General features: G+C 37.9%; 1 protein-coding gene across 1 annotated transcript; it reads left to right on the top strand.

Moving 5' to 3' along the window:
- Positions 1-33,052: 33,052 nt before the first annotated feature.
- CDYL (chromodomain Y like) lies at positions 33,053-139,332 on the top strand. Its single transcript, XM_035560369.2, has 7 exons — positions 33,053-33,378; positions 81,756-82,422; positions 128,455-128,711; positions 129,383-129,555; positions 131,825-132,035; positions 136,278-136,421; positions 137,534-139,332. The coding sequence occupies exons 1-7, from the start codon at positions 33,355-33,357 to the stop codon at positions 137,690-137,692; spliced, it is 1,635 nt and encodes a 544-aa protein (XP_035416262.1). The 5' UTR covers positions 33,053-33,354; the 3' UTR covers positions 137,693-139,332.
- Positions 139,333-144,179: the final 4,847 nt, after the last annotated feature.

Below are 144,179 nucleotides of genomic sequence, written 5' to 3'. Positions count from 1 at the left end.
ACACCAAAGGCAGAGATCAAAAGCAAATGTCTGTGGAAGAGTGCAAAAATAAAACAAACATATAACGATACTTTTTCAAATACTCTCCCAGTAGTCGGCAATTTGAGGAAGCATCTGAGAGACAACATGACTGTGGAGGATCTCACATTCCCCTTGTGAAATCAGCATAGCTATGGGCACATCTCAAGTGCCTGTACACAAATGCATACATCCTGAAAGTAAACAAGAAGAGTTAGAAGTCCATGTAGTTGTAAACCTGTGACCTCATTGGAATTAGAGACATGATGGTACAGCTCACATGACAGGAGTGCTGCAGTGAATGGATACAGGCTTTTGAAGAAAAACAGCCTGAGAAGGCAAGGATGAGGGTTTGCACTCTATGCAAAGGAGTGGCTAGAGAGCATGGAGCTTTGCCTTGGAACAGGTGAAGTGGCACCACCTGAGACCTTATGGCTAAGAAACAGAGAACAGGCTGACAGAGTTGGTATTCTGGTAAGCATGTGCTACAGACTGCCTGATCAAGAAAACATAGACGAAGCTTTCACTGGAGAGTCAGAAGTCTTACAGTCGTACAGCCAGATACTCATTGGTGCTCAACCACCTAAATATCTGCTGCATGGACAACAGGGCTGGAGACAAGCAACCTAGATGGTTTCTGGAACATGTCAATGAAGATTTCTTGATAGTTTATAAGGAAGCTCTTTAGAGAAGATGGTCAACTAGACCTCATTCTTACTAGGAAGTCACCAATGTAAAGGTCGAGGGCAGTCTTAGATGCAGTGACCATGAGATCATGGAGTTAAAAATCCTGAGACAAAATAGACAAACAGTAGGATCACAATTCTGGACTTCAGAAGAGCAAGTTTTGGGTTATTCAGGGATTTGCTCAGTAGAATCACACTTGAGATTGCCCTAGAGGCCAAAATAAAATAGAATAAAAATGTACAAAGAAGGAAAGCTACCCAGGAGGACTATAGAAGCATTTCTTGAGTACAGAGTAAAGAACGTGGAAAACTAAAACTCATCTGGAATCAAAACTAGTGAGGGATGTGAAGGGCAAGAACAACTTTAGCAGCAAAAGGAAAGCTGGAGAAATTGTGGGCCTGGTGCTCAGTGTGGGTGGGGACCTAGTGATAAAGGATATGGAAGAGGCTGAGATACTGCTGGGTTTTTTTGCCATTGTTTTCACTGGCTAGGTCTCCTCTCTGGCTGCCTGGTTCCCACTACCTACTAGCTGAGCCAGTGAAAATGCAGAGGAAGTTACAATTAAGGAGCTCTTAAATCAGCTGAGCATATACAAGTCCACTGTACCAGATTAGGTGCATCTAAGAGTACTGAGAAAAGGCAAACATCTTACCCATCTTTAATAAGGGCAAACAGTACAGGGAAGTACAGATTGGTCAGCCTCACTCCAGTCCCTCAGAAGGTCAAGGAGCAAATCCAGCTATTCCCAGCCACAGAAAGGAGAAGATGGTAATTGGGAACAACCAGAATGTGTTTACCAAGGGCAGATTGTGTCTAATCAACTGATTTTCTGTGATGAGACGTCTAGCTGTATTTACAATGTAAGAACAGTAAATATTGCACACTTTGACTTTAGCATGCCTTTGACATGGTCTCCCATAGTATTTGTACAGGCAAACGAGTAAGATATGGACTGGTTAAGTGCATGATAGGGTGGATAGAAAATTGGGTGGGCTGTGTGGCTTGAGGAGCAGTGATCAGAGGTAAGAAGTCCAACAGGCAGCCATTTACTAGTGATTGTCCCTGGAGGTCAACACCAGTAGCAATACCACTCAACATGTTTATTAGCAACCTGGGTGAGAGAGTGCACTCAGTGAGTTTGAAGATGAAACCAAAATATTGGGTGGTGAATAAGATACCTGCCTCCTGTATATTTTTATTGCTAGATAAGCTAGAAAAATGGGTTGTTAGGAACCTCATGAAGTTCAATGAAGGCAAACACAAGAATTGAATAACACCTTGCAGCTGTACAGGCTGGAGGCCAACTAGTGAGAGAGATGTTGAAATGGCAAACAAGGACCAGCTGTTTCCTAAAGGATGGGGAGATGAGGGAGAGAACACAGCCAGGAGGGTAGGGGCATCCCCATCCAGGACCCTGTTCTGCAGTCCCTGTACAAGGCAGGAGGGCAGGCACACAGATGGCATCTGGATTTTGCCAAAAATCCAGATAATCAGGCCACTTTCTGGTGATAAACCAGGTCTGAGGTCTAGCAGGGAAATCAGACTGCAGGTCAGGCCCAAGACAACAGGGTCCTTTGGCCAGGAACAGACATAGCTGTGATACAGATGGAGACCAGTTTACCTACAAAATAGCTCAGGCAGGGACTCTCATCTTGGAAGTTCAAAAGAGGAAACAGACATGGCATGAAACTTGGGAAATTCTCACTCAATATAGGAAAAAGAATTCTTGCTATGAAGGTGGACAGACACTGGAGATGCCCAGAGAGGTTGTGGAATCTCCACCTTGGAGGCATGTGGGACCTGGCCAAACAAAGCCCTGGAAAAGCTGCTTCACCTGGGCCTGCTTTGAGCACAGGGTTGGACTAGGTGTCCCCTTCCAACCTACGTGACTCTGTTTCTAATTTGCAATTTAGGGACACACTGAGCCCAAGGTACTTTCTTATGTAAACAGTAATCCTCACTGTTTCACAGCTCTGTGGCTTAACTGCATGCTTTGTGAAGAACCACTTCCTCTTCCTTGGTTTGAGTCTGCCACCTTCATTTACTGCCCTCGAATTTTTGTATCAGAAGAGACTGTGAACAATTAATAGTTTCTTACCTTCTCCATGACACTCAGAATTTTATAAGACTGACTTTTCCTCCTTAAACATCTTTTCCAGGATGAAGAGTGCTAACCTACCTATATGCTGCTTGCATAGAAGCTGTCCTTTTAGCTCTTACCTAAACCTTTTCCAGCTTTATGTTTCCCTTTTTGGTATGTGCTATTGTTGGAAGGGGTTAGCATGTCCTCACACAATATCTAAGGTTCAAGTTCGACATGGATGCGTACAATCTTCTCTGTTGTATTCTCTAGTACTTCCCTAATAATTCCTAGTATTTGATTTACTTTTTTCACTTACTAAACATTAAGCTAAAATATCCATGCAAGCAAAAAGAAAAAAAAAAAGACTCAAAATCATAAATTTTAAAATGTTATCATCTTTACTGACAAGCTTAAACAAGATTTGGATATCAAGCACCTAGAGCTTAAGGAACTATCTATCAGTTTCCAGCTGAAAACTTATTCCACCATATATTCCATGCATGTGTGAAAGCTGGAAAGCCAAAATGGAAAAAAAACAAAAAACAAACAAACAAACAAACAAAAAAAAAAAAAAAAAAAACACCACCAATGTCTAAGCCCCTTCATATCCAAATACCTGAATAATTTGCTACCTATATGCCAACTTTCATTAGAAGGTCTAGCAGAACCATCTTTCAAAAGTTATCCAGAAAATAAAATAGAAATTTTAAAGGCACATGTTAAGAATGAGGCCAAACCATGTGCTGCAGCATAGCTGTCACTGGACAGCTGGAGGCAGCTGGAGGAGCACACACACACACACAAAAAAATAGAAAACATCCTGGAAATATTACTCATTTATAGCATCAATCAATGCCTAGTACATATGAAGATCAATCCAGAATACTTAATGGTGGTTTTATGAACATTTAGTGATTCCTACTTTTACAGGAAGTATTCAAAATCCAGCTGGTGACACAGCAAGCATTACTGTGATAGTAAGGTAACTTACAGAGCAGCCAATGAGACTACTCTTTAAGTTTTGTTATGATCAGGTCCTATGCTAATCTCATGGTTTTATAATCTAAGACTCCATTGCTGCAGGTGGTCATTCCTGCAGGTAGTCTGCTGTGTGTGCATATATTAAATTCCAACTGCATCAGGGAAGTAGAACAAATAGAACAGAGAAGATGTGTTTTAAGGTATATAGCAATGTCACCTGGTTACTCTGCTCACATATTTAGAGAACTTGATAACTCAGCAACAGCTGATTTTTGTTGCTGTTGTGTTTTGTTGTGTTTTGTTGTTGTTGTTGTTGTTTTGCTTTGTTTTGTTTTAAATGACTTAACACTTCTGATTTTAAAATAGAATAGAATGGCTTGGGTTGGAAGGGACCTTAAAGATCATCTAGCTCCAACCCCCCTGCCATGGGCAGGGATGCCACCTACCAGACCAGGTTGCCCAGGGCCTCGTTCAACCTGGCCTTGGACACCTCCAGGGATGGGGCATCCGTAGCTTCTCTGGGCAACCTGTTAATGGAAACTGTTTATGTTATACCTGTTTATGGAAGCACATATCAAAATAGGGATTTGAGTGAACAGAATCAGCCACTTTGGCTTCTCCAGCTATAAAAAAAATTGTTCATGGATGACAATTAATGGGTTAGATGCCCTCTCTTGATTTGCTATTGGCTAACAATCAGGGCTTATAGTTAGTGAAGTGTTATAAACATGATCGACTGCTTATTTTTTTAAAAACAAACAAGAGCTAACAAGAAAAGATTATCTGCCTCCTTCATAAGTACATCTGTATTTAAGAAAGTTACCTGCTGTCCTTAAAAACAAAAAAATGGATCTGATTACTTATTTTAACATAACTACAAATCATTTGCATTGTTTTTGCCTTTGTAGTGGCTAGGCAGTCCCCAGTTTCCCAACATGATTGCAGGCACATTCCACATAATGTTCCCTCCTGCTGTGCTATTCTGTTCATTTAGGAGGAAGTAGTAGTAGAATTTGTAAAATGGAAGGAAAAAAAAACATATTAGAAAACTAACCTCTTCACATTCCAATGAAGCCAAAAGGAGAATTGACATGAAGGTGTCTGCAGTTTAACACCCACAATCCAACAGAGATCAAGTCTTCACAAGGTTCTTTAAATCTTGTGGTCCATAGACAAACCAATGAAAACAGGATTGTCAAAAGAGTCTGGTCTAACAATTTTTAGAACTTGTCATATTTAGTAATACAAAATGAAAACAACTTACAGAAAACATATCTTTTTCTTTTTTTTTAATAACTTTCTTAGGGGTCACAAACTTTCCTGACAAAGATAGTATCATGACACTTTGAGATTTCCACAGTGAATTTAACTTAGTCTTGTATGGCACTCTCATTAGAGTAATTTGAGCTCAAAGCAAAAAATCAAAGAAGTGTACATTAAGTAGATTAAACCATGATGAATGATAGGTAGTCATAAACGGTGAGCTGTCACCCTAATGTGGAAGTCACTTGTGTATTCATCAAGGAGTTACACTGAGCCCCGTGATGGTCAATATTTGTGATAATAATCTGAAGAAAATACAAAATCTTTCTCATAAGTGTTGCAGAAGATGTGAGCTGCTGCAGCATGCCAGCTCCTTGGCCAGACTCATTATCTGCTTCCTCTGTTCATGCTGCATGATATCTTCAGTGGAAAGCTCTGTGAACAGTCTGACTTCCTGTACTAAAAAATATATTTTCTCCCTTTCAATTTTGCTATCTTCAAATGAAACAACTCTACTTCTTCAGATTGACAGAATTCCATACTCTAGCTGCTTTCTTTTTACCTGCAGCTTACTTCTTATGCCTTCCTTCAGTACTTTTTTCACTTGTATCTTTGTGACAGAAGCCACTGATTCAATTCCAGAGAAAAATTACGATCTGTGATGTAATCTTTTCCATAATTTGGCTAACCTGTCCTTCCTCTACTTCAACTACATCTTCATGCTAAGATTTCTAGTCTAATAACTTTCTCTGACTCCATTAGTGACTCCCTTGCAGATCAGGAGGTGTTCTTATCCATTCATATTACTTGCCTGCTTTTTTCATCAATTCTCCATTTTCTTGACCTTTCCTTTCCTAATAAAATTGTTTTATTTTCTCCCAAGTTTAAAAATAAATAAATAAATAAATAATCCAGTATTTTCCCCTTCTTTCCCCTTCTTCCCGCTCTCTAAGATCATGCTGTCCACAATTGCTGCCGGGAGTCTCATGCTCTGATTCCAACTCCCTTTCAGTGCAGCTGACCTTTCAGAACCTTTCAGTTCACCTTGTCATTCCATCAGAGTTACAGTCAGTATTACCATATTGACCTACATCTGCTTAAGACTCAAAATCAGTGCCCTCTCCTTGCCATCCATGCTTGTCTCTTGCCCTTAACACAATAGCCATAATCTTCTGCTGAATTATTTTTCTTCTTTAGCTTCAGGGAGTTCAATGACTTTGTCCTTTTGGAGTTCTCTTACAGATCACTCCATTACTATGTATTTTCAAGGATCCTCTGCCTTCATAGATAACTGCATGAAGTTCTGACTTTTTTTTTTGCTTTCTGCCTTTGTCTCAGTAGTTTCACCCACAAACTAAAGTTTAACTACCATCTCCATGTGGAGATACAAAATTAATACCTCTACTTCATTGGCTTGTCTCTCAACTTCAGCATCTTCTCTTAGCTATCAGCTCAAATGCAGTGTAACTAAAGCATGTCACCCCCTTCTCTACTCACAAGTTAGTCCTTACAACTTCCCTCTTTTAGAACTGCTGTGAATAACGTGATTGCCAGGCTTGTCATGCATGCAGGTGATACGGAAAGCTTTTTAGGTCGAAAAATCAGATTAAGTTTCCATTTTACATATTTACATATTGTTTCTGGAGTTTGTAGATAGCCTCAAAATTATAACTTTTACAAGTGTTCATAACCTTTATGTTCAAACACTACAACTTTTTTTTTGTCCACTCTTAAGAAAAACAATATTCATACCACCACTGCAAAGACCATTTTTTTTTAGAATTCTTTTCTTTTTGACTGTCTCCACTGATTCCTTCTTTGCTATCATATCAAGAATACCTTCCTTTTTTTAAAGAAGACCTTGCAGGCATATTCCCACTTTTCAAGACATTTTCATTAATTCTCGGTATATCAGCTCCTGTCTAGAACTGAACAATTATTCCAACTTTTTCTTCCATATCTCTTAAATAAAATGACCTACATGAGGGTTGGTTTGTTTTGGTTTGTTTGTTTGTTTGTTTGTTTTTTGAGTTTTCTTGTACTGAATCATAGATTTGAAAGGAATTACCTGCAAATGATCACCACAGCGGTGCTGGTGGGTGTGGGATACTTGGTGCTACTGAGGGGTCCTTGGTGCTACCACAGAGGAAATGGTAATGGTTAATATGTAAAACATGAATTTTTAACCTGCAAAATCAAGATCAGATATATAGCATCACTGAATCACAGAACACAGGCTGGAATGGACCACTAGTTGTCTCTAGTGCAGCCCTGTGCTCAAAGCAGGCCCAGGTGAAGCAGCTTTTCCAGGGCTTTGTTTGGCCAGGTCCCACATGCCTCCAAGGTGGAGATTCCACAACCTCTCTGGGCATCTCTAATGTCTGTCCACCTTCATAGTTAGAAATCTTTTTCCTATATTGAGTGAGAATTTCCCAAGTTTCATGCCATGTCTGTTTCCTCTCATCCTTACACTGTGCAACTCCAAGAAGAGTGTAGAGTCACCTTCTGTACAACCTCCAGTCAGGTAATTGTAAACAGCAATAAACTGTTAGTCTTCTCTTCTTAGAAACAAATCTGGAGGCTGAATGGCTAAAATGGGAGACCATTTTCTGGAATGAATGACTAGGAAGAGGACATAGGAGTCATAACAACTAAATAAATATAAGCTTCCCATGTGATGTTTCAGGTATGCAGGCAGATACCGTTCTTCGATGCAGAAGCAAGTGAGCATCAAAGTCTGGTGAAAGGCTATAATGAAATCTAATGTTTGAAGTTGATACTAGATACATGCTGGTTGGAAAGTATGTTGTTTTTAAAATTATTTTTATTTTTAACTGACTGAAAATTGACAGCAAATTAGAAGGACGTGTTTCATTCTTTGGCACTTGTGGTCTGAGTTAGATATCTTTCTACATGATGTCTCAAAGAGATGTTAAGGTGTTGGTGATATTGCAGAATTATATGGTTTGGCTTGTGTTACACAGAGTCAAAGGTTAGGTCATTGGAATACTCATGTATTCCTTATAACATTTGCCATGTAACATTTTGAAGAAAGGAAGATAGGGCCTTGAAGTGTAAAATGCAGCAGATGATTCCCTACTATTCCTGTTCCAGGCTCTTACAGTAGAGAAATTATTCAGTCAATATTATACATAATATACAACTTCAGGTAACTTATTCATTAGTTCCTTTCTGGTCAATGTTTTTGTGTAAAAGTAATTCCAATAGTACAGGGACTGGTCCTCATGATTTCATACATACTGTCCAGATTTTAACATAACGTAGAAAAATTGCAATTGCTTGTCAAATATGCACTAAATACACTCCAAGTTACTCCTCTCGTATTATTAAGTACCCTTAGTTTTAGTGACATTTCAGGGAAGTTTCCTGATTGGGTTTGCTTTCGATGTGAATTTGAATATATTTTAAAATAAACCAATCTCTTTATTGCCTTTCTTTCTTGATATGCTATCTCATACCCACACTTCACAGATAGCTCAGTGTCACCAAAATGAATCTAATTAATCTTCTTTGCAACTTCTTTGGCATGCCAAATTTAAGAAAAAAAAATAAAAATATGCAGAGTAGAGTACTGTTGTCTGTCCTAACTGACCAATGCTTCCATGTCCGTCTGTGTAAACACAACAAAATCTGTTTTGTTTTCCATACTACTCTCTGTTTCATGAGTCTCTCTTATTGTCCAGCCTATGATGGACTGCTTCTTCATCATTAACTGACAGACCTTTTGAGGTATATGGAGAGGTACAGAGAGAATATGAAAGTTGTATGGAATACAGGCATGTACTCAGAAACTGGATAGAGCAAACAATTTGGTAGATGTTTTGCCAATCACAAATCTTGCCTTTCTACATGTCATCATCCCATCAAAATATTCTGACACAGGTTCTGTGCTCTAGCAAGTCCCCTTTAGCACTAAGTGATTGATTTAGTTTTTCAGAGGATAACAAGACTTAATGTTTCTCCTATTACCTTAACACGCTCCAGATTCTGTCAAAATCCCACCTTTAATAATGAGACCTTAATTCTTCAGCAGGGTTTATGATCAATCTCGCTTAATTCTACAATAAGTGCTTTTATATCTGAGCTAGTTAAACTGCTACCACTCTAGTAAAAAAGAAAGAAAGAAAGAAGGAAAGAAGGAAAGAAGGAAAAGAAAGAAAGAAAAAGAAAGAAAGAAAGAAAGAAAGAAAAAGAAAAAGAAAGGACTTTTAGAAAATAATTAATCTGACCTATTTTAGATACATTATGCTTAAGTAAATCATATCTAGGAGTGTTATTTTATCTCCCTTTCAATATAAAAGAAGTCTAGACAAAAAGCTCAAAAACAGACACTTGACATCTACTTCCAGTCAGACAAATCCTAATTCTGATTCCATTTGTATTTTTACAGAGACAATAGTGATAAAACTCTTAACTCTCTCACTCTAACATATTAGCCCCAAGCACAGTTTAGTGGTACAACGGACAATATGTTAGTATTCTACAATGTTTTTGACTTATGAATACATGGAATAATAATGCATCCCTGGCAGACCAAAGTTTAGACACCTCTGTGTCATCATTTTTTGAGACCAGTGGATCATCTGTGTTGGATAGGCTTCAGATGTACAGAATAGTTAAAAAACATAGATATTGAGGTTAACATTCACAGAGGTTAGTTCCATACATTGCACACATGCATATTCTTTAGTTGAAGCTCTTGAAGGCAACTGGAATCATCACCATCATTTGATATCCTTACAAAAACTCATTTTAAAGAATTCAAAATTGACTGGAGGGCATTGAAAACATGAAGGGCTAAAGCAAACAGAATAAGGACATTTATTATTTTTCTTGCAAAACACATCTGTGAAAGCAGCAAGGCTTCTAGTTATGGATACTTCTATGCTATTTTTTTTTTTAAATTACCAACATCAACACAGCTGGAATAATATGCCAATGTGACACTCACAAAAAGATTAGAAGACACCGTGTTAGGAAGCAATAGATTGCTGTCTTTCTGATTCCTGTAAGGGTGGGATTCATCTCACTAACATCAATCATGTAAAAGCCAGACTACCTAAGTTGTCAAGGCTCCCTCTATAGTCAACAGAGAGAGACTGGCACTTCCCAAGAATAATTAATTGAAATGCAGATTAAATGTCTGAAGGCATTGGCCGAGCCCTTACTGAAGTTCCTAGATCTATCCCTTGATTGTAAGGGAGACCTATGTGACTAGCTCAGAGTTAATAACTAACTTTTAGATAACTAAAATGAGATGAAGTGAAGCCAGATCATTTTTTTTTTTCTTGTTCATGTAGTAATTGTTACTTGTAATGGCTACCAGGAACTGGCCAAAGATAAATATGATGAAAACATTTTGGTAGTATTTCAGAGATAAGATTACAATGACCATCTGGATGTTAGGGAAATCTTCATAGACTTAGGGAAATCTTCATAGACAAACCATTCACTGAACTTATTGTAGGAAATGTAAGTAAAATTTAACTGAGCTGCCTGAAAAATATCCTGAGTTAATTTCTATGAGGCAGAAAATGAAGACTATAATATTTTTTTTTCATGAATCTCAAATCCTGTTTTCAGAAGAAAAAAATACTTCGGGAATTTTTGAAGCATTTTCTGTTATCTTTAGCTAAAGATTCTTCATCTAAAATATTAGGGAATTATAAAAGAATAGCTCGTGATCTTTTTAGTGCATTTTTAATAAGTAACTTTCCCATTGCTTGTTAGTTAGAGCTTTCTCAAAGGAGTCTTACTCCATAAGCATGCCAATTTAGTTGCAACATGGTATTAAAATCTATTAAATGTCTGATAAGAAAGGTTCCTCAGAACACACCTACCTTTGATCCAATGCACTGTTACAACACTGGTCTAATAGTCAGATCAGAATGGAAGAACTATTTGCAGCTCTGACGTTGGCTCTCTATGACTTTGTATAAGTCACAATTCTGCAAAATCAGAGAAAATGACTAAGCCAGGCTAGGAGGGAGGAGGCTCCTATCCACTTTCAAAAGGACAGTCTCCACTCCCTCTGGGAAGTGAAAAGACTGAGAATAAAATTCAAACTCCACAATGAGTCTAGTTCTCACTAAAATTGTATTCCCCCTAATTAAAGATTGAAATAGTACAAACACATTTTATCTACCAGCACTACTGAAATGGCACACCCATGACCCATTAGCTTTTTTTACAACTGTATTTCAGTTCATCTCTATAATTATTTGTGATGTCAGTGCTTGTGATTTTATAACTGGCATTAGGAATCAACATGTTCCAGTGAATAGATCAGAATTCTCCAAAGGATGTACAGAGAATTTTATTGTATGTAGGATAATTACATACTTTGTAACTGAAAAATAATTTATTTCAACAATGAGCTTTGCAGCTGACTACAAGGCTGATTCTGTAGGGAAGGTTCTTACACCTGCACAAAATCCCTGTGCTGTTAATGGGGCTTCATGTGTTATCAAGAATCGACCTACCAGATGAGCTTGCAAAATTAGAGCTTTAAAGCAGTCATTTTTAAAGCTCAATGACCTCAAGCAGACTGCCTACAAGTAGATCATAAGAAACAAGCTCTGTTTAATCAATGAAGTCTACTGACTGCCAAGTTCTCACCCTACTTTTCTCCTTTTCTCCTGTAGTCAATAGAGTACTGACCACTACAAAGAATATCCTCCTAATTAATTTCTAGACTCGGTCCTTACCAGACTTGTTAGCAACTCTTAACTGGTATATGTCCAAGAGCCATGTGGACTAACACATATTCCAAGGGGCAAAGACTCACAGTCTCTTAGCTATACATTTAAAAATAGAGGCATTACACTATTTCCTCAATGGAAGTCCATTGAGGGGACTTGTGATAGACAGCAAAGGTGCTGCTGCTAGTCAGGGATGTTCTCTAGACATGAGATAGCATCACTGGAATAGTCTGAGAAAGTGAAAGAAGGTCATTCACATGGCTGCTGTAGTCTACTAAGACTGAGCATCCATCTGAAGACAGGTAATTTTCTTCATAACTAAAAGATACTTAGTGTCAGAAGAATATTGGAATAAAATGAATACTGGAATACAACGGTGCTGTACTTACAGACCTGAGTTTGTATCTAATTGTTGTATGCCAAGCAACAAAGACTATTACATTACTCCCCAGGAAAAAAAGAATGTGAGGGATCATCTCAGTGGGGACCGTCCTATCAGACAAGAAGTAGAAAGCTTCTCCCTTCCCCTGTTTTCATGTCACATCATGTTATAGGGTATATCTGTGCAATATATTTGCAGTCAGGTAGATGACCTTTGCACTCTGTGGAACTATAGATACTCTTTGTCTCCTTGCTTCTGGAATAAGTGGTTATGGGATCAAGAAATGCTTTAATTTTGTGCTGAGGAAATGAGTTTTCAGCTCCAAAATGAGAGGGCTGAGGTCCCACTGTGGATAAGACTGAGCATCTAAATGAGTGGTTGAAATGGCATGAGATACAAATGATGCTCATTTTCAAAATACCTCAAATTATAACTGCACAAATTACGTACTTACCTATTATTATTGTCTCTAATAAGCATATATAACAAAGGTGGATTGTGGTGATTACCTGTATCTGTTACTTTCTCTGTTGCAGTATTACAGTTATAACTTACTAGGGATACAGACAAAGTTTATGTTAAAAAACTGAGACGGTTTGATCAAGACACTCTAAAAACACCGTTCCTTAAAAATACATATGTGACATCAGTGTCGTCTTTTTTTATTATTTTTTTTTTTACATCTTGATCCAAATTTTAATGCTGAGCCTCCTCATGGATGGTTTTAAATCAATCCACAGAACTCCAAATTGAATAGGAAAAGGAGAGGGGAGTCAAATCCAGGTGATGACCCAAACAAAATAATTTGTAAATATACAACAGGTGTGGAGTCCATTTACAAGCCAAAGTGTTTGCAGACAGGCTTATACTGGAATAAATATGTGGCTTACAGTAACATGCTGAAGCCATCAAACCCAAATAGCACTTGGATAGGGTGAATTTGAGTCTAGCCATTTTAAAGAAGTTTTTATGTGTGTTGTTTGCATTCTACAGGAGCTCCTCCAGGAACATTTGCCCTGAAAGCAATGATTCAGGTTTAAGAGCCAATATTTCAAAATGCTTTACAATCAGTGTGCATACCCAGATTATTCTAAAAATTGTTGTGCGTAGGGAAGGAAAGAATTAAAAGTGCAAGTTTAAGATAATTTGTTTCACTTGCCTTTCTGCTCAAATGAACTTATTTTTGTAATCAAGATGCTTGGTTTACATACCTAAATGCATTGTCTTGAAAATAATATGCAATGTTAGGGACTGAAGCAGACTTGGCTGTAAAAACTTTGAACATTTGACTATGGCACTTCCAATATGTAATGCCTACAGTACATCTTTCAAATTTGAATGTGTTCTGACACAAGGCATTCCTCAGGTGTAGCTCTCCTCAGGAAATAGCTGATTTTATTATTGAGAGTGCTTTAAATTCTATGTTGATAGTGAAACTGTTTGCAAAACTGATAGACTTAGAAGGAGGGTAGGTGAACACACACCAAGGTGGACAGGTTGTCTTGTGTCTCTCAAGAACTAATGTGAAAATCTTTATTCATTTCCATTGGCTTCCCTCAGTGCATTGCCTATTGGTATGTATGAGCTATTTTGTATTTACTACAAAGGGGCTGAGCTCCCTTTCTCAGCTACTGTCCATTTGAAATCAAGTAAAGGATCTAGGTCTCTCCCATACAGTCCTCTTACTGCAAATGATTCAGAGTTGTTTGTCTCATAGCCTATTATTCCTGTAGTCCCTCTTCAGCTTTACTATACAAACCTTTCTCATGGCGGCCAAACCAGCTTAAAGTGCTTTTATCCGCCCCTGCCCTGGGCGATTTGTTCCTGCTTTTGCATAGGAGTTAGATGCCCAGTTCACTCATGCTAATATGACTTTCTGTGAGGCTGTTATAACCAGGACCAGCAACATGGTCTGAAGTTTAAAAAGAATCTGTGGTATTTTACCTTAATTCAAGTTTCTGGCAACAAGAAGAGTTGAAATATGATTGGAGATCTGAGCAGCAGAACTTGAAGTGATGTTGTGCTGGCACGTAAGTCTTCCAAACCTGGAGAGTTACACATTTCACCTTTTCTCAATTAGATGTATGTATGTAGGCCTCTTCTTTTCTTCTTCATTCCTCAGCTCTGTAGTTACTACATTGCAATAAAATATTTTATTATTACGTATATATTTTAAAGTACATGAATCTTGACTGGCATCGTGTAAATAACATTAGTATAGCCTATGTACAAGTAAAACTAATGTTGTGGAATCCACTCTTTATTGGGGTAGCTCTCCTGAACCTATTGCTCAGGTAGAAAAGTTAACACACAAAAAATCCTATGCAGTCAGAAAGATAAAGCTGTCTGATTAGAATGCTGGTGTCTCAGATGGCCTTGGTTACAAACCTAACAATGCACTATCTAGCAGGAAGCTTCCTTGTGACATCCCTCAAGTAAATCCCAGTTACGCATCCTCATTGAGAACACTACTAAAAAGAAGGGAAAATGATTGCCACAAAACTTAGCTACTAAACTGCAGCCTAAACAGTGTTTCTTTATATCCTTACTGAATGTGAGATGTACCTATACTTAAAGTTGCTGAAAAATGATAGTACAAAACAAACAAACAAACAAAAAAACCACATCATAAATTTGGATTTGTACCAAAAGATACAGGATTGAAGTTGATGCTAGGGAATCACTGACAGCAAAGAAGGGATTGTTTTCCTACTATGAGCATTTCTATGTGCAGGGAAATACAATATATACCACAAAAAGAAGCAGTAGTTTTAGAGAAGCTTTGGAGGGTAAGTTACACAAAGCTATGAAACAGAAGAGTGTTAGTACAGATAGAGTCTTTATCGTATTTAGCTAGCAACTGTCTCTAGGCTTTTCCAAAGAATGACATTTGACCTAATAATTACTGAGTGAATTTTCCATGGAAGGGTAACAACCTTGCCGAATTTTAAGTCTTTGCTCAAAATTACTGGAGTATTAGACCTGGTTAGTTTTATTCTAACACAGAGGAAAAGAAACCACAAAGATTTTTTTTTTCAAAAGAAATTTCCCACAGAAGCACAAACTAAAACAGACCTTTTGGAAACAGGTAAGTCCAAATTTGAATCTAGATGGATTTTAAGTTTTTCAAAGTAAAAGACAAGTGGAAAAAAAAACAAACACATAATGGAGCATGTCATGCCACTACTGTGGCAGCCTACAGCAAAAATGACATTTTAAAATTTAGTTTCTATAACTTGAGATGTGCATTAAGCTATATAAAAATTATTTCATGAGCAAGGGGAGTACTAAGGAAGCTTGCTTTTCTCTTGGTTTCAATCCTTTATTCCTAAAAATCCACACCATAGTAACATGACTTTCTCTCAGCAGTAATATGAGATTACCTTCCTTGCTGCTGACTTCCACTACATTTTAGGGAGCTCTGAGAACTCTGTCCTTCTGTAAAATTTGTCTAAAATTAATTAACAGGTTTATAGGTCATTAGAGAGACTCTAATAGAAAATATCACGAGCTATAATTTATCAGGCTACCAAAAATAAACACTCTTTTGTTTCCCAAGTAAGAAATTTCCTTTTTAGAGTGAGTGTTATGTTACATGTCTATATAGCAAGTAAAAACATAACTAGTTGGTGTAAAAGGTAATTTTCTCCTGCGTAGATAAACATGATAATCAGGTAATCTCAAGTCAACAAGATCTGAAGAAGCCAGGATGCTTCTTAAGAAACCATCTCAGATGAAATGCAGTAAATGACAGTCTGTGTATTCTTAGCTATGCAAATATAAATAAGTTAGCATTTAACTCATCGTGACAAACAGCTATACAATATTTCCAAATAAAATAACCATTATTAGTGACTAAAGAAACGTCTCCCTCTCACCATTATAGTGACAAGTTAAGATGAACATGAACAAGCTTTTAAAAAAAAACTCATTGGAAAAATATATAATGTATAACGTATTATTTTCTCAGTTTTATTCAGAGGGACCTAACAAATAGATTACCAGTTGTTAAGTTATGCCTTTTTTTTTTTTTGAATGCATTTTTTTAAATTGTTGTGGTCCTACATAAAATACTAAAATTATTTTGTTGAGAAGCCCGTAATTGTTTAATGATGTGGATGAAGGTCTTAAAATTTGGCAACTAAATAGCATCTGTGTCAGGGATGAACCTTTTGTAATCTCCCTGATGAACTCTCACAATGATAAGTTTTCCTGAAACCCATTCTTTCCAGGTGCTCAGCAGTGCTTGGTCATAATTTGACAGCCACAGCCTCTTAGGAATTTTTCCACACTTGTGCTGAGCTGGAAAATCCCTGCCACTGCCTCTCCAGGTTGCTGTAGAGCACTGTAGGAGCAGGCAACAGAGTTAAACCCAGGAAGACCATTCTTTGTGTTCTCAGTGTTTTTATACTGCCATGTCAGTATTAGGGAAAGAATTCATATGAAACACAGAAAGAAAAAGAAATGTCTGAAATGCAATATGTAGCAAAAGCTTGGAAATAGATTGCTTGGGAACTTGGGTAGACATTAGGGACCAGGGAACAGGTTTTTCTTATTGGCAAATTGAGAAAAGGAAATCAGCTTCAGGAAAGGGAGATTTGAGACAAAAATAGCGAGGGAATGGGAAGACTGAAACAGAACAGAAAGTAGAAGGAGATCCTGAGACTAACTACATAAAGAAACTGGACCAAGAATTCTGGTTTGGAGGATGAAAGGCTGGGAGATGGCAAGGAAGCAGACAAAAAGCTGGTAGAAATTGATAGTGGGACTGGGAGAAGAGACTGATTTTGTGTATGTTCAAAGAGAGTTAAACAGAAAAGGGTGTGGGGAGCAAAAGCAGCCTGGGGATAGCTAAGCACACTCACCAGGGCAGGAAACTGGTTGTGAGCTACAGCCAAAAACTGATTAGAAGAGGAGCTGGGGAGTGGGGAGGCCGGAGTTGAGAGAAGAATCGTGGAACTGAAGACATGTATTAGCTGACAACAAGCCAATAATGGAGAGACCATCCTAAGATTATAAAGAAAACAAAGACCTGAAAGACAGATTTGAGTGGATGGGGACAGCAAACAGCCAGCCATGGTGAAGAGAGGAAAAACCTCTGCCTAGCAGAGCACACCCTGGCAGTGCTTAGACCTGACCCCATGTTTCTTGACTGTTAACATTCTTCTGCATCGACAAATACTTATGAAAATCACTAACATGCAGGCATCTCAGTATGTGGCTTTACATTTGGCTTAAGTGGATTTAAGACACACTGCCATTGAAAAGGATGAATATGCGTTCTCTCTTGCCTCTGGTTGCCTTTTCTTGCTTCAGCACTGAGGATTGTGGACCCACAATAAGAGTTGATGCAGTTTACAGATCTAACCAGGCACTAGATAGTATTTTGCAGAGGTAGTTTTCAGTAAGATCAGCAAGCTGATCCGATTTATAGTGTTGCTACCTGATTACTCATACTAACAGAAGTTAAAATGGCAGAAGTTGCAGCAGAGACAGATGGGAATGTAGGGAACACCGCCAGTCCCAATTTTTTTTGACTGTCTGGTCCTAGATCTACTTACACCAACCCTGAAATGATGCCCTCTTTCCCTGCTACTTGTCAACCATACGGAGATGGATAGCTTACTAGTACTAACTGCTACATACTAACTGAAATGGCAGTCATCTCCTTTCAGTAACTAAAAATTTCAACCCTGATAGTTGTCGATAATACTGCAATCCGTATGATGCCACACAAACAGATCTTGGAGTTTTGTTTGTTTTTTTAATTCTCTAGAAAACCAAAAATGGAAAGATCTGTGTTAAATAAGCATTCTGAGATGAAGAAATGCTACTGTTAATGTGGCCTTTTAGAAAAAAAAAAAAAATCATTGTATAACTAAAGACAGCATCATAATGCCTATAAAAGTGTCCAATTAAGGCAACTAAGAGTTCTTGACTTAGCAAACTTTCATAATGTTCTTTTAATGTTTTCTGTGCATGTGAAGTAGTATACAAGCTGTTTTGAGTCTCTGCTTAAATATATTAGAAAGTCTAAGAAAAGGGAGAAAGAGTCATGGGTGTTTTGTATGTATAAGCAGGACAACTAAAGGTACCATAGCTAAAAGAGAGTAAAATGAAAGGCACTTACTTCATACAGTTTTCCTGTAATAAAACTAAACACAGCAAGGATTCTTGAATATTCCCTTGGGGTTGCTTATTGGCACCTGCAAAGCTAAAAGAACTCTTTGTATTGTATTCGTTATAACGTCTCTGTACCACTAAGAATAATGCAATAGTACTTTCTTTTTCACTCTGAGGGAGAAGGGGAAAAGTCAGTACAACCAGCTTATTTAAATAACTCTAAATATTAATTACCTGAAATTCCATGCACAGAGTTCATGTAGCTGTGCTTAGAATTTGTGTGAATTCTATAAATGTTTTTTTTGTTTTGTTTTGTTTTTTAATAGTTGACTAGAGAAAATGCCTAATACTTGCAAAAGATGATTCCAAGTAACAATCACTCTGCCTTTATAGGAAGTGGGCTTTGCTTTGGTAATTTAAATCAAAATCAACAAACTCAGGGAGGAAAGATATCCTTTGTACAGGCATGTCTACTTGGAGAGTTTGTACTTGCATAAAGTGAATTTGATTGGAGCAGAATGGCAGCTGCATTTGCAGAGCTGACTTCTCTGAGAATTATCTTATCAGGCTGGTAGCATTGGTTGAACTGACTCGACTTCACAAAGAAGCCTGAGAGGTGATGGTACTACTATCTTGATGGTCACAGCCTGGGTCACATCAGAAAACTGGACCAGCTAGTTGCAAAAATAACTGGATCAGTTGCAAAAACTGGTTACAAAAACAAGTTGGTCCGGACATAAGTGATTTTCTTTAGGTTGACTGGAACAGTCTACAAGAGACACCTTCCCTTTGCTACCCTTGATATCACCAAAGCCAAGCAGGGTGATGAGTAGGATGATTTCTATTTGAACCTGCAAAGTTTTGATGGAATGACTTTGAGCTTTTTGTCTGATTTGTTTTTCCCACTTTACTCCCAATAAAAGATAGTTGTATTCATGTTCTCCAAGGATCTTGCAGATGGCAAGAAATAGTTTATAGGAATAACTATGGATTAGTTTCAATTTCTAGAGCCAAAAATCAGCTGGATGAACTGGAGATAGGAGACCTTAGGCCTTCGTGAAATTTCATTCATAAGACAGAACAATGAGATTGATTCCAGCAGAAAAAGCATACCTTTGCACTTTACCAGGATTGTGGTTTAGCATCCCTTTCTACCAGAGCATTGTGCTAGTGTGCTAATTGAGGAAGATATTCATTTTGTTGTGGTTTGGAACCAATATATATATGATTTATATAATTTATATCATAGGTATAGGCTTAATACGCTTGTTTTGTGTCAGTCTGCACATTAGAGGATCACTGCAACTGAATGTGTATTGATCAAAAGAACACCCTATATGTTGTTATTACAGAAACCTACAACAAAAACACAGCCTAAACAATTCTGTGGAAGTTGCAAAGTGCTTTGGACAGAATTGGACTTACCTGTAGATTGGGAAGAGAGTACTTAACACCAGTCTACACAGGTTGTCAGCATTACTTTATGCCCACTGCAATGATAGTGGAAATACCTGTAAATGTTAGTAGGTTTTAGAAGATGGTTTCTACCACTAGAGTAGTTGCTCCAAGAGAGTGTTTCCACTTAATTAGAAAGGAAAGCAAACAAACAAACAAACAAAACCACTTTGCTTTGACACATTTGAAAAGCTTGTTGAGTTCCACTCCAGGAGCACGTTCTGTGGGTACTGCTCTTTCCCAGAATCAGTTAGCAAAGACTCCGGTTGAAGGTATCAGAAAAAAAAATGTACAGGCTTTTTTGCCAAGTGTCATTATTTTCTGTGAATGAATTGCATTATCCGGTTTGAGTGTGTCACCAAACATGTCTTGCATACCTACACTTGTAGGTTGTGTCTAAAAAGAAAAGAAAGATCAACAGAAAATCTCTAAAGAGCAAATTTGACATTATTGACACTTTGAAAACCAGAAATGACAAGGCTCTTTGACATAAGTCTGTAGTAGCTTGGTAGTGTGGACACTGCTGGGAATCTCTACTACATGTTTCTCAAGCCACCCTATAGAGAGCAAAAGTATAAAAAATCCAGTGTGAAAGGAGCCTTACTAATGACCCATACCAGAATGGACTTGAAAAGGATTTTTCAGCTATGAATTCTTCAGTTAGGTTTGAAACAGATATGTTCTCTAACCTACATGCAGTTATAAAACTAAATTAAAATATGCTTTCTGAGCAAAAACATCTCCTGTGGTACCAGAAGGGGCTTACGTGGCATTGTTGGTGAATCCTGACATGTAACTGAGTAGCTCCAGAATTTAATGGACTGCGTTCCTGAGATCAAAATAATGATCACTTCCTGTTTAAGATAGGAGGTCTAAATTGAATAAGAAGAAAGTATCTGAACTTGTATCCCCCAAATTGCAGTTGCAAAAAAAAAAAAAAAGTTTTGTTCTGTGTAGAATCAAAAAATTGGAATTTCACTTAGGAGTGAAAAGATTAAGTGAATTTTGTGCTATTTAAAGGAGACTTAACAGCCAGTTGTGAAAGCCAGGAAATAAAAATAGTGCCTTAAGTAGTTGATGAGGTCCTCAAGATTTAGAAGTGCCTGAAAACTATTCATAATGAGATTTGACTGGGACTGTTTGTCAATGAATGGAAGCCAAAGTTCACCAATCTTAGTCTTTTTTAACTCTGTACTTACTACTGTCAACAGGTAAGAAAGCAATACCTGAAAAAATGTAGGGATCCACTCACTTGTTCCTGCAGCATGCAGGAGAAAAGAGATGACAACAAATTTAAACAAAGCCTAAATCTAGATTAGTCTTTATTTCACAAATGGCAGGAATTCAGGATTAATACCAAGGAAGACAAGGTTAGAAAGAAAATTAAAATAAACACCCCAAGAAATGACAAGAATTATCATTAAGCAGAGTTGCTGATCTTCCAGATTTTATATAAGTTAGTTGAGTGCTTAGGAATAAATCTTATTGTTACTTGATTATCATTCACAGTAAACCAAAGCTTTTAATCTCCTATCAACCTTTACCTTGGTGGACACTTAACAGCCAGAACCAGAAATTCCCTTGAAGAATAGAATTGTTATCTTGTCTCTTCAGGAATAGGGTTTGTTTTCAGAAATAACATCCATGTGAAGACTTTTTATTTTTGTTTTTATTTCCCAAGAACATTTATAATTGTCTAATGAGATTTAAATAGAAATTGGATTTCTTCAGGAAGCCTGAATCAGCAGAGCGTTAGTTTACATGTTGAAGACTATTTATAGTGGAGGGGAAAGTCTGTGTATGTGCATAGGTGTCTTGCTTTAAAGTTTATGTTCTGCTGAAAACAAAAATTCTTTTCTTTAAAATACTAAAATATGAAAACAAATTCTTACATTAGGCAGCACTTCAAAACCCAAGGATGTTAGCAGATATACGAAAACTCTTTTAAATATTTTTCATTTTGCCAGGAATAGCAGAGAGGCTGGATGTTAATCTTCACCTTTATAAATTCCCTTCATACCCTGAGATTCCAAATTAGCTGACATGTTTGAAAATTTTCCTCAAGCAGCTGGACAGAAAATAAACCTACTTAAAACCAACTTACTTTGTTCACTGCTACATTTTCATCATTAGGAATGGAATTGTCTTTCATGTTACTGAAAAAAATACCCATGATGAAAGCTAGCAAAAGCTTCTATGGAACAGAATAAATAAGAAGGTGGAAACAGAACTTTGAAACTACATTATCTTCAAAAACTATTGCATTATTTCATCCCTGTTAAGGACATAGTTACAGCTATTCTCCTCTTTAACTTTCTGTAAGTAAACTAGTATATTTCCTGATGTCACATTTTCATGCTAACACCAAGCACATATTTTAACAGACCTTAGAATACCAGATAAATCTAAAATTATTGGAACCAATTCTGTTTCATTCATGTGCCTCTGTTTATTTTATTTTTGCCAGATATTGTTTTCTTCTTACACAATGTAATAGGAATGTGACTGTGACAAATGTGGGTGGGCCTTTGAATAATTTTTCAAGCTGTATTTAGATCTGTCCTTAATATGATGTTTCTGTACTATATACAAGGCACTGAGCACATTTGACTTTCACGTTTTGAGGTACATCATCACTTCCCAGTTCTGTCAGGTGACAGACACATACGTCTAAACACCTGGGTTAACCTTCTGTGGATGAGAGTATTCCCCAATACTACAATGAAGTCTACTTTCATTGATATCCCCACTAGTTTTCAAACTCATTCGTGCAAGTCAGGTTATTTGACCTGAGATACTCTTTCAAAGTTGATTGTGTCAGTTGTTAGAAGTTGCCTGTCCTTTGGGGTGGGGGGGAGAGAATTGTGAGAAGCCATTTGATGACTATCAGCATGACTATGTTATTCCTGCATTCCTGCCTAACCCTGTGAAGTGGATTGGTTCCAGCTGGACCCTAACCAAAATTAAATAAAATATGCGCTTAGGCTCTTTGGTGTTTCTAAAATCCCCTTTTCTCTCATGCTTTATTCCAACTACTAATTAAAGGTGCCTTCTTTTAAGGGAGCAGTTTGTCAATATCAAAAGAAAAACAGGTGCCTGAAACCAGTCAGATCTGCAGGATGATAGGCATTAGTACATACAAGATAGTGCTTGCCTCCTGACTAAAAATAAAAGAAGAACAAGATTGCACACAAACACAAGCCCAGGATCAGACAAGTCAGGGGCCAGAGGTGAAGCCAGTCCTGTAACATTGAAAATGCCATGTCAGGTTTCTGGTAAAAGATAATAGCGATTCCACTGTCTGCTCTTAAACTTACAAATCTGAAACAAACAAACAAACAAACAAACAAAAACACTCAAAAAAACAAAACACAAACCACCTTTTGAGTTTATTACCCCTTGGATACAATGCATTCTTTACTCAAGAATGAATATTTTCCTTTAGTAAAATTATGTTTGCTGACATTTAGAAACTGCTTTATAAAACTTTGACCCTTTGAAGTCAATGAGAGTTTTATCACCTGACTTATGGAGTTTGTCCTTAAAACATTTAAAAAAAAATCTGTTTCCTTTTACTGTATGAAACTTAGCAATTATTTTCCTTCGTACCTTTCAAGCATACACAAGAACAACCAACACAAAGAATAGGATCTGGAGTAGGCCCTGAGCCCTCAACTTCTCCTGTTTCATGCAGAAGCAGAAAAGTATCTTCTGTGATACCATATCCAGTTTCCTTTATGTGTTCCACATGACAGGTTCTCTAAATGCAGACAGGAAGATGAACAGTCCCTGTTCTCTTCTCTGGACGTAGATACTTTTAATAGAAATACAACCAATTTGTGAAACTTGTCGTAATATATTTTTGATGGTTGACATGTTTTTTTACTTGCCGTTCTGCAGAGCTTTGTGTAAGAAGTGTATTCCCTTGGGAAGTGCCAGTGTTCCAGCCTTTGTAGTTGTAGAAAATCCTTTCTTGCACTTTAAAACTGCTTCCATATGCAGAAATAATTTTCAGTAGTTCTGTGGTCTTTTACAGGTATTAAGTCTTTGTCTTGCCTGAACCTTCAATTAGTTCATTCAAGTTAATTAGAGTGGCATCTGCAGGTACAAATGATAGAGACAACAATTACAGTACTCTTTTTCAGATTTTCAAAACTACACTTCAAATAGTTCCTGTCTGATATATGTATTATATTGATAGCACGTAACACTATGAAGTGATATATAAAGATGTTACCTTCTGCACTCACTTGGGATGACCAGTATAACTAACTCATAACTATGCTATTTGTGAGTAATGGAATCATTCCATATTTATTTTATAAAAATCTTTATACTATGTAGTATTTATGCATGCCTGTGCTGATCTGAGATTGTATCTTTGGGGAGTGCATTACATGCTATGCTATACTGTTTTTATTATAGGCAATACATATAGCAATGCCTACAGTTAACGCTGCTTGACACTTTCTGGAATAAGACACTTTTATATTGTTATCTTTGCTAAATTTAAGCCATTTGGATTACTGCTTTTCAAGTTGGATACATGCCTCTTGACAAATTCTTTAAAGGAATATTTCACCTAAAAAGATTCTGCTTGGAGCTTTTTGTTTTCCCCAGAACAATATTCATGATAAGTATGTTCTTCTTTGTATAGCTTCTATAGCTTCTCCTTATTGGGTAGTGCCAACAATACAGCTTGATAACTGCTTGACTCCTTGAGGAAGTACTCACTGGAGTGTGCTCATATCTCCTTTGTTCACTCGTTTTACTTACTGCTTCATAGAGATCCAAGGGTAAAAAAAAAAAAAAAGAAGGTAGATACAGGGAATGGTTAATGGCAAGAGTTCCTTCCAGACTACAGATGTGATCAGTTGTGGAATTTCAGTTAGTACAATGTGACATAAATACACAAACATGGTTGACATTTAATTAGTTTCTCGGTTTGATTAGACATGGCTTTGGACTTTTTTTAAAGAAAAATGAGTATTATGCTGCAACACAAAAGTTATTAATGACAAAATAAAAGATATGCCATGTGCCTGTGTTAATGCTTGACCTTCCAGAAGAAAAGTCATTCCCATTGCATTGTATAAAGACATAGATAGAAATGTATCCATGCTTTGCCAATGCACAGTTTTCTTGTGTGAAGACAATGAACACAGCTCAAGATGATATAGAGGCTTGATGCCAAAACCAAATGTTTACTAGTGACTACCCTTGTCTATTGACAGCAAAACTTGAAAAATGATACCGAAAGATCCCCAGCTACCAGCTGCTACTAATTAACAGAGCAAATCCAGTAGAACTCAACCTATCCTAACACAGGCAAACTTCTGGAACTAGGCCTTTTGTTCCAGTGCCACCAATCTAAACAACAAGGCTCCTGACTGCATGCACCAACCTTTGTTAGTGAGGGCTACCTGAAAAGAGGGAAATTTCATGAGTCTGCAAGTTCAGATTTATTAGTTCTCAGCTGCAAAACCTCCATCTGTAAATTGACCTAAGAAGAGAAGTCAAGTTGAATTAAGCTTCCATCTTAAAAGATCATATTGTCATAGTCTATCCCTAGGAAATATAATAAATTTTATTTCCAGTGGCAATGCTGAATAAGTCTCGAGAAACTACAGGAATAGTTTTGATCTCTAGTACCACCATGATTGTTGCAAAAGGTTAATAACTCATCTATGAACCACCAGTCAGATCAGTAAACCCTCTGGACAACTTCAACAAAAGATAAGGAACAAAATGAAGGGCATTCAGACAACTTCCTCTTCTACGTTGTCACAACTTTATGAAGCTATATACTGACAGGGCCATACTTCCCCCAAAAAAGAACTCTTCAGGAACCACCTCCAAGAAACTATATTAATTCTCCCACTAAAGATTCCTTACCTTTTTCAGCTCTTCCTTTATGGAAGACAACGTTGTTTTAGTTCAGACTATATTGAATTCACAGTCAAATTTCTAGTCTAATGCTGAATCAAGTCAGACACTTTACTTTCCCCTCCCTATGCTGAATGGCAGTTTGCCTATTTATTTTTTTATTTTTTTTGTAAGAATGGTGTTTCAAACTCCAATCCTAACTGATTAAAATAATATTCTTATATATTAATATAATTTTGGTGAGATATACTGGTAGAACTAGGCTACACTACAGTGGAACAGATAAGTCTACTTTGTGATGATTACACAAAGTCTAAATTTAATCTGCTGTCTTGAAAGCCTTGCCCTAGACAGTCAAGGGAAATGAAGCAGTAGGTCATTTCTAGACCTATATTCCCAGTACTGGGTGGAAGGCAAAGAACCAGACCTAAGAAGCCTATCCCATGGCTGTTTATTTCTTCATCACCTTCTTCAGAAAATATTTTGCATTTCTATGAGCTGGAGGAAAGAAAGGATCACAATCTGTGCCATTCTCTCACAAACTCTAGTTGAAACATCACAGCACTACTTGATATGCTGAGATTACTGTGTTAAATTACTCTTCTGGACACAGAAAAATACAGGGTTAAATCTTGAAACTGAAACAAACAAACAAACCAACAAATCCATAGATCTTTGACCCATTTCAGATCTGCAAAAACTGTTAGATCAGAAAGTTCATAATTTTTATTCCTAATGGTGCTTTAGGAGAGAGCTTTCCTCTGCATTTTCCAGTTTCCCTTTTTTCAGTTATTTAAGAAAAAGAAAAAAAAAAGTTTGGTTAAGTCAAGCTTTTGATTTTTCCTTTCTGTTAGGAAAAAACAATGTTTGTTAATCTTTCGAAAATTATCAAAAGGAATACCCTGTTCTTTCTCAATATCTAAAAATGCCCTTACCACAGAGAACAGCTAATATTTTGTCACTCGAACTAAGATTCTTTTCTCTTGTCAACACTGGTTATAGGATTTTGAAAATGCTTGATATGTCATGCTGAGAAAAAATCTTGAAGATTTTTAAGTTTTGGAAAAATCAACTTGTAAATGTCATACTCATAACGTGGGGAAAAAAAATAGTTCTTTATGAACACATATCAATGTATCCTGCATGAGCTATATTGGAATATCTACCTCTTAAAGATCTGTAGGGTTCTTTGTATTCACTATGAAAGCACGTAATTTCAGCTGCCTATACTCTCCACATATTAATGACTTTAAAAATGTATTTAGTCATGAGAAGGAAAATTAAAGGTTCTAGATGAAAGGAAATAAAGGCTAGCTTCCAGAAACAGAACCCACTTTTACATCAGTTCTCAACCTACTTCTTTCTTAGTTTATGGCATCTCCTTTCAAACATTTAAGAGGACCTAATTTAATTTTCAGGCAATGCGGTCTTCATAATGAGCATTACTTTGACTATGAGAATAAGCAAACTGATCAGCCATTTAAAGAGTTCTGTAAGAATAAAATCATCCTTCAGCTTCATTCCATGCTTCCATCCCAACACAACCATTAAGGTAGGATTTTGTTTTCTGAATAGTTTTGTAAACCGGTTCTCATCCTTGCCAAGGCAAGAGAAGCTACATTACAGTGGTAAGATTGCACCAGTTTGAATAGGACCAAGGCATTCAAGGAAGTAGCTAAAACTCTGATGTGGATGTCAACATCTAGGCTCTGCTGGTGACCAACGGGGTGAGCTGAAAGGGAGAACAATGTGATTGCACAGGATGTTTTTTCTTTTCTTTTATATTTCCAGTCTGGGGCTTTTAAAGATAAACTTTCTGGAAGTTAGGTAATACCTGTACATGTTCACTGTCTGTGTGCATGCTTGCTCTTCAGTCAGCTACTCACATCACCATTTCTATGGAGCTTTTGCCTCATTCATGGCACAGAGCACCTTCTAGGAATAAATCAGGGATGTGTGGCAGACAGATTTGCCAGGGATGTAAACAGAGTAAATGGATTTCCATTACTATTGACTGCATGGCTCCCATAGTCAGGGCTAGGTCTGTCCCTGTGTAATGATGGAAGCTGTTGTATTTCAGATTCCAGTGTCATGTGTTGCAAAACTAGAAAGGCTGGTAGTGAAAGAGGTAGGAGAACGCAGGAAGAGAAAAGCAGGTCCTATAGATAAAAGATGCATTTTGTCCCTTGAGATTATAATTTAGTCCTACTTCTGTCACGGAGATTTAATTTGATACTAAGCAAGTCATTTAAAGCATAATAGCCAAGGATGTCTTCTCTATATATCTTTGGAGATTCAATTCAAGATGTTGGGCACCCAGATGGAGTTGCACAAGTATTTACACCTGCAACTCATATCAATAAAAATGCACCTTTAAACGTATAAACTACTATATATAGACGAGGTGAAATGGCCTCAAGTTGCACCAGAGGAGGGTTAGGTTGGATATTAGGAGAAGTTTCTTTATTGAAGGGGTTGTGAGGCATTGGAACAGGTTGCCCAGGGAAGTGGTTGAGTCACCATCCCTGGAGGTCTTCAAGAAACGTGCAGATGAAGAACTTAGTAGCATGGTTTAGTGGTGGACTTGTCAGTACTAGGTTAAATGTTGGACTAGATGATCTCAGAGGTCTTTGCCTACCTGAATGATTCTATGATTCTATGGCTCTATGGTATTATCGTAGGTACTTAAATCTAGGCCTTTTTAATGGAGCAGCAGATATCTCTGACAATTTTGACTTTAATTTCTTGTCTCAGTTCTACATGGGTAGAGGATAGATTACAATACAAATTCAATTCATGGGTAGATTGTGAAGAAAAATTAATGTTTGTTAACAAAAATTATTGAAGTCCACAAGAAAACAGTGGAGCATCCGCTAACATTTTTGAAAGCAAGAATCTGGGGAAATAAACTAAGTCCTTTTGTATAAAGAGCTAGATATGATGATAATAAAATGTACAGAAATTACCGTTAATCTATTACTATAAGTAATGACTATCATTGTTTTCTTCAGTTATTTACATATGATTATGTTACTGTCTTAATCTAATCCTAAAGTCAATGTTTTTCAGATCAATGCAAATCATGTTTTAGTAGTTTAGAGAATAAGGAGACTCCATCTTCTAGACTTTCACTTTAAGAATCTTGTTTAACAGCCATTCTTTTAGGTGATTCAATTTTTCACAACGTGTCACAGAACAAAAAACCATCTTTCTGCCTGAAACCACCTCTGTTTAAGCCGCCCCTTACTACAAAATGGGAAACATAATTCCCAGCTCTGTGTTGAAATTACAGATTCAGATTTCAATAAATGCGTTTTGTTGTTGTTATTTTACCTAGCATTTGTAATTGTTTATTTTAACTTAAATATCCCAAGACACTTAGAAGACAAGAGAATAAGACAGAGATGAGAAAGAGGTGGGGAAAGGAAGAGGAATAGAAATTTCAAGAGACTATCAGAGTACAAGGATGAACCATATCGTAGGAGTTAAGATGGCAAATAAGAATAGGACCAAAATATAAAGTGAAAATATTAGTGGCAAATGGATATTATATACTACATATCTAATCTTTCAACGTTGTTTGGTTAACATGGAGTTTTAAATCATCCAGTTGTCTTAGATGAAAAAGACAAGATCATACAAATGTGAGTAGGATTCATCTTACCTTTCTTTAGGCAGTTGAACGATAGGTATCATACTTTCAATCAGCAAAAATTCAGCCAACATAGTCAATCAAATTTAGAGTGCAATTCACCTGGCCAGACATAGGCAGCTATCTAAGATGAGATGAAGCATGCCCTGAATTCCATTGACTATGCTGGCTAGCTTTTCAGTGACTGTGAAAAAGTAGCATAGGATGAGAGAGATGTGGACATACTGGAAAATGTCCAATGGAGGGCCACCAGGAAGATCAAGGGACTGGAGCACCTCTCCTATAAGGAGAGGCTGAGACAGTTGGGACTGTTCAGCCTGGAGAACAGGAGGCTCAAGGAGAATCTTATCAGTGTGTATAAATACCTGAAAGGAGGATGCAATGAGATGGAGCCAGGCTCTTTTCAGTGGTGCCCAGTGCCAGGACAAGAGGCACAAACTGGAACACAAGAAATTCCATCTGAACATCAGGAAGCACTTCTGTACTGTGTGGGTGACGGAACAGGTTTTCCAGAGTGGTCATGGAGTTTCCCTCTTTAGAGATCTTCAAAAGCCATCTCGATGTGGTCCTGGGCAACCTGCTCTAAGGTGGCTCTGTTTGAGCAGGAGGTTGGACCAGATGGCCTCTACACGTCCCTTCCAACCCTAAACATTCTGTAATACTGTGATTCCATGATATAATTTGATCAGAAGTTAATATCTGTAGCGTAGACCATCGCATTTGACCTTACCAGTCACACCTTTTGAAATCCTTCAGGTAATCACTGACTACATCTCAACTACTAAATGCTTTATTTCCAAGTTCTACTCCCAAGTATATATTAAAAAACAAAACAAAAAACAAAAAAACAAAAAAACAAAAACAAAAAAAAAAAAAAAAAAACAAAAAACTTAAAATGACCGATCAAAAGTTACTGATAGTCACCTTAATGTCAAGAGTTATGATCTTGTGGATAAACGTCTGCATATCAAATATGGCTGAGATGCCTTGGTCAGAGCAGATTCTGGAAGTGTAGACCCATTGCCATCTAATACAGACCTCTATGATATTTTCACTAATGCCAACTTTTAGGCAGCTATGGTCTAACACTGTAACTATTTCAAATACAGCCATTCCACCATCAATGAAGATCTTTATAGACATTTCAGTGGCACATGGTGATATTGAAATGGACTTGACCTTTTTAAATGAATGTGATTCCATGATCTGTACCTTGTCCATAAATTTAAACATTCTTCACTCTGCTAAATAGAAGAATGATTGTCCCGACATTTGCCAAGACTGCCACTACAGGCAGTTGTCTTCTTCAAACTGGAAGCACTGTATGCTCAAACTTGTGCGTTTTTCACAGTCTGATTCTTATCAAGACTGGGTTAACCAAGGCTATTTCACCCACCTCTAAGAACACGCCCTGCTACTCTCAGATTTCAAACAGGCCTGGCTTTTCACTTTTCCTAGACTGCTCAGTAACTGTATTCCATACAACCTCTTTACTAGTAACATCGATATGCCAGGTTAATAAAGCCTTTTACAAAGTCGCTGTGAAGTTTCATTTTAACAACAAAGATTGTTTAATAAAAAAGGCAGATAAAAAAGATACATCCTGCCTCAGTGAGGAAAGTGTGAAACACTTTAAAATATTAGAAGGAAATGCTGATGCAGACAATTTACCACATACAACTTTTAGATAACTTGATTTTTTCTAGAAAGAGCAAGAAGAGATCAAGCTATCATGAAACTTGATGACTTATTGTAACAAAATCCAAATGCAAAACCTTGACACCAATCACAAAACTTGGTACCTCTCAGATGCTTGAACCACAGCAGTATCACATGGTATTTTTGAACAGTATGGCCGATTCACCTGAGAAGTCTTATAAAGCAACAAGGACAAAAGGTTAGAATAGGCGGCAAAGAAGAATTAATGGCACTGCAAGCAATGAATACGTGTAAAAGAAGAACGTCCTTCACTGAAGATGAAATGTGGAGGGTGGTTGAAATACTTAAAATTAGTAATAACTCTGAGCTTTTGTTGTTTCCATGAAGTACTAAAAATAGAGCAGTACTGATGAACTGTATTTCTTTTTAGTCATCCAGAAGAACAAAACGCCTAGGATCTGTTTGACTACAACGTTAAAACAGAAAAGAGGGGGCAAAAAAAAAAAAAAAAGAGCTTTCTGCATTCTATGCTTATGCCTCGCAAGCAAAGTAACGTCTTCAGCAACCATTGCTGCCAACCCTTTGCCTAAACATGACTACAGAATACCTTAAAAGGCTGTCCTTCAAAAGATGGCTACAACAACAATGGTATGCTGTGTAGAGCTCAAAAAGGATTCAGACCACAGCCCAGAAACTGTGAGTGAATGCTCATCTCAGGGTCAAGAGGAAGGCAGTCACAGAGGTCCTAGACCTCAACCATGTCCGTTTCTTACACAGGCCCATACTTGGGTCAACGATCCTGTCACTGAACAGCCCCCTTTTACACCACCTAGGTTAAACCCAGCTCTTGAAGACCTCAAGAAATGGTTTATAGACCAATCTTTATAGACCAACTCTTCATAGGCTAGTTAGGAAATGACAAAAGTATCAAAGGTGGCAGACATTTTGGCTATGGAAATGGTGTCCATCTGGCAGTCCAGTACCAGATTTTCAGTCATCTAGAGGAAGAACGTTGGCCTGGAGGAAGTGATCTATTGGTCACGAAGAATGGATGGGTAAACCACATCTCCAAAAGGAATTTCCCGTTCTTTCTGTATAAATCATCCAAATCCCATAAGTAGATTGACATTTTCTGAATGGATACTTCCTGGACAGTGGTCCAAAACTCATTTATCAAAGTAGAATATTGAGGGGTGTCTTCGTTTTTGAGAAATGCTTTTGCAAGTCTTTGGTAAAAAAAAAAAAAAGAAGCAAGAGGTAACTTGATCAAAAATTTGTTGAGTCAGTGTGTGGGTTGACTACACGAATGTGATGAACTCTGCTTTAACTTGTGCTGTTCCGCAGCAGAGTACAGCTTCCTGGTGCGGTGTGGGATGAGAAACTCACCTGGACAAGTGCCTTGGCGTGATCAAGTGTGTCAACGATGGCTCTTGCCCTGACCTTGTTTCGTGTCCCCCCCCAGCCCTTACAAGACCAGGAGGGCCATCTTGCAGAACATGCCCCTGAATGAGTCACACTTCGCATCCACCTTGGCACAGCCGGCCGTCCAGCTCACCGAGTTAAACCGACCACGGGGCACCTTCTCTGCACAGCTTCCTGTGGAAGCGCCCCAAAGGGCACCCACAGGACACCCGAACATCGGCGGGGCCTTCCCCGCTCTGCAAACTCCGCGGGCACGGCGAGGAGGAGGAGGAGGAGGAGGAGGAGGAGGAAGAGGAGGAGGAAGCACGGCGGCGGGGTGCCGTGTATGCGTGTGTCCCCCACAAGCCCGCGCCCGTCCCGCGGGCGGCCCCAAGCCCAGCTGGGCAGACAATGGGAGATCAAAGCGGGGGGAGGAGGAGGAGGAGGAGGAGGAGGAGGAGGAGGAGGAGGAGGATGGTGCCGGGAGGGAGGCGAGGCGGAGCGGCGGCGGTGCGGCGCCCTCTCTGCACTCGATTAGTGTTCCTGGGGAGGGAGCGAGCGGGCCGGGCCGGGGACGGAGGGCTTGGGGGGGGCGGGTGCGCGCGCGCGGGGCGCCGCCGCGTGAGCGCGCGCGCGAGCGAGTGCGCGCCCGCGTGCGCGCGCGCCCGCGGGAGGTGGCGGGGGGGGGGGTGGGGGGGGAGTAGAGCGCGAGGGCGCGCTCGCGATCGGGGCGCGAGCCGCGTTGCGCAGCTGCGGTGCGCGCAGCCCCGCCGCCAGCAGCAGCGGCAGCTCAGCGGCATTCAGCGAGCGGGGCTGCTGGTTGCGCTGGAGAGAGACGCGCGGGGCGGAGGAGGAGGAGGAGGAGGGGGAGGAGGAGGAGGAGGAGGAGGAGGAGGAGGAGGAGGAAGAAGAGAGGAGCAGCAGGAGGAGGAGGAGGAGGAGGGAGACGGAGGAGACGGGGGAAGAGGAGGCCACACGGCCACCAACTGAAACAAAGTATTCGCGAACCCGCACCCAACTCCACCTTGTGAGGCTCCCCAGCATGGCTTCCGAGGAACTCTACGAGGTAACAGCCCCCCCGCCGCCGGCCCCGGCCCCGCCGGCCACCCCGCCGCACCCCGCCCCGCCCGCGGCTCGCCTCGCCCCGTGTCACCCCCACTTGCTGGGCCCCGGCCCGGCTTCCCCCGGGGGGAGGACGGAAGGAGGGCAGGCGCCCGAGTGCTGCCGCCCGTGGCCTGCGCGGCCCCCCCGGTCCCCTCCGGTCTCGCCCGGACCCCGCCGGTCCCCCCGCGGTGCCCCCGGTCCCCGGGAGCAGCGCTGACAGCCGCCGCCGCTCGTCCCCGGGGCGAGCGCGCCACGGCGGCGTGCAGAAACGCGTGCAAAGCCGAGTTAGCGCCCGGGTCCGGAACCGGGCTGCGTGTGTGTGTGTGTAAAGGGGGGGGGGGGGGGGGTGCGCTTCTCCCTCCCGGCGCCGTCCCCGCACCGAAGTCGTGTGCCACCATCCTGCGCGCCGCGATGGGAAACGCGAAAATCGCAACTCGCCCCGCTCCGGCGGTCCGGGCACGGCTGCCGGAGGAGCCGGGGGGCTCCAAGTTGAGGCTCCCACACGCCGGCCCTCGCCCGGCGGTCGGGAGGCGGCCGAAGGGCACGCTGGCACCAGAGGAAGGTTTTGGGGTGGTGGCGGGGGGTGCGGTGACAGCCCAACTTCGAATTTCCTGTCCTGTGTGTGGCAATTTCACATCCTTACCCTTAATTGAAAGGCATCATGGTCCTCTTGGATTTAACTTCCTTGTTTTTATTTTTACGAGAAGTCATCCCTGGGAGTGAAAAGTGGAGGCCGTTTCGGAGCCTTTCTTGTCTTTTGGGTAAATGGGTAGGCACCCCAAGACAAAAATGTGTTTATTGCATGGTTAGTAGGCATCCAGGCATCGATTTATAAAAAAAAAAAATAAATAATATTTATATCCAGAGTCTGGATTGCTAAGGTCGAAGGAGACGGGCGGCCTTCAGGACGCTTGACAGAAGGAGACGCCTTGCTGTGCATGCTGTTGGTGTGCAGGTATCTCCTTGTAGTGGCATTACACCCATGCCGCCGTGGGCGAACAGACCCGTATAAGCCAGTGAAGGGTACCACGTGTGCGCTTACGTTTTAAGCAAGTTGAAGGCTGAGCAGAGGTGCTGAACTGATGGATGAGTAGACTGAAGGCCTGTGTTCCCAAGGCAGATAAATCACGGTTAATTGCTTTGGCAAGTTTCCCCCATCCTCATCGCGTGGCTTAAGCCAGTCTTGAAGGAATGATCCCTGGAAGTAGTTGAGAAACGTAGGGACCGCTCTGCATAGGAAAGAATTGCCCAAAACTTGCTTTGACTTCGGGAAAAGTTCTGTTGGGTTTGAAGAGTTGGGCCTGTAGACCATGCTGTGGCCGGTGCTTGTGTGTTGTGTGTTTCTGGATTTGTTCAATGACCGACAACGGGACACCATTTTCGATAGGCATAAGAATGACGAGAAAAGTTCTGTTTGGATGTTGGGCTGAAGTTAAACAGTGAGCAGTCTTTATTAATCTGCTTGTTCGTCTTACACTGTGTTCCCGATGTTGACTTATATGAAAGGCTCAGTAGGCTGTTGACTATGGTCGTCCTCACTAGGCAGGCTACGCATCGTGTTCATTGGGCAAAAGTGCATCTCTCAAAATGCTTGAAGTGATAGACTGTTTTTTTTTTTACTTTTAAAACCAGTCACTTTCGTTCATTGTGTAAGTGCAAAGTTTATTTGAAGTGCCAAAATTGTTAATGCTTTTGGACTCAGATGTGGTCAAACTGTCGCTTGTGTTTGTTTTTTTCTAAGTTGCTGTTCTTTTTTGACAAGTTTTGTCTTTTAATGCAATTTTCAGAGCTGTGCCTGAAAAATCAGAAATCATAAATAATTTAAATGTAGTGAATACTAATTTGGGAGGTATATAACTTCAAGTTGACCTGAAACATTGAATATTGGATAATTTAAATCCTCCGTGAACTACCACATTATTGACCATTTTGTGGATATTTTATTTGTAATTAATGCAATACAGTATTCTTTGAATCTGGTGATTGAAGTCCAGTGCAATTTGCTGTATCTCCATTTTTCCTTCTGAATCTTGATCTTGTGTCTTGAATGAAAAAAGTGGAAAATCTATTTGAGATTGTTAGGCTGAGTATGAATGCTAACTGCTCCTGCTGATAGGTGCCATGGTTCTTCCAAAATACAAATGAGAAATCCTCTTATAAGCAATACAAATGAAGGTAAGTTCATTTTTTAACAAAAAATTCTTTGTGGATTTGGTTGTGTATAGGATGATTTTTACTCTGGATATAAACTTGGGAGAGAGGGAGCCCAACTGTAGGCCAATGATGGGGAATTCAAAGATAGAAACCTTGAAATATGCTAACAGGCTGAAAGGGTGACTTTGTTGGGCTGGCTGTATCCTTCATGTCATTTGTTCCTCTGCTTTCTCAGAGTTGTTTTAATGATGACCAGCTCTTTTTTTCTTTTTTCTTTTTTTTTTTCTTTGAAGGGGGGAGTTGATTTGAAGAAAATACGAAGCATTTATAGAAAAGCATTGAAGAGGCTGTCTTTTCTAGATGGAAAATGAAAGACAGTAATCTTGCCAACCTCTATAAGTGAGGCAAACAGCATAGTTTTTCTGTTTGTTAGTTTGAGTCTTCAAATGACAACATGTCAGTGAGGTGGACAGACTTGGAAAAATTGGTCAACAAGGCAGGTAAAGGAAAATATAAGCAAAAGTGCCATCTTTTTTTTTTTTTTTTCCCCAAATTTGTTTCAATAGGCGCATTTTACACTGTCTTTCTTCATCCATGTCTGCTGCCTTCTGCATTGGTGTAGCTTTTGAGAAGTTCTGTGTTCCAGCAAATACTAGGGCTACTTTCGTTTATGTTGTGACAAGTTTGCTTTACTTTATGGGCTCGTTCCCCGCCCACTGCAAGACTGTTGCTTGTTCTCATCATCTCCGGTGGAGTAGTTGGAAGTGTGGTGCCATACTGCCATGTAGATGGTTCGTTTGGAAAGCAACTGTGGTTGCTGCCTCTGCAGTCACATCACTTGACCTCCTTTGGCAGACCCTTGCTGTCATGTCTGGGATTAAAGTCAGCCTGAATCGAGGTTGCTGTGACAAATTTGTTTGATGAAATGTAGAAGTGATCCCATAAAGGTACTTCCCTGGACAACTGCATAATCTGACAGGTCAAAAGTACCAAAGGCAGTACGAAAGCTGTGCTCAGTTTGGCAGGGTCTCTATCTTCTAAATTTCAGTAACTTCTGTACTAACTGCGGTGGAAATGTACTGAAATTCTCTGCCTGTTGGAGATTTTATCTAATCAAACGACCAAGTGTTTCCATCTTTCCTCTAGGTATAACTGTTACAGTTGATCGTTTAGGTGACCCACTGGATCAATACATTTGAGTAACTGTAGTTAGACCTGGGCTGTGATTGCTACTCAGATTAAAACATTCCTACTGGGGTTTACCAGGAAGTAAGCAGAGCGATTTGTCTGAACCTCACAAGTGCAAGTGTGCATTGGTGTCTTTTCTTCGCTGTGTATTTCACCTTGGCATTGCTCATAAACCTAGTATTTTAAGGTGACTTAACCAATTTCCATTAAAATATTAAAGGTTGACATATTTAAAGACCTGTAGTCCAAAATTATATGTTTATTTATGTTTTATAGATTGGAAAATGTCTTTTTTTTAATTCTTCAGGTGTCTTGCAAAATATATACGCTTTTTTTTTTTTTCCTAAAGTCTATTGTTTTCAAGGTGATATTTCACTTCAGATGATGATTTGGTATTTTTGTTTTTATTTTTAGAACTAAAGCCTTTGACATTAAATTTTACAGATATAGTGAAACTACAAACTGAAACCAATTTCAGGAGCACCTGACTGAAGTTCTGTGGTCTTGTATTAGTCTATATGTCAAGTTTGATCACCTAATATATAAGCCCCAAAGACGTGTATTCTGTGGAAATTTAAACTTTGTGTATCCAACAGTGGTCACAAGTTTAAACAATAAAAATAAAAATGCTTCTGATGCCATGGGCTGTTCTTCAACTACTGTGCTAATTTCTGAAATAGTAGAATATAGAAAACTGAAGGAGAAATGCTGTCACTTAGTTGAAAACTGGATCCTGCATGGGAATCATCAACTTAAAAGTAAAGTTTGTATCACAGTCCTAGTTATACTGTAGCAATCACATCTTGATCATGTTTTGTGAGCTTTTACCAGGAAGTTTAAACATTTCTTTCACTCAAGTTAGCTGAAAAGTGAAATCCACTATCTACTGTATGCAACTTGGAATGTATTGTAATTTTTGGTAGCTGTTTGATGAAAAACTGATAGCAACATAAAACCGATATTGCCCATTTGGGCAGTAGCAATCGTTTCCCCATTGAAACGGGTTGTTTTTATTCAACCTGTCTCATAGAAAGTCCAAAGTATCTTGGGATATCTCTTTTGTTTCTTGTTGCTTCTGTGACAATTCCTAAGATGTTGGCCAAATATCAATGACATTTCTTCATGAAAGGAGGTCTTACAGTCATTGTGCTGTAATGGCTGGATCTTTCTGATTTTAGTTTGACAACAAATTGAACTAATATTACTGCTTGTTTCAGAAGAGGTGAAAGACTAAGAGAGATTTGCTTGACTAGGCCAAGTGCAAGGTCCTGCACCTGGGTCAGGGCGATCCCAAACATGAGTACAGACTGGGGGATGAACGGATTGAGAGCAGCCCTGAGGACTTGTGGATATTGGTGTACAAAAAATTGGACATGAGGTGGCAACATGCACTTGCAGCCCAGAAGGCCAACCATATTCTGGGCTGCACCAAAAGCTGCGAGGGAGGTGATTGTGGCCCTCTGCTCTGCTCTTATGAGACCCCACCTGGAGCCCTGCACTCAGCTCTGGGGCTCCCAGCACAAGGACATGGACCTGTTGGAACAGGTCCAGAGGAGGGCCATGAGGATGATCAAGGGGCTGGAGCACCTCTCCTATGAAGACACGCTGAGGGGCTTGGGGTTGTTCAGCCTGGAGAAGAGAAGGCTCTGGGGAGACCTTACAGCGGCCTTCCTGTACCTACATGGGGCCTACAGGAAAGCTGGGGAGGGACTCTGTGTCAGGGAGTGCAGCGATAGGAGAAGGGGAAATGGCTTTAAACTAAAAGAGGGGAGATTTATACTAGACATTAGGAAGAAATTCTTCACTGTGAGGGTGGTGAGGCACTGGCACAGGTTGCCCAGAGAAGCTGTGGATGCCCCATCCCTGGAGGTGTTCAAGGCCAGGTTGGATGGGGCTTTGGGCAGCCTGGTCTGTTGGGAAGTGTCCCTGCCCATGGCAGGGGGTTGGAATTGGATGGGCTTTAAGGTCCCTTCCAACCCAAACTTCTCTATGGTTCTTCAACAAGAGTGGAAGCTGTACATCTAACTTAAAATAGATTTTAGGATTAGCTGTTGGTCCTCCTTTGGTGACTTTCACTTTTTTAAAATGGAGAGCTAATGGAAGAGCACCTTAGGAATGGAACCACCACATTTAGTGCAAGAAACATGATGCTTTTCCACATCCCTTGCCACGTTGTCTTTCACCAGTTTGAGATATTTCTTATCTTCTGTCCCAGAGCTCTAGACTGAACCCAGGAGGCCTTGGTGCCCCCTCTTCTGCTGCTGCCTAGAAACTGCCTCAGCCCCCGGTCTTTCAGTGTGTCCTGCTCTCTGCTGTGATACTGGCCTAGCAAGACTCCAGTAACTGCTCCTGAAGTCCAAATAGGCAAAAGAGTTAAATTCTGCTTGTGTCCTCTGTAGGATTGCAAATGATTCACAGAAAAGGAGACGGTTACCAGTTTTTTAATTTACAAAACTGCTTTGTATGGGCATGTATATGTAACGTGCATGTGTATTATGAAAACAGATATATATATATTTTTTTTTTGCTTTGACTTACCCATGTCTGTCAGGGAGGGAGAGGGAGAGGAAGAGAGCAGGGGGAGAGATGCTTCCTCCACAAAGGGTACGAGGCTCTGATAATTCTTACCTTCACAGTCTCTCTCTTGCAACAGACTGCAATTTTATTTCTTGAGGTTTGGGGTCAATCAAAGATGTTGGCTAATGCATTGCTACTCACACTTAGAGTTACAGAGTAATTACTTCCACCTTACAAGTCTGTACTATCAGAGAAGCTTGCTTCCACTATTCCTACTTTCAGTACCTCTTGAATGAGGATAAATTGTTGGACACACCGAACTTAACAGTACACGCCACAGCCTCTTGTTCTTCAGGAAGCTTGACACAGCTGGAACAGCATCAGTGATGCAGTATCCCTCTTTGACTTCTCAGTAGGTGCAGCTTCATTTATTCCTGACCACTGCGGCGTGCCTGACCTGTGCCAAAGCCATGGAAAAAACAAGTTACTAACTGTTATGGTTTCATCTCTCTCTCGTAAATACTCTGTACTTGCAAAGACTGTACTTCATACAAAGCATTGACAACTAGAATGACTTCTTAAATATGTCATAACTGGATGTGCAGATGTGTTAGATAAAACTGATATGCAGGCCAGTAATGCCACTCATAATGTACTATAATGAACTCCAAATCCGGTGTCACTGGGTAATGTATTATTTTTGGATATCTGCTGAAAGTGTGAGCTCTACAGACTGTATTTGTAAGGTGAAAAGGAATACATAAGTCCTGTTAACTTCTTCTGTGCCTTTGAGGTTTTGGATGGATGTTGTGATGAGGCATGTGGTGACCTTAACTTGTCAGTAAATACAGAATTGTTGTGTTTTTGTTCATCTTTGAGTTAGACATTTGTAATTTTCATATTAAGTGTGCAGTGTGCTTTCTCTGACAATATATTGTTAGTCTAGAAAATATCTTAAGAATGAGAGCTCTGTATTTTTCATTATCAAATATATTATCCGAAGTCATAACATCTCCCCAAGCAGAGCTTTTATTTTTCCAATTTTTGATGGGCTTTCAATATTTACAAACAGTAATTTTGTGCTCTTTGAAATAATTTCTTTGAACTTCCCTCCATACTACTTAGAGGAAAAGAAAATTAGCATGTTACCGGTTCAGTACACTACAAAGGCAAGAATATTTACTATTTTAATAAACATCATCAGAAGATTTCCGTGTGTCCCTTAACAGTGACCTGCTGTAGATCTTTTGCAAGGAATCTACAAACATGTATGAATACATAGATGGATATTAGAAAAAAATTTAACCATAAATTTTCATTTTTGTAATGATTTTAAAGCCACTTTGCTAGCATTAAAATGTGAAGTAAAGTAACTATTAGAAAAATAGTGAAAGATATTTAGTAATTTTACTGAATAGTGAAACAAAGTAATTACTATAACTGGGTTTTGGGTTTTGTGATGGATTTTGTGATTCTTCAGTGAGGTTGCACAGTTTATAATCGCACTGCATAAAATAAATTAGTATAACTCTGATCAAATCTTGCTTCTAGGCCATGTTTTTTTTTTTTTTTTTTTTTTTTTGTGGAGAAAGATAAAGTAAATGTTTTAAGTGACCTAACCACATTTATAGTTGTGCTTCTCCAACTCTTCTGCCCCCACAGTTTCTGAAAGTTTCACAGCTTTTCTGTAAATTAAGACTTAAGTTCAGTCTTTGCTGATTGTCATAATAGCATCTGAAAAATCAAAGCCTGTTTTTTAGAGTATGCTGGTTGGATACAGAAGGAAGGAAAAATCTTTCTTCCTTTCTGACTGGGATTTTCATTTTGCAAGTGCTATTGCGTACCTCTGTAAGAATCTCTACTTGCTGTAAAGCACTAGTTTACAGAAAGTTGTTTGTTTCAAGGAATAATAAAAAAATTGGTTTTAGTCTAAAGCCATTGGATATACATTTTACAGATATGCAAGTGGGAAAACCATTGAGGTATATTTTTAAGACAGTTGAAATATATACAACTTCAAAATACTTCTCTGACACTGTGTTGTGTAGGATGTTGTATTTAGTAGATACTCAAAAGTCGATATTTTTTGAAGTTCTTTCCAGAAACAGTTATTTGATGAAACATCATCTGCATATTGACAACACTTGAATGTAGAAATACTAAGGGTTCAAAACAATTCAAAGTAACTTCAGGAAAATTAGCTGGATTGTAGTTTGGCTAGTTGCTATGTAAGAGTAGTTATGCTTGATTTTAGCACCTTATTTTCCCCAGTTATATGTATAAAATATAGCTTGTGCCAGCGCAGTGTGACTCTTCAGTCATATTTTACTGGCCAGGTCATGTACAAGGTTAAAACTAACAGACCTGGAATTGTGTCTTGAAGAAATAATGAGATTGTAAAACTATACGCATTGTCACAAAAGATCTGTCCAGTTCAGCATCCCAGTTCCTATCACTGGTCAGTAATATCCCTCTATCAGTAATGGTAGAGGGGAAAAATGGGAAATGTGGCACAGCAGTAATCACTGGGAGCTTTTGTGGTTCGTTTTGCTGGGGCCAAGAGAAATTTCAGCTGTGGCTTTAAAACTTGGGCAATGTAACCCAAGCCTTCCAGGTGTTGATGCCTGCTGGAGGGCGGCTGACACAGGCTCCAGCAAGGACAGGCACACCTGTAGGAAGAGCGATGCCTCACACATCTGTAATTTCTGTTGGTATTGGTAGGGCATGATGTGAGCGGGAATACAGCATGATTGCCAGATCTCTCGCTCTGTGTGTTGAGCTAAACTTTTGCTGCTTCCTTTCAAGACGTTTCTAAACACACTCTAGTATGTCATTCAAATGGTAGAGTTTAAGGCATTTGTACAAGTCTTTTCTCAGTCAAAACCACTAAAAGATCGCTGTTACTAAACATGGTTTTAACTTGAACCTAAGTTTTCAAGAAGAGGTTGTTATCATATATGATAAAACAAAACAGAAGCATCAGCTCCAGATAAAATCTAAAATTATCAACATTGTACGCTCTAGATAGCCGCAAAGTTTTTGGTGGAGACTTGATATACTAAAGGTCTATGTCTCAAAACAAGGACTAGCAAACTGCTTTGTGTGCGTAGACTCCTAGTTTAGAAAAGTTAGAGAGAGGAATGTGGCCATAGAATAAAACAAATTGCAATAACAAACTCCAGGAATTAATCTCACTATTTGAAATTAATAGTATTTTGTTAGTGTGACTATAGACTATAGTAGATTGTGCTGGAGTGTAATCTTTCTACAATTGGGAAGATGTGTGGATAACTTTTCCTTAAAGAGGAAAAATCAGTTTGTTTGTTTAGCTATGTAGACATTTTGCCATACAGTAACACTATGTTGTAGCTCTGAGATGGCTCTTCATGGTTTCAGGGCTGAGATATGCTTGTTTGGGTCACAGATAAGGACCTGAAGTGATCTTTGATTATTAACAGGGCTTTCTAAGAACAAAGAAACACAAAGAAAGAAGTGATGGTGTTTTCATCAGACAGAATCTTGAGCTTTTGTTTTCAGTGTACTTTTCTGCGGAATTACCTCATAAACATAGTTACTCTAAAAGAATGTGTTTAAAGCCAATGCTACAGTCAGTTGAGTGAGCATTTCTAGCTAAATGATTTCTAATGCTTTCTGAAGGTGACACTGCAGATTGTCTTCCTCTGGAAGACTGGGCTTCCATAGAAACAACTACCTACTGTCTTTTGCAGCTGAAGAAATAACTAGATGTGCAAACATTCCCAAGGGCAATGGAAGTTTTAAATTAGTGCAGTTTTAGAGGAGTCAATCAATTTTCACTTATGATACAGTAAGGTCAGAAGATTCAAAGTTAAAATTTAAACTCAGCATACACCAGGTCGTTTATAGTGTGTGTAAGTATCTAGAGAAGGTTAAAGCCAAACTTACAAAGTTCTTTTCAAATTTCTTCTTTTCTCTGTCTGGTTCATGTGCTTAGTGTTATGCACTTCTTGTTTTGGTTTGGTTATACAAAAGGCTATGTGTTGAGCAGGAGACGAAAGGACATTTGATATCTATTTTGCTTTAGTTCAAATGAAACGTACATGAGACAATGTAATAGACAAGTCTAGTGCTAGTTTAATATCGTATGATTTTTGAGAGGCATAGCTTCCAGAGAATCAAAGCTGGGAAAGCTGTATTTTTACCCAGGTCATTGCTGATCATCAAGGGCAAGGGACGGTGATCAATAACAACAAAGGATTTTTTCCCAGGTGCCAAGGGCAAATAAAGTAGCTTTCTGTTTCGAAAGGTCCATAAACGTTTCAGATTCTATTTCACTCATGTTAGAGGCATCTCTCTCAGATCAGGGTAGCTGCTTAATTGATTTGTTTTTCCTCTCTACCACATTATACTCATCAAATCTCCAGAGATTTGTGCTTATTTATTTAAATTGCCCAAGAATAAAATATTACCTTCTGAATTAAATAGAAATAATTTTCTTTAGGGATGCTTCTTTGCGATGTAACGTAAGACTGTCAAAACATGGAAGACAGTATACACCCATCTTAATTGTATGCAAACAGTGTCATGCTTCTCTACTTTCTTATCAGTGAAGGTTGAATAGCAGGGGTGTTTGTCTTTTATTGGTTTTATTATTAATATTATTAGAAATGCTTATTGAGGTACATCATTATTAAAACACCTAATTTTTACAACCAATTACTTACAGGTGGAACGCTGAATAAGCATGTTGAATGAGATGGTGTTTTGGAGATTGTCTTTGGTGCCATTGGTGACAAAACATGGATTTAATGAGAAGATAGGATGAGTCTGTCCCATGAATGCTAGGGCTTGATCCACATCTAGTGATAGATGAAACATATTACTGTTACTCACCTATTCTTAAGTTATTTTGCTATGATCAACCAGATAAAACTGTTTGTTATGTTCTAGTTTTCTTACTTTTAGATACTTGTGAAAAGCAATGAATGATGCACAGTTGTCAGTTAAGTTACAGTTAAAATAGTGTGAGATAAAATTTCTTTTCAGTGTAAATGAAGATAATTGTTAATCATTCTTTACTGTTATTGTTCTGTAAAATGTGGAGTTCCAGTCTTTATTGCTGAGTGTTATTTGAACACTTTCAATATTAATTGAATTATTCAACATTAAAGTTGTTACTCAAGTAATTACAACATAGTTTATTCTAAAGAAAGAATATAATCCTCTGCAGTTGGACATATATATTTCTAATCAAAGCTAATAGATTAACAAAAATGAGTCATTGCATGCATACAAAATAATTTATTATGTCATTATTATTGTCAAGTAAAAAAAAAAAAGTCCTTTGGCTTCTTTGCTTGTTCTTGATGGACATTTTTATAAATATTGGGAATTAATAACATTCATTATTCTAACTTTATATATATATATATATATGTCTGTGTGTTTTTATTCTTTCCATTAGCAAAATAATATTTTATTTGGCCCTTTTTTATTTTTCTTCTGTACTATTGTTTGTTTAAGAAACTTGAATTGAGATGTGATGAGCAGTGATTAATTTTGGGAAAGGGATTTTAGATGTTTATATGCTAAATAAAAAATTATACTGAGACATAGTAAGTTACGAGAAGGAGAGGAAGAAAGTCATGACTGGCCTACAGAACCATGTGATAATTCTGTGTTCTGCTTTTAACAAAGAAAATGTCCCATTTTCATTGCTTTGTCCGTTTTGTCAAATCTTAGAACTCCACCTTCCCAGCCTCTTCCCTGTACCTGTCTCTCTCATTTTCAGTCAAACCACCAGAAAAAGCTTTTACCATGTGACTTATTCAGAAAAGGACGATTTCAGAGTAGAATCAGTTCCCTATTGATTGTAAAGTAAAGATGATTTTTGTTTTTCGGAGCAAGAAGCTGGAACTTTGCTATGGAGTGGAAGAAAGGCATATCATATCCTACTAGAACTTCCTTATCATTTGTAGAAGTTGGCAAATGGGTAGGCAGGGGCTGTGGGGAGAAAATGTGGGATCTCATCATTAGGACACCTGACTGCTGTCTTGAAAAATGCTGTTCTTCCTTCCCTTCTGTCACAGTTAGCCTAGCACTGAGCAAATCACTCAGCCTGAGTATTTCAGAGATGGTTGCTAATCATTTGCTCATCTCTCTGACAAAGTTTGAATCCCTGAGCCAAAATATAGGCAGAATAGAGCCGTGTCTCCCCCCCCACCCCCCAAAGTAACTATTGTCACAACATCTTAGAATAAAGTAGAGCAATCTAATTGGGTCTTATAGAAGGAAGCTATGTTACAAGTACTATCCACAGATAAAACTGTCTCTCTTTTATGTCTTTTCTTTCCTTTTATTTTTTTCTTTTTTTTTTTGGGGGGGGGGGGGCGGGGGGCGGGGGTGCTAACTGCTGAGTGAGGTATTTAGCTAGCATGCAATGTCATCTTTGATATCCTCTGTAATCAGTGATAAGAGTCATCCAGAAGGCCATTCAGACCATTCAAATGAATTCCTCTAGAAGGTCACCAGAACAGAAACTTTATCCCCTTTCTCTACAGAGAGGTTTAGAAAGGTTAGTCTGGTTAATTTAGTCAGTTCTGTTAAATATGCTTAAATTGTGACCCCCTAAGCAGTGATCTTTTTTCCCTCCCTATGGTCTTCTGAACCCAATGCAGGATAATACCCAACTTTTCTTTCATTGCAGGCCTTCCCATGGGACTGTAAACTGTGTTAGTAGGTGAATGTTGTTAAGGGATTGTGCTGTTGAAGCATATAAAGGGTTTAGGCACAGCACTGAGCTACCATGGCATAAATTAAGTTCTTTTTTTATCTGAGTGACAGTTATCTGCGTGATGGATCAAGTTACATTTTTAAACCATAATTGTTGTATTTTACTTTGTTTTAGCTTAAATCTCAAAAGGGTTTGGGGTGGTAGTGTGTTATAATTGACTTCAGCAGCTCCTTCCTCAGACCATTCAGCTGTTTCTTCCATTGAGCCACAACAGCAGCTTGGCCACATACTAGGAGGATTAAAAAGCTGACCTTGCATAACAAATGACAAACAAGAACCCTAGCTCCAAAAATATTTGTTTGGTTGAATCCATTCCTCCGTGCGGTTCAGTGCGTAGCTGTACACGTATTTGCCAGTATGACAAAGCAGGTGTCGAAGGTTGAGCTCTACAGCCAGCAAGTAATGTACACAGAAATGCCCTGAGATTAGAGGAAGAAATTTGCCCGTTCTGATAGCACTTGTGTTGGTTTTCCTCTCTTTCCCTTAATGTTTCCTTGTTTGGCATAACGATTAAAAGTCAGTTTTAAAGTATACTAAATATTAAGGAAGGAGACTAATTATTCCTTGTCCGGTTCTGGCATGCAGTCTGAGTGCTCAGTTCTCTATGGCTTAAGCAAATTTCAGTGCTGCAGGCTTTGTTTTGCACTACTGCCTCTTTCTCTGGCAAGCCACCCATTCTTGCCCCCTTCCTTTGCACCGACACTGATTTGTGTCACTGGATCAGGAGAACACCACTGACGGAAGCCTACCTAGCTGAAAGCTGTCCGCTTCTTTCAGAGTTTTCTCTCTGCTCTCTGACTGACTCGGGTTGAAGTCAAAGAAGTGCCATTTCAAGTAAAGCAGCAGGAATACATGGCATGGTTGAAGGGAGATGTGTGGGGAGGGAGGGTTGCAGCAATGACTTGGATCAGTTGAAAAAAGAATCGGTCAAATGGCACGTGTAATTTTCAGCTGGGTCAAGTCACTGGACTAACTTGCAGTGTGGCTGTGCAGCTTCTTGCCCTTGAGTTGTGTTGGCTCTAGAGGAGGGTCAGTGTCCCTGGACGGCACCTTAAGGGGCGAACAGCGTGAGAAAGATGCTGCGCGGACTGACAAGGCGATCGTCTTCGGAGTAAAGGAGAAAGCTGTTCTGCGCTGTATAGTTTTAGTGGCCAGTTAAGCTCCCACTTTGATTGGCAAATGGAAAATTCGTACTTGCAACAATTTGCAATGCCAGTTAATTCTCACTCCTGCTTGACTATTACTTATTATTAACATTTTCCAGAATTTTACACTAGCATAGCAATTGCAACATTTGATGAAAGTCTTCATTATTTTTAGAGTGCAATAAGTAATAAAAGTTCTGCAGCCATGTAAGGTTGTTTTTTACCTCTCCACCCTGACTGTGCTATAATTTTGCTGAGGTGCTGTTACGCAAACCAAATCTGAAGCCATAGGTGGCATACAAGCATAATTAAGAGTATCATTTTCTTTTAAGTATTTTAGTTGTACACTGACTGGGCAGTGGGCAGGCACTGGGATGGGACAGGCTGTCTGTTAGTAGCTGAGCTCACTTTAGGCTTTATTTCATTTAAATTGCTGACATTAACAAAGATTGTTTTTTAGCCTCTCCAATGGAATTAAAGTTCCAAGTATAAGTACTGTCAATATCTTCTGAGTAGAAAAACTTTTGCTTTAATGACTTTTGGTTTCGGTTTCACACGCAGGAACAAATTATTTTCACTTTGGATGTGTTTATGTGAGGGTGGGAAAACTGATAAGGAAAGTAAGCCGTGTTGCTCTTTAACTCCTTCCAATATATAAATAAAAACTGGTAGGAAAGAATAGTACCAACTAATACTAAGGACTACAAGGCTAGTGCTGTATTATTGAAGCATTTGGTAACTGAGTGAGAGTTTATAGAGCAGCCAAGTAGTTTAAGTGCCCCAGATCCAGTCTTCTCAGTTCTGTGTGTGTGTATAGACCCTGTAGTTTGGTTATATTAAGTAAAAATATTCTGACAATTACTTTAGTGTAGCTAATAATTAATTAAGAAATGTACTATTTCTTAATTTTAAATATGATGATAAAAAGACTAGATTATGCATTCAGCATTTTAAAGACAATTTCATTAAAAGGAATTTATGTAATTATTTCAAATCTAGTCTGCATTTGTATGCAATTTGAAAACATCATAAAATAAATTGATTAAAATATTTGTTATTTCAGAGGTGTAGCACACAAAAAATAAGATTGTGTGAATGTATATTCAGATGACTCACTGTTTTAACAGGTGCATGTAGCAATAAGTTTAAAACCTATACTTTGGTTTTAAACCAGAACAAGTTAATGTCATTGCTAACCACTGGCACTGATCCTTCATTTAATAAAATAAATAAATAAATATATAAAAAATTGAAAGTACAGAACAAGATTACACTCAGTTTAAAAAAAAAAATGCCGTTGATCACCATCTGGAAACTTAATCCAATATATTCAAATTTATTTACTTGCCATCAAAGTACAGAAGAAACACCCAAACGTTTTAGACTAGTTGTGTGAAAATTACCAACTCCAACAGACCTTCACTGCGCCAGCTTTTATTGAGTGCCACACTTTTATATTAAGAGTAGGATCAAATTATAAAGTTAGGCTATTCTTATTGCCCCTTCCATTTTTTCCTCTGTGGTTCAATTCTGACATTGTATCTAACAGCCAATGGTCCTGGGAGCTGTTTTTTGTTTGTTTGTTTGTTTGTTATATATACCCAGAAAGCAAGGATTAAGCCATTGCATACTATCTCTAATTATTTGCAAGATAAAAACAACTAAACAAATTGGTTTCTTAAGAAAGTTGCTTCAGAAAGTTCTTTAAGTTCTGAACTTTCTTTTTACAGAGATAACGGCAAGTGTTCCTGGGATTCATAACAGCCAGTGTTTTTCTTATCTGTTGTTTTGGGCAAGGTTTGGAAGTCGTCACTGGTCATTTGGTGTTTTTGTTTGTTTTTTCAGTCTTTCCAAATTACAATTTGAATCAAAAGTATCCTAACTAAAAAGGACCAAGGACCATGGGCACAAGAAAAAATCGTGATTATTTTCTTAATGAGTAATAACCCATTTCTGTACTTTGTGGATATTTGTGAAATATGTTAGGGTAATTTGTGCTATTGCTAAAGTAACATCAGCACATATATATATATATATATATATATATGTATATGTAATCATTGAATCACAGAATGGTTTGGGTTGTAAGGGACCTTAAAGGCCATCCAGTTCCACCCCCTCTGCCATGGGCAGAGACCTCCCACCAGACCAGGTTGCCCAAAGCCCCATCCAGCCTGGCCTCGAACACCTCCAGGGATGGGGCATCCACAGCTTCTCTGGGCAGCCTGTGCCAGTGCCTCAGCACTCTCTGAGTACAGAATTTCTTCTTTATATCTAATCTAAATGTACCCTCTTTAAGTTTAAAGCCATTCCCTCTTCTCCTATCACTGCACTCCCTGACACAGAGTCCCTCCCCAGCTTTCCTGTAGGCCCCATGTAGGTACAGGAAGGCCGCTGTAAGGTCTCCCTAGAGCCTTCTCTTCTCCAGGCTGAACAACCCCAAGCCCCTCAGCGTGTCTTCATAGGAGAGGTGCTCCAGCCCCTTGATCATCCTCATGGCCCTCCTCTGGATTCGCTGTAATAGGTGCATGTCCTTCCTGTGACAGAGCAGAAAAGCAGTAGTGGAGGTATCGTTTACTTAGAAATAACTGATGATGCAGAAATGAAAGAAATATTCTTTATTGAATCAGTACTCTGTCAAGATGAGTAACCTGTTTTAAGATTTTGATTTGGAGCGCTTATGTGAAAGAGGAATATTTCTTTAAATGTCTAAATACACAGAAAATATGCATTGTTATTTCAGAGTCATTATGTTAGGTGATCATATAAAACCTTCCTGGAATTTGTAATGTCTGTAGGTCATTCATCATACTTTCCTGAGAATAAGAAATTGTTTTCTGTTCAATTTTACTTTTCTGACAAAAATTAAATAAGATACAAGATCACTTAGCTTTCACCAAGACAATCAGCACTGACAGTTTTCATTGCATATTTAAATATGTTCTATCCCATACAGGCCTTGCCAATAATATGTGCTTACTTTTTCCAAAAGGATGATTTCCGAAAAATAATTCAGCAGAGATTTTACTGAAAATATAACAAAATCAGTTTTATCTGAAAGTTACATTATTAAAAAATAATAAAAAGTTACCCAGCAGGTTTATAGTTCTAACAATGAAAATTCTTTACAGATAGGTACGAAATTGTCATGGCATAGTAAGGCTGAGGTGAAGATTCAAATATTCAGGTGAATGAAGACAGAGAAAATGCAGGGAACAACAGTGATTGTTAGCTGTCACAAAGAAAATAACATTTGTAAGAGATTATATGGACAATAGTAACAAACCTTCTGTAAATGGGGTTAAAGACAATATGAAAATTTTCTTTTTAATTGAGAGAACAAAAAGTGTTAGTAATGACATTGGCCTACTAGATAAGAATAATAATAGCAAAGCAGACAGAAATAATTCAAAAATATTCAGTGATTCTTTACAAATGCTGCTTTAAGTCTAATCACTGTTGTTCTTTGGCCAACATGTGGATGTTGTGTTCATAGTTTACAATGATTTACAAAAAAAAAGTCTTTATTCTGGTAGGAATATATTTTGTTGTTGTTGTTACTCCTAGCAGTCAAGATTTTCACATGCACAAAATTAACCACCTGAAGACATCTAATGTATTGGGTTTTGTATTTTATTTTTCTTTAATTTTAATTGTTGTAGAGGTGTAAATGAGATTGGAAAGGACAGGATGCAACATAAATACTGGACTGGATTAGCTGATAATGATCACAGGAAGAACTGCGGAAAGCCTGAGATGAGAGCTGGTTGCAGAAAATTGAAGAAAGACAGCAGAGTCAGTGCTCGCCCAACTGAATAGAACTCGTCTGCATTTATTTCTTCATGTTGAAGCTGAAAGTTTGGTTGACAAAGACATTCATGTAGATATAATAATACTGTGAGGTATTCAGATTTTCAAAACCTATCTCTTTGCTAAGTCAACATGGCCTATATTAAATATATTTCGAACTGGTTAACTGACAGATCATAAAGCAGTAATAGATGAAGGACACTCATGTTAGATTTTATAGAGATTTTTCACAGCCCATTGCTTTGAGGACTTGGATAATGATCTGGAGGAAAATAGAATATAATCTCTGGTAAAATACATACGTGCAAAAATTGATGGATTGATAACTGTGAAGGATGGTCTCTAGTTAGTTAATGGAGATCATTTCAACATATGTTAATATAGCCAAATTTATCTGTCTAGATGGTAAGATCATGCATGTAGTTGGAGAGTAATATTTTGGAAAATACTAATTCTTCACAGATAACAATACAGTAGCTAAAATGCGCTGTACAGTCCCTTGGTATCGATACAGGGATTTCAAGATGAATGAGGTGTGCTTTTATTTTGCTGTATAGTTCCAGTGAGGTAATGTTAGAAAGCTATATCTTCTTTGAGGCTGAGATGCAAAAACACCCTTGATAAACTTAAAAAGATTCAGAAAAATACATTAAGGACGATTAAAAACCTCAAAAGAAGTAAGTGAACAAATCCTGAAGTACTTAGTAAAAGCCTAGAGCTGAGCCTATTAAGTTCGCAAATGCAAGTTTAGGAGGTGACTGATGGCCTGTCCTGTAAGTACCTATATGGGGCAAAGATTTCAGGAGGAGCCATTCTTTCAGTGTAGTAGACAATGGTAATTAGAAAATACAGTAGCTGAAATCTGGATTCAGGTGTATTTCTTCTACAAATATAATAAACTTTAAACTGAAGGCAGTTATATATCAGAAGAGTTTATTTAAGGATGTTCTGGAAATGCCAGTGACAAAAAGCTGTGGATCTTTCCAAAAAGATGTCTCTAGTTCAAGCAGAATATGATGGTCTGCTGCAGGAATACACAGAGTGAAATTCTGTGTTGTACAGGAAGGCAAACTAAATGATCATAGCTCAGTAAAATCTGTGAGTTTGGATAATACACAGGTCACCTACAAAATCTGGCAAAGTTGTTTTCAGCATCAAATATGCCCTGTACTCAGTTGTAATGTCTGTCCATGTATTTTTGAAGGGATGGCTGAAAAAAGAAGGAAAAGCAGGGCTGAGGGAGGTGAGGAGAGGGTACTATAAACATCAATTTAAATTATATTTTGTATATACTGGTGAATTAAGTGTGAGATTTATTAAATCAAAATATGAAATAATCCCAGAAATATATACTTCTTCTACCTACCATTTTGAAGGATTTCTACATGATAATGGTGTGAATTAGCAACCGTCTGGGAACAATACCCTGCTATTTGTTAAAGGAGAGGACAATAAAGTTCTTCTAGACAGGAAAGAATCTACATTGTTAACAGATGAACTGAAAGTTCAGCTCATTGAAAAGGCAAATATTTTGACCAGGAGAATAATTCTTCCTGTGGAGCAGTATGAGTTGCAGTGCTTAAGCTGTACAGCTATTTTTAACCGTGTCACAGCTATTGAGCTTAGTCTTCAATTTACTTCATAAACAATGTAAAAAAAGACTAAATAGATCTTTCTCCTTGATGAACGTAGAGGTGAATATGTCAGAAACCTTTTAGGTTGCAGTTTTTGCTTCTTTTGTGTAATTTCTGTAATTTTTTAACAGTTCACATATGGATTTTTGTCTCTTGTTCACACTATCTGCCATGTTCTGTTTTGTTAAACTCCAGAAATATTGCATCAGAGTAACCGAGGGCAAAATCTGGACTTGTATGTGGAATGAAGGCTGTTACGATCAAGGAATAAAACATGAAGTGTCTATATAATCCTATTTTCCTTGGGTGGCACAACTATGGTTTTCCATAATTTTGTTCTTGAACACTTCTGTGGCTTAAAATGCAGTTTTAAAGTAAAATTGAGTTCAATGTGTAGCTTTTCAGCTTGTCTAAATTCTTTCAGATATTTCACTTGAGCATCTAACATCTTTAACAGAAAATCTTTAATCTGATTTACTGAATTCTGGATTTAATATTTTTAAGTATCTCTAACTTGGAATGATGAGTTTTGTTTTGTTTTGTTTTTCTCTGTTTTGGATAGTAGTTTTGCTTACTTTAGTGCTTTCTAAGACTAAAGTTATGCCTGAATTATATTTTGCACATTAAGATTCTTCCATTCACGAGATTTGTTGATAATATAGTTAAAATCTTACTGAAAAATATTTTAAGGGATGAAATGCTGTTTTCAGGATCTGCATGTATCATAGTTTTAATGTAGCTCAGTTTTCAAGGATGGTGTGATGGAAAATCTGTTTTAGCCTTAAAACTGTGCATTATTTAGTAAACAGGCATATATGAATGTCTATGTAGTTCTTTGTTGCAGTCTCTGAATGTTGCTTTGTGATTTGCCTCCTGAGAGTGTATATTGTTTATATAAGTTCTATATGATCTATTTGGACCCTGCCATAAAGCTTGTGCTTACTCTGTGTGTGTACGTAGGTGTGTAATGCATCCTTTGGGAAGAAAATAAGCCTCTTACCTCTTTAATTACCATGCTCTTCCTTGTAATGTGGTTTTAGCTTTTCACCCGTTTCAGGAAAGCATGACCTAAATAGGAGAGACTGCAAACTGCACATAGTGCATGTGAATTTGGTTTCCTTTCCACTGTTGAAATTAGTGAATATAGTCACTGTGTGTTTCTAAATGGTGAAACTTGGTCAGGCCCAATCTTTTCATTCTCTCCACCACTTCGCTGTGCCCATGCTAATGCATATGTGGAAAAATGGAAGGAAGGTATGATGTACTAAATTTCATGGTAACTTGCTTGGCTGTTCAGGAGCAGATTAAGAACAGACCAGAGTACCTTTGAATATTATTCATGGAAATGAACTAGAAAGCATAGCCAAACATACAGAATATTTTTAATATTCTTTATGTCAGGTTACATTTCGGTAGCTTACTATAATTTTAAAAATAATTTGTTTGACACTTTTAGAAAGCTTATATTAATGCAATTGAAAATATATTCAGACTGCTCTCTGATACAGATAACTTGCAATGTTTATGTTACTACACACACACACAAAAAGATATTTCAAATTCAGTTCCCACCAAATTATGTTATTTTGCTTGTGTGACAAATACATGTACATATAAACAAACCACATTTAGATTAGCCCCTTGTTCATATATACTTGAAAAATCTGATAAGACTCTTGCACCCTTGGAAGGAGGAGCTTTCTAGGGCAAAGGCTGTGCCTGAGCATCTTTTTTTTTTCTTTTTTTTTTTCTTTAGAGATTTTATACCACCTTGTAAAAAGGCTGTTATTTACATCACAAATTCAGACACTCTAGATTGAGGAAATGCCAGATTTACAGTTGCCTGTGAGTTCTTAATTCTCTTTCTTTGTGTCTAATTTTTGCACAGAGTAGATCACAGGTCCTGCGGTCAGGGAAGAAAACTGCTTGCAGTTGCAATTAAAAGAGAACTAGAAGGTGCACAGCAAATCTACCCTTTCTGATGAATAAAGTAGAAAGGAGTGCTTTCCCCCTTGGTGCTCCCAGGCAGAAAGCATAAGCTATCAGCAAAAACCATGTTAGTGGCGTGTTTAGCTTCTCCTGTTTGTCCTTATTCTCAGCCACTAGAGATTCCCAAATACTGCAAATGCAAACTGTGTTGATAACCTGCCTTCCCACTGCCTCCGCAGCTGGGTATTCCCTCTGCCAATGCTGGTGCTCATAGCATTTGACAGAGAGTCAATTTAGGTAGCTCAGGCATCTGAAAATTCTTCTCCTCCTCTCTCCACCCCACACCACTTTTTTTTTTTTTTTCCTTCTTTTGCCTAGTAGTTTGAAGCTGGATTTGTTCCAGGAGCAAGTTCAGTTTAAATTTGGGCAACCCCATAAGGACTGCTTTAAGCAGCTGGGGAAGAGCATCCTTGGACTGTACAATCTGCTGAGTTTCAGTGCCCGCTGGCAGTTTTGGAGGTGATATAACTTCTCAAAAAGATGGCCATTATTAGGTAGCTTTAAATAGAGTATTATTTCACTACCAGCTCCCCAATAATGGAATGTCTTTAAAGTAGCATACAAAATTATATTAAAGGTATAATAACTTTGTAGTTGAAATACCAGCATTGTTGTGTTTCTAGGTGTAAGCATCTTGAATGAATTAGTTCATTAAAAACTTGAGTTACATCTACTTAAACAAAAAGGTAAAGTCCAATTGCTAGATCTGGAAGTTAAAACACAAACTTTATGGAACTTTATATACTAAGACTGCCTGTTGCCTTCTTACAAAAGAGAGCAGGGTCAAAAATTGGTTTTCTTCTAGAATTTGCTCCTTATTCTTTGTTCAATAATTTTCTTAACTTGGAATGTAGATAAGGAGTTGATGATTTTTTGTCAATGTTTTTTGTCCTTTGGAAAATGAGAGAAATGCAGGAGTAGGGGGAGTACCTAATGAGCTTTTCTCTGTTCCCATTATCATCATTACAAACCTTGTATCCAGTTGTATAGATAATGAGTTGGTAGTTGTTTCCATACCAACAGACCTATCACTCATAATAATGATTTTATTTTTCTTTGACTGTCTGCACAGATTCGAGTTAGTCTGCTTGACTCCATGTGCAGGGCATCAATCTTCAGGGTAGTAAGGCCCAGTGGGATCTTGCCTGCTTCCTAGAAGCCATTGCCCCCCTGCCTTTCCCACCTTTCCCCACCTGAGCTTAAGAGTACCTGTTTTTAAAAGATCAACAAATTTCCTATCCGCATAGCATATCTTCCTGTCTCTTACCTGGCTTAATAAAGCAACCCACCTACTATATAGAGTTACAATCCTGTAGTTATGCCTTGGAAGAACAAGTCCACCCCACACCATTCATCAGTGCCCTCTACCTAGTGTTACTTCTCTCTGGTCTGCTAGCTGAGCTACTCATGGGAGCTCTCCCTAATCCAATTCAGTCAAATTGAACCATGTTAGGAAAGATATGTTATTTAAATTGCTTAAGCTGATCTAGCTTATTTTGACTGACATGTTTAGGTTGCTCTTATGTATGCAGCTCAGACAGAAGATTTAAGAAGTGGTAACTGTCAGCAGGATGTGATGATAAGCTAGGGGCATGGGTGGCAAAGAGCAGATCTTTCCCAGGTATGGCTGAACTGGTTGAGGTGTGCTTGTGTACAGCCTGGGAACCTGTATTTCTTCATGGAGTACTCTTAAGTCTGTTGGTTCATTTAAAAAGAGAAAACTGCCTCATACCAGTCCCTTTCTGAGTGCTCCTGTTAGCCACAGCTTCACCCAGCACCACCTAGGGTAGATTGGCCAAGAGGCTTTGATTGTCCACTTTTGAACGACTCCTGCCAGCATTATTTCATAGTTGAACTAAAGTGCAGGTCTCCCTCTGGTGCCTACTTTGTAAAAGCACAAGATTTTATAATTGGGCTGAGCAATTGAAAACCAACTGTATGAAGAGAGAAAGGTCTCTTTGTTGTCCTGGTAATAACAGTTCTGAGAGTGCTGACAGTAACATTAGACAGTAGACTACTTTTTTTCTCAAGTTACATAGCGCTAATCTGTGCATAAATTCAGGACTGTGTATTCACTGTCAGCTGCAGCAGCGCTTGTCCTCTGCACCTCTTCTAACAGAAAAATCTTCTGTTTGGGAGGTATTTTTCTTAGTAGATACATGGAAATAAACAGAGGGTTTTTGTCGATTTCTTACCTATTCCACTTCCTTACCAATTCCTTTTAGCTGTTCATTTTGGAAATTACTTGACTGCTGGGTGGTCTTATATAACTGGAAGAGTTTTCTGCTTTGGTGCATTTCAAGGTGTCATGATCAGTATCTAATATTAAGCCCTTTCCCCAATGATGGAAAGGCTTAAACATGAAGCATTGATAGGAGCACACCACCACACATCTTACCAACAAAATCCTATAAACTGATGCCATCCCCAAGGGAGGAATTTTTCATTTGAATAGTCTTCTACCCTAGGGCTTCTGACCCCTTTAGAGAACCCAGCTTTTTAAACAGTCCTATAGGTCACAGCTATCTATGTGTAATTTTTTTTCCATATTCCCAAGAGCACAAATTTCAAATGTTTCTCAAAAATATCCCGGTTATGCCAAACATCAAAAAACTGCATGCATTTGGGGCTTGTTACCTTTTGGTTGTACCTTGCTGACTTTGAGAATACCTTGACAGCTTCTGATAACAGCAGGCAGTTCTCATACAACCCCAAATGATGTGTGTGACTTAGTCCTGCATGCGGGTATTTCCACAAATAAGTCTGTTTTATAAATGCCCCGAACAGTTGTTTAGAAATACAGTTTTAGAGGAATACTGGTTAATGTTTCAGACACAAGCTTTTCTCATCCTTTGTTGTGAACCAACACGTTCAAAAATGTCCCTGGTACAAGTAACAAAGCAGCAAAAAGGCCTGATTTGGACTGCCCCAGCATGAGCAAGGTTGGGTTGATTCTTAGGAATGACAAGCTGAAGGCAGCCTCCCCTTAGTTTGCCTACTTGATGCAATCTTACGAAACAGCAGTCTGAACCTGCATTTGAAGGCAGCCTCAGGGCATCTCTGGACGATGTCCAGCACAAAAACATGCTCTGCTGAGTTACAGAAAGCCTGTCTATGGGGATACAAGCTGCTGGCCTTGAAGAGAAGCCACAAGGTCTTTTGACTGCCTTTGTGCTTTGCCAGTCTTTGGAAAACTGCAGAGGAAAATGATCATCCTCCTCTTTTGGGGATGGGGGTGGTGTTGGCCTTTATTCTTCCTCTATTTCTCCACCCCCTTGAGATAAAACTAGTGTTTCCCCATTGGAGTGTTAGGCTGTAGTTAGGCAGTACTGCAGCAGGAGTGATGTGTGGGGACGAGACATTTGGTTTTTGTTGTTGTTGTTTTCCAGTGTGCTCTCTGCATTTTGCTGGCTCATCTGTTTTTATAGCTGAATGTTAACCAGGTCCAGAAATTCAGCTAAAATGTAAATATTATCCTCATCTGCTTCTTAGCAGAATTAGTTCCCTGAATGGGTACAATATGCAGCTGCACAGCAACTATGCCAGCACAATAGTGGGGGAGTGGAAGAGAACATGAAGAACACTGTGGCTTTTAAACTTTCATAAAGATTCTTGAAAGGAAGGAAGCAAGGATGAGCAGGTAGCAAGTCACCCAATGGGTAATACTTTCCTGCAAGTTGTCATTAAATGGCTTCTGTTCATTTCAGTGAAATGAATTCTCAGCTTGAGCATCTGTCTGTAACCAGTCTTTGTGTTGTCCTTTTCCCATATTTTTCTAACGTTTTCATAGGAAACAAAGCAAAGTGTTGAAGAAGCTCTTTCATGCTCTTATTCAGCTTTCAAAAGAAATAAATTGGGCTCTAAATGCTTTGTAATTGTGGTGCTGTCCAAGGCAGGTCAGCGACCTCATCTAAGAGCAAATATTAGTAGCCAATTACTTTTTCACTGCTAGCATTTAGTACCTCCTTAAATTCTGCCCTTGAGTTTAGACATCCTCACAAAGAAAGGCAATCTAGGTCCCAGTGGTAACAGATGTATGTGGAGAGGTGGTGAAAGATTGCTTGCAAGAGTCTCCTATTTTTTCAGTGGTATAAAAAATTGTTTTGTCCTGGAGGCTCAATCAGATGCTTTACAAGGCTTCTGAATCTTACTCCTCCATTTGCTTCCCAAGGAAACTGTCTTTCTTTGTGTAATTGTTTTGTCTTTAACAATTTGTTTGCTTATAATCTTCTTAAGTGTCTTTGAATCAGAGAAACCTTCTTAAAAATACGGTGTTCTCAAAATGCACTCGGTGCTGTGAAAGAATATTGCTCAAGAGCACTTGCCATTTTTCCTCACTGTGATCTTCATTATAAAATAAAGAAGGCACTAAAGATTAATGGAAGCTACCCAAATCTCTATCAGCACCAGATTACGGGAAAGTTTGGTGAAATATATTTCAGAATCTACCTTCTTTCTGGAAGACAGTTCTTGAATAAGGTGGTACTTTCAATGCTATCTAGTTCCACTTTAGGAATAATTCTTGTTTAGACTGAGTTAAAAACTAGGTGATGGTGTAGTACTATTTCTCAAAATAGCCCTTTTCTTCATTTAATTTGTTGAGAATTAATTCCTTCTACACATATCTTGAACAATTGAGTTTTGGATTGACTTCAGTGGAGTCTGAGTGTTACTTGTAGTGTGAGCATATCTACTAGAGGACGATCTTCACTGGGGCTTAAGAGCATCCTAGCCCCTCTTTGAGACCTGACTGAGTTTAGCCAGGAGCTAGCATCTGGTTTTGCAAATCAGGGTACTTCTGAGCATCAGTCTTAGCTATGCTTGCAGTACTGTAGCCCTGCCATATAATAATAATTATTAATTCATAGTGTGCTTCCTCCTTTTCCATTTGGCCATTTTACTCCCACCTTCTACTCCAAGTCACTTTCAAATTTGTTTTTGCATACGGTACTGAGAACACCTTGTCTTTCTGCTGAAACTACCGTTGTACAGTATTTTCTACATGCAACTGTTGTATCCTTTGTTCTAACCTAATCCTCACTTTCTTTTTACTTGGCTTACTGCAGTGTTCCTTATTCCCTTCTGCTCAAATCATTGCCCTCAAACATTATTTCAATAAACTCTTATTAAAAAATTATCATCTACTCTGCCATGTTGAGAACTGAACACAGGGAGGTATGGTGAGTTGTCTTTCAAATGATGCTCTGTCTCAGAATGTACTGTTTCATTATTCCCTTCTGTTCTCTTGTCTTCCCTACCTTTCTCCTTCCTTCTCTTACTGTATTTTAAGATTTTGTAGATCAACTATGTAACTAAGCACTTAGCAGCAAGATTTCAAGTTGTTTGGCAGGTGCCAAGCTAAGCATTTTTATTTTTATTTTTTTTAAGAATTCCTCTGGTATCAGAGTAAGATCTGGTTTTGCTGATTTTGATTCATTAGTGGTTGTTGGCAGTCAAATATCTTGTTAACTGTGTTAGTGTGATTCAGCCACACCACTAAATGTAATATCTGGTGGTTAGAAGTGAATGTATTTACCTGTGACCTTTGCTCTCACACTAATCTCCATTGTACCTGTGTCTACCACTAAGGAGAGTGTTTTGGAAACTGTTCAGAATAAAGCAAATGCTGGTGCCTTGCTAAGTAGTAGCATATTCATTTGTTTTCTAAAAGAATACAAAGTCAATCCTGCAACTTTTAGTTGTGTGGGAAATGCGTGCTGAAACAAACAGACCTTAGACTGAAATATTTTTTTCAAAGAATTTTAAGATATATTCAAAAAATTGTTTGTTTATTTTTTCACGTCTGAAATACATACATATATAGATAGATTGTTAGGATAGAAGCAGTTACAGAGATCTACATATATTGGACACACTCCATCAGAACATGTGAAAGGCAGCATATTGATTCCCAAGTCTGAAAATGGCTATCGGAGTGAATCCATACATACTGTACTTGGGGCTCCTCATGTTCCTTAACATACTTCCTTAATTAGGCTGTTCATTTCCTAGATTTAAATAACTGTCCCCAGCTGTTGTGCGTTAGCAGATCCCCACTGCTGGTCTAAAAAAATTGGTGAAACTTTTTTTAAATTTAGAATTTGGTCTGAGTTTAATTTAGCCAGTGTTTACTACTATAACTTCTTGTTCTTCTTCTCTTTCTCTGGAGAGAAAGAATTAGGCGGTGAAGTAATAACGTATAACATATACAGTAACACTTAAGTAGCAGTAAGAAAGCTGAATCTGAGGAATTAAAAAAAAATCTCTTTTCACGGTACAGCAAGGAAGTGACAGTATTTACTAGATAAGCAATTAAGATGCAGATTAATGTAAAATTCTGAATATGTGATGACATGGCTAGGTGTATTTCTAAATAAGTAATTAAATTTATTAAAAATCATACTTCATATTATACATCATTTAAAGGCTGAACTTTCTATAACTTACTAAGGTACAGAAAATTATAGAAAAGTATAAAAGATTGTGTATTTTTGCTGCTGGAGAATTATATCAGTGAATCAGTCACTAGCTGAGCTTAAGTAAACTTGAGCTTTACGTACATAATCCATTCCTGCTAGCAAATGTTTTTATAAAAGCAGAGAGATAATTTCTTTGTTTTAGCTTATTCAGCTGTCTCAATTAATTAATTTATTACGAGCTAAGAAAACATTTTGGACTTCAGAATTCAATGTCATGTATTCCTGTCTAAATAATAGATATGAGTTAAGATATTTTACTTCTAAAATCTTGATTTATACATTGTACAGTATATTGTACTAAAATAATCAGAAGAGTAAGTTTTGTACACTGTAGCTGAATATTAATTTACATTCAAAAAAAAAACAACACAGGTTGTAAATAAAATCCTAGATTTTAGTATTTAACACAGTTTCCTTAATTCTTTTAGAATTAAGAATGATTTATCTCTCGGCTGAATACAAAATCAAGTAAATGTTTTCACACCTTTTTCATCACACTAATAAATCTGAGTGATGTGTTGTCCTGTTTGGCAAAACCTACCAAGTTTGGTTAAAAGAAAAGTTTTTATCATCCTGATTTCCAATCAATGAAAATGGGCCTTTCATTAAAATGGAAGATTCAGGCAAATAGAAAACCTTGTTTTAAATCAGGATTCAAGTCTGTGGTGATTTTGGTTGTTTGTTTTTTTTTTGTTTGTTTGTTTGTTCTCCCTGGTGAGTTCATTCTACTGCTCCCATGCCTTTTCATTTATTCGCTGTTGATACAGCACCTACCTGGTACAACAGGGAATGGTATAACCTGAAGGAAGAACAAAGCAAGTTGAATCATAAAGGATTTATTCCCAAAATGTAATGAAGAAGAGAAACAGAACAGGACACTGTTTCTTTGGAGCTGCAGAAATGGTTGAGGAGAATAAGTGAAAAGATGATTGAACAGAGACAGCAACTCTCACTGAATTGATCTGATTCATTTCCATTTTGGGGGTAGAGGCAGTTAAAAAGGGCAGGAAAGAAAGTGGGAAAAAATCTGAGTTAAAATAAATTTCACTAGTGGCCAAGAAAAGGATAGAGTGGGAAAAAGAAATTTAAAAAAGCAAATTGAGCAATACCTCTGTTTTAGCCCACTTGTAATACCTGAAACATTCTTGTATTTTCTTCTTAAATTTGGCTTTTTTAACCACCATGTTTGGTGGTTAGTCTTTTTTTCTGATAGCCAATGCTTTGGGGAAAAAACAAAACAAAACAAAAAACACAACACTCATTCAGATGATTTGAGAAAGCAAGGGTGGAGTTAACTACCCAGCAAAGAGCAGGATGATTCATGAGTCAGGAGACTCCAGGTTTGAAAAGGTCCTCAATTACTTGGGGCTGTACAAGTGTATCCAAACAGTAGGAGATGGGGATTCAGGGTGCATTTCCATTGCAGCTTTTAAGCTGACTGAGTGCAGACTGCTTGCGGTTTCCCTTTCTAGCCATCTCAAACTACAGTTTCCTGCCTTGCACAAGTGCTGCTGGATCTCTTGGTGAGGCAGTTCAGAGTTCAGAGACCTGGTGAGTTTTCGACCAAGTGGTGGGACAGGGGTAAAAGGTCACTGAATTCTCTCTGAGGTCAGATGAACTGGACTAAGGGAAGGGTTGGGGACAACTCGGGGCGAGAAGAGTGACGCTGTGGCATGAGTTATTGTTGTGAATCTTCCCTTAGAGGAAATCCAGAAAATGGCTAAGTGGTTTGATGAAATGGCCTTTCTAAGGTTTTGCTGAATGGGTAGGAATATTGTGGTATGTAAGAGTTTAGCTCATCTTCTGTAGGCTCAGCTAGTAGGGAACACTTAATTGTGGGGAAGAAGAAAGAAGGAAAGATAACAACAGGCTGTAAGAAAAAAGATATATATCGTTATAGTGGGACAAAATGTTTGATGATCCACTACAAGAAGTCTTTAGATATTTTGGCAACTGCACAAGCGTGGTTGTGATTGATTAGCACTGAGTGGTGGCATTTCTGCTTTTAGTCATTGGGTTTGTCAAATCATATCAAGAAAGAGTTTGCAATTCCAGGGAAGAGCCGTGTTTACTGGAAATTGTCTGATGCTAGCAAAGGCCATCAAACCCAGCACCAAAGTCAATGAGCTGGACCTAGCTATCCTTCCTGAGGATAGCTAGGTTTCTTATCTGTTTTGTTTTGTCATCTAATTGTTGTCAAAGTTCTAGTTCAAGGTAATTCAAAAAGCCTTCCTGCTTTCAGCTGATGCCTGCTGTCAGCTGATAGAAAAGAGAAAGAATAAAAGAAAAAATTACCCAGTTATTCCCCAGAATGACTAGGTTTCTATTGAATAAGGGATGGAGAAGAGTAATAGTGAAACTATGCCTGTTTCAGTCATCATAGAATATCCCTAGTTGGAAGGACACAAGGATTATTGAATCCAATTCCTGGCTCCACACAGGACTACCTAAAAACCAAACCATGTGTCCGAGAGCGTTGTCCAAACACATCTTGAACTCCAGCAAGCTCAGTGCCATGACTGCTTCCCTGGAGAGCCTGTCCCAGTGCCCGACCACCCTCTTGGTGAAGAACCTTTTCCTAACACCCAGCCTGACCCTCCCCTGACCCAGCTCTGTACTATTCCCTTGGATCCTATCACTGGTCACCAGACAGCAGATATCAGCACCTGACACTCTGCTCCCCTCATAAGGAAGTTTGTTATTTACCTGTGAGCATCTGTAGACCTTCATTCTATTCCACCATACACAGCTAAAATTAATTGCATTGGCATAAGTTAGCACAACTGCCACAAAAAGCAGAAAAGTCCTCTTCCTATACCTGGCTGCTCCTTCCTAGGTCTACTAGGGTCTACTTGTCCTAGGTGCTGGTGCCCATGCTGAAAGAAGAGTACCTTGTATTTTTTAGTCACAACCATATCAGTTATTCCTGAGTTGTTGAACATCTGTGTAGAAATATTTTCTGTTGTTGTTTTAATTTTGAAGTCAAGGCTCTTGCATTATCATTTGTCTCTGACACTGGCGTCCTAGCTATTTGACTGCCTGAATATCACCTTGCTGTAGGGCATGGAAATTCTCACAAACAGAATTTGTTTGGGCTTGGGGCGGAGAAGAGAACAACAGAAGATGGTGGGAAGTAAAATGGAGTGAACTTTTTGACAATAGAAGGGTGTTGGTTGGTTAGTTGTTTTGTTTTTTTTTCCTCCTTGTTGGGAATGTTGATCTGATTTTTAATACTTCAACGTCTATTTTGCTACTGTGGCACATCATCTTAGGGGTAATTTAGGAACCTCAGTATGTTATTTATCCAAATGAACCATGATCTTTGGTCATGTTATTTCTTCCAGAATACACTGAGAGTTGTGTTTCTCTTGTGCTTTCTGCAAGGATAGGGAGGAGAGATGCCTGTATGTATGAGCTATTTCTTATCTTCTGAGGAAGGGTTTGGTATGCTCTAAAAAAAAGTGGGGGCACTGGGGGTTGGAGAAGAGGCCATCATGTCAACTCTTATAGGAAAATGAAGTTAAGTAGGTTTTGAATTACATTAAAGCAAAGTGCATTGAGCTTTAAATAACATGTTGAGATATTCCAACTGAGATCAGACAAAAGAATGAAAAAAGTTCCTAATGTTTTTGTTGTTGTTCACTGGGGGAAAATAAAACTTTCAGAAGAACTGAAATTTCCAGTGGAAACATTGATTTAATGAAAACTGCCCTACTGGGAAGGAAATGTGTCATTTGAAATATTCCTGACAACATTTAAATGTCATAGGTAGTTACCTTTGTGTTGGTTATCCTTTCAAAACTACCTCTGTAATCGTGACTCAGAAGTGTCTGTGGTCTGAATTAAATAGAACATAAGGGCTACTACTCCAGTTCAAGCACTTGATTTGCTGGTTGCCTTGGCTTTTCCATAAAGCTTCATACCCTGTTGTCAATGAAATATTAGTCCTCACCTTTCTACTTCTTCAAAGTACTGAATGGCTTTTGATGTAAGAGGAGTTCTGTTGGACAAAGGTCCACCTAAGTAGTGTCGTGTCTTGAAATAACAGTAGTGAATGAATAAAGAATAATAAGACAGCACAGAGTGATTCTTCCTTTCAAATACCCTTTTCCTAACAGTAATTAGGAAACAGTAATTTAAGAGTTTCCTGAGCTAGAATTTGCATTCAGTAATTAGTAATCTATAATGGATTTATTGTTCATAAATTTGCCTAGTCCTTCCATGGTGCAATATGCTCTATAACTTGTTTTTTTTAAAAAATGAAACAACTTATTTTTGTTTTTAATTTTTTCACCAGGTGTGTCCCCTGCTTTTTTTTTCTTTTTTCTTTATAATGTTATGGGAAATACAGGAAATAGTTCCTGTTCGTTTTCTTATTCATCATTTCATATACCTCTTAATCTCATTCATTTCTTTCCCAGACTGAAATGTCAGTCTGTTTAGTTTTTCCTTCTTTGGAAACGGTTACTATTATGACCATTCTTGTCGTTTGTGATCATGTGATCTTAAAGTGGGGGGGGGGAAAGGGAGAGAGAGAGAACTGCACATGGTATGTAATCTTTAGGTTTATACCATGCAATGCTTGAGGAGCTCAAGTAAACTTCAAGTTGTCCATTAATTGTGTTTTGGAGATTTCCACTTTGAACTCTGGGGAGTCAACTTTTTTTTCCAAAGTTTTCGTGTTTGTGATGAGTTGATAAAGCAAGAAGGACCTGATGGCATTGGGAGGTATCAAAAAGATGGTGCTTTAGACGTTTTAAGGGGGGGTGGGAGGGAGGAGGTAGTCACGGAGAGGTGGTGCTGAGGAGGGCTAAAATAGTTGGAAAAAAAAGATGAGACAAAAGCAAACTCAGAAGGTCACCTGTACTTATAAAGATCTAGATAGAGATTTTGAGATGCAAAGCCTATTTCAGCACAGGATTCAGTTTTACACATACTGTGGCTCAACATAGCAATCCTGGCAAATATGAGTTCAAAAAAGAAGCCCCTCAGAGTACAGCCTTGTTCTAGGAAATCGGATTGCAAAGCTGTTTGTCTTTTCTGTCTACATCCACCCATAAAAAGTCATGCTCACCCATGAGCATTTCTGTCCCATATACGCAAAGTTTATGAAACTTTAAAGACATTCAGCAGAACCTTAATTTCTGCAGTTAGTTTAGGAAAGCCTTGAAGGATTTTCCATTAATTCCAGTTATTCCCATTTTTATTCTTTAGAACCGGTTTCAAGCTCCTTGGTTAAAATTAAATTGCTGTGTTTATCTTTCTATTTATATTACTGTTACGTAGTATAAAGTAAATCCTCTCCACCAATACTCACCAACAGTTAAAAGTGTTTTCAATTAACATATGATTGAAATGACAAATAATACCAGAAAACAGACTTCCATGATTTCCATCTTCTTATTTCTCCTGATTTTATCTAAACATGGTTGCAGCTTTTAATAGTTTTTATTGGCTTACCATTTTTTTCAAGTGAGAACTTTTTTCACTTTGTTAGAACAATTTCCCTAATTTCTGACAATATTTTGAATTCTCAGTTTCCTTCCCTTCTTACATAAACATGTATATTACTTTCCTTCAAATTGTAGTCTATTTGTGACCGTTAGACCCAAGTATTAATAAGTCTATTTGATAATGTGAGTAGACTATCCATCATATTATCAAAACACAACCCCCTATCCAAACTTATGGTCTCATCTTAAAAAAAACGGTAGTAAACACTCCATTGTAAACATGAGCTGCCTTGGAAAAAAGCCTCGAAAGAAAAAGGAAACACTGGTGAATCTTATTTCTTTTATTTTTTTTTTCAGGGGAGGAATGGTGATGTAGACTGCAAACTGGATACCTTGATCTAGACAGGATACTGGCACTTGGAAAGCTGTGAAGGTGTAAGAGTCAACCTGCACAACTTATGCAGCAATGTTTTAGGATGAAAGGAGGTAGATTAAAACAGTTATATTAAGGTTAATGGAGGAAGAAGGGTTACATTTCTTCTAATACACATTTTACATTTAACAAAAGAGCTGTCACTCACGTCCGGTTAAACTCAAAAAAAAAAATAAAAATAAAGTGGGTGGTGGTGGTGCAAAATATATGTGCACACTAGCAGTAGTTCATCTGTGGAAGTATATCTTTTTCATATCTTGTGACAGAATTGTAGGCAGGAAAAAATATTCTGTCAGAAGTTAAGGTACTGTTAGCCAAGTGGCTCTAAGATGCATCACACAGATGCGTATAAAATCCTTTAGAAGGAATAAACCATTTTTTCCCCAGATTTCCTTTTGAAAGTGATACTTGCTGTGTATGTATAATGGGAACTGAAATGAAATTTCACATTTATTAGTAAACTTATCCTTTAGGATTAAAGATGATTCTGTTTCTCTTTCTTTTTGCTCTAATGAGATGTCACAGAGTTCTGGAAGTGTCAGTAAGAATCAATTAATTCAGAAATTGGCATTTGAATATCACTTTTTTTAAAATGATTGACTTAAATGCTCTTCTAGTTTCAAAGCAGTCATGCATTGTTTGTATTTTAGCAGAGAACTCTGAATGAATATTCCAAACTGGCCCTTGAATAATTATTTGTAAATGTGAGATGATAAGTTAAAATAACAGTATAGTTACAGAAAAAACTAAAAACTTCTATGTAACCTTTTTGTGTTTATGCAGAGTACTGATATATGTTCCTTAGAAAAGTGTTGTTCTTTTTTTTTTTATTTTCTACATTGGGATAGTTTCATTTTTACTTACCCTCTGGTTTAGTTGTTAGAAAGCAAGACCTCTTCAAAGGTGCAGTGCAGTTAGGTAAGGAATACACGGAAGAAGAGACCAAGTCCTAATCATTTGTTTTGACACCGCGTTGTACTTGTTACTGTGTAAAGATTCACATCATAAAACAAAGGATTAAAGACTTCAGGCAGAAAAGCTTTTGAAGGAGGTAGACTTTTCAAAAACATGATAATGTCCTCATGCAGTTTAAGGCAATTCATAAACAAGGAGTAAAAGACAAATGTAAGCAAGAAAAGAAAAGGTTTGATTCATATGCTTTCCAATGTTTTATAAAATGTAGTTTAATTAGTCTAAAAATTATTGATTCCACATGTAATTATCTTAATATTTATATACAATTTGTAATTATTTTCATGTATATAAATTCAGCATACAGTCTCTAAAGTAATCTCCAAAAATAACACATTCTTTCAGGTAACTTCCTCAACCTAAAAAAATGGAGATATGGTACTATGGGTTAAATTTACTCATGACAAACCCATATAATCAATGCTGCTAGTGAACTGCAACTGTAACTGCTCTTTCTCTTTATTCCAAAAAAAACCTTACCACTGCTGTATCTCTGCTTACTTTTTTTCCTGCCTGATCCCCCTTCCATCATGAAGGCATATTATTCCACAGTAAACCAGATAAGCTGAAAACCAAAACATTTTTTTAGATACATCCATTTCCAGCAGATCCATTTGTAGTTTAATTTATAACATTGCTACTTTCTGGAAAAGGAGAGGACCAGGTTTGTTCTTTACCATTAACAGAGCCAAGTTGTTCCTGATTCAATAGAGTATGAAACAAAGGTGTTTGTTGTCGTGGATTATAATTATGAGAACATAAGAACTTTTTCTTAAGATCTGGTATGTTAAGGGGTATATGTGGGAAATTAACAGCATACATTTTTTTAAATGCATATTAAAAGAAAATAACTTTTTAAAGGAAAAAAATTGAAGGAATTACTAAAGAGTACTTTACTTGTTTGTATCTTTTCAGATCAAAAAAAATCTTTCTCACATGGACGGTATGATTAATTTCTCTTAGTAAAGTGGAAAACATAGCCTTAAAGTCAAAGCCCCAAATAATCAGGGAGTATATCTGTTCTCAAGTAGCATGATCTGGTATATGCAGGCTTATGAGCTACATGACAAAGTACAGCAGTGTGGACACAGTTTCCTGGAAATCCCTTTAAAAGTCATTAGTGCTTTGGATTGCATCTAAACTTACGCATTTGTTTGGGAGATTTAATTCTGTTCTGTGTAGCACTACTGTAATGGTAACAATATCAATTCATTTAGGCTAATTTTTGAGTAAATCTAGAGATAAGACTAAGTTCTGTTCTGAGTAGCACTAATTGTACTTTACTGTGCTAAGGTATTTAAAATGCTATCAAAAGCTATCACAATAGACCTTTAATATGCAAATGTCCTTTTTTAAAGGTATGTTTTAACATGTATTCAAGTTAGCCGCTAGCTATTTTGAATAGTAAAGTGATACTGGACATTACCAACAGATGACTAAACTCATTATCAACAACTGAAAGAGGAAAATATCTATTTATAAAGAAAATTTTGAGATCAAAAGATTTTCAAAAATGTTACTATTTATAGAAAGAGATGAGCTCGTTTTGCAAGGAGTTCACAGCATAAAATGTTTGGATGGAATATAGTTATACAGTAATAATGGTAGGAATTGAGACAAATGTGTAGGGAGAAAGCAAATCTCATCTGTCCTTCCAGTTAAAATTGAAAGAACCTGACATATGCTTTTGAATTTCAAAGTTACTGTAACTGTACCATGACAAAATTAAGTATAATGCCGTATTCGCGGAAGTGGTTGACTTGCTGTTAAATGAATTATTTCTATTTTATACAGGCAGGGATTACCAAGTTTAGAAGACCAACAAGCTAAATCTTGCCTAAGCATTCCCTGAATTTGAGTACTTGTTTATGCAATGAAACCGACAGGAATTACTTCTGCAGAAAAAGTGTTTTGTGAGTTAGTAACTATTATGGAAGGGTAACTCCCCACTGTTGATGGGTATGATGACTGTTTCTCAGCATAGGCAATCTGTAAATAACATTTATGTTGAAAAATAAAGATTTTTTATGTATTTTTTTTCCTTTTTTTGGCATTAGTTTGGATATATTTTTTTCCACTGCAGAAAGGCAAAAAGTGCTAAGGTGTTATGTATTTAAAAAGAGAAAAGAGTTCTTAAGTGAAAAAGCATTTATATTTAAAATGCATATTTAAGCTCACTTTAGATATGAAAAAGTGTAGTGAAGGGGAAAACAGATACCAGTTTGTATTACATACTTAATTTTTATTCTCCAAACACCCATTAGTGAATTCCTCTATTTCATAATCAGAGATGAGACAGCCATTTCTTCTCTTTAAACTATATGGTATAAAAATAATGATTTGAGATGTTTATGGTATACACGTAACTAAGGGAAAAAGAAAGGTTTGGGGTTAACCTTAAATATTTTCTATATAATAAAAAGCCTGTTTGCAAACAGTCACTGTAACACAAACAGTTGCGTGGATAAAAGTGAACACAGTGATTTTTATTTTTCATAGAATCATAGAATATCCTGAGTTGGAAGGGACCCATAAGGATCATCAAGTCCAACTCCTGGCACCGCACAGGTCTGCCCAAAAGTTTAGACCATGTGACTAAGTGCACAGTCCAATCGCTTCTTAAATTCAGACAGGCTTGGTGCAGTGACTGCTTCACTGTGGAGCCTGTTCCAGTGTGCGACCACCCTCTCGGTGAAGAACCTCTTCCTCATGTCCAGCCTAAACTTCCCCTGCCTCAGCTTAAAACCATTCCCGTGGGTCCTATCACTGGTGATAACAGAGAATAGGTCACCTGCCTCTCCACTGCCCCTCGCCAGGAGGTGTGGAGAGGCAGGTTTTATTTTTTTTAATATAGACAGCATTATTTTTCAGAGTACTTCATTTCAGTGTGGAAACTAGAGAAATGAATAAGGGTTTAATATGCTGTTACAGTGTAAAATGATGAAGAAAATAATCCTCAAGGCATTATTTGGAGAGCAAACTATGATGTGGGATTAGGTAAAGCACTGAAAAATAGCAGTATCAGATTCAGACAGGGACAAAAACAGGGAAAGGAATAAAAAGTAACTGAGACCTAAGGAGATGGCATGAGAGAAGAAACATTAACTTTTTTTTTTCCCTCCAAGAACTACTCTTTTAAACAGATCGAGTGTTATTTTAGAAGCGAGTAGAATGGGTGAGTGTGGAGGCATCAAAAGCCAATATAGTATCTGTAATTGGTGGAAAATATACCAAAATATCTTCTTCCTCTGCATCACAGCACATAGTAGTTAACTTGCAACTATTTTTGTAGTAATAGCAGAAAACTGACAGATCGTTTTTATGTGACATCTCAGGGAGGGAGTGGGGAGGAATTTGAATATAAGTAGAGAAGGAATTTTTTGCTAGACGCTAACTCTATTTCTTCATTTCTGAGACTGGACTTTGCAAGTTGTAGTGCCTTGTCATTTCTGGCTGAATGAAGATTTTAGCCATGGTTCAGGTTAGGAGAAGGCTCAGGCTTTCCACAGACTTTGAAGAGCATTGGCAAAATCTCCAGCACAAATAGTTCATGTTTCCTTAATATCTGTATAGTGACCTTTTAAAAGGCAGAGTTTTTAGATGTTTTATCAAGAGTACAATGATTACTTCATGCTAGGACCAATTCTGAGACAGTGTTCTCTGGACAAAATATATGGGCAAGAAGAAATGTTTGAGTGACAATAACTTTATTACCTGTTTCTGGAAGCTAAATATATTTTTGCTTCTCTTACTTCAGTTGAGAGGATAGTAAATAAAAGATTCTTCTGAAGGAGGTCTTTATATCTATATTACTTCAGAAATTCTTGTTAATCGTGTGATAGAGAAGTTGTGTCTACTCAGCTTTATTTTTCTTATTATTGAACACTTGAATTGTTGGAAAATGAGCAGAACACAAGCTGCTATTGCTTGAGCTGTCATTATCCAAGCCCAAAGCACTTTCCCTGCTATGTCTGTTGTTGCCAAAGCACGAGGAAATTTGAGATGGGACAGCATGTTTAATTAACAAATGTTGGTATAATCAGTTTAATTTCTACTATTATTTTTTTTGCTTGCATATATTAACCAACAGTGGATAGAATTGGTAAATAATGGAGCTTAAAACAGTGCATATTGTCAAAACCTTATAGGCATCAGTCCTTCTGATTCAAGACCTGCAATGTGTTACTTTGAATGAGTAGTGATATGATGTTAAAGAGTATGCATTGTGCCTAGAGCATTAGATACATATCAGGAAAATCATAATTATTAGAAATATAATTCCATATAAATAAAGCTAACAGGAGGTGTGTGTGTGTTAAAAACAGTGATGCAATGTATGTCAGTTTTATATCAGATTGGCATGTTTGAAGGATGAAAAGCTGAGGCTTAAGAATTCCTTGAAATTATAAATACAAGTGAAATAAGAGTCATTTGAACACATACCTTATTGAAAAGCTTGAACTACTAATGTGCTATGTGCAAGTTTAGTAAGAAGTTAATTATGTGCCTAAGATCATGAACTTAAAATTAATTGATATGCACATTGTAAGAACATTTAAAAACTTCCTTGTTGTTACAAATAAACATTAAGACCTTGTAGGCTGGAAGAATCTTTGCCAAGCGGAGTTACCAGCAATCCCACAGCTTTATTAGTATCCCATGGGTAGAGGGGATACTGTTCCAGAAGACAATGGAAATGGGAGAGTGGAGTTGTAGAAGCTGCAGTGGTATTAAATAAGAAACAAGAATTTAGGCCTAGACCAGAAGCTGTGCAGATATGGAGAGAGCTAAGACCTTAAATAGAAAAGCGCCTTTTTCCAACTGATAGTCCATGCAAAAATAGATCATCCACTAATAAATCCCACAGAGAAACAGAACGTAAGAACTAAGGCAGCTGTGCAGCACTGAGGTTGATTAATTAGGGGAAATTTCCGTATCACTGTCTTTTCTAGATGGGATTAGATCAAGTATTAAGAAAGTATTACAGGCAGACGGACTGTGGAACTGTGCTCACAGAGCGTATTCATCCAGGAGATGCTGGAGTTGAGTCAAGGAATACAGAAGAAACCAGTAAAGAATGTTGATCTTAAATATGACCTGGAATTGTTTAATGTGTTTTTTCTGTATTTGAAAACAAAAGTGCAGTTATGATCTTGTATCCAGATGCTTGAATTATGTCTTGCTGAAATAAACTTTTGCTCCTTGTTTATCGTTAATTTTACATGGCAAAGCTGAGAAAAGTCTGGCGATGCAAGTAAGGTATGTGTGAGTATTCTGTGTTATCAAATCCAGTGATTCCAAGGAAAGCTGTCTCTAGATATCTTTATTTCACATAACCACCTTAGGACCTTTAAGAACAATAATTAAATAATAATAAAATGAAAAAGCAGTACCAAAAAGAGCCCCACCGAGTAAGGGATCTACAGTAGCAGACTCCTTGATCTCCCTTCTGCAGGCAGTAGGCTGCTGAAAAGTCCCATTTGGTGTATAAAAGTATTATTGTAGAATTAAGATTTTGATAAAATCAAGTACAGCATACCAAGTTCCCTCTTAACTATCCTTTGTTGTTGTTGTTTTTTTTTTCCTTGTTCTTTTTCCTTGCTATAGTTCCCACTGCTGAAGTTTACTTAGCCATGACAAAGCGTTCTCTATCATTTGGAGACCATTTGTGCTGTGACCTATTATCTCCTTAAGACACCCTATTTAGGTAAAATATTTTGAATCTTTGTCAGTCATTTGCCTTTATAGAGTCTTTCTAACTGAGTACTGTTGAAGATTCAGTTTTTCCTGCTTTGAAAGCAAATGTCTGCTGTCTTGATGCTTAATGATGATGAATTCTTCATCTGCTACTCTCTATTATTCTAGCTGCAGGAGAAAGTGACAATATTTCTATTGGCATTATCCTTTAAGTAAATAGCAGTCAAACTGTTGAAGCTCTTACTGTGAGGTAGCTTGAATTTATTACTATGCTTTTTCAAATTATCACGTCCCAAAACATAATCATCTTTAAGTGAAAGAGGGTTTGCTTTTTTTTTTTTTTTTCATGTTGTCAGAGTTGCCAGTAATGTATATACACTTCAGTTGTCTGTATTCTTGAGGGGGAAATAATATTGGCTGTTCCAAGTTTGAGACTCTCACTATTCATGGCTGTAGTGGGGAGATACCAGCAGCAGAATTTGACTAGTCTATATGGAATTTTTACCTCTGGGGAAAAAAAGACTTAGGGTTTGCTTCCTGCGTCATAGCTATTACAAATGATTTGGAGATGGGAAGAACATCTTTCGGAATTCCGTGTGCAGATGATGCTGAGATCTTTTGGTAACTAGTGATGAGAAGATTATTGATAACTTCGTGAGAAAAACAAAATAATGGTTGTGAAATAGCCTTGACTGTCCAAAATGCTTATCTTAAATCAAATCCTAGTAGTTTTTAATAGTTTCTTCTGATTAGGGCCTTGCCATTTGAGAAGATAGGCCTATTTCAAGCTATTTGCTCTCATTTGAAAAGGAAGAAAACAGTGCATGTTTGCCAAGAATACATTGTTGCAAGAGATTTTTTAATGTTACTATTATTATTTGTATCCAGTACTGGGCATAGATTAACAACTTGTCTTGTATTCTTTCTGCTTTTGTACAAAACAGGAAATTTGTAAGTCTCACATCACTTTGTAAGTAAAAGAACAGTAATGAAAAGTGAGTTGAAATGTAAGATTTTTCTAACCATTTTTGCAGTAGCTGGATAACTAATTATGGCAAGGTAATTGATGATAGTTCTGCAGTAGGATTTAACTTGCCCCACAGACACTTGCTGTGATTATTTCTATGTAAGTTTTGACTGGAAAGATCCGTGATGTTGACATTTTAACATCAGTTATCAGTGGTGATTTGTCAGGAAGTAAATCTCAGGCAAGCTGCTTCTCCAGTAACTTCATTCTCTAAAGCAAAGCAAACACCTCCCCACCCATTTCTCTGATGTCCTATATGGAAAAGGAAGAAAAAGAAATGAAAAAATGAAAAAAATGATCTTTTTTCTGACCATAAAATCTATTTTTCAATAGATCGTAAAGGAGTCACATGTACAGTGATCCTCAGTTTGTTGAATGCAAAGGCATAAAATTTCATAATGCGCTGTTTGAGGAATTTACTGTGCAGCCTGGACATAGCACATGTCATGACCATGATTCTCTGAAACCATTTGTGTTGATGAGAATGTGGTAATTGTTTTGTTTCTTGTCTTTATTACCGATAGTCATCCATAATCTTTACAAAGATGATGGTAAATTATGAGCTTGACCAGGATGCTTGTATTTTTATAGGCAAGTTGATTAGAAATTTATGCAGCAGGTGAACTAAAACTTTAATTATGACCCGTAGGGCAGAATAACAATTGAGTGTTGCAGATATTTGTGAAGTAGGCTCTTGCGTGTCTTGTGTCCAGGAATCCCAAAACAATGGACAGCCCTTCATCCAAGTGAAGCTTGGAAAAAGGAAAAATCTCAGTGTTTGTATGAACACAGTTATTTAATTTTTAGAAAAAAGGTTGAGAATACAGAGTTGTTTCTGTTGCAGTGCCAGTACGAAGGACCACAGGAGGTATATTAGCTCTTTGCCTGACTCTTGTTTGTATGTCTAGAACGTGACTGCACAAAGTGCTTCCTCAAAAGGAGGCTGGGGGAATGAGGCTCTAAGGCCCCCCCAGCACTGAATTGCAAGCACAAGGGCTGCAGATTGTAAAGCACTGGTCCTGTGTAAACTCATCCTGCTGGTCCTGACTGCCAGAAGACAATCTTGTGTGTTAACTCTGTGTTGGCAGGCCTCATCTCTCATCTCAGAACTGTCATAAAAGTCACACGTGAGCTTAATCATTTGCTGTAGCTAATTTGACAGGACGGCAATAGTCAGCCCACATCTGATCTGCATTGATTTTGTACACCTCTGGCTTCCAGAACAATATATATGTAATACAGATGGCACCATAGCCAGGGATTCCTGTACTGTATGGACACTCCAGCTAGTCGTGCCATAAGGATGCAGCAGCTCAGTGTACAACAGTTCATCGGCTGCTAATCCAATCACTCTGTTCTGCTAATCAAATCAGTCAGCTTCAGGGTATGTTGCAGCAGGGTTGCATTTGCTCCCAGATTAAGGCAAATTGTGTAAGTTGGAGCTGCAATGAAGACGGAACTCTAGGATTTATACGGTATTTTAGGATAATTTTTTAATGGTGTCAGTTTGAAGTTAAATCATACAATACCATGTGTGATTTTGGTGTTCTGAGCGTATGTTTGTTAAGCTGTTTCTAAAATTCGTCTGCTGGTACTAACCGCAGTGAGTAGTGCTCAGAACTGGTGTTAAGTCAAAGCATTGGAAATAATGTATTTTCTAATTAAATATACATTAAAGATTTTAGTTCTCATTTTGCAGACCTTCGGGTGTATTTTGACTTCCTTATCAAACTAGTTTTTGAATAATTGTTTTCCCCAAACTGGTTCCTCCTTTTACTTTAAGCAAAATTTGACACTTTACTTTTTTCAGCTGTTGTGTGCTGCTATATATTAGTCGCTTTTTTAAAAAGTGTAGAATGCATTTATCTTACTTACAATAAGAAGTATTTGAAAACTGTTTATCGTTGACTTCTGGAAGATATTAATAAATGGAGGGTATAGTCATTCATAAACATTGCTGATTGCTTATGGATGATCGTTTAGATCCCATTTTCTAAGTTAACCAAGTGTGGCCATTCACATGTAGCACATGTAAATGTGCAAAACCTGCACTTGTTCTAGCTTCAGTCACTCAATTCGAGAATGTCTACATCAGTAATTTGGCTTAATAGCAAATCAGCAGAGTGAAAGAGTTGGTACTGTCCCCCCTACCTCTATGCATTATGCTGTGCAGCAATTTTCTTTTGGACTAGATTTAGTTGAGCCTCTCAGGATCAAATATCCGTGCCACAACATGTGTTGAAACTGATCAGAGCGGTTATTTATTTGGACCCATATTCTGTAGTGGCCGAAGCATGTTTTGTGTAGTGGAAGCACCATTTTCGGTTTATGTTTCTCCAGAAAGAATCCACGTCACATACACAAAACCACTGCGCAGTAAGTGGGAATAGTGGGGAGCGGAAAAGGATGTGCTTCTCGATTGCACTTTTTCTCTGAACCAAACATAGCCTTAAGCTAACAGAACAAGGTTGTCTTCTATATTTTACAGGCAACAGACTATGAAGTCAAATAGATTCTATTCTGTTTACCTTTAAGTTAATTTAGACTGACACAAATGTGAGGACAGAGAGAAACACCCTGGGAATGGAAAATGGATTTATGATAAACAAGGCAATGCTCCTTGAATATTTACTTGCCTACTTATATGTTTATTTTGCTCATTCTGTTTATTTTTTTTCTCTTCACTGGGAACAGCTGTATCTTTACTTTAATCTCTTCAAATCTTCCATTAAATTAAAATATGATTTAAAAAAATATATATACATAAACATGTGCATGCACAGTATGCCTTATGTAGAGTTTACAAACATGCCCAAATTACAATGCTTTGGACGGAGAATATCCTTTTGGATTTCATCCTTAATTTGATTGAGCTGAACTGAAGACCTTTCATCTTGGATTAAGATTGTATAGAATAAATCATAGAACATCCCAAGTTGGAAGGAAACCACAACAATCACCGAGATCAACTCATGCATGTTTTATTTCTGACTTTAGCAGAATGAAGAGGTTGCTGTACCCATCCTGCTCATAGGTGTTTATTGTCCTCTGCAGTCCTCTTAGATGTGTCAGAAGTACTGCGTATGTGGCTGCTCTCCAAACCAGTTATTTCAGGGTGCCTACATTAGCTCAGGTATTCGTAATATCTAAACCAGGTCACTTTGACAGAGCTACATTAGGGAACAATTACACAAGAATTTATGCAGGCTGACAGATGGGGAGGAGCTGTTACGGAACAGGGAGGAGCAGTTGCAGATGGGCTATAAGTGTGATCATTTTCACCTGGCACAGCTGCAGCCAGACACAGTTTTGACTGCAACCCTATCTTATTCTTATCTGTTTTATTTGAAAGTGTAAATGCTGTATATTCTGTTAATAAAAGCAATTAAAATCAAAGTATTTGCTTCTTCAAAGAGAGAGAAGGCAAACACTAACCAATTCTCACCACATTTGTGGAAGGAAGGGAAATTTACCATCTTACAGATGGGAAGTCTCAAATACAATTATCGTGTGTAAGACTGTAATTTGCATATTCCAGTGTTGGTTTATACCTCTGAGCAGTATGTTAATTTTTCTGACAGTTTTTCTTCTGGCTGAGTTTTGAGTGTCATTGACCAGTACCACATGTGGAGAAAGCAATAGCTTAGCATGTTAAAATAAACTGGGAAATGTTATCTTTTGCCACCCAGATAGTTTGCCTGATAACTTTCCTTCATACTCATTTTATCTTTCCTTTTTGTATCATTTTCCTTTTTCTTTTTATTCTTCCGCAACACTTGAAAACTAGATGTTAACAGGAAATCCTGGCAGCATGGAACTACTAAAAATAAATATTACCCTGTGGCAGAAGGCATTGGATGCTGTAGAAATGGTAGCTGGCAAGAACTAGTTGTCACCAGCATTTCTGGCATGATCTTGGCCTAGGATGTGATCTTGCTCTTACCCTGGTGCTTTGCAGTACTCTGCCAGTTTTTAACTCTCTGAACTTCACTCATCATAAGATCAGAAAAGCACCAGCTCAGATCTGTAACAACAGGGGAGAGAAGCAATACTGCATGTTTTGATGTTACCTAGTCCATTAGTTTAGCTGTATCATCAAACTGCACCTTAACTGGAAGTAGGAACATAGACCTTTTGTTTTTCTTTTTCCTGCCCCACTCAGTTATATTCTTCTTCATTTTATTATTTGAATGTAAGTTATTAGTATCTTCTAAAATGAGACCTTGAGGTGTTTTGCATTGTATTTCATGTCATGTCACCGCTGCATAATGAAGTAGAAACGTATAACTTGGCCAAGCCTTCTTTTTCATTAGCAAAAGAAGAAAAGTACAAGCTTGTAGTCCCTGTTTTCACTGAAATTGAGTTTAAATGTTCCTTTTCTATTGTGACCCTATGTCACCTTATTCAATGACCCTGTGTACATTGTGGAAGCATTCCAATCTTCTCTCTCCCAATCTGGATGAGAAGCACTTTTGTAGCTGTTCTTATCAGCAAGAGGTCCTAGCGCAGTTAGACTAATTAAGTGGAGGCAATTCAGAAAGTCCTTCACTAAATCTCTGAAGGCACATGATAAATTGTGTGTTGCAGGTTAACTGATTCTTTTTTTTTTTTTTTTTTTGTGCATTGTAAATAAAACAGATATAAGATGTCTTCAGGAAGAATTAAACAGTGTTAGAGAGAAACTTTGAATCAAAAAGAGCAATGTCAAAATAGATTTTGATGCAGAGTTGGACAATACAGCTAAATATAAGTTTTCTGTATGTGTTCCTGTTTGCTCTATAAATCATCAGGTTAGGAATGAATTTTTGCCTCTCCTGTTCTAGAGTTCATCTGTTATCTCTGCAAGGTGTCTGTTTTTTTTTGGAAGAGAAGAATGGCTTCCTACTTTAAAAGGGCATGTCCTTAATGGGTGGCCTTTCAGCATCTGAAGATATTAGTAGAAGTTTGTGCCCAGTAATCAATATAGTTTGTTATGAAGATTTCCTGATAGGAAAAAAAAAATACCTTGTTAGTAGCAGAGATCTTCCTCTGAGAATCATATTTTTAAAGTTTACTCTAGAAGGTCAAGAGAAGGAGAAATGATATGCAAAACTAATGCAGGAACTAATTTTTTGATGACATGGTATCAGGTTTCTGATTCATGAGTTTGTTTTTATGTTTTAGTTTAATATTTCTGACTTACTACTGAATATCTTTTTACTTTGTGTCTACTAAAAAAAAAAAGCTTATTTTTCCATTATGGCTTTTTTATTTGGGATAGCATTTTAGTTAAGATGTTAAGTATAGTGTCATAGAAAAATAATAGTTTCAATACTGTGGGTTTTTTAAGTCCAGTGACTCTACTGAAAAGTGCAATAACCAGAATAAAAACTGTTTTAATATCTTTAAATATTAAAGTATTTAATATTTGGACAATTTTTATTGCATTGCACTTTAAAATGTACTGAATTGCCAATACCGTACAACTGAGTAACAAAGTAAAACTGGGGCTAGTCTGACAGTTTGTGTTTCTTTTATTTGTAGTGGATTTTTTTGTTTGATTTTCTAAGCCTTAAAAAACAGAATGATGCAACATCCTAATTATAAGACAGCATAGTACAACATCTGCAAGATACATCAAGTTCTAGGATGTATAGTTAGTTTGCTGCTGAGATTATAATAATAGTAATCAGCAACACTGATCATTTAATCTCGCTGTTGAAAACAATGCAGTACATTATGATAACATGCCACACAAAAATTCAAAGCTGAGGTGCGCTCTTTAGGGAAACCGTTGTCAATGGTAATGTGATTCAGCAATGGTGTATATACCTGTATTTTCCTTCTGTCCTTCCAAATTAGTTTGTAGATCCTCCATTCTCCATTCTTTTTAATGCCACTCCAGTAAGTGTTACTAGTCTTCAGAGGTTATCCTAAGTCTGTGTGATCCTTGCTTACGTGCACGGTCTTTGCTCATGAGTGGCTAGGCAGCAGGGCTAGGAGTTAAATTAATAAGCAGTAGTTTCATCCCATTTCCCCTCCCCCACGTTTTTTTCTGCCTTTTTTTTTTAACCTAATAACCAAAAGGGAGATAGAGATGGGGAAGAAAGTTGTATTGGTTCCATAACTGAAATGAAGTGGGCTGGAGGATTTACCAGAAGGAGCAGCCTTTTCTGAAAAAGGGGAATCGTGAAAAAGGGGACTTGTGAGACTAGCCTTACACTTGCATCTTTTTTTTTTTCTGTGAAAGAATTCCGTTTCTGAGGTGCCGCATGACTGGCAGTAGTTTTGGTACAAGGCATGAGCCTCTGTCCCTGCAGCTGCTGCTGTCTGCCCTGTCGTGCTTTACTCCAGTGCCTGAATTCCACTAGCCTGTGGCTCCCACATGCAGCTGTAGCATGCGCATGCTTAATACTTGTGACATAAATACCATCTCTATTTGCAGATAAGTGAGGCATGGTAATTGGTTCAAGTATGTGTATCAAAGACTCTGGCCAAAACAAGTTCTCTGTTTTCACAAGACAAAACAAACTCTAAAAATTCTTCCATATTTGCTCCAATTTCTGAGCTGTACCATATTGTCCCTGGTAACTAAAGGATATCTCACCATAAGTAAAAGATTCTCACGTATGCCTTATGCTAAGTAAGCAAATTATTTAAACAATACTAAACTGATAAATTTTATAAGGTAAACAAACTGTTTTTGCAGCATATTTGAACATGGTCTGTATATTCAGAGAAGCATTGATTAAGACGTTGAAGCTGGTATTGAAACTTAGCTGGGGCCAGTGCCGATCGTTAACAATATATGTTTTATTCAGGTTCTTGTGCATACAAAATGCGTGTTGAAGAATAACTTTAGTATTTTAGAACGTCTTTTATTAGACAGAAATAACAATCTGACATTTAAAGAGGGGTATTTTCAGTCAGTAATGAAAGACTATGAGATACAGAGCTACAATACAGAAGTACAGAACTACAAGAGTAATTTTAAATCCATCTACACTTAAAAAAGAATTGTTTGCATGAAAGTTGCTCACTTGACTTGCATATCTGCACGTATCTAATGTTTAATTTTCCTTTTCAACAGGTAGAGAGAATTGTTGACAAGAGGAAAAACAAGAAGGGAAAAACAGAGTATTTGGTGCGATGGAAAGGATACGACAGTGAAGATGATACTTGGGAGCCAGAACAGCACCTTGTTAATTGTGAGGAATATATACATGAATTTAACAGACGTCACAATGAAAAGCAGAAAGAAAGCACATTAACCAGGACAAACAGGACCTCTCCAAATAATGCCAGAAAACAAATTTCGAGATCTACCAATAGTTCTTTTTCAAAGACATCTACTAAATCTTTAGTTATGGGTAAAGACCATGAGTCAAGAAATAATCAACTCTTTACTGCCACCCAGAAGTTCCGGAAAAACAATTCACCATCTCTTTCTGGAAGGAAAAATATGGACCTTGCAAAATCAGGTATTAAAATTCTAGTGCCCAAAAGTCCAATTAAGAGCCGGACAACCGTTGATGGCTTCCAGAATGAAAGCCCTGATAAAATGGACCACATAGAGCAGGATCAAGAAGACTCTGTAGCACCAGAAGTAGCAGCAGAAAAACCAGTGGGAGCTTTATTAGGACCTGGTGCAGAACGTGCCAGGATGGGGAGCAGACCAAGGATACATCCATTAGTGCCACAATTGCCAGTGCCAGTAACAGCCACAATTGCATCAGCATTAACAATAAATGGAAAAGGTAAGTGTGCAAGTCAGTCTTTTTGTGTAGATTTTTCATTTGACTGATCTTTTTAGCTGTTCAGATGTAAACAAATTACCCACTCTGTTTCAGCCATGTTAAATCAAGTCTGGAGAACTTCACAACTTTATTTTTACATAACTGTACGACTATAAAGCCATTTTGAATTTTACCAGCCTTTGCTTTCCTCACAGAGATTCATTGATATTTGTGTTTTCAGAATCACCATAAGATACATCTGTGTTTGCTTTGACATCGTGTGGTACACATATTCAGTGTACCATTTTCAGAGATAGCATCATTGCTTTAAGTTTCTTTAAATATGTCAGACTCAATTTCGTTATGAATATTAGAAACATACATTATCCAAATAGACAAGTGATATGAGTAGGGATTCTTCATAATGGTTTATGTACCTATTTTGCTATGAACTTTGCCTGGAAAAAGAAAAAAGAGAATGATGGTACTTAAAAAATGAAGTTGATAAGTTTTATTTTGGTGAGAATTTGAGCCAGTTGTGCAGATACATATGCCTTCTGTCTGGATTGAATTCTGTCTTCGTTATATTTTATCAATATTTTGTTGTTTATACCTCATTTTATATTGAGATCTTATTTAGATTTAATGTCTGACATGGTAATATCTCAGTAGATTTATAGTACAAGTTGAATAAACTGTACATTTTTAACACCGAATAAACCCAAAGTGCTTTTGTGTGTGGGGAAAAAGCTGTTCATTCCCCACACCCTGCTGAGAGACTGGATTAAGACAGTCATCGTGCTGATGTCCCAAACTTCTGTTCTTCCATGACGGACCTAGGTTGTTGTTGTAAGCACGCTTCCGAGGCTAAATTTTCAAGTGTAGTGTTCTCTTCAAATTGAGGGTAAAATCTGCAGGTATTCTTTTGATGACAACTTGCTGGAAAAAAAATCTTGAAAACCAAGGACTGGGCCTGCAAAAAAACATGCTTAGAGACAAGCTATAGGCATAAAAATATGTTGAAGACTTTGTGAGAGTCTGTGTTGCATGCCCCATTATTGCTTACGTATAGATTTTGGGGGGGGGGGGGGGGGGGGGAAGGCTGCTGTAGCAGGAGAGGTTGAAAAGCAGTGGATAAGGGAGGAATGCTCTTCTGGAGCTGTGGTGTCAGGTCATGGACCAACCCGTTTTGCTGCAGATGAACTTGGTAACCATGGTAATGAACACACTGATGCCAGGAATATCTCATCCTTTGCATGGGCTAAAGAAGGAATGTAAATCTCAGAGGATGTAAACAAAGCTGGAGGGGAAAATGCAAGAGATGCATGTCAGTATGCAAGTTTTCTGAGTAGGTGAGGCAGAGGAGTGTGTTCACACATGTGATGGTTTCATGATAATTAATACACGTTTTGTAGTATGATGGTGCTCCTAGTGAAGTGGCTGATAAGCACTGCCTCCAGCATCCTGGATTTTCCTCATGGTGTTCACACACACAAACAAAAAACAACATAAAAAACTTATTGGGTAGGTCAATAACCACAAATGATTACATCGTTCCCAGCAACCTTTCACTCTGGTAATACTGGTGTCACAAAGGCCTGTTATAGGGCATCAAGTGGAAGCGGAAAGGCCTGCACAGGAATGATAGTGACATATAAGATATTAGCTGAGGTGCATTAATGCGTTTCACTGAGGTGTTACAAGTCCCTCAACTGTTACCACCTCCTTCAGCTTTTCTGAGGCATTTGTCTGGCCATCTAATATTGAAAGCTCTCCTTGGGATAATGGGAATATGAGATTTTTCTTACGCTTACATTTTTGCAAGATCTTAAGGCATAGATCAAAAAAGGGGGAACCAAGGACATAGCCACAATACATGGTAGCACAAAAATATGCAGTATATTTGTCGTCTATCTGCTGTTGGAGGTATATTAGTTCAAGTACATTATCTGAGGCTTTCCTTCTCTGACCACACTGCCCCCAAGCTGAGCTGTGCAGTTTGCTCTGACACAGAAGCAAATGTCATAATTTATTATGGTTTTGTGGGTATTTATGCTTATCTACAACTTTTGGGGAGTAACATACAAATCAAGCAGTAACTTTCCGATTACAAACGTGGAAGCAAGTTACAAAAGAAGAATACTTTGCAGACCATGGTTATATCTGACACTAGTCTCTTTTCCTAGCATTTTAGGATTTTTGTGAAGGATATCTTTTTCACAGAAGCCCAGGGTCCAACTCAGCCATTCCGCAACACCTGGGTGGACCTATGCTTAGAGGGAAGCCCAGAGGGGCCGCCCCATCTCCTAGAGCTAGCCTGGCCTTGGAGCTTCCTGCGCTGACACATTCTTCATCTCTTTGTTAAAGCTGCACTTTTTGCTGTTTTTAACGTCACACTGCTATTCATTAAAATGTAGTAAATAGACTCTCCCCTTCCTCCCCTGCGCCGGGTTCTGGCGGTTCAGAATCCTGTTTCATCCCTTACTCAGGACATTCCTCCTGCCTTGAATGCACACCTCATCACATTTTCAGCACTGTCAATGCCTCGGGAACCATGCCTCACAAGAACTGATCGTTGTGCAGAAATTTCTTCAAATTTGTACCCTCAATACTAGCTCTGCACCAGATCTGACATATTAATAATACAGATGATAGATCTGGCATTTGAAGCACTCATTCCAAACATCCCACCTCCTCCACGTACACCTTCTGTTAATTTTAAGAGTTCCAGCTTCCACATGGAGGATGCTGTCAGGAAGACAAAAGCATATTTTGAAAAATAACTTTGTACTTGAGCTGGTTTAGGAAATTTTTATCAAAACATTTTTGTTGGAAAATCCCAGTTAGTCAAAATACAAATCATTAATTGGAAGGTGTAATTTTGAAACATTCTAGAAAAATACAAATTACATTTCAAATATATTTTAGACAACTTTTTTAATCATACCTGTTTTAGCTGTTGATTTTTTTAAAAAGCAATTTTGGAAAAAGCATTTAAAATTTTAATATTAATAATCCAAAATTCAGACCACTGCTTTGTTATGAATGCTTGTGAAACTCTTCACAATTTAGTCAGTTCTTTGTGTGTTTTTCCCCAGCCTCAATTTATTATTATTTTTTAATCATAAGAGTACAAACAAGAAAAAACCTTGTATACACAGGAAAATCCCAATTTTATTACTGGAATTACTAGGAAATGTTACTATTGTAGCACCTAGTTATGCTTTTCACCAAACCAACTGCCATGATGCAGTTCTTGTTCCGAAGAACAGTCTCTGAAAAGGCAACCGGCAAATATTTACACAAATATGCAGGGGTGCCAGGGGAATGAAATAACTGTAGTGTTTGCTCTGGGAGTTGGTGGTTTCAGCACACTAAAATCCAGCTGCTGTCTGAAATATATATTTTAACAAACCAAATTATTGTATTGAATATTTGTATTTTAAAGGCTTGGCCTTGAAAGCGAAGTCAATGGTGTAGTAAAGTACATACAAGTCTAAGAAGGGTGATATATGGAAGAAGTGGGAATTGTTCATTAATGAACATTGCTGTGGCGATCAACAGCTGTTACTAAAAGTTAATTGAAGTCATTCGTGAAGGGATCAGTGAAACAGAAAAACAACACCAAAAAACTGAAATGTTGTGGAAAAACATTTAGTGGTGCCTACAAGCAATAAGTATTACTCAAAACTAGGCAAGACAGAAAATAGCCTCCTATTTGACAGTAGGTTTTGATACATTTCAAGTTTTTGATAGCTTCCTTCCTTCATCAAAATCAAATAAAAAGTTAACTTTGTAATTTTTAGACACAGTACACTCCAGGGAATTTCTGTTGAATAGAGCACACAAGATCTGAAACTCTGAAGAGAATCTGTGGGTTACACAAGGCTGGAGAGTTGTCTTGGAATTTTAGAAAGGACTAAAACACTGGATAAATTGTTCACCCTCTGCGAAATTTTACCATAAACCAGGTGAATTCCCTTGCTTTGCAAATTGTAACTGCCTTGCTATGTTTTTGTTTTTTTTTTTTTTCCTCTGGATCACCCTATAGTCGCTAAGGTTTTTATTCAGCTAACAATATCCAATATGTGGATGTAATTGAGAATAAATGCAACACAGAGAGATTTTGGACAGAAGAGCATGAAAAACTCAAAGTATAAAATGAGTGAGAAAAGCCCATCTAGCTGCATATGTTGGCATAATTAGGATAAGTCAGGCTGGTGGCTGGTGTGCGGGAAAAGAAGAAATACAAGAAATGCAGTGAATTACGTGCACCACCAGTATGCACAGCAGCATTAGCATCTCCTTCCTTGCACATACTAAACCAGATGAATAACTTGCAGGAGCAGAAGGCTGTTTGAAAATACAATGATTGGAGTATATCTGCCAATGAGCAAAGAAGGTGTCTGCTGATTTTTCAGTTGGGTGATGGTGCTGTTCTTAGCTTGAAACAATGGTATTAGCACAGAAAGAAAAGCCAGACCTCTTGAAAGAAATGATTGAACTCAAGTCCTGTTTGTTATCTGTTCTCTTCCCCCAAGACAATTTATCCTTCCCCAAGACAATTTATGGGATTAAAACCCACAGATTTGGAAAACCAAAAATCCATTAGTAACACCATGCAAAATAGCGTCCATTCTTTGGTTAAGGCTTGGTCTGTACAGGAACCAAGCAGGTGTAGAAGCAGATATGGAGCTGACTGGAACTAGGGGGAGAGGTGATGTTGAAGTAACACCAAGCTGATCTGAAAGGAGTTCAACCCCTCCCTGTTCCTTAGGGTGAGGAGATCTCACCCAGTTCCTTCCCCCATTTTCCCATTTACTTTCTCCCCTCTCCCTGTATGCACCCGGGTGCTTGGTATTACATGAGGAGCCTCTGGAGCAGGCCGCTGGCGGCAGCACAGCTCATTAGGCCACCTTCAAGAGGCCCAAGAGCATCACAGCTGACAAAGGTGTGTAAGGGGTGAACCAAGCTATTTGTCCTTGTGAACCACAAACAATGCATAGTACTCTTCCATAAAGCAAAAGAAAGAGAAAAGTTGCAGATCCCATTGTTGTGGGAATCAGAGCAAATGGTACAATTAGAGGAAAGTTGGGGTGATGTATTGCAGTTTTTCAGATTCCTTTTTACCATTCTGGAAAGATAGAAGCTGCTCTGAGAGTTCCTTCTATTTGTTTTTGTTTCGTCTTGGTAGTAAAACATAATTCCAAAAAAAGACTTGAGACCGGAACTTCTTTTTTCAGTGTGTTTGTACATTGCACTTGGATGGTGGCTTGATCTCTATTGAGTGATCTGGAAAGCAACCAAGTATTTTATTAGTGGAAACAAAAGCCAATGAAATGGGTTAAAGTCCTTTGTAAAGCCTGCCTAACTTCTGAAATTACTGGTTCAACCTCTTTGTTGAATATAGCAGAGTGTAATTTTGTATCTTTTCTATTGTGTATGCATTTTGCAAATCACTAATTCAGAGTAAAACAGTTTTCATTTAGTCAACCTTAGAGACACCTTTGTTTTTTCTTCAGAAGTTGCATTTCATTTAGAATCCTCTTTTGAAGAGTTCACATTATTACTTCCATTATGCACTATGCTGCAACATTTTAACCTACCACCAAATTTTCCATCTGTATTGCTGCTAAGTCATTTTCAGTTTCTTCAGCTTCTCTACTCTTAACTAAAATAATATTCTGAGTTGTTGCTGATTTCTTGTTTATCTGTATTTTCTGGTTTAATATAAATGCAAAAGTTTTACATAATGTGGTAGACTGGACAGTCCGTATTATGTGTAAAATCGATCTGTTATCCCAAATTGTTCTGGTTTTTGTACACCCCTCCCATCACTTGTGCAGTTTCTGTTAAGTCATCATACAGAATACTGTTACTTTAGGTGGTGCTTTAGGGTTGAGAACTTCCTGTGAAAATCTTTTGTCTTGTGTCAACATATTACCATAATGACAAAGCAGGATTTAAGCGCAGGGCTTGCTTGAGGTTTAAGGCTGTTTTTCAGTGAACATAAGATGCGAATGACCAGTTTCTTGCTTTTTCTGCTTTCTGCTATCTTCCACTTCTTTGAACAGAAATGCCAGTTTTGTCCATTTGAAGACTGATGGTGTGGACTTTTGATACAGCTGAACTGCTCTAAAGGGTGTCTCTTGGAAAGAGTGGTTCCATTGCTTTCCCTCACTTTCCCAACCCTAGGTTACAATATGGCCTAACTAACTGCTCCTTCAAGGACAAACTCATTTATATCAGCATTCTGGAAGTGACAGCAAGGAAGAGGGTACATCCCTGGAGACAGAGACAGGCAGACACCCACACATGGGGATACAGATGCACATTTTGTCCCTGAAAAACCTTTAACAGGAACTCTGGGTATAATATATATGTGTGTGTGTCTATGTCTATATATATATATGCATTATATATATATAAAGGGAAAGAAATTTCTCAAAAAATAAGCAGTTTGGACGTAAAATCCTCAGCCTCACAGCCACAAAAGTTCCTGTTATTTTCACCAAAAGTTATTACATCTACAGGCCCAATGGGAAATGTCATGCTGTTAGCTGTGCTTTTCTTCGAGTGTTCCATCAATTTATGCTGACTGAGGGTCCGGGGTCTAAATCTCTCTTGACCACTCAGAAGGGGTAATGATCATTAATGATCAGCCATCACATTCTCCTACAGTACTTGTATCGATATGAGACAAAAGTAATTTCTGAGGGCATGTTTGTCATACCTGTTATAGCAATGCTGGAAAAGTTTGAAAAAGATGAAGCAGAGTGAGCAGAGGCTCTATTTGTAAGGCTCACTTTCAGCCTACTTTACTTATGTTGATGCAGAGAAAATGCAGTGAAGATCAGACTTGAATGATAGAACAAAAGTATTGAACTAGATTTTTTTTCTTCTACATTGTCAAAATTGTGCAATGTTAGAACAGCTTTTGATAATACAGCAGAAATGGGAAGTGCAATCAGAAATATTCTTATGGTGTCTTTTGAGGTTTTGTGTCTGGCATAGTAACCATCAACTCTTTTTTGTCTCTTGCTGTTTCAACTTTTAAAGATGTTACATCTCCCATCTTTCTTAAGACTCTGAAGTAGATTGAATGTAACTTCCCTGAGGAAACTGTCAATATGAATCTGTGTTCTGTTGACAAGAAGATTATTCTTAATACGTTGATACAAAAATCCATAAAAACTGGGCAAAAATAATCTTAGCATGGTTCAGGGAAGATTTGTCTACATCACATTATCTACTTAAAAGGGGAAAGCATGAGCGTACAGGTAAATTTTCAGTCAACAAGAAGTCCTTATAAGGAAGCTGTTATAGGTGGGGAAACATAGCATAAAATTATTAAATAAAATATTTCATTTTTTCCATTGATCCATGTAAAAGATAGCAAACTGTTAGATTCAAGAAAATGCAAAATCAAGACTTTCTTTAGTATTGTTTGTTTGTTTGGTTGGTTGGTTGATTTTCCTTTTTTTTTTTTTTTTTAATCTGCTTGATTAACAGCTGGTAACAGTCTTGCATTTTACAGTTATTGCAAATATATTTTGTTGGTTTCTTTTAGTGAGACCTAATGAAATAGCCAGATCCTATATTGTCTTGGGATACCTCTACTTCAAATACAAGTTGCTTTACTCAAACTGGTTTAATCATGATCCAAAACTACTGCCACTGTTATTTATAACAACAAAGTACTATTCTTTTAAATAAAAGAAAATAAATTCAGAAACTGTACATTTGTGAAGCTGTATGCAGTTTTTCAAATCAAACATAAAAATGTCTAAATTATCTGCTGTACTTGCCATTTATACTGTAAACATATTAAAGAACACATACTAAAATGCATTAGGCCACAAATTATTAAACAGTTAATTCTCCTTTAGTAATTGTTTCCTTAATTTTTCAGTATTAGATTGCATAAAAATAAGCTGTTGTTTTAAGAAGTATTTTTAATTTAAAATGGTTTAAAGTTTATTATATTTTAAATGCCTTTAAGAAACAAAGGCAAGTATAAACACTTGTGCTTTCAACTAGAAAATTCTATGTTTGAACATATTTGAAAACTGGAATGTTCTAAGATTTAACTTAGAAAAAAGAGAAAGAGAGCATTAGTCTATTGTATTAAGAGTTCTCTGAACGTCTCTGTGAAACAGGGGATGAAGAAGTACAGATCGTAATTTATCTTCTTTGAAAGTATTCCTTGAAAGAGGCAACTAAAGGAAGTAAGTAGTTATGCTTCAAAAGGCTGCTAAGAAACTGGCTGGGAAGATGGAAAGCAAAGGAGACTTAATAGCTCATTTTAGTTGTGTCAGAAGCTTAGCAGTGGGATGTCATAAGAAGGCTCTGTAATAGGATCTGTGCTTATTTATATTTATTAGAGATCTTAAAAAAATGCAGTGGTCAGCAAAGGTACAAAAACTTCCAGAGGAACACACAGTTATTAAGATACAAGAAAATAGAAACTTCAGAGGGACGTATCTAAAGCTGGAACATTAGCAATGTGATGAACAGCAGGGAGATAACTGGTACCAATCATTTTCCTTGCTGGCTCCTAAATAGAGTTTATAGCCTGAGTACAGATAAGAATGCTTAAATGCTGTGGAGGACAACTCCAAGAAGGCTTGGATTAATACTGGGCTAAAGAAGCTCTCAAGGTTTCTCACACATTTGTCATTACTCTTCAATCAAGCTTGGTGTGTAACAAATCTGTGAATGATACGTATTGGCTGACATAGTGTCTTCTGTGCATTAGCGCTGTTGTCCCTCAGATTGCTGTATTGTTTTTAAGATGGGCTAGAATGAGGGAGAGGGAGTTGAAAAACTGTCTAGCTGCCTTCTCAGGCTAGTTCCACGTAAGAGGTTTCAAAGTGGATTTGCAAAGTATATACAGTTGGAGAATCTAGGACAAGCCGTTGGTGAAAGCTTGGTACAACAGGAACAAAGAGCATATTAATATGCATCTGAAGGGAATACTGAAAATGTTGCATCTAATTAGAGAAGAATTAAATTAGAGATGTGATGAAATAATTACTGATGTAGTTGGAAATTTCTGCTCTGGAATGAATGACTAAAACATGGGGATATCTAAAGAAATTGAAAGGTGTAAAATTTGAAATAGAAGGATAATTCATTTTGATAAAATTTCCATTTAGATAAGGACAACAGGAATAAGCTCTGTTTACAGGAAAGGTATAATGTTGGAGAGAATGTAAGTCCTCTTGCCGTAAAAGGAAGGAAATTTTCTGTGACATACCTGAAAGTTGTAATACAGGGATTTTTTTACCTCATTCTGCATTGCTAGCCGTTAGTAATTACAAAATAATTAACTCAACTTTTATTTATGAAATTACTTTTGTACTGTACAGACATTTAGAGATTCTATTCGTTTTCCTCTTAAGATATTAGGAGAGGTTCCTACTGAGGTCTTTACAGGGTAGAACCTCCAGCGGTGCCAACCACCTTTGAATTCAGAGCTAGGTGTTTGTATGTCCACAGGTAGCAATGTGGACTACTTTCCTGGTTATCTTTTTCTCATTTCTATTCCATGTTTGCCTCTCTTCAATGTCAACAAGCACACCCACATCCCGAACCATTTTGCACATCAAATCAGTAGCTAGTAGCTAGAAAATGTCCTATTGTTATTACTGGGGGTTAGCATGCAGATTTTAAGAGTACCTCTGGAAGTGTTTTAGGTTCTGTGGATTCACAGGGAACTTCTAGCAGTTGTGCTCTTGAGTGCCAAATAAATAATATATATTTAAGCCGTACGATGCAGTTTAGTTTGTGGGGTTTTGCTTGTTTTTTTGGGGGGTTGTTTGGCTGGTTGGTTGGTTTTGGAAGTTGGAAGTTGAAAGCATCATCCATCATATCTGTTGGAAATTGAAAGCCTTGTCTTGTTTCTAAAAAATTCCAGCGGACAAGCTGTGAACGGGGATGCTGCCCTTTCACTACTCTAGATCCACATCCTTTCCATCCGTTAAAGAATTCCATGGTTTAAAAAATTCCATCCATATTCATATTCATACATTAAAAATGCTTAGAAAACTGTATAAAACAATTATTTCAAAAAAATAACCCAACCACAAAATGTAGATGTTTTCAGTAAACAATACTGATTTTCATTCATCCTTTTTGGTTTTGGGACAGTCATCTCAAAAAACCCTCAAGTGTAAACAGATTTGTTGTGTTGCGTTCTCCCCTCATCCCTCGGTTTTCTGGACAGATTTCAAAGTCAGTGGGCGCTTTTTAGAAATACAAGAATGAGTTGAAACCAACTATAAATGCAAAGCTAATTCTTATTTTATAAGACATTAAATTGTATTGACATGGATAATTTAAAATTAATTTTCAGCATAAGGAAAGGATATCCTGATAGGGCTTCTCTTAAAGTCGATGATTGTGTAAAGATGTATTTGTGGCAGTGCAAGAAAATACCTCAAAGATAGGTTTTATTTCTTACAAGAGTACAAGTAGGAAAACAATGTGGTAATAATGGGTATTTCAAACAAAGTACTGTATGTTTTGTGATTTTTTTGTTTTGTTTTCATTTCTGAATACAAAGGATGACTGATTATCTTATGCTCTTTAGTTTAGAGAATCATCTATTTTTACTTTGTGTGCATGTGTAGGCAATTAGCTTGAAAACCTGTTTTAAATATTTAAAAGTTTATACAAAACACAAGTTACATCTTTGATTAGCATTACTGAAAGATAGTGAGATCTTTTGTTTTCTTCTTTCTTTGCTTTGCACATTGACAATGCTTTATGTTCTGTCAGCTTTAGTGGTTCCTGTATAGTAAGCTAAGTCAAGGGAGTGTGTGTTGTTTTTTGTTGTTCTTTTTTTTTTTTTTGAAATGACCTTTCTAATCACAAACAATGGAACAGCAAAAATAAAAATATTTTTTAAAAAGAGTGAAAAGAGAAATTTAGACATATTGCTTATCTCATGTCCTTGTAGGAAGTGGAAAGTTTTCCATTAAATATATATCTATCTACCTACCTATATATATATACACATATATATGCTTATAAACAAATGAAATATAGTTCTTATAATTGAATATGATATATTTGCAGAGTCTTTTTTGTTTGCTTTTTAAAGACAGAGAATTCTTATAAGAAAATTTGGATTTAGTCCCTGTTTGTTTATATTTCTTTGCTTCCCATTTTTGAATTCCTGGTATGAAGTCTGATATTGAATTAATTTATATATTTATTTAGATTGCGGCAGGTGAAATTTAGGCCCCAATGAAATTAATCTAGTTTCTTTGCAGTTAAGGTGTAATATTTGTTCAGTGCCTATCTGAAGAAACTATTACTGCACTATTGTGTATTACAAATTAAAAACCCGGTAGGGTAATGTAATACAAATAGGCCATATACATCCATATGTTCAGGTTAAAGGCATGGAGGGGAAATACTAGATAAAATTTCTTTCCTGATAAACCTGTATAAAAGTCATTCAGTAGGTCTGTAGTTGACCTGTAGTTGACCTGGCATTAGTATCTCTATACGGTTTGTGTAATTTTGTCTTAATAGTTTAGTATTTAGTCAGCACAAGGAAAAGCTATGCTATGTTCCTTCAACAACTTAGTAAAACTTGAAGATCAAATTCTCAGATGTTCATGTGTGGTGGTGGTTTGGGGGGGAGAGGTACTTAAATATTCACCTGTGTTCCTATTATGAGTATTGCATATAATTCTTTGGATGAGAAATAAACACACCAAAAAGAAAAATCCATTATAGTAAGTCATTTTAAAAGAATTTTAATTACACTTTGACTGCTTATTTTTCTCTCTACAACACTTCTCTGGTTGTATGCACTAATTGGTTTCTCTGACTTCTCACTGAGACATGCTATAATCCCAGCACATTTGCTCACACAATTTACCTGCTCCCCCTATCCCCAGGAAGGAGGGACCTGCACAAGGGCTGATTTGGCAGCACTGTTTTGGGGTCAGGAAGGCCCTTCAGAAGGCTGTTGAAGTCTTTGGATGAAAACTTAGGTACTCCAGCATCCCTGGGAATCCTCAGAAGTCAAGGAGGATTTGTGTTTGTTGTACAGGGATACTTATGCAATCATTCTATGTTTTGACAGTGCTTGTTTATAAGTCAGTAACTTCCGTGGTATGTGTCCAGTATTCACAGATATTTCTTCGAGCCTGCAGAATTGTGTTACTGCTTTACTTAGAAGGAGTAAGAACTTTTTGTAGGGGCTGAGGTTAGGTTGGTAAATTGGTTTGGTGTTTTTACATTTAGATTTTGCAGAAAACTGCAGAAATTGCTATGAGATCCTAGAAGTGCTTTGCCCAGTGTTTGTTGTGCCTCAAATCAGTCTCGTTTACCTCAGTCAGACACTGTGAAATGGCTGTTCTGATCAAATGAACAAATTAAATACCATACTGTTGCAGTGATAGAGCTTTCAATGCTCAGGTATTTAGTGGATTTGTGTAAAATGAGTTCATATATTCCAAAAATATGGTGTAATAAGATGACAAGTTAAGAAGAAAACTATACAATTGAAATTTTGTTCACCTTTTATCTGCATTCATGGAAAGCAACTTTTATCTAGGGTTAGCTAGTGTAAAGCCCATCAAAGGAAGTGATGCAAATGGGAGTGCGTTGTATTCCTCTCTTAATAGTGGAGCAAAGCCTTCCTTCAATTCTGAATTTTCATAATAACAGAGAATTGTAAGCAGTTTGCACAGGGATCCCAACTGTCTTTTGTTCTCAGTGAGCAACTAAAAGACTAAAGCCAAAACGTGACTACCTTGATTTCAATATTTTTCAGTTGTAGGAGATGAGGGGGGTAAGTGCTTTTTTTAAAAAAAAAAAAAAAAATACAGCACTGAAAAGGACAGCATCATTCCAGTTGCCTGAAATAATTTTCTCATTTATTACATTCTTATTTGTGCTTCCAAGTTGCTTAGTTTGCTGTGTCCATTTTTTTCCCCCTACAAACAATAACAGGTTAATCTTTGAAAAGCTAGGAAAGCTCTGACCTGGCAGGTAAGTTGGTTTTACTACTAACCTCCAAGGAGGAGCCCCAGACCCCAAACTCTTCATTTTCGTTTTATCATTCTGTTATTATTTTAATTCAGAGTTCCTTTTTCGGGAAAAAAGGTAGGAGAGGTACAAAGATGTCTGAATAGCTCTTGCTTACCAGGTAGTCTTCTTGGTTTTCCCTAGTGCAAAGCTGCTAGCTGGCTGGACTTCTAGCTGGCTTGTTAGTTGTGGGAGAGCCAGACCAAGGGGGAAGATTGAGGCTTGGCAGCTGCCTTCTATGGAGCTATTAGAATTTAGGATTCTGAGTCATCACCTCAGCTATACATTCCCAAAAGGAGAAAGAGAACATGAAATCAGACTGTCTGGCAGTGCTTGGAAATAGTCTGGGCATCTACTTGAACAGGAAAAATTAAACAGGAAAAAACTACACAATTATGAAAAACTGAAGCATCATTTTTGATCAGCAGCCTCCAATGCTATTTGCATACCTGTTAAGACTTTTCAGCATTCTTGATGTTGCATAGAGAGGAAAAATAATTATGCAGGCTAATCTTCTCAAAGGCACTTTGAGTCAGGCAAAATCACCTAAATAATAATGGTCTCAGACTCTTCTAAAAATAAGAGTTATACATTTAAACAAAATCAAAGTTTTACTTTCTCTTAAAAGCATGTTTAGGCATGTCTCCTAGTGTATGTACTGCATTGTACTGTTGTGTGGTAGATGAACCTTGGTGTATCAACACACATGGATATATATGATTCTTCCCTGTTAAAAGGAAACATATTTTTCTATTAAAGGTGGCACCCAGCAGTGTAAGAGGTGTGGAGTAGGAAGGATAAAGAGAGGGGAATATTTGATAGTATATAGCTTCCTTTTAAATTATGTCTTGTCTGTATGTAGTGATGATTTTCTTTGACATGATAGCCTTCTATAAGTCTTGGTCATGGTTGCTTAGGCTTCACAGTGAATAGAGATTAATGGTCATGACTCAGGAGGAATTGCATAAAACGCAATATAGAAGCTATCTGCAATATACAGCATCATACAATTCAGTGATTGCATGACAGTATCGCTAATATATTTCATGATAGGATGTTTTGCTTCCATTTCCCTTTGTATAAATACAAAAAGTTGCATTAGACACTTTTGACTAACCATAGGTCATGGGGTTTGTTCATCAAATGTGCTCATCAGCACGGAGACTGCGATTGCTGATTGTTCTTTTTTCTCCTACAGTTGGGATTCTTTTTTTTTCTTTTTTTTATAACATTTAAGTCAAAACACTCTGAGGTTGTCTAGTCTGCGCTCCAGTGTATTACAAGTCATTACATTTCATCACTTATTGCTATATCCTGAGTTAGTTGGAGTTAGCCTAGAGTATTACCAGACTCTGGAGACTAAATTTTTGTTTGTCATTTAATGCTGAATAGCAGGGAGTTGATTAGAAAAAATATGCTCAGATGAAAATACTTGTTTTGTGTGTCATGTTCTGCATAACATCTTGAGAGGATGCCATCTGCTTCTGAATAAATAAATAAACGGGATTCCTATTAAAAGAGCTTGCTTGCAGAAAAGCAGCTTATGTTTCAGCCATGTACACATAGCCTAGCCCTGGTAGTGTGCCCTCCAAACACTTCCTTCTGGCAACCTCCGCTCTTCTCACCAAGATCCATGCAGATTGTTCTGCCTCCCTGAATGTCTCAGTATGCTGACAATGTAAAAATGTGCAGGCTGGTTATTAAAACGGCTGTTGAGGTCATGCTGTTAAAGGGTTGTCTTTCACTGTTAGCAATTTCTACCTTCAGTCTCCTTTTCAACTGAGGAAGAGAATAGAGGTGGGCTCAGATGATCCCCTGCTAAACTTCTGCAGCAAAATCTATGGACTTTCTGCTGCACGTAAAGTTGATTTGGCATAAGCATCTTTATGAGTACAAGAGATGTATGGAATTTCTTTTTTAAAAAAAAAAAAGAAAAATGAAAAATGGATGGGGGTGTTTTGTTTTCTTGTGGTATTTTTGTGTTTTGGTTGGTTTTGCTGCAATTGCCTATGCGTATATGCAGACATTTTTAAATTTTACATGTGTCAAGCTAGACTGTAGCCTGGAACAACTCTTGTAGGAGCTCCAGGCCAGGGAGATGCAGTGTGAATAGATTTAAAGATAGAAGAAATCACAAACACATGCTGCATTTTTGCTTGCATCAACTAGGCTCTGGAAATTCTGCAAAACTAAAGAAAATATTTTAGGCTTCAAATTATTGGAAGCTGGTTTCAGGAATATCCTCAACTTCCCTATGCTGAGCACTCGCAAAGGTGGGAAAGGTCCTGACAAAAAGGATGGGTTTTTCTTTAAAAAGCATCTAGGTTATTTTTCCTGTTACTGAAGTGTCTTCCCTAAGTTCATTCTGTCTGTTGAATGCAGCTTCTTCAAAATCTTCTGTTTATGTGAGGGGAAGAAGAAATCCAGCCACAGATTTGTTAGGCGACCCAGCTATACTTTCCCTTCATTTAGCACTACAGTTAAACATTAAGTAGAAGTGCTTCTGAGCCAGTCTGAACAATGGCTTTTTTTTCCTTCTACCTGTTCCACTTTGTGGTTTTGGCTGCTTATTTCTGTCCATATTCTTAATTCATGCCAGCTCCTTAAGGGGAACAAGGAGGGGCTGGGCATAGGAGGGGCTGTAAACTGGCCCTACTGTTTACAGAGGCATAACCTCGATGTTTTTTGAAAAGACTTTTCTTTTGTTCTTTCTCCACTAAAAAACATCTGGTAAAGTGGTGGAGAGTGATAAAAAAAAGCTGGTTTCTTCATTGGGCAAAGGCCCTTACGCTTTGTATCTTTACAAAGAGTATAGATGCAGAGATAATGCTGGGGTCCACTCATTAATAATCCCTTAGATGCTTCTTCTAACTTCTGCACAGGATACTGATCTGCTCCCTCTTTCATAGAAGCAAGTAGTATCACCAAGCAGTATCTTCAAATGTAGGCAGTATGTAATCCATGAACATAATAACCTCTGAACAGAGTTTTACACCAGTGGAAAGAATGCTTCATATCTCAATGAAGCTAAGACAGAGTCTTTTTAAAAAAGATTTCCCCATGCCATCCACACTCTTGCAGAGAGATCTGGACAGATTGGAGAGCTGGGCGATCACCAACCACATGAAGTTTAACAAAAGCAAGTGCCGGGTCCTGCACCTGAGACGGGGCAACCCTGGCTATACGTACAGACTGGGCGACGAGACACTGGAGAGTAGCCCCGCAGAGAGGGATCTGGGGGTTGTGGTTGACAGCAAGTTGAATATGAGCCAGCAGTGTGCCCTGGCAGCCAGGAAGGCCAACCGTATCCTGGGGTGCATCAAGCACGGCATTGCTAGTCAGTCGAGGGAAGTGATTGTCCCGCTCTGCTCTGCGCTGGTGCGGCCTCACCTTGAGTAGTGTGTACAGTCCTGGGCACCACAGTACAAAAAGGATGTGAAACTGTTGGAGAGTGTCCAGAGGAGGGCGATGAAGATGGTGAAGGGCCTAGAGGGGAAGACATATGAGGAGCGGCTGAGGTCACGCCTGTTCAGCGTGGAGAAGAGGAGGCTGAGGGGGGACCTCATCGCAGTCTACAACTTCCTTGCGAGGGGGAGTGGAGAGGCAGGTGACCTATTCTCCGTTATCACCAGTGATAGGACCGGCGGGAACGGTGTTAAGCTGAGGCAGGGGAAGTTCAGGCTAGACATCAGGAAGAGGTTCTTCACCAAGAGGGTGGTCGCACACTGGAACAGGCTCCCCAGTGAAGTAGTCACTGCACCAAGCCTGTCTGAATTTAAGAAGCGATTGGACTGTGCACTTAGTCACATGGTCTAAACTTTTGGGCAGACCTGTGCGGTGCTAGGAGTTGGACTTGATGATCCTTATGGGTCCCTTCCAACTTGGGATATTCTATGATTCTATGATTCTCATTGGCAGCTTTATCTCTGTGGGTGAAGAGAATGGAAGTAACTGACGTGAAACTTTGCTTCAGCCAAGAATTTTGTAATTCAAATGCAGTAAAATATGGGGTCATTGGTAAATAAGATGTTTTGGAACTACCTGATGAGGAAAGAAGTCTTTTGATGCATTAGACTAATGTGATAGCCGGTTACAGAAAGAAGCTAAACAAATTTTAAAAGGCAGTATTCAATGGACAAATATGTCCCTGTTCTTTACTCAGCTCTGTAATAGGATTAATGCTCAAGATCGAGCAGAAAGTTAAACAAAAAAAAAAAAAAAAAAAAGTAATCCAGTCTTCTGCTTTAAGTTCTATATTTTGTTTTGATTCTCAGCAAACAATCGGACACCCTCTTAAAGGTTGCTCAGGGCTTGTTTAGAGTATCTCTGGGGCATGCTTGTTCCCAAGCTTGACAACCTGATTATGACCTTTTGTTCTTTTTAACCTAACATCTAATCAGAATTTCCCTGGTTACAACTTGTTTCCATTGCCCCTCATCCTCTACTGTGCACCTCCAAGACGAATGTGGTTCATCCTCTGTACAGCCACGTGTTAAGCAATTAGACATGAGTAAGGTCGTCAGCTCTCATTCAGTGCTTCTTTCCAATGTGTCATGCCATCCCACACAGACCACAGGAACCAGCATCTGAATGGTTTTTGCTTTTGCTTGTTCACCTTTGGCTTCCAAAGTCTGATTTGGGTTGGGGAGAAGAGGCAATTTCTTAGTTCTGAGAATCTCCCGTCTGCTTCATCAAGCTGTCAAATTAAGCTTGTAAACTGTGTTCAGATCTTGGTTTTGTTCAATATTGGTCACTGTTTGAGTCATTTGATTATTTCGACGTGTAGCCTCGCAGTCTTTGCTACAAATTTGGAGAATTTGAGAGATCAATAGAGCTCCTCAAGTAGATTAGAGAATCACAGAATTGAAGGAGTTGGAAGGGACCTTGAAAGATCATCGGGTCCAACCCCCCTGCCAAAGCAGGTTCCTTAGAGCAGGCTGCCCAGGTAGGCGTCCAGATGGGCCTTGAATATCTCCAGAGAAGGAGACTCCACAACCTCCCTGGGCAGCCTGTTCCAGTGCTCCGTCACCCTCACCGTGAAGAAGTTCTTTCACATGTTGGTGTGGAACTTCCTGTGATCCATTTTGTGGCCATTACCCCTTGTCCTATCCCCACAAACCACTGAAAAGAGGTTGGCCAAATCCCTCTGTCTCCCACACCTCAGGTATTTATAAACATTGATGAGATCCCCTCTCAGTCTTCTTTTCTCCAGGCTGAACAGACCCAGGCCTCTCAGCCTTTCTTCATAGAGAAGATGCTGCAGGCCCCGTATCATCTTTGTGGCCCTCTGATGGACTCTTTCCAGGAGATACTGTTACCAGATGTGAATTTGGTGGCATGTGTTAGGGAGTCAGTTTGAATCTCTTGCAAAGTTAAGGTCCCCTCTGGCTCTGTCTTTAGTGGTATAGATTTCTACCAACAGCTTCAAACTAGCAAGACAGTATGTGTTTATAGTAAGCCTGTTAGTCAAGAACTTTTTTCTCCATTTAGCAGCACGTAGCATCTCAGGCTTTAGAGCTGTGTAGAACAGTGTGTCACTGAGGCAATAAATTTTGGCCTTTGCTCACTTTACGATAGCACTGAAACCAGGACTATGCATGTGCAGAGCAGATTATTTTAAATCTCGTGGGTGTTATTAGAACTGCAGGTTGGACTAAAGGAGATGTTGATCAACTTAGTCTGTCCTTGAACTGAGGCAGAATAGAGCAAGTGTTTTTTTCTCCAACAGGAATTGTATAACCTGTTCTTAAAATATTTCCACAGTGGGGATTAAACCATCTCTACCTCACCTTTTATACTGCTTTTTATTAGAAAAACCCTTTTCCATTGCTTTCCCCAATATTTTTTAATTGCTTCAGGTTAAACCTATACTATTCAGTAGCATTTCTTCCAATGAACTATTCATGTTTGAATTTCACCTGCTGTAGAACAGCTGTCAGAGCTCTGTAGGTACTTCTTTCTACCAGACTAAAAATACACCATTTCTTATCGTTGTTGGTCAACTGTGGACTGTCAAAAGGATTTCTCTTTAGTTATGGTGGCCAAAACTGGATTGTTTCAGCAGATACTGACACTGGTACTTGACAGAAAGTATTATCTCCTTGCACATGTAAAGTTTCCTTACCACAGTGCCTCAGAATTGGGCTTTGCCCTTCTTTTTACATCTCACTGTTAACTGGTACACACTTTATAATTGATTAAAACCCAATAAACTTTTCTGTGTTCTGTTGCTTAGTCTGTAAAACCACATTTTTTTCATGCATGTTCTATTTTTCTTTCTAATAGAAGTAATTTTTTTTTCTTTTTAAGCTGTCTTCCAGACTCAGAATTATATTTTAGAAACTTGATCCTGCATTTCTGAAACCTTGCAGTCCTTTCAGTTTGATGTAATCTGTGGATTTCATAAGTTCACTTTCTCTTACATTACCCAAGTCTTGAATAAAAAAAAAAAAATTGATTCAAGTTGGGCCCAAGGCAGACCTTTGTACTTGAGAAGTATCTTTAGTTTGATAGTGTAAAAATGATAATGTTTCCACATTTATCTTTTCAACCATTCATTTACCTTGCTCCTCTTACCTCCCTATTGTTATTACCCTTAGACAATTTCTTAGCTTGTTATACCACAAAAAACAAAAGCATCTACTCCATCTTTTTTCTTCTATTTATTTTTTCCCATATCACTATGTCATTTACCTGATTTCAGAGAACCTGTAGAGGTTGGCTGTGGGTGTGGGGTAGTTGTTTTTTTATTTGTGATTGTGGTGGATTTTGTTGGTTTTTGGGGGGTTGAGGGGGGGGAGTGTTATTTCAGAACTGGGTGGTGGGGAACAAAAGCCAAAATTTCACCAAACAAATGATAGCACTGGTCTAAATATGTTTACAGGTGGAAATGTATTTCTTAGCTGCCTTTCTTCTTTTTTTCAGCAGCCCACCTCACCTGTGCTTATAACCACTGCCCCAGTAATCCTAATGATGTCAGTAGCGTACCCTTTTTCCATTTGTCTAGTCCAGCAGCTGTGACTACCTTCAGAGATGTCTTAACGTTGTTTTGCTGTCATTCAAACTTCAGGGTGCTATTGTCACCCATTTGACTTTCTAGGTTGTGCAGACCTCCTAGTTTTTTCTTTATGAAGCTAAAAAAGAGTTAAAGCAGGTCACTCAGTTCACAGTGAACTGTTTGCATCTACTGCACCAATACACCTGGGTTATATTTTCTACTATGGGAAGAAAATGCATTTCCTCCTCCCCCCAAGATTGCTAGACTGTGTTTTTTTTTCTTTATAGCTAGCACCAGTAAGGCCTGGTGTTTCACTGTCTCAGTGCAGCACTGGGCTGTGCTCACTGTCCTACCTTCCGTAGCAAGGAGTAGTGCTCTTGGGCTCAAGTTGTGGTCCCTTCTCTAAGGGGAGATCTTTGCATGTTCAGTGAGTGGGCTGTGTTTGTTGGCAGCCACTGAGCTGCCACATGTGAAGTTTGTCCGTCATGCTATCAAGCATTAACCTCGGCTGCTGTAATTTATGACTGCCTTGTATTTTCATTGGCTTTTATAGATCAAAGTGTGTGCTGCTCCTGAATCAGTTACAAATCTGAAATATTTTGCCGATCAGATTTTAAAGATCACTCTGGAGATTATCAGCCTGAGTATATTTGTAGATGTTGTCTTTAGAACATATTGCTTAGTCAGTCAGATCAGATGATGTTTGCATATATTTGTAACACACAGCAAATACCCTTCTTTCCTCTTCTTTTTTTTTCCGCCACACCTTTTACTTTATTTTATTTTGGTTTGGTTTGGTTTACTTTATTTTATTCTTGGAGTAGTGGACTTTATTGGTTTGATTTCCTTTTAGTAACATTAACCACATGCTTTGACCAAGGAGCTGTGTAATTATAGTTATTTTTAGTATTGATTTTGGAGGAGTGATTTGCTGTGCATCTCTTCCATGGGAATAATTTCCAGTGTTTATAGTGCATTGGCTCTTCCATTGCAGTGACTTGCATTTTTGCTAGTTGACACTGCTGAATCAGCTGCACTTTCTGTTTCATTTTTAGCTGCAGACTTTCAAAAAAGTTATGCACTGCTTGTTTGAATATATATATATATATTATTATTATTATGCTTGGTCCTGCTCACATCACAGTCAGATTTCTTTATTTTCCCATATATTTCCCACTCTTTGGGCTGTGACTTTGTAAGTAAAAATGAGCAATCTCTTATGTATTGTATTTCTTTCAGGTTGTGATCACTCTCCTTTTTTAAAAAAAAATAGTACCAGAGTTATTTAGTCTCCTTTCTCTGTGAAGGTAAATGATTTATAAATCACTTAGACTCAAGTACATGAATCAGTAGCCTCATTACTGGGCTTCAGCTCATTTAAATTAAGGATTGTGATTCAGAGGTTAGGGGAGAGTACTCATCTCAAAATATCCTATAAATCTATGTAATACTAGAATAAGTACTGAATGGATGACTTTCAGCATTTATTTCATTTTACCACTCTTGAAATAAAACAAGAAAGTCAGCATCCAGTTCCATATTATCTGATAACTGTACAGAACCACGGAAATTTTTATGCTCAAACAAAATACCTGTTCAGAATTTGAAAAATAAATAAATAAAAGCATAATGGGCAAAATCATTAATTATAAATAGGCAGAGCTTCAGTTAATTGAATTTTTGCTAAGAACTTTTCCTGTCGGTGCTCTGACTTCCTGTTGCAGACTTAAAGAAACAACATGGGTATCCTAAAAAAACCCTGGTCTTTCTGTCCTACAGACAGACATGCTTTTCACTTATAGGTTGTTAAAATGATTTTTGGATGACTGTTTAGTGCCATAAGCAGCGGAGCATTGCATTGAGACTTTCTTTAAAACCTTTGACTCTTCCTGGTTATATTACATATCATAGAAAGTGGCAGTGTTGGTTTTTGTTTGCTTGTTTGCAAGGTAAATGTGACCTCAAACTTTCTAAGAACTGACTTCATAGGGTCACCACTCGGAAGGATTAAAATATCTTGTGGTGAAATTCAGTGACAAATTGTATGTGTTTAAGAAAAATAATCAGTAATTTTTGCCTTGTACATTTTATTTTCCATCATTCCACGTTTTCTCAGGTACCTCTACTGGTTTGAGACAGCAGCCTGTATTTGGTCTCGTTCTGAGAGCCAAGAGTCATAAAAACTACCAATGGTCTCATGAAAGGCAGTTGTTACGGCAAATACAGACATTTCTGGGAAAGAGTAAAGAAATATACAAATAAAGACTAAAGGATTTCAAATGTTTGTGCAACAGTTTGGTAAATAAAAATGCACATCTCCAAATTTAAATACAGTCTGCAGCTTATAGGTTATAACAGTATGTTTATAATTATCTATGTGGTTCTTTACGTAAGAGGTGACATTTTGCCAGAAGAGGCAAATTACCTTCAAGAGCAATATACCTTTCTACAGGATGGTGGTTTCTGTAGTCTGGAAAGCTCAGAATTTAGAGTGATAGTTTTGATAGCAGATGGTGACAGGAAAGGTTTCTTTGCTCACTCTGCAGGTAAGAAACTTGTCTTAGTTTACAGGCTGACCAGAAGTACTAAATTTAGGGCTTTTCGTGGTTGCATGAAACTGCAGCTTTGCTCTTGCTTTTGCCAGTGGCAAATCATTTCTTCTATGTGAAGACTGTAGCAGGATGGCTTCCTTTTAGTGCACCTGTGAGGGAAGATGCGTAATATAATTCTTAAATGATATTTTTCTTGGGGAAAGTCTTTGTATATTTAACAGTGTAATTTGCAGGGATGTGCACAGAGCACTAAAAGTGTGATTCAGATGATGCAGAAAATGAATTTCAGTGTGTCTGACATTATGCGTTAGTGTTAACAGTCCCTTAAAACTCCCAACCCTGATACCCAATTCTGTAATCCCACCTGTGTTTCAGAGACTTTGATAAATTCATGGATCAACATTGCAGATGTGGTGCATATGCAAACTAGCTTGGACTTTGTGGTCTATAAGTAATAAATAATAATTGGGGGGTGGGGAAGAAGAGAAGTTACTACATATGAGTTGGTTAAAATCCTCTTCGAGCCACGTTCTTTGGTTATAGTTAGTGTAATAGGCTTTTGCCCACAAAATGTACTGGTCAGACTCTAGGATCAGGTTTATTTCTTTTTTGCCTAAGTTATGAAGAATTCAAATTTCATTGTCTGAGTCTGATGCTTTGAATTAATAACATGATTAAATCTAAGCGGTAATAATCTCCATATCTTTACCTTCTATTTAAGACTGTACAGAATTTGATATTTTTTTTATTTTAGTGTTTCCATGTTATTAAAGCTCAGGATAATAAGATCCCCTGAGATGGCATCTGTAAGTACATGGAAAATCCCTGCTTCCCTAGTATTCTGCTGTCTGGTCATGCCAGAGAACCAGGCTGTCAATATGAAATCATTAAGATAATTCTTTAGGCTGGTAGGAAGCACTGCAAAAGTATCAGGTTAATCTAAATCCTTAAATTTTTACAAAGACTGTTATGTTTGGTGAAGAGCAATTTAATTCCTGAGCATTAAGGGTTCTTGCTGTCTCTTCTATTTCTTTTAGTCTTCTCGTGGTAATGATGTGTGGCCTACAAGATGTAGAGTGTTTTAAAAGGGAAAAAAGAGGTTCTAACCGTTACTGTTGGAGAAAGTTTTCAACTCATGCATCTCATCAATGCTTTCTCATGACACATCTGAAAAGACATTTTGGACCTAGTTTCAGCATGTAAATAAATCATACAGATTGGTCCAGCTGGGAACTAAAGCTGTATTGTTTGCATTAAAAGAATATAACTTAGTAATTTTCTGGTAATGTGCAATAATACATAACTAATTGTAGCAATCCCAAGGTTTATTTTTTTGACTTAAAATAAGGAAAGCAAAGGTCATAGCACCCTTTCACTATTTACAGGGGTTTGCCCATTTCCAGTGTGAGCACTCATTAAATTCACTGGCAGGTGTTAGATTTTCTCATAATTAAAGTGAAGTTGGTGTAATTCTGTTAGTTATTTGCTTTATAATCATTTGGATAGTTTACCATATTAGCTCTTTGCATGAAAGAGCTAATATGTCTTTGAAGCTCTACTTTGTGCTTTAATAAGAAACTGCATTTCACTTTTGAAGAAATGTGGGTATGTTTTGGGAACTTTATTTTTTTTTCTTTCTTCTAATGTCAGTTTATTCTTTTACAGTTGAGGCTGGTACTGTGATACTCTCATATGCTATTGCTGCTCAAACGAAAAAGCCCTTATCTGACAGCTCAACACTAAGTTCAGATTTATACATTTTATTTCTCCATATGTATCTTCATTTTTTTCTGTCCTTTTGGTTTAGTTTTTCAATATAATCTCTGTAGTAAGGTTTTGTTTTTCAGTACTAATAGACTTCTCAGGTTTTTATTTGCTTGTTTTTTCTTCTCACTGTGTAACGCAGTTTTTCAGTTGCTGTGAGGTGAAAAGGTACAAGCAGCAGCAGCAGGATAGAAATGAAACCTGCAGAAAGCATGTTGCTCCTTTTCATTTCTAGCTTACGTGAAATGATTTAAACAACAAGAATCTGTAAAACAACAAGGAACATTTAATGAGTGCCACAGGTTTCAGTGCATAAAAAAATCAGTGAAGTGTCCTCCTGTTTTAGAAGCTCATTCCCTAAATCTACTTAAAGTTTCCTGAACAGAAGATACTTGGGCTTTATCTGGTGATTGCTGTTCTACAGCCCCCTTTATTTGCCAGTTAATTTTAGTGCCAAGTCCTACAAACGTATCGTCACTTTAATTCTTTGGTATTCAGTCTTTAAAATGTTTAGATTTCTCTAGGGTGTCATTATTTGTGGTTGCTTTGGGGATTATATTTGTTTTTACCTCTTTGTTGCAAATGTTGTTAGATTTTAACTTGTGAAACAGGTTAACAACTAAAAGACAAATAGTTTAAATTATAGAGGGGATCTATTTTCTTTGTGTATCTCTCTCAAAACACTGTACAGTTCTATAAACCAGAGGAATTCCATAGACAAACATTCTGGTTGACCAAATCTGTTTGCCTGAAATATCCACAGTTTTGTGGATTAATTTTATTTCATTTATTACAAGCACTACAGAGGTAATAGTTCATCTGTTATTCTCCACTGCTGTAGTGGTTAGGAGTGTCATAATGGTGATGATACCTTAACATTCATGTTCTTGGTCTCTCATCTCCAATGGTTAGGTTTGGCTAGTATGTTCCTAGTCACACTGCACTTTTTTGCTCTAAAGCTCATGTTTGTGTTTATGTACTGCTCTTAAATGTTCTTTTTGAAATTATTTTGTTTATTGATTGATGCCAGGTGAAACTTAAGCACTTGGAACTTGCAATAAGGACATGGATAATTGCTCTGATGACTGATTTTCATAATCTCTGTCAGGTGGGGTCTAAATGCACATATTCAGAGAAATGTCCATGTGCTTCTGATTGTTTACACAAAATTATATTTCACTTGTTGTTTTGTAGCAATACTTACTAATATGTACTTTGCCATATTTTGTAAGAGAAAATAGGTCTTAATGTGGTCACATTGTTAAATATTAACCAAGAAGTGAGTCTTTGCCAAGTGATAACAAAAGCATTTTTTGAAATATAGGTTAGAGATAAAATGAAATAAGCCAATGTTAGATTATTTTAATGAAGTTTAATGCTAAAATCCACATGGTTAAAGAATCAATTACACTGGTAAAAAATTACAAAAAACAAATTAAACAATAGTTGATTTTCTTGAATCATAAATGCAGCTTTGCTAAGCAGATGAGAAGGAAGAACTGCCAGTGCTGATTAACCTCTTTTACTGTGACAGACAAAGGAACATCCTTTCCAGGAAGAAAATTAATTATTAAAAAAAAAAGTTTACAGAGAGTTTTTAGTGTGTGTATATATTCACACAGACCAAATTTCAGTGGACAGACATATTTAATGGAGAGAATTCCATTGAAAATGTTACATGGTGTATGTCATATTTGTGGGGGTTGGAATTACTTTAAGGCATTTTACAGAATCACAGAATCATCTAGGTTGGAAGAGACCTCCAAGATCATCTAGTCCAACCTCTGACCTAACACTAACAAGTCCTCCACTAAACCATATCTCTAAGTTCAACATCTAAACGTCTCTTAAAGACCTCCAGGGAAGGTAACTTAACCACTTCCCTGGGCAGCCCATTCCAATGTCTAACAACCCTTTCAGTAAAGAAGTTCTTCCTAATATCCAACCTAAACCTCCCCTGGTGCAACTTTAGCCCATTCCCCCTCATCCTGTCACCTGTCACGAGGTAGACCAACCCCTACCTCGCTACAGCCTCCTTTAAGGTACCTGTAGAGTGCGATAAGGTCGCCCCTGAGCCTCCTCTTCTCCAGGCTGAACAACCCCAGCTCCCTCAGCTGCTCCTCATAAGACTTGTTCTCCAGACCCCTCACCAGCTTCGTTGCCCTCCTCTGGACTCTCTCAAGCACCTCCATGTCCTTCTTGTAGCGAGGGGCCCAAAACTGAACACAGTACTCGAGGTGAGACCTCACCAGAGCCGAGTACAGGGGGACAATCACCTCCCTAGACCTGCTGGCCACACTGCTTCTTATACAAGCCAGGATGCTGTTGGCCTTCTTGGCCACCTGAGCACACTGCTGGCTCATATTCAGCTGACTATCAACCAGTATTCCCAGGTCCTTCTCTGCCAGGCAGCTTTCCAACCACTCATCTCCCAGCCTGTAGCGCTGCTTGGGGTTGTTGTGCCCCAGGTGCAGGACCTGGCACTTGGCCTTGTTGAACTTCATACAGTTGACCTCAGCCCATCGGTCCAGCCTATCCAGATCCTCCTGCAGAGCCTTCCTGCCCTCGAGCAGATCGACACACGCACCTAACTTGGTGTCGTCTGCAAACTTACTGAGGGTGCACTCGATCCCCTCATCCAGATCATCGATAAAGATATTAAAGAGGACTGGCCCCAGTACTGAGCCCTGGGGGACTCCACTAGTGACCGGCCTCCAACTGGATTTAACTCCATTCACCATGACTCTCTGGGCCCGGCCATCCAGCCAGTTTTTAACCCAACAAAGCGTATGCCAGTCCAAGCCACGAGCAGCCAGTTTCTTGAGGAGAATGTTGTGGGAAACGGTGTCAAAAGCCTTACTGAAGTCAAGGTAGATCACATCCACAGCCTTTCCCTCATCCACCGAGCACGTCACTTTGTCATAGAAGGAGATCAGGTTCATCAAGCAGGACCTGTCTTTCATAAACCCATGCTGACTGGGCCTGATCGCCTGCTTCCCCTGCAAGTGCCGCGTGATGACACTCAAGATAATCTGCTCCATGAGCTTCCCTGGCACTGAGGTCAAACTAACAGGCCTATAGTTCATCCTTCTTGTAGATGGGTGTCACGTTTACTAGCCGCCAGTCGACTGGGACCTCCCCAGATAGCCAGGACTGCCGATAAATGATGGAAAGTGGCTTGGCCAGCTCCTCTGCCAGTTCTCTCAGTACACTCGGGTGGGTCCCATCCAGCCCCATCGACTTGCATACATCTGTTACTTGCACTATTTAAGCTTTGGGACAGTGATGAAACTTTGGCTTGAGCTTTTAGCCTCTTGGGAAAAGGAGGAGCAAAAACTTTGGCACCTTCACCTGTTATGGAAGCTTAAACATAGTGCCTTCTTCATCCAGAATAATAAATTTGATCTGCAGAGGAAGAAGTTAATAGCAGAAAGTTTTGTAATGAATATTGGGCTTACATCAGAGGGAATTATATGAAAGAAATGTATAGGATGTCAAGAATTCTCTTAAGACATGAGTGCAATAGGTTGCTCAGAGGTTTGCTTTCCAAATATCTCAACAGTGGAAGTAGGAGAGCGATCATCTGCCACTTACACAAACTTTTGTGCAATGATGTCCAATTTAATAGAGCTTTGTCCTTTGTGTCAGAGATGTGCCTTTTGCTACCTTAAGACTTTTGTTTTTTTTTGGGGGGGTTGTTTTTGAGAGGAGTATTTTTGTAACTTGCTCCTTTTGTGCTGGGAGGGTGTGAGGGCTGTGCCTGCAGGAGCAGGGACAGCCAAATCTGTGCCTGAGCAGGCCAGGTTGGGAAGGGGCTGCTCACCAGATTACAACCAGCTGTGGCTGTCTCTGCTGGCATGCAGCTGAGGGCTCCTCCTGCTGAAACTCCTTTTCCTCCCTCCCTTCCTTCTTGACAAATGTCATCAGCCTTTGCTATCGTTCTGCAGCTAATGCTTTGCTTCACTGCGCGCGGGTGATTCTCTGCTCTTGCCATGTCCTTTCCACATCTGCGTGGCAGGGAGCCTGCCTTCTGCTGGACAGCCCTAGGGCAGCAGCTGGCCCAAGGTATAGCCGGTGTGGAGGTCTCTCCTGCAACTCATTCAGCTTCTGAATTCTGGTTTTGCTTGCAAGGACCTTTCCTTGGTAAAGCATTGCTCAGTTTATTGCACTGCAGAAGGTCATACCAGGGAATAACTCCTACAGTAGGCTATAAACTCCCTTGGGCAGTCCAAAGGGTATTGCACAAAATATATCCAATAATAGCACCCATATTTAATTTAGATAGTATTTTGGTTTGTGTTGAAACCAAGGAGATTAGCAGTTTCCCCTGATGAATGAGTGGTCATGCTCCTTACCCTTGGAGGAAAGGGAATTGTCAGTTCTAATCTGATCATTTAGAAGTTTCCTCTTACCACAGGCTATTTTTCTCATCATTATTTTGTGACTCTTATAAGGTTATCGTTTATTGTAACCAGTCACAGAGTCTAGTTTACTGTATTTGGAAGTATTTTACAAATAATGCATAAAATGGGAGCAATTTTCACCTCAGTGAGGTCACTGCAGAAATGGTGGGTTCAGAGTGGAGAATGCAGTCCGTAGGAACATTCTTACAAAAACCTTACATAGCACAAGACTCCAAATTTTGTGGCAGAGGTACAGATACATAATAGATTTGTGGTTGTGGCTTTGCAGACAAATACTCAAGGCATGTCCACAGAAGAGGATTTTTTCCCCCTGGGGTTCATTCAAGGACAGGCAGAGAGTTTCCCATTGAGACTGAAAGCAGCAGTTAGCTGAGAATCCAATTGTTTTTGTGGGTTTGCTAATCCACATGTGATACCATCAGTCCAGGTAGCTTTTCTTTATCCAGCTTGTTGAAAAGTAACTGCCTTGTAGGTCAAGACAAAAAGGCAGAATCTCTACATAATGTGGTCATGTATGCATCACAGGAAATAGGGCTGGAAGAGACCTTTGTCATCTAAATCTATCTTCCCCCTGCACTGCTCTGCAGATGCTGTTATTGATTTAATCAAATGGTTCACACGCGCAGGAGAATGGGCACTTGGAAACAGCTGTGGCTCTGTGGTTAAAGAATGGACCAGCAAGCAAAAAGAGGCCAGTAGTTTTTATCTCACTGAGCACAGATGAAAGGAAGGAGCAAGGAACTGTGAAATGGAGGTAGGTTCTCTCTGAGGCTCCTCTGGTGGAGCAAAAGGTGTTTTAGGTAGTGCCATAGATCAGAATGCCGCTTGCTTTTGTAGATGTGCTTGAGACATCAGAAGTTGTGACAAAGCTAGCTAGTCAAGGGTGTAGGGAAACAGTTTTAGTGAGGGAAATCTTCAGTGAAAATGATGTTTAGTGAAAATAATTTATGTCTCTAGAGATGCATCACTTTTTGTGGAACTGTTTGCTTGTGATGACTGCAAATGGGGGGAGGGGTGGGTTGGTTTTGCTTTGAGTCCAGTTTGAATTTGCCTGTTGTTAAAGTGTTTAGTTGCATCAGAACACTAAAAAACACCTCTCAGACCTCTGATAATGCAGAATTGCAACACAGGGCAGTGTTCATATGTTATTTTATGTGGTTGTATGCTCACTATTTTGCATATGGGTACAGGTTATTTGTCTGGTTGTGTCGTGTGCCTGTATAGGGGAGCCAGCATTATCTTGCTTGTGATCCTGTGTGAGACAAAATCTCTGGGTTTTATAGTGGTATCCTGACTGAGGGGGCTGTGGACCTGAGACTTGGGGTGGGCTGGTTGTTCTCTGGTGCTTTTGGAAGGAAAGTAACTATAAGAAGTTGATATTTCCAATTGCCTTCTGACCACTGAGATGTAATATTTTTAAGCTGCCAGAACAGTACAATCACTATCAGACCCTATTGGAAGAGTGACCTTGAAATAGTCTGAATTCAAGCTATTGGTTTCTCTTCACCGTGTAAAGGAAACATCCTTCTAATCTTAGAATTTAAGTATAAATCACTTCTGGCTTTCAGCTATACATATGTGGGACTGAAGTTATGATTAATTTTATATCAGTCTTGAGGATATGGCATTGGGTTTATTCTGCTTTACTCTTAGCCTCCCTGAAGGAGAATTTACTGAGCTAGATGCTGTATTAGTATCTTCAAACTCTATTATGTTTCTCATTCTTCTTTCCTACACACAACATGAATAATATGCATTCAGGATCATAGAGCAAAAGAAATAAATACTAACTATTCATAGTAATAAGTGCTATAATTATTTTACTCTTGAATGGATAGGCAACATTTTTTTTTTAACAATAGAGATTGTAGCAAAAGCAGAGTTTAGAAAAGGGAAGAAAAGAATCCTATTTGCAAATGAGTTCGATATATTAAATACGCATCTGACTTTGCTTAGAAGCAACATTTTTATTTTAATTCAGAGCAGTTTAAAGAATGTTACGTAGAAGGAGTAAATCTGAAAACAAAAGAAGAATCTGTTTAGGTTTTTTGTTGTGTCTCTATTTCACCCTCTTGAGCCAAAATCCACTCCTGCTCTTGATTGCTTCCTATTTAATGGTGGTCATCACATTTATTTTTCATTGAGTCAGGATGAAGATTATATGTTACAGGGAATACCTATAAACCAGATGAAAAGGAAGGGGAAAGGTGTATTTTTTTTTTTCAGACAGACAAAAAGAAAGGGAAAAGGGTTGCTTGCTTCCTGTCTGCACAGAGTGTGAGGCACAGCAAAAGACTCCTCTTAGGAATGAGGGGCCCTGGGAAAACCAGCGTGGCACTGTGCAAGTCTCTTTGAAAACAGGACTGTGTCATGGGCTGGTAATGATGGGCAACATGTCAGGGCGCATAGAAGAAATGTCTTTTGACATGAAGACTGCAATTTACTGCAGCTGTTAGTTTAGGGGAAAAAAATATCCAGTTTTCCCAGCATCCTTAGAGGTTCTGTCAGTTCCACTGTTTTCTGCATCCTCTAAAGTCAGCAACTAAACAATCCCAAACTGGCTTTTTGAGTATGTTAATATAATTCTCAGAGATGTCAGACCATTCTCTTTACAACCCTTTCCAAAGTAATTATATGATTAAGTAATAGGAATATTTTCCTAATGATAAGCTGCTGAAATGAAACAGTTCAGGACCTTCTACCCTTCATCTAAATTCAGCTGTGCTTAGAGGAGCATTTGGAGAGTCTGCTTTATGAAGCCACTTTGAGCATTTGTCTCCTTTCCTCTTTCATCCAACTTGCTCTAGAATTTATTATAGGCAAAACTCATGCTGTAGAGGCAGTCCTGGACCTAGTAGGCAGTGAAATCCCTGTTTGTGAAGAGGAAGCGATGAATGGTCATGCTTTTCTGACTGTCCCGGTTCATGCTTCACTCCACTGCAGATTGTGGTGATCTCAGCAGATGCATGGCTTTATCTCCAATCTCATCATCTAGCTTGTGTCTCAGCAGGACATCATGTCCACTTCTAATGTCGTTTTCTTCTCTATGACACCTTTTCTCGTTTCCTTGCTCTCTGGCAAAACATTAATAAACTACTAATTGTTGTCATCAATGAGATGTGCTGTATTTCTCTACCAGATATCTGCTGCAATTTTCTCATGATTTTTCTGTTTGGGAATGTTTGAAGTGCTTTCATGACTGGATGTTTTCTACAGTATCAGTAAACTAGTCCACAGATCCATTCTAAACGATAATTCACCTTATGCTTGCAGAAGTCATTCATAGTCTCAGTTTTCGTTGTAGACATGTGATTGAAATATTAGCAGTTTACATTCACAACAGGTGTTTTTTTTAATGCTCTAAACTGTAGAGCATGAAAGAGTATGTCGCACTACAATGACTACTACTATTCCCTAGTGATTTCAGTTCTGCCATCTTTCTGTGCAGACAGATCAGTGGTTCATTGAAGTTTATTTTCAGTAAACTCAATCTCATAATTAAATGGTTTGCATGAGAAAATACATACCCTTTTCTACAGTTGTTTCTGCCAGTCAGTATATATTTTTTTTAAACCTGGAGAGAAATGCGTTGCTGTTCTCTAGATGTGCTTTTCAAGCTTTTTTTTTCAGTTATCCCATCATCTCTTTCCTCCTCCCCCTTCCCTCCTGTCCTGCTTGGTCAGCAGTAACACTTGGGCAGCCTGATGAGGCAGCTGAAGGAACTGACCAAGCTGAAAGTTATCCCAATGCACCCTGCAAAAATGTTTGGCTTGTTCCTGTTGTTAAAATAATTTTTGCCAGGGTGTTGTTGTTGTTTTTGGCATATCTTCATTTGTTTATGTCAGTTTATTACTCATTTCTTGGTACTTAGTCATATGTTGATGTTTCTTTACAAATAATGAGTCCACAGTAGGAAAACACTAGTACATTTTCCTGGATGTTCTGTTGTAATTGAACTAAGTTTAATGTTCTTTGTAAGTTTGGCTTGGTATTCTAGTTCTCGGTCTTAAGACTAGGGGATGGGAGAGGAAAGTTAAATGGGGCAAAAATATTGATGAGAGTAAGTTTGTTTTAAATTGAAATTTTGTTTACCTTTGGAAGCCTTCAAGGAATTGTTCAGCAAACGTATAGGGGAGGGGAGAAGGTATTCGGGAGCCCTGATGCACTGTTTTTGCGTTGGATACAAATACCCACAAAAAATGACTTCTTTCCAGTCTGGTGGGTCCTATACAGGGAAGAGACAGAACTGTGAAGGGAAACAAATCTGAATTTTAATTTTATGTAAACTAGATCAATATTTAGGTACTGGTGAATAATTCTGGATCACGAGGGAAGAGCATTTTCCATGGGGTTATGATGAGACTCGTGGAAGATCTTTGGCTTGTTTTCCTGAGCGTGCCATCTAAATTGCATGTTAGTCTGCTGGCAAGAGCAATCTACCCCATGGACAGATGTACAGCAGACGTCTTTCTCTTTGGAATAAGGAAGAACTTGGAGAATGCTTTCAGAGTGTTGGCCTGGCTTGAGCCAGAATATGATCGTGTTCCTTCTTGCTCTTAGTCTCTTACCTGTTTCAAAACAAATAAACTTAAAGAAATAAAGAAACAAAAAAAAACCACCACATACATTCTTTTGGAAATTTCAGCAACTGTATCATTTTGTTTAAGAATTAATGAAAAAGTAAATGGTCCCACTGCAGCATTTTTGTTAATTGTAATGAGTTGAGAGAACACCTTCAAGACAAATTCCTTTGAGATCCTGACAGTATTTTAACTGAGCTGTTGGGGGAAATCTCTGCTACTGTATTATTTTCTGTGATCTAGCTATATTTGAAAATTTATCTACAGTAGTAATTAAAAAATATTGATACTATTCATAAATCCTCAATATGGTGATGCGTAGATAACAGAATAGAAACTTATATGCAACATCTTTGTTTCAGAGTTAACAGTGACCTTATGGCAACATATTCTGAAATCAACTGGAGGTGCAAAGTTTCATACAACCCTGAATATCAAACTCCTGATGACAAACACTGTTGCCAGTCTTATCACACAATAGCCCTGAAATCTGAGTTGTTACTAGGTAGAAAAACAGAAATGAGTACTAACTTCCACTTTTTGTCATCAATAGAAACTTTCATGTTTTAGGATCTTACAAAAATAATCTTATATAGGTTTGTGGTTTTTTTTTTTTTTAAACTTTTCAATGTATTTCCAACTTGATTATCACTAAGAATAATTGCATACAGCTTCAATGTTGAGCAAAATAGTGCTGCTGTGTTGATATTATTCTAAAATCCCGAAATTTACATTAAATTAAGTATACATGTTAGGGAAGCTTCTGATGCATGTTTAGTAATGGTATGAAATTGCAAAATATTGGTAAAATATATGGCAAGTAATGAGTGAACTGTTGGAAGAAGATAAAATTTCTCTACAGTATCCAGTATGGCTCTCCTGAGTATTGCTTTGGATCCCCAGTAGCTTTTAATCAGAAGGGAACTTTTAAAACATGACTTAATGAGAACAGTCTTGTAACAGAAATAAACTGCAGAAGTTTAGGGCTGTTTGGTCTGGGCTGGTTGGTGCATTTTTGTTGTTGTTGTTGCTGTTGTGCTTTGTTGTTTTTGTTGTCATCTTGTTGTTTTTTGTTTGTTTTTAGTTTTAGGATTTTTTAAAACTCTTTCTGAAACTATAGCAATACAAATTTTATTACTCAAGGTACCTTCCAAGTTTCCCAGTCTTTAAGCAAGCAAGTCTCAGAGGTATTTCACTTACTATGATACATTTCCCATCGAGGCTATCACATTTATATGTTTTTCTTTTTATACAGTAAGTCACCAATCTTGCCATGCTCAAGCTTTTTAGTCTGTCACTTGTTATATGTACAATATAGTCATTATAAATCCTTTCTGTTTTCTTTTGGCATGCTGATTTTCCCACTAATGTTTTAATTGACTTTGTAACTTGCACTACATTTCACTCTTATTTTTGGTCTAATTCTCCTCTCTCTTGTTTTTTATCACTGGAAAAATGATTTGTGTTTAGCATCTTTAACTATGAAAACTTCAGAGTTTTACTTTGCATTTCTAATACCGTTCTTTATCTGTTTTAGCATCTCCCTGTATTCTTCCCAGTGTTCTTTACTTCCTATTTTCTTGTAAGTATAGCATATTCTATTTTTCCCCTCAGTTCCTATTGACCTGTTTAACCATGTGGACTTAATTGAAGCTACATCTCACTCCTGAAGAAAATAATTCAATTACTGTATAAGTTTAGTTCAATTTATTTACCCTCTCCTTATGAGTGAGGTGTCTTGGTATTGTCTAAAAAAGTATTTAATGCAATATCTTTTTACATAACAAACTTATCCAAAATTGCACAGCATTCATCTTAATAGAAATTAAATTTCAATTCTATTTGACAATACTGTCTTGTTTCTATTCTATTTATTCTGTTTTGTTTAGTGGTCAGAAACTGACTTGAGCAGGTGGGTCCCTGGCAGATTTCAGGAAACAATCAATGGTATAATTCAGCTACCACTTTGTCTCATCTATGGAATGTTTTAAGTGGTTTCCAATTTCAAATTTTGTTGACAATTGGGGCTAGTTATGTACTCGTCCCAGCATTTTTTGTGTACACGATCTTTGGTTTTCTTAATAGTAATTCTTCTGTCTTTTATGTACTGACTTCCTCTGATATTTTTGACTTCTTTGTGTATTCTTAATGGGTTGTTTCCAAAGGCAAGATTCACTACTTAAGGCTATATGTAAAGATATGTTCAGAGCCCCATTACCCATGAACCACTTCTGAGTAAATGTAAGTCCAAGCACAGCTTTATGAAATTCCTACCGAACATCTGAGGCTCCATCACTGCACTTTGGAACTGCAACAGTTCCCAAGCCCAAAATTCAAATGGAGGTTTCCGTGACCCCACTATCTCAAGTTGTCACATTGTGGACCCAACTCCTTACAGGCCCTTGCAGTGATCATATTCAAAAATGTACAGATTGACTCTTGAACTGTGATCACACCAGTATGACTCCTGTGAAAAGATGTGGTCCTACCTCCATTTGCAATCGTCAAATAAACCTTACTTTGCTATTGCTAGCTACACAACCTAGAAAATTATTTCTGAGGCTGCTGCACACTTCAGTTGAAAGAATCAGATATGATAGGCTTAGTTCTTAGTTTTGTGCAGCAAAGGCATTATGGTCCCCGACTAAGCTTCCCTTTTTCAGTGCAGTTGATAATAGTTGTTAGGTCCTACTCTGAGACAGATCTTAACTGGTTTATCTTTTTTAAACTTGTTCTGAAATTGGTCCTAAACCACATTGGGTTTTGTGTTTGTTTGCTTTTACTCTGCCACATCTAAAACTTCCTAATTTTTTGATTTTTTTCTTCAAGATTTCAGCCTCCTAATATTAGCCTTTGTAATCTCTTAGAGAATGCGGTTTTATATTGGTGCTGCTGGAAAAAAAAGTTCCACTTAAATACCGTAGTGCTTATTCCATTGCTTCCTTAGCTGTCTGTTCTGACTAGCAATAGTATCAATATTCTTATTTGTACTTTGTTCTAGATGCATATAACTTCTGGGAACAACAAAACAAAACACACACACACACACACACACACACACACACACACACAAACCACAGTAATTTATAAAAGCAGATTTTTACAAAGGAAAGTAGCTTTTGGGGATTGGGACCATCTGTAACTGTTGTAAGCCTGACTTCTATACAGACTTGCTCTTTAGCCCGAGGGAAGCCACTTAGCAGCTCTGCACCATATTTTTGAAAGCCTAAGCAATTAAAGACAAGCTGATTTCTTTCATCAGCAATACGAAGAGAACACACCAAAACACTACCCATGCATGTGCGATGCATCGTGCTGTATAAAGGCAGCTCAATGCCTTCAGTTCTTCCCAGCTACTGGCTGGGATTGGGTCGCTGCATTTTCTGTTTGCTGCTTTCAGATGTGGTTATTGCCTTGTGGTTTACTCTGGGCATGTTTTATTATTTATTTTATTTGCTTATTTACCTCTGTATTCTCCATTTCAAGATTTGATGTAAACATGTTCTTATGATGGGCATTTTCCCAAAACATATGGCGACATTCAAGATCTTTGCTATCTCTGCAAATCCCAGAACCTGGAGAAGCATGCCATTTGTACTGGGGTTGAGTTACAGGGCAAGATGATGTGGGCACCTATATGTCCTCTTTTCTAGTAGTTGCCTGCCTAGTTGAGAGAGGATATCACTGAAGTTTTCTTCATACAAAGCATCTAATCCAAGTCTTCTACTCTCGGTCTGCTACTGTTAAATTTAGGACTTTCTCTTCTTGTTTTCTTTTAGTATGGGAAGTATGAAGAATTCTGGATATTCTCCATGAGTTCTCCACTGCAGACATGTCCTCACACACACTGATCTTAGCTGGTATTGCCAAAACCAAACAGGAGAGATCATATCTAGCTTGAGAGCAGAGGCTGTATTTACTCTTCTTTCCATCATAACTTATTTAAGCTGTTTGAGATTTACTCCTCTCCAACAATATAAAAGGGCAGATTTGGCAAGATACTGTTCTGAATCACTTTTTCAGTTCAGTGCATTGGGCTATCCAGCACCTGTTGCATCCTTTCATCATCCAGTTTGTAGTGTGGGTTTATTTTCCCAGAATACTGGGAAAACTGGGGGAGGAGATTACCTCTATAGTAATTAGTGAATGCCTCTTTAGGTGTGGTGTTCATAGCTGTTCTGTGCTTCACCTAAATGCAGGGTCTTTCACAGATCTTGGCCCAAATCCTTGATTCTCCAGTAGAGACTACTTTTCTCCGTTGAGTACCTCCGATTCAAAAGCACGAGCCTGCTTGGCGTGTGCATTTCTGAATGCATATTCGTTCATCAGAGGACTCGAGCTGTGTTGCATATCACCAAGACCTCTGATCTTTCCGCCCATACTTTCTTTCCTCCATCTGCCCCCCCCCGCCCAGTCAATGCCCAACTCTGTTGCTTTTTGCTCTGCAACCCTTCAAGCAGCAGAAGTGCTCCAGGCACGCTTGCTTAAGCACAAAAGACTCAAGTGAAGACTCCTCCTTTGTGCTTTCCCCTCCCACCCCAGCCAGATATTTCTGTCGAGGTCAGCTATTTCTGATGAGGGGTGCTGCTGCAGAACAGACTGCTACCCAGCAATGCGATGTGCTGCAGACTACCCAGGTTGAGGGTATTGCTGGCCATGTTGCACGGCGGCATGCAGCTGCGTACTGGGAGGTGGCCTTTGTGCATCAAGCTAGTACAGCTTCAGGTAACCTTTTCACTGACACTTCTTAATGAACCTCTTGGTGACCATCCCACAGGAGGTCAAGACATCTGCTGTTAATGACAGATGGCAGGCATTGGCCGCAAAGATGTCTGTACTTTCTTGAGATAGATCCGTTAAAAAAGAGATACCTCTTTGCAGCTGGGATGTTTACTCCAGCTATTCTGAGCAGTAAAAATCAGAGTTTCTTGAAGAGCTCAATATGTACACATTAGCCTCCCAAACCTCTAAAAGTTCTCTGTCCCTGTTTGCCTTGTACTTTCCTCCATCTGAATGCCAAACACTTCTGTGGACAGTTGTGAATGGAGTTCTTGCAAAGTCTGGTATTTAAAGCCGCATCTATGTGATAAGAATGAAATGTGAATACTTATTGACATGCTGTTTTCAAAAAAAAAAAAAAAAAAAAGGCAAATGAAAGTATTTTGCCAACATAGTGATGTTGTACCCACCTATTTAAATCTCTGTAAAAAGTTAGCGAAAATGTTTTAGGAAGTTTTGGTAATTCTTATAAGAATTATGTCATGTGTACAGGGCATGTAAAAGTTCATGTCTATACAGGAAAGTGCCTGGGATTTCTTTTACCAGTATCTATTTTAGGCTAGCCTTACATTAGGACACTCTTATTCCACATGAAGAGAGCCTTTTTTTAGGTCACTTTGGGAATTGGATTAAATTGCAATGAAGTGCTCTTAATATAGAATGTGTTCACCTCAGGAGTTAGTGTGAAATAGCTGGGTATACTTCATGTTTAAACCTTAGCCTATTTTGTGGTAGCTTTCCTCTCTAGATGAGCCCCAAGAGATGTCCTTACTTAACTCTCAAATTTGAGAGCATTTCAAATGAATGCTCTGGTATCATAACCTGCAGCTCTGAGAATATCAAGGGACAAGATAGGAGAGGGCTCTTCTTATGAAATGTTCCCAGTATTAAGTGGCCTCAAAAAGGAGTCTGTAACCTGGGGAAGGTTTTTCTCATTTGTATTTATTTGTAAGGAAAAGAAATACAAATAACTCTTTGCTTCCCTCATCAAATACCTTGGTGCATGCTACTGTGAAATATGGCTGGGATTTCTTGATTGGAATGATATCAGAGGGTTTTGGGCTTTTTTTTTTTCTCTCCTTTCAAACATCTAAAATGATGGGAATAGTCATATGCACTTTTTTTTTCCTGTTTATCAGTAGTATTTTGACTAGATTAAATGGAAGAAAAATCACTCCAAAGTGAGTCTAAAACAGAAGTGGAAAGGGAGAAGAGAGCAATTCTAATTTGTCTAGATGCCAAGATAAAGGAGAAAAAGAATTTGTTCACCCAAGGAGTGTTAGTTTATATATTTCAGGTGAAATAGTAAGGATGGAAATGTATTTGAAAAGCCTTTTTCAGTTGTTAGGAGGGCTTTTTTTTTCCCCTCAGTGTAAGACAGCGAGTGGAAAGTTTACTTAATGCCTTATGCATAAAAATACATAGCTCCTTCTCAGAGGTAGCAAAACTTGATCAGACTTTTTAAGAGCTTTGTTACCAAATTACATTAATAACATTTTGCCTGTTGTTTTTTACATGCGTAGTCCTAGCAGATGTCAAGGCTAATATTTTGTTGTTCACACCTTTTAGAAGTACGCAAACATCGTTTTTATCACTTGTATGACTTAAAGTGTCCAGACAAAGAAAACTTGAGGTAAAAGACATGCTGTTTTCTCTCATTATGATTGCCCACTTTCAGCAGTAGAGTGTTATGCTCTTTAGTTGCATTTTGGGGGTTGGAATTACAAGTCTCTCTTTACCTGCGTGCTTATGCTATGAGGAGGAAAGACATTCAAAACCAAAAATAATTGCAGTCTATAACCTATTAAAGTGAAATGTGACCACGAATGCTGCCATCTTCCTAATGGTGTCATTGTAAACATATTTGATTGATGCTCTAAGTAACAAAAGAAACAGAGAAAACTATCTACAGAAGGAAAATATGGCTACTGTAGATCATATTGGTCTAAATGTGATGTGGCAGCCAAGACAAAAATTGGTGTAGGGTTGAAAAACTTTTAATCAAATAGGGAAATACTACCTGTGTGTGTGTTTGTACGTGTTTCTCATCTCATGTTAGCTTTGTCCAAAAAAAACAGTGTCTTGTAAGAAACGTAGGTTAACAGGTTTCAAAGTGACATTTAAAACCCATGCAAAATGCAGGGAAAAGAGTAGGAATTAAGGGCTTTTTAGAAATTGAAGATAGACACTGACAATAAAGCCTCACAGCCACTGCAGGATTGTTTCTCTCTACTGCTGACTTATAGTTACCTGTTGCAGATGCTTCACAAAGAACCACCACAGTAATTCACCAGTTAGGCTGTGCTTAAAACATGCACTCTTCGTGTATGGACAGGTGACAAATTTGCAGAAACAGGAGGTGGCTGAAGAATATATAATGTTTCCCCTATGTAACTACTTCCCTACAACAGAATCAAGAAGTGGCTAACTTTATTTGAAAAGATAAAGTGACTGCACATCCCCGCTTCTCCCCCCAACACCAAGGGTCTGAGGAGGTTTCAGCCCCCGTGGCAGGGGATGGCAGTGATCAGCAGCCCATCATTTGACGAGGTATCGCTGTTTCCCCTCCCGGTCACGTCTGAGGCTGCCTGTTCTAATGCTGGGGTTGTGCAGAGTAGTGTTGGTAAAATGGTTGGTTTGTGCGCTGCGTCAATGTAACGCTGTCTCCTGGAAGGATTTATGTGAAGTGAACCTTTCCTTCGTAAGTGACAGATACCTTCTGAACACTTTTTCAGAAACATGGTACAAAACAGTATTTTAGGTGAAAGTCACAACAAATTGAGTTATTCTTTTCTTCTTACAAATATTTGGAAAATGCTGGAACTGTTACTTGATGCCAAAATGTAAATGCTGTAAATATATATACTCGGTCAAAAAAAATAAAAAATGGTACACGTATAGAGTAGCTCTTTGGAGCACATACGGTTTTGATAGTTTTTTAGAACTCGTTTTGAATATCTATAATCTGTGCCAATACACCGCAAATATTTGCTTTGTAATTGCTGTAGCAGAGGTGGAAAAAGTACTGGAAGCTGTTGTATATTAAGTTTGCATTGCAGTATCACTGTCTGGGGTTAGAGTCTCATGTGAAATACTTGATGTACTGCAGGGTTAAAACTGTGAAAACTTAGCAGTGTGTACAGTTACAGTTTGCTAGTACCTATGAATGTGTGACAAGAAACCACTGCTTGTAGGCAAAAAGGGAACACGAGGCAACCTGTGCTGGACAACTGATATGAAGTCTGGTCATTTGTACGTATGGGGAGTACAAAACAGTGCAAGTATAGAAAGGATGTTATTTGTTGGCATAAAATGCAACTTCCAGCACTGTTTTTTGTGTATTTTGTTTTTAAAATCAGTTTTGCAGATCTTATTTTTCCCTCTCCCATGCTTGAGTTGAAATCAGTTAAAATTACAGTATTATTTTTTCAGTTAACAAATCAAGAAATTATTGTTGCTGGTGTTAGTTCATTTGCTTATTCAATGGATGCTTCTTATTAACCATTTTGTTACTTAGATTAGGAGAGGAAGTGGTTGGCGCATTACTGTACAGGAAAGGTGTGAGGGTCCCTGAAGTTCACTAAGATTGCTGTAGACACATCTCAAAATACTGAGTGATTGCATGATTAAAATGAGAGAGTATTTGCAGTGCAGGTGCATCCCAAGTAATGAGGAGGGGGCAAAACAGAATTCCGTACAAAAACTCTGCCTGTAGCAAAACATAAAACTGTACCTGGATAATGGCTGGTTCTTGACTACGTGGCACTGCTCAGGAAAAGGTCCTTGGATTTGTTTTGGGTGGTTTTCTACAAACATTTGCTCAGTGCTAGCTTAAAATAAAATAAGGTAGAAATTATCTTAGAAAAGGATTGAAGACAAAAGAGGAGGCTTGAATATGGTGCATTATACAATCCCCATCTTGAACATTGTGTGCCAATTTGTTCCAAGATTTAGCAGAAGAGAAAAAGATGTAGAGAGGAAAGGGCTTTGGAATGGCTTCTGGAAGAAGAGGGGGGTAAGTGGACAGAGGTTGATCAGTTTGGAGGACAGATGTGCTGACAGGATGAAGGAAGTAAAAAAAAAAGTACCTTGCAGAACTTACTGCCAAAACTTCTTTTGGAAGACAAAACTGGAGTGGCCTTAAAAGTAAATTGGACAGTTTCATGGGAGGTGAGACTCTGAATAGATGGCTTTGGGTGCACCCTATGATTATAGACATAGAAATTATAGGAATCTGTAAATTTACAGTGGCTGGAGTTGAGGAAAATAGTTAGCATTGTTCACACCTCCCATCTTCCTATGCTCATTTCTCAGGCATCTGAAACAGCACTGTGTCAGGCTATGTGAACTAAACTGAACTTCTCAAGAATTTGTGAGACAGTAACAGTAATGCATTTTGATTGTTACCCCCTTCATATTTTGTGGAGATGGCTTTTTCGTGTTATTGTTGTCTTCTGCCAGTGGGATGGGGATGATACCTTAGCTGTTTTTCCCCTTTTTCAGCTCCTGTATTTTGTGTATTTCTTCCTTTTGACGAAGATCAGTTCTTCTTATCTGTTATTCATAGCCTCACCGCCCCCCCCCCCCCTTTTTTTTTCTAAGAGTGCTGCATGAAAATGGTGACTGTTATCAGGTTTTGATCAACAGCCACAAAACCCAAGTACTGCTAATTTCATTTTGCATCTGTATGCTGAAGCTTTAAGCACCAGTAGTATGTCTTCACCTTTAAGATGATCACATTATGTTGATTATTTTTGTAACTGAGCTATTTATTTTTTTAAGCAAACATTGCTCTGCATTAGTTGATGATATCCAGGATAAATTGCTTTCTTTCAAGCTTTTTTTTTTTTTTTTTAAAGGGGAGGGCCATGGTTCTTTGTTTGTCTTTGATTTGCTATCTTCTATGAAAGCATTAAAATGCAGAACTTCTTTTTGGTTTGTTATGAAATACACATTTTAAAATTGTAAAATATAGTTCTAATTAACTAGAAAATAAGTAACCCCAATGCAAAATTATCACCTGTGGAAATATATGGAAATACACTTACTTCTCTGTGGTACGTTTTTTATTTTCATCCACATTTGCTGCAACACATGCCCAAGACTGCCCGGTGATGTAATGCTTCCCTGTTTATATTTATCATGAAGCTCTGCTTTACATCTCTGGGTTGTTTCTTCACTTTCAAGGACTGGATGCCAAAGAAACAGACCCCTACACTTCAAGGTGTAGAACAGTGCTAGTAATAAATACTGATGAATTTGTTTTAACTCTGTGGATGCCATTCTCTAACTCGTAAGAGTTGGCTAAATCTCCCTGTGCAGAAGTGCCGTTTCTAAAGCAGACAGGCTTTTGGTTTTGGTCTAATTGTCCTAAAAGTGTGTTTACAAGATGAGATGGAGGAGGCTTCTTCCACTGCCTTACAGCTGCCCCTTGTTTGTGGTTGGAAACTAACTATTGACAAGTGCAGACAAAATTTATATAAGAAAGCTAAAACATCTCTTGCGAATTCAATAAGCATGAAAAGTGTGGTGTTTACATTTTGGTCCATCTTGCCAAAAGTTTTGCCTCTCAGGAAGTATATAACCATTGCCTGTTAAATCTCAAAAGTAATTTTCTGCTATTTGAGTCTGTCTTTAGCTGGATGAGTCGTGCGCAAAGATCTACTCAAAGTTCTTATGCAAGTTTACTAACTTGGGTTTTTTTGATGGTGGTGGTTTGCCTTTTTTTTTTTTTTTTTGGCTTAGTCTAGTCTATTGTGCTCTCTGGGTTCTCCACTTTTTTTCATGATGGCTAGGACAGAAGCAAGAAGATCTTATATCAAAGTTTAGAAATTAGATGATATTTCAGTTGTATTAATATACTGTTCATATGGAAAAACAAACCGTTGTGGATAGTGATGCAATTTCATCTCAGTTTCCTAAAGAAACGTGGGACAGTAGTGTTGTTCCTGCAAATTCCCTTTGAGGGGAATCCTTTTAAAGCGGTGTAATCCATGCAGTATAGTTTATAAGGGTAAGGTATCTAAAGCATCCCTCATCAATTTCACATTTGGTCTGCATTAATTTTTTATTTATTCTGCTGAAATGAAAAAGGCAATTTGATAAGATGTGAAAATTTAGGAATAAACATGAATCTTCTGTGACAATATAAACTATTTTTTTTTCCCATTTCATTTTGTTCACATCTATTCTCTCTAAGGATGATTGCAAGTTGAATTCAGCTTCTTACTCCTTTCACTTTACACAATTGAAAAATCTTGAAGTGTCTATCCTTACAAAAAGTGTTGTGGTAAGAGAATTAAATTACTCATATGACAAAAAAGACTTCAAAAAGTAAAATAAAACCTTATTTCATAGCTCCTTTGGCAGGCAACTTGCCTAATTAATTAGAACAGAGTTATAATCAGATGTATTTATTTAGAAACATTTAGAATTAAAACTTATATTTGAAGGCGTTTTCTGTAATACAGATAGAAAAATGTACAATGTTCGAAAGTTTTAATTCCATTAGTCTTAAGATTATATATCTCATTTCATATGGGTAAAATTAAGCAACTTTTGAATATAGTCAAAATGTGGAGACTCAAATTATTTAGGTGAGTCTTTTAACACCTTCATTGGACAACAAATGTTTCAAGTATCTTACAGAAACATAAAAAAAAAAAAAGAGGTAATTATAGTATCACATATTAGAATGTTCCAAATCTAGCTTCTTCAGAAAGTTAATGAAGAATGAAGCAAGATCCACCAGTGACATGTAAATAGGTGGTTAATTAAATGTGTTTTAACTCTGCTTCTTAAAAGGCATCCTATGCATGATGTCCTAGAACATCTGTGAGATAAGGACTGAAGTTATCCAGAAGATTTTCACATAGACTTAGGCTTCTGTTTTCAGCAAAAGACTTTCAGACCTCTTGTATCTTGGCCTGTGATGCATTTTTCCAACATTTTTAATCCCACTCCTCATGCACACTCAATTACTTTGATCTGACAAACTTTATGGATAGTTTACATGAAAATTTTAACATACAGATGGATAATAGATCCAAGATGTTCTCTTACTTTCTCTTATGAATGCTAATTATTTGATATTATGTCTCTAATGTGGATTATAGAAAAACCTGTCCCTTCTGTGTTATGAAGAATGGCCTGTTTACTTGCATTCCTTCAAATTCTGTCTATTTAAGTTACTGGGAAAAGGACCAGAAAGACATAATGCTCTATTCTCTATTTGCCAGTTTTAATAGCAAAATTGTTTAGACTTGAGAAATATCTCATTGTCTATGAATCCATTAAAATATCCATCACTGCATGTGTTTTGATTCCTTCCCAAAGCAATATAGTCTTTATTTTTTTCTTCCTTTAAAGACTACCGTGCTTTATATGATCTTGTCAATCATGATCTTTATCTGACTTGCTGTAGGTGTCATTTTCTTCCATTTATTATTTTTTGTGTTTTTTGAAAAAAAAGACATCTGCTTTCTTTTTGTGATCTTGATGCTGTCAGACCACTTAAAAACGTTGGAAAATGAAAAAGTAGAGCATTAGTATATTGTGTGATTTTTATTTTTATTTTTTAAACAAGTAGAAACCTACTGAAGCATGTTGGTATTAGGAACATTTAGTAAACCTTTCCCTCCTTTCTAAAAAGAAATTTATTTATTGGTCTGCTTTGCTTCTTTTCTCACAAACATAAAATTCATTTGCCTGGATTCCTTTACCGCTTTAATTTTGCTCTGTGCACAGTGTATATTTCTGTAATCTTGCATTGACTTCCAGGGGAGTTTCATATTTATGTGTGTTCTTAATAATATGGCTAGCATGTTTTCATGCCAATAGGGATCTTGAAACTGCTGAACTAATTAAAATGTTATTAATGGAAGGTTACTGTTTAAACTATTTTACAGGTACATCCACCTTTATGGAAGCATTAGCAGCCAATGGTACAACCAACATACAGACTTCTGTAACAGGAGTGACAGCCAGCAAACGGAGGTTTATTGATGACAGGAGAGATCAACCTTTTGATAAAAGGCTACGTTTCAGTGTGCGACAAACGGAGAGCGCATACCGGTACAGAGACATTGTTGTTAGGAAACAAGATGGATTCACACACATTTTGCTATCAACGAAATCATCGGAAAATAATTCACTAAATCCAGAGGTCAGAACAATTCTGATTTTGGGGGGTAAGGGTATGGGAAGAACTATAAATCTCTTATTTGCCTTATTTGCACCACTTATTCAGGTACAAGCATATGCAAAATGGCACTTAGATTTTGTTTGTAAGATATTATACATCCAACTGAATTCTAGTATAATTCTGATGAATTTATTTAGCTACATTATCTGAATATTTTGATGGATTGTCTTTTATAATAAGTATGGCAATTTGTCAAGTGCAACTTGAAACAAACTTTAGCCTGAATTAAGTTTCTTTTTTTCTGAACTGGTTGCATATGCCATCTGCTGTCCAAATTACAGAAATGCTGAATGAATTCTGTAGTTATGGATAACATCTATTAGATCTTTCTTAATGTTTTCATTATCTTACTGTAATTACATTTTAAAACGTAAAGCTTCTAATACTCATGGTTTTTTTGGTTGTTTTGGGGTGTTTTTTTTTGGTCACTTGCTTTTTGTTTTGTTTTTGTTTTACTTTCTAATATTTGAATAATGAAAAGAAATTAACTTTTCTAATATCATGGTTGAATGGATCCTGAGGAAAAATTAAGGATGTTGAAGACTGGGATCCCTCATTGTGGAGGGGAAAGAACAGTACGCTACTTTTTAATGATATAATAAAAGGATTCTAATGAATTTTTGATTTTTCAGGTAATGAAGGAAGTCCAAAGTGCACTGAACACAGCAGCTGCAGATGACAGTAAACTTGTGCTGTTTAGTGCAGTTGGTAGCATCTTCTGCTGTGGTCTTGATTTTATTTATTTTATACGACGCTTAACAGATGATAGAAAAAAGGAAAGCACTAAGATGGCAGAAGCTATTAGGTATGTAAAGCTATCTTCAATCATCTGAATGGGTATTTTTCATTGTGTAGTCTGGCTTGCTTTATCTCTTCTATTTCAGAAGTCTCTAATTCAACAAGACCTCAGATGTTCACCTGCTATGTGATAAGTGTGCAGCACTTCTTTATACTCCCTGGCTATTTCTCTTTGGGTTGTCATTTCATGCATCACTATTTATACTATTAAAATTTTACTATGAGAACTGGTATTATGATAATATTTCTCCAGTTGAAACCAATTTTAAAAGACTTAAACAGCCATGGAGTTTCTGGAAAACTAATTTAACACACAAGACACAAGATGTGCACTGAATGAGTAACGATACAGTGCCTACAGAGCAGTGGAATGATGGATATTTCACAGAATTAGACTAATAGTAGTGAACATTATCCCAGTGCTAGGTTCCAAACCTAACGTTTAAATAAAATGAGCTGAGCTACTACAAACTAGAAGAATGTTTAGGGAAGAAATCTATGGATATTACATCCATAAGTACAAGAAAGTAGATTATAATCTGAACGCTCTGCTTTTGAAGGCTTGAGATCTTGGAAGAGCTCTTGCATGTTTCCAGAATACTAATACTCCTTCAGAGACCTACGTTTAGTAGTTACCAATATGTCTCTGAACTCTAAAATTATGAATAAATCACAATATTTTTTAAATAAGAATCCTACATTCAGCATCTAAAACTAAAATGAAAAATCATCTGTCATTCAGAACACAGGATTGCTTCACAGGTGCTGACTCAACTGTATGATGTACAATGTATTCTAAGCAGGCCTCAGAATTTAAGAGTCATGTGCTTGCACTAAATATGTACAACTTTATCATTATATGTGATAGCTATTAACTAAGCAGCATCTTTCTTTTGAGGTGTTGAAATTCTCCCATCCACGTTTCATATCTGTATTTTTACTAAGAATATCTCAAAGATATTTAGTGTTTCAGAGCAGAGAAACACCTAAGTATCCATACTTTAACAGCTCTGGAATGAACTGTCTTTGTGTCAGTGAGGATGAGAACACACATTTGTAATTTAATAGCATAGCACATCATCTAAGAGGGGGCTGTGAGGCACAGGAATATACCACAAATGCTTCTGTATCAAGGAAGGAAACTCCACAACCTCACTGGTAATCTGTGCCTGTGCTCAGTCACACTGCCAGTAGAGAAGTGCTGCCTGATGTTTGGATGGCACTTCCTGTGTTTCAGTTCGTGTCCACAGCCTCTTGTCCTGGCGCTGGGCACCACTGAGAAGAGTCTGGCTCTGTACTCTTTGCACCCTCACTTCAGGTGTTTGTACATATCGGTAAGATCCACCCCACTGCAAGCCTTCTCTTCTCCAGGCTCAACAGTCCCAGCTCTCAGCCTTTCCTCATAGGAGATTTGCTGCAGTCCCTTAATCAGGCTTGTGGCCCTCCATTGGACCCTGTTGTGTATACCCACATCTCTCTTTTACTGGGGAGCACAGAACTGGACACAAGATCCCAGTGCTTAGTAGGGGGGATGGATCACCTCCCTTGACCTGCTGGTGACGCTCCTCCTAATGCAGCACACGATACCATTAGCCTCCTTTGCCACAAGGCAAGTGCTCAATGTGGTGTCCACCAGGACCACCAGGTCCTTTCCTGCCAGGCTGCTTTTCTTCTGGTTGCCCCCCCCAGTATACACCTGTGCCTGGGGCTGTTCCTCCTCAGGTGCAGGACTTGGCACTTCCATTTGAGAGGCTCCTGTCAGCCCATTTCTCCAGCCTGCAGAGGTTCCTCTGGATGGCAGCATAACATTCAAGCATATCAGCTGCTCCTCCCAGTTTTTGTCATCAACAAAATTGCTGAGGTTATACTAAACCCACTGTCCAGATCATGAATGAAGATGCTGAACAGGTTGGACTCAGTACGCACTCCCAGGATACATCACTGGTAACTGGCCTCCAAGTAGACTTTGTTCCACTGATCACCACCTGCTGGGCCCAGTCATTCAGCCAGTTTTCAAGTCCACCTCACCGTCTGCTCATTGACTCCATACTCCATCAGCTTCCTTACGAGGGTTTTATGGAGGCAGCGATGGAAGCCTTTCTGAGGTCTAGGTAGACAATATGTGCTGCTCTCCCCAGGTCATGTCAGAGCAGGCTATTATCAGGTTGGTTTTGAAAGTGACATTACTGCAGAGATGAATTATTACTGAGTTCTCAAGGACTGGTATATTTTGCTTTTAATATGAGTGCATGTTTTTTTTTTTTTCCTCTTTTCAGGAATTTTGTGAATACTTTTATTCAGTTTAAGAAGCCTATTATTGTAGCAGTAAATGGCCCAGCCATTGGACTTGGAGCATCTATATTGCCTCTGTGTGATGTGGTTTGGGCTAATGAGAAGGCTTGGTTTCAGACACCGTACACTACTTTTGGACAAAGTCCAGATGGATGTTCATCCCTTACATTCCCCCGGATAATGGGCCTGGCTTCTGTAAGTAGCTTGCAGGGTAGGGGATGACAGCCTCACAATGCCATTGTGAAAATTTATCCAAAGTGATTTCAAGACCTTTTAACCTTTGCTGTGCTGTCTTTTATTTTTCTTTCTCTCTTGAAAACCTTTCATGAGAAACCAGTACTTACTCAGCTCCATGCTGTTACAACTTAGTTTACAAGTGAGTGCACAAACCAGAAGGCATGGGACCTAATCCCACGTCCTGGGCCCCCTTTAGCCCTGACAGTGGCAGAAGGGGAAGATGCTTGCCCAGATACCCGTTCCCTGCTGGTGCCTTGTGAGGCCCAGTTAGCAGTGTCCTGCACTCAGCACAGCACCAAGGAGCAGCAGGAGCGGGCTGGCCTGCACTTACATAGCAGGCCCTGTACCACCAGCTATCAGCAGTCTCGTGCTAGTTTGCAAAATAGGCAGTTCAGCTTTCGTGCACCCATTATGCTCAGGAAGTCGTGTTGAACTTCCCTTCTTTGTAGACCTCTGCTGATACTTAATATGAGCGTGTTATGCAGGTAACAGTCAAAATCACCCTCGTGATTTATTTAAGTTTTGTACTCTGTGTTTACAGTAATTTTGGGTTGAAGTAACTGATTGTACTTTGCATTGTTGCTAAAGCTATAAGCCACGTGTTAAGTTTCTCTTTTTTCTCACTTTCCAATTAGATGAAAAAATCAAATGTAACAAAAAAGCTATTTAAAAATCTCTTACCTACGTTATTTTCATGTTGTTTACTATTTTTATGCTGCATTCCTTGAAAGCTGAGACCTACATCCCATTCTAATTAAAACTGAAGAGTAACAGTATGAAACAAGTGCTTGCAGCTATATGTTTGTTCCTAAATTATAGTTTATAATAAAAATCCAGTTTTTCCCTATAGGCATTTATTGATTTAAAAATACAGATTTTGATATATTAAAAGCATCAGTTTGAACAGATCTTATAACTAATTGTGTGATGTCTAGATTTAGTAATTAGAAGAGAACAGAAAAAGGTAACTGAGATTAATAGTTGTAAGAGTATCTTTAATATTTTAAGCGTGCTACAAACTACTGATTGTTCCTTTCCCTTTTTATTTGGCCATCCATCCATCCATTCATTCATCCATTCATCCATCCATTCCATCCATCCCCATCCTTCAGAGACTTGTGGTTGTTACTTTTTCTTTCTTCAGAATCTGTATGAAAACACAAGAAGCTCTTCCCTAGTATACTCTTTCATGTGCCTTTGTGAGTGCTCTCATTCTTAAATTTGAAGACTTATATGTAAAGCTTCCAGTGCTACCTGTAAATGTATTAGAGAAAGTCCCACACTTTAAGTCAGTTTCAGTGCGTTCTTTTTATAAGCAGCAACTATGTAGAAATGTTCAGTGGCAAGCTTGTTGGAAATATTTTTCCTGACTGAGTTAATCTTGGTTGTTTAGCAGTCTGTCATAGAGTTTTTCTTCACAGAACATGTTTGACATAAAGTTCATTACTGCAGGAAATTTAAAGCCCAGACCTCAGGATTCAAAACTGACTCTATATTGGGAATACCAGGAATCTCAGACGGATTCTTAAACTTTGCTTTTGAGTTCTGAAAGCAATCTATAATAGAGGTTGTGCAGGCTGTTTTGGGAGCTATGTTATTGCGTACCTGCTGTGGAGCTCTTGCTGTGTTTTTTTGGTCCTGGCCATAAAGCACAGGAGCTGTGTGATCAAGTTTCACACGCTGGGTTTTTGTGTCAATCTTTAGCACGCGTGGCAGTATGACATAAGCTTTTCTGCCAGTCATAAGGGATTCACGTTTCCTAGTGTCTATAGTTTACATCAAAGCCAGGATCTTGAGCACTATAGAGACCAGCTGCCTCTCAACTGTACCGGGAGCATGGGAGAGCTGAGGTGCTCCGTGGCAGCTAGAGCCTGTGGGCTTGCACGGGAGGCTGCACGTGAGCCTCAAGGCACTTGCTGTAAAAGAGGGAAACTGATACCAACGGATGTCCCAGTGAAGCATGACGATTTCACAGTGGAAGGAGAAAGACAAACTAAATAGAAAATAAGAGTTGGTAATGAGAATGCGGTATTAATTATTTTTATCATCTTCATTTCTATTGCTGTATTATATTTCTTGGAAAGCAAGCAACAACTGTGTTAAATTTCACCACAGATAGAGGGCATGATTAGATGACTAAAACTTGTTTAGTAGTGGGTCTCCAGCATACACTGTATGTAGATCAAAAGCAAGAGCTGGAGCGAAACATTCCCCTTCAAAATCTGTCAACTGAAAACGCTAATGAGAGTGCTCATTTCATGTAAGGTTTTCTGCTAACGCTGCATTACAGCTTGCAGAAATCAGATAACTGCACAGCTAGTATTTGTTGTTTTCATATTCAAGAGAAATGAGTTTTAGAAATAAAAAAAAAAAAAAAAGGTTTTCTAGCATTCATTTTTTAACCTCATTACCAAAGGTGCTTGTGAAGAAAATGTAACTGACCAGCTGACTTAAAATTTCTGAGTTTCCTTACTCCCAGTAGATTGACTTCATGTTTTGATCATCAATACCAAATATCTTTTGAAATTATTTTGGACTTTTTTCTCAATTTCCCTAGGAAAAGCTATTCTTATTTTTCAGTCAAACTTGTGTATATCACTGATCTTTGGCTAGTGTTTCAAGTCAGTATCATTCATAAATAATTCGGAAAAGTAGAAGGCATAGTTGTGATACTTGTGTTTGCTGGAACCTTTCAGAGAAAGTATAACTACAGGGATATATAACTTATGCCTTTGGTTTGACTTTTAAATAATAATAATAAATGTGAATCACAATTTTCCATATTAAGTTATGAGAGATCTAATAAATGTTATGTAAAAAAATCGTAAGAATTATCTCTTTATACAAGCCTCTAATGGACTAGGAGTCAGTAACCAAACTGCTGCCAGAATGCAGGTTTTGTATTTCATTACAAAGGGGCAAGTAATAGACGGCTGAGTGCTTAGATTTCTCTAACAGCCTCATTTCCCATATTCCAAGTGTCCAGTGATGGCTTTGTCATATTTTCAATGTAAATCAGTCATTTAAAAAACAGTAAAACTGATTTTTCAAGGTTGACAATTGCTCTGAGTTTTTAATCTTCACTGGCTCTTTCTGTGCAAATGTCACGGCAAATAAAAAGTTTAGGTGTTTATGAAATGTCACAAAAGGTAGAATTAAAGCATAAGCATAAATGGTTGCAGGGTGATATTTTAACAGGGAAGCTGTTAAATAGTGAAGAGTGTGATTGCAAATCAAAAAAATTTACAGAACTAGAGATAACTGCATACAATGTATTACTCTATTCCATACCTTTATACATGCTTTTAAACTGTGTGTAAGGTCTTTTAAATAAGTGGGTTTTCTTTTTTGTGTGGGTTTGGGTTTTGTTTTTTTTTTTTGGTTGGTTGGTTTTGGTTTTTAGTAAGGCTGCTATTTAGAAATAATTTCAGTTCACTATTGAACTTCTAAATAAATGGGAATATTTTCTATAAATTTGAACAGAAATTGGATTATATCCTGTTCCCTTCAGTGGGTTTTGTACATTGAACTCTAAGATGAGCCAGCTATTTCAAATGTTGCATCATAAATGAAATACTATAGCGCTGGAGACATTTGAGATGGGCTCAAAATATACCACATAATTAGACTTCAAAAATATTCATTATTTGAAAAAAAAAAAAAAAAAAAAAGCTGCAAAATATTTAACTTTGCGCTCCTTCCAAGACTGTTGGTTCCCAGGAGGTCTACTACCAAAACTGGCTTATCTTTATAATTTACAGATAATGTAGATTTTTTAGGAAAGATTTAGTTGCTGCAACTAATGCTATTATAAAAGGCAAGCGACTTCAGTATCACTTTACAGGCCCGTCAGGCAGTGTAACATATTCCTGCATATACAGTTAATCAACTCTGAAATACTCCAGGAAAGCTGGAGCTTATGAACACTCATGACTAGGAAATGACAAAAAAATATTTATGCTTTTCATGCCTAGTCATAGGTGTCTGTATTTTTATAACTATTGAAGTAGTATAGTCAATAGCACTGACCAGATCATCTGTAGGCAAGTCTTTGTCTTTAATAATTAGAAGTTGGAAGAGCCGTAATCAAAGTACTTCAAAAATAGTGCAGGCATTTTCCTTATTTGTTTTGAGCATTTTTCTTTTAAAGAGTTTTGTCTCATTACATTTCATACCAGAAGTAACTTTTTATCCCTTCAGGCCAATGAAATGTTGTTCAGTGGGAGGAAGTTGACTGCGCAGGAAGCTTGTGCCAAAGGACTCGTCTCTCAAGTGTTTTGGCCAGCAACATTCACACAAGAAGTAATGGTTCGAATTAAGGAACTTGTCACATGTAATTCAGTTGTAAGTGCCTTTATTTTCTAACAATAAGGCTTTTTATAATTAGATAAATTAAAATTTACCTATTATTAGACTTACATCATCATGTCTTCCTTAAAAAAAAAAGTTTTCATGACATGAGGACCACATTTTAGAAATAGTAATACCTCTTAACATTTGATTTTAACATTTGAACATATCTTGTTTTGTGTGTTGTTTTTCTTTTTAAAAAAGAATCTGACTTCTCTTTATCATATGCCCTAATATATTGTGGTTAAGAACATAAAATAACATTGGACTCTTTAAAAATATACTTTTTAAAAATATATACATATGCTTTCAGTTTTTAATTGAAGTATCAATGGTATGGCATGTAAATCCAACTTACCCTAATTAACATAAGAAACAGTTGCCCTGAGGACTGAACCGAAATGATATCTTGAGTTGTGATTTAAATTATTAAGGAAATTGGTAACTTAAATATTTGTAAGCATAGAGAAAAGTAGCCTTTGTCATTAGGCTGAACTTACAGTTTTACCAACGATGCATAGGCATTCATGGTTTTGTGCGCTACTGGCAGTTGCACAAGACAGCTGGAACTACCAAAATTTGATGCTTTTTTTTTAATGGGAAGAGAAAGTACAAATCAACTGTTCTGTGCATTTAGAGATGTTGGACTTTGAAACAGAATAATAGTCTTCTAAGTGAAGAAGCAAACGAGATTTTTTTTTTTGTGCTATTTTAGATACTATTATTTGTGTCAATGTCTGCCTGGTTATTAGGGCAGTTTTGGTTAATAGTTTTATAGTTGGCCTTCACCAAAGTGGAGTTGGCATTTTCTCTAGTTATCAGTATAAAATCATGTATATATGTGTGTGTATTTATGGTTACTATTTTCATAATGGCAGTATTTTTGTGCCTTATTAAGTTGTGTTGGTATAAGATAAAGGAAATTGTGTATGACTGAGAGACTCTGAGCAAGGGTCCTTAGGGTTATAGTATGTGAATAGCTTGATAAGTGATAAGACTGATTAAATTTATAATCAACTTCAGGCTTTGTCTGTACAAAACTGTGAATGCACAAGTTGCTGTGTTCTCGTGTAATACTGAACAAACTCTCTTCTCTATTCACCTAGGTACTTGAAGAATCCAAAGCTTTAGTACGTAATATCATGAAGGTGGACTTGGAACAAGCAAATGAAAAGGAGTGTGAAGTTTTGAAGAAAATCTGGGGCTCAGCACAAGGGATGGACTCAATGTTAAAATACCTGCAGAGGAAAATTGATGAGTTCTGATGAGATGCCCATTGACACTGGAATTGTATTTCTTGGACATCAGGGCAAACAACATATGCCCATTTAAAATCCTATATAAACTCACCCCTTGCTCAGCTTGGGAACAGCAGTGGACCCCCGCCCCCACACACACACCTTTTATTGTCAAGGGGTTTAAAAGTACTGTATCACTTAAATTTGAACAAAACTCCTTTCTCCCTGATTGTTACATGTATATATGCACATACATAATGTGTGTGTGCATATATATATATACACACTTTTATATATATATATATATATATATAATGTAATGTGTGAGAGTGTGTATGTAAACACACACACACACAAGAAGCTAAAAAATGATAGAGTGCACTACCAAACATCTCTTTAAAGGCTATAGTTTTTGTTATCTTTGGCTAGTACTGTATCAAATAGAGAATGGATTAAAAAGTGAATGGTGTTGCATTTATTTTCTGTGTGGCAGGGAAGTCTGGAATAACGCTTTTCTTTTTTCATTAGAATACAAAACTGAAACGGGTATTAGCCAGCCCTTACTTTCACTGCCCAACAAATCAGCTCAGATATAAGGCATTGTCTCAGAAGAAGGTTGACATACCTCAAATAATGGAACACTCTAAATTTTTTCAGAATTGAACTCCAGAAGGATTAAATCACAAAAATCCCCCAAAAGAGAGCGTGCTCAGGATTAATGCCAAGAAAACACTCTATGCTTTTTTTGAGGGGGAGATATAGAGGGGTGGGTAGAAAGTGGCAGGAATATGTTTAATTCTTACCCAGACAGCATGAAGAAACCACTGTCTCTTGGGGAAGGGGAATGAGGGAAGTGGAAGGGGAAGGAAAAAAGACAAAAAAAAAAGCTTGTTTTGCAGTATTAGTGAATCACTGAATATCTATGTATGAATATCCTAAGTTATAAGTTAGTTTTAGTGGGTTTTTAAATAGCCTCTGTTTTTTCTTTTTTTTTTTTTAAAATAACTACATAAGTGCTTCTGTTGCTGGGTGAGAATACTACTTTATATACATTTTTTTCATATTTGCTGGTTTAATTGATGTATTACACCAAAAATGCATTTTATGTTCATAAATTTTAGGGTCACTTAGAATATATTATTTAATAAGTTAAAATTCTTTTGGCACACTATTAAGTAAAAAAAACTTTTAAAAAAAACTACCTTATATTAGATGTTTAATGTTCTTTGTCTATGCTTTTTTATTATTTTAAATATACACTATATACAGTATGGTGTAAAAGAGTGCCCTGTGTAAATAGACCTATTTGCATTCCTTTCAGGAGTGGTTATTGATTCCTGACTGCAGATATCTATTATTACTTGGGTATCTGTGCTTGCAATCTTATTGAATGTATTATGAAGAATGAAAAAGAAATCAAACCTTATTTTTGTACAGTTTTGAAGTTTTTAACTTGGAACTGACCCACCTCCCCTTCCCAGTGGAGAGCTGTACAGTGTGTAAATCTGCCTTTACCTTGGATTGGTACAGTATTTTTGCATCTGTGGGACCTACTTTTTTGTTCTAGTAGTTTGAACTATATATAAACTGTACAATCTGTAAAGTTTTTATAGAATAAATATTCAGCTGTGAAAACTGGTTAAATAAAACTAATATTTCTTAACACATTTTAAATGCGGTTCTCATATAGTTGTATTTTTCAAAGACAGTTCTGATTTTAAAAGGAAGAGGTGCTTAAATGTTGCAAATTAGAGACTTACTTAAATATTAAGGTTTTATTCTGTCAAATGTATATAAACTCTTAATAGTTTCCATTGAAATGTTGAAAATTAATTTATTGTTTTAAACTATATAGATGTTTTCTCTTAGATAAGGTAGATAGGAAGACAACATTCAGGAAGTCATTTGATTCTTAATTGTTTTGTTACAGTTTGCAGAAAAATTACTGAATGTTCTTTCATATCTCTTAAGAATGTATCATCTTCCCAATAATTCTGTGGTAAAGAAAGTGAGGATTCCTTACCCGAATTTGATTATATTGAAAGGGAGAAAGAAAGATACATTACACAAAGTTCTGTAACGTTAAACGTTTTTGAGTTTGACTCAAGTTGATATTCACATCCCTTTTCTGGCACCTTGAAGAAGAATTTGGGCATAGATTGCATCTATTTTCAGCTTGAGGATTATTTATGCTGTTCTTAACCATGAATAAATTTCACTGAAACAGGCGACTAGATCTGGAAATACTTAGAAGAATTATATCAGTTGAACATGTAGGCAATTCAAATGAAAAAAATAATTCCATTTGCTTCATTTTGTGTTGTTACTATCAGTCAGGCTGTTACTATGACTCAATTTGCATATTAAGCTGTGAATAAGTTGGAAAAAGTCCTTACTTCAGACCAATTCGTATACAGTCATTGCCACAGCTACATAGCTGTGTCACTGCGCAATTGCCCTACCTTTATATTAGAACCAGTAACTAACTGTACACTATTAAAATATGCTGTCATTCATAAATGACGTACTTTTCTATATATTGGACTACAGGGATATAATTTCTTTAGGAAAATACTGTCCAGTTCTCTTAGGTATAGGTCAGGAACCATACTCAGTGTGCAATTGTTACTGATATGCACAACTGATCTGTGGAGGTTCTGAGGATGTTTTCATTTAAGATCAGAAGCATTCAGCAGAAATAGTAAAACAGTAATGCCTTACTAAGGCATTCATACTGAAGAGGTCATATAGGGAGTAAACAGGGCAGGTTTTTTTTTTATTTTATTTTTCTGTCTTTAAGATGAATATGTGTAAGCAATGTAAACTGAACATCTTACCCAACAGGAGAGGCCCATCCAGCAAGGTAGGCATCAGGTACTGAAGTAAAATGCAGTGTACCTATTTTTCAGATTCCCCTGAAATATGAATTGCTGCGCTATCGGTCCACAAGAGATACCTCCAATAGTTGCAGGTATGTGAATCTTCTGTGTCCGTCTCTTCTTATAGAGCTTTAATTCTATTAACGATTTCTGAAGGGTTTACAGGTTTCCAAACACTTCAGGAAAAAAAAAAGGCATTTGTGAGGAAACGTGGCAACAGTGTGAAGATTTTTCCATCAAATATCTAATAAGTAACACAGAATTTTACTTTCAGCTGCTGTCAAACAAACAAAAAAAAAAAGTCCTCCAACTCAGACAACTGAGGACCCTATATTTGAATGGAACAACATTAAGACTAGTTTAGTTTTTAGAAACCCATAACAGAACAAAGACAGCAAAATGATGGCCTTCTAATAGCAATCAATCAATCATGAGATCATATAAAGTGACTCAAGATCTTTTAAAATTAGTGTTTTCAGTGCTTTTCTTCACAGAAGTCAGGTCTTTGTTTAGCCTGTTTCACTGCTGATGCGTGTATTGTTCTACACAGACTTGCAGTACTGCATAGATAAATCAGCCTGAAGAATCAGATTTAGCTTCTGGTCCTTAAATGCAGCTGCAGCCACAAGGGATTGATTGGGCTCAAGGACAAGGGTGGAAAGACTGCTGAAGCCAGCATTAACTTCTAAGGCACTTTGGAGTTGCAACTTCACAAAAGCAGTTGCACTTTAAGATGGCTTTTCTACGCTGATTCTAGTACTGATGTGCTGGCATGCAAACAACTTGTTCTTGGAGAATTTTGGAGCCTCACAGGTTGTTGGACCCAGGTACTAAGAACATAGAAACAACATCTTTCTGAATGTCTGAGAGAACTTCCATGTGGTGTTTTTGTGTTTTTTCTTTTCTTTTTTTTTTTTTTTTTAAACAAGGAAGAAAATCTTCTACCTTTTTTCATCGTTCAGGCACGAAGACAAATTACAAAACCTGCTTGGGTGTCAGACATCTAGCCAATGGTTAGTAGAATTTGGAAAGATGGTACTGGAATACAAAATTGAGTTAGGGGTCAAGACTGAGCCAGGCTAAAGCTAAGGCTCCTGTCAAGACTGTCTGCTACTTTAAGTGCTTTACTGTACTACACAATCTATGCTCTGTAAGGAATTCAGAATTCACTAGAGACACATGAGAAGGCAATTGTCGGTATTGGTGCTGAAATATCAAAGTATGACAGAAACCTTAATAGTACAGTGTAGGAATCTCTCTGGGACATTCTAGTTCTCCTGAAGTAGGTACTATCACAGGCACTAGCAAACAGCAAAGGGTTAAATACCGGCAATTGGACTGGACAGGCCTTAGTGTATATTTACCTCACAAAAAGTTCCATTATAATCAAATTTATTTTTGGAATTAAATAGTTACTTTTCTCCTGGTCAAGAAACAGTACTAGAAAGACATGATTTGAATGTACTTGGAACTGTTGGAAAGCCACCTGCATACACTAAGCCACACCTTCTCTTGATTTGTTACTTTGAGAAAAACAGAAAATATAGCAAGGTTTTAGCTCTAGATAAGTTAACCTACAACAAAAGGTATTTGGGGCTAATTTCAAAAGCTGAACTTACCTCGAGGTCTTTTCTTTGTTCCAAGTTCCTAATTTGCCTAAAGCATGGATTTCAAGCAGTTTCCTTCAAGGAGTCCTTCACTGGATTGCTGATGTTGCTAAAGGGTACTTCTCTGTGCTCCAGAAACCGCACCATTATTGTTCTGAAAAAAAAAAAGCAGAAGAATTTAATCACCTTTTTAGGTGAGATCCTTTTGTTAAAGCTAGGCTTACTTGAAAGCAATTGAAAAAGGTGTTGAAATACATCAGTGCAAAAGCAAGCAGTTATAGCTCCACTATTTCATACTTTATCCAAACAGTGGGGAAAAATAGGACTGCAAACATCTAGGGAACAGGGCAGTAAACAAAACATTTCTGGCTCAGTGGATGGGAGAGATGCTCTTCAATGAATTGAGCCAATAACCTGCCTGGCTTGTTGGTGGGAAGTTGAGGTACTTCATGTTCATCTGGGCTTTGACAAGTACACCTTTGATGAGAGTAGGAGGAAGGTGATACCTCTCAACTCAATTACAGTTAGCCTTATGAATTTCCATGCTAAGGAACTGCCAGCAGCTGTCAACACTCAGGCAGTCTTACAGTGCTGTATCAGAGGCTGAGTTGGCAACGTTAGATCATGCAGCATGAGAGCTGTTTTACTGAAGACTGCACACAGGTAAATTTTCCTTTCCAAAGGAAGCTGTAGCTATCAGGATGAGAGCCCCTGTATGGCGTAAGATCACCATGTCATATACCTGTTCTGAACAGCTGCTCACATTTCTCTAGAGAATACTTCAGTTACAGGTCTCTGCTTTTTTTTTTTTTCTTACTCTTGAGGAACATGACTGGTGGATTGTCATATGCCAGACTTTCAAACACAAGCAGGGAAATAAAGAAAAAAAAGAATAACATTGTGAGGCACTACCAGGATGTAGAGCAGTTTGACATGCAAAGATTCTGAAGTGCAATACAAAATGAGGTGATGGTGACGGAGTTCTTTTGGTCCTCCTTACCCCTCCAGTGCAGGGAAAAATAAAATAAATAAGGGAATCTGGTAACCACCAAGACAGAGCAGGGAAGTAAGTACTTAGAACAGCTGCGTGAAGAAATAAAGGAATAGCAGTTACACTTTCTTAAGTCCTAGTGTTAGAGGAAAGGCCACGTGAACATTTACCTGTTCAATCCATCAGCGTAGAGCACGTTACCAGTACCTACACCTAACCTCATGCAGACAACAAGCCTCACGTTTGCAGTCCCTGGTCCTCATGGGAGACTTCAACCACCCTCATATCTGCTTGAGGGATAACAGAGAAAAGAGAAGGCTCCAAGGGGTGAATTCATCAACATATAATAATACCTGAATGGAGGGTATATAGAAGATGAAGCCAGGCTCTTTTCAGTGGTGTCCAGTGGCAGGGCAAGAGGCTGTGAGCACAAACATAGGAGGGTCCATCTGAACATCAGGGAACACTTTTTCCAATGTCAGGTTGACTGAGCACTGACCCAGGTTGCCTGGAGAGATTTGAGATCTTCAAAAGCCTCCTGGACAACCAGCTCCAGGGCAGGGAAGTTGGACCAAACAACCTCCAGAGGACTCTTCCAGCTTCAACCATTGTGTGCTTCTGTGGGGAAAACAAAACTAAAATAAACTTGTATTCATTTTCCAATGATACAAACATCATCCACAAATGATCTCTATGGCTAGAGCTGCAAGATCATGAGGCTCTGCAACACTACATACTTTAATCTTTTGAGAACCCAACATCTTGTACTTAAAGGTACCAAATCACCCAGAATAGAGGTGAACACAGAGTGACTTGTGTGTTTTGGATAAGACAGGGATCATCTTTTACTCTAGTAAAAAGCCTAAAGAAGAAGTCTTATTTGTTTCTTCAAGGATAAACAGGATTGAAATACTTAAACAAAACAAATACACGTGCCTTTTATAATACCTGAAAAATTGCTTTAACTCAGCAGCTTCTAAAAATTTTGCCTTTTTTTTTCCCCTGAGGTCTGCCTTAATCAATCAAGCTGCAATGCC

This window comes from Cygnus atratus, chromosome 2, assembly GCF_013377495.2.
Source record: "Cygnus atratus isolate AKBS03 ecotype Queensland, Australia chromosome 2, CAtr_DNAZoo_HiC_assembly, whole genome shotgun sequence".
NCBI lineage: Eukaryota > Metazoa > Chordata > Aves > Anseriformes > Anatidae > Cygnus > Cygnus atratus.
Note: the sequence above shows the minus strand (reverse complement) of the source record. Positions and strands in the feature narration are given on the sequence as shown.

What these genes read in the sequence shown, in the direction of transcription:
- CDYL (XM_035560369.2), top strand. Translation starts at nt 33,355, where the DNA reads ATGGCTTCCGAGGAACTCTACGAG. An exon ending in ATTAACAATAAATGGAAAAG is followed by an intron (nt 82,423 to 128,454) that starts GTAAGTGTGCAA and finishes ACTATTTTACAG; the next exon opens with GTACATCCACCTTTATGGAA. An exon ending in GGATAATGGGCCTGGCTTCT is followed by an intron (nt 132,036 to 136,277) that starts GTAAGTAGCTTG and finishes TTATCCCTTCAG; the next exon opens with GCCAATGAAATGTTGTTCAG.